The 113,414-nt window shown below is 47.9% G+C and overlaps 2 protein-coding genes and 1 long non-coding RNA gene across 4 annotated transcripts in view; 1 reads left to right on the forward strand and 2 right to left on the reverse strand.

The window, feature by feature from the left end:
• LOC308651909 overlaps nucleotides 1–2,315 on the forward strand; it is a 6,085-nt gene extending 3,770 nt beyond the window's left edge. The window contains exon 3 of the long non-coding RNA XR_014022690.1: nucleotides 1,679–2,315. This is a non-coding gene — a long non-coding RNA (uncharacterized lncRNA). The remainder of the gene's footprint in view (nucleotides 1–1,678) is intronic.
• A 20,875-nt stretch (nucleotides 2,316–23,190) lies between these two features.
• COQ7 (coenzyme Q7, hydroxylase) lies at nucleotides 23,191–31,225 on the reverse strand. The gene is made up of 6 exons (XM_081299007.1): nucleotides 31,068–31,225; nucleotides 27,356–27,534; nucleotides 26,360–26,474; nucleotides 25,292–25,431; nucleotides 24,189–24,257; nucleotides 23,191–23,400 (listed from the first exon to the last, which is right to left on the reverse strand). Exons 1-6 carry the CDS (start codon nucleotides 31,138–31,140, stop codon nucleotides 23,323–23,325), a joined length of 654 nt encoding a protein of 217 aa, XP_081155133.1. The 5' UTR covers nucleotides 31,141–31,225; the 3' UTR covers nucleotides 23,191–23,322.
• A 3,031-nt stretch (nucleotides 31,226–34,256) lies between these two features.
• TMC7 (transmembrane channel like 7) lies at nucleotides 34,257–81,199 on the reverse strand. Of its 2 annotated transcripts, XM_081298107.1 has the most exons (16): nucleotides 81,072–81,199; nucleotides 65,836–66,073; nucleotides 61,109–61,257; nucleotides 57,696–57,863; nucleotides 54,960–55,042; nucleotides 50,689–50,834; nucleotides 48,116–48,263; nucleotides 47,068–47,241; nucleotides 45,501–45,658; nucleotides 43,570–43,690; nucleotides 43,192–43,289; nucleotides 41,434–41,620; nucleotides 40,626–40,756; nucleotides 37,935–38,090; nucleotides 37,535–37,613; nucleotides 34,257–36,420 (listed from the first exon to the last, which is right to left on the reverse strand). In XM_081298107.1, exons 1-16 carry the CDS (start codon nucleotides 81,136–81,138, stop codon nucleotides 36,352–36,354), a joined length of 2,172 nt encoding a protein of 723 aa, XP_081154233.1. In that variant the 5' UTR covers nucleotides 81,139–81,199; the 3' UTR covers nucleotides 34,257–36,351. The 2 variants fall into 2 exon arrangements, with proteins under 2 accessions (XP_081154233.1, XP_081154234.1); XM_081298108.1 differs by lacking the exons at nucleotides 54,960–55,042; nucleotides 57,696–57,863; nucleotides 61,109–61,257; nucleotides 65,836–66,073; nucleotides 81,072–81,199 and adding an exon at nucleotides 50,920–51,927.
• Nucleotides 81,200–113,414: the final 32,215 nt, after the last annotated feature.

Raw genomic sequence — 113,414 nt, forward strand, 5'->3', positions numbered from 1 at the left:
ATTTCTGGGCTCCTGTGTGATGGTGTGTTTTACTGTCTGGGGCAAAAAAAATAAATAAATAAAATAAAAGGAAACATAAGACACATGAAAATAATTTTTCATAAAGCTCAATTCACCGTCTCATCTTATAGGACAGGGACATCTCAAAGCCAGCGCTTAGTAAAAAAGAAAATCTTATTCGGTTCCAATGACCCTCGCTGTGTCGTCCTGGGAGTCTGGATCACACATTCTTCGAAACCCTTTGACTTCAGATTGTGCACTTTGCTGTGTCTGAATTATACCTCAGAAACCCATAAACACATATTGAATTCTAGCGAGCGATGCGCTTGCTGAAGTGTTTAGGGGTGAAGCGTCCTGACCTCGGCAGTCGGTTTTGAATTACATTAAAAAAAAAATAGATGGATGAAGGAGGGAGAGAGAAACAGGGTGATATAAGATGAAGTCAGCTAAGGGAAACCTGAGGGCGAAACCTAGGCAGTGGGTAACCTGTGCTTCCTTCACGATATTTTCAATTTCTCTGTATGTTTGGGGGGGACTTAAATGTGATGTCAGAAGGAAAAAAAAATACACCTGACCTGCTCCAAGAAAGGTGCTGGAAACTGGTATTCTGTCTCATGGACTGTGGCAGGCACATTTTTCCCCAGCATTAAAACCCAAGTTTCATTGTTTGGGCATCTGGTGAAGCCCAGGAGCCAAGATGTGGGGTTGGCACCGACCTGCTGGGGTTAGGTCCAGTTTGACTGTGGGCCCCACGGGTTTTGTGCCAGAGGCTGGGCCTCTACTGCAGCATTGTGAGGTGGTGGGACTTTAAAAGGCGGGGCCTAGTGGATGATAATTAGGTCCCAGGCTCCAGCCTTGCAAATGGATGAGTGCTTGTCTCTTGGGGATAGGTTGGGTGTGGTAGGAGAAGATTACTTCCCTTGAGAGGAGACTGCTATAAAAAGAGAGTAAGCCTGCCCCTTCCCAGGCTCTGGTTTCCTGTCTTTCTGTGTGACCTGTCCCCTCTCTTCTGCATGTGTTTCCAGCTTATGATTCCATCGGTCATCAGGCCCTCACTGAAGCCAAGCGGATGCTGTCACCATGCTCTTAGATTTCCACAACTGGGAGCTAAATACACCTTTTAGCTTTATATATTTTCCAGCATCAGGTGTTTTATGACAGCAACACAATTCAAATGAAAATTATAACTTGAAGCGCTCAATGTATCAAGATGCTCACCATGTGTGATAATGCAGGCCAGCTCATTGAATAAAGGGACAAATGAGACCACCCAGCCCGTTCATAGCACTCTCTCCTCACCCCAAGGCTGAATTCCAATATGGTATGGGCCATGTGATGAGGTCTTGGTAAATGAGGAACTGCGTACCTGACAGTGGTCCTGTAGGTTCACATCACCTGGTGGCATCATAGCTATCTCAGTTTGTGTAAGTACATTCTGTGACATTCACACAATGACATTGTCACCTGACTTTGCATTTTTTAAAATATATCTCCGTCATTAAGCTATGCATGACTATGACTTAGATCTATGGGGCTGGAATTGGGACTCAGTAGTAGAGCACTTGCCTGACAGACATGAGCCCTGGGTTCAGTCCCAGCATCACCAAAAAAAAAAAAAAAAAGTAAATAAATGAATAAATAGATAAATAAATTAGCATCTGATGTGATTTTACCACAGTCATTAGGAAATCACTCTGGGAGCAGCCAGCAGCCATGTTGGAAGGACACTCAAGCAGCCCGAGGAGAGACCCAGGTGAGGAACTGAGGCCTCCTGCCAGCGGCCAGTGCTCAGCTGCCTGGGGTGTGGTGAGCCACCTGAAACAGCTGCTCCACCCCAGCTGAGCCTTCAGAAGACTGGGGCTCCTCTTCTTTGGGGGCACCTTCCTCAGATTCCCAGAGCACCCCAAAGCCCAACCCTGGATTCGTTGCAGCAGCTGATCTCCATAACTGGACACTGTCCTTGGAAGGTCATTGAACTCTTGGGCCTATCTCTTACTGTCCCACAGAAATAAGTGGGAGAGAGGAGTGAGGAGCGGGTTGGTGAGGAAGACAGTGTTCATGCCCAGCTTCACACGAGCGTCCACTTTGACCTGGACAGAGATGGACTAAGGCTGCAGCATCTCAGAAAAGACACCAGGAAAGTTGGAATCTGCAGAGTTAATAATGAACAGATTGGGCTGGGGCAAGGCTCGGCGGTAGAACGCGTGCCTCGAATGTTCAAGGGCCTGGACTTGATGCCCAGCACCACAAAATAAGGAGAATGATGATGAAGAAGAAGAAATAGGTCTATTTCAACCCTTGGCCTGGAAAGGGTGCCTGGGGTAGGAATATCCATCACCTTTTTGGGAGAAGGGGGTTGTCTTAATCTCTCCGGGTCTCTGCCATTTGCAGTTTTTCTTTCTTTTTTTTTTTAAAGAGAGAGTGAGAGAGAGGGGGACAGAGAGAGAGAGAGAGAGAGAGAGAGAGAGAGAGAGAGAGAGAGAGAATTTTTAATATTTATTTATTTTTTAGTTCTTGGCAGACACAACATCTTTGTTGGTTTGTGGTGCTGAGGATCGAACCCGGGCCGCACGCATGCCAGGCGAGCACGCTACCGCTTGAGCCACATCCCCAGCCCCATTTGCAGTTTTTCTATTAGGATCAAACAGAGACGCCTCGGGCCCCAATTCTAGCCGCAAAGTTTGCAAGTATCTGTACCTCCCACACCTTTCAGGAGAAAGTGTTAGAAAGGAAAACAGAGCATATGGAAATGGGAGGAAGCTGTGAGGGTCTGGGGTGCAGATGTTCCGCAGCTTATAGTGGGGTGCGTCCTGAAAAATGGAAAATATTATAAGCCAAAAGCACATCTGATCCACCTAACCTACCAACACCAGAGCGTGGCCTCATCTACCTTAAAAGTGCTCAGCATTACATCGGCCTTCAGTTGGGCCAAGTCCTCTAATGCAAATCGTATTTTATAACAAAGTGTTGACGCTCTCGGGTAATTTATTGATTCTGCACCGCACACGGTAGAGTCTTGGTCCTTCGTCTCCTATTAAAAGCCCAGAAAAAGATCAGCATTCAAAACTCTGAGTACAGTTTCCACTGAAGGCGTGTTGCCAGACCATTGTTAAGTCAGGGAGTGTATGTCTCATTCTCTCCCTGTCTTTTAATAGCTAATGAATTAATTTTTCGCTTCCTGGCCATGCAGGGAGTGGCTCTGCTCGCCCCCTGCTCTGGTCATGATATGCCATCACAGGCCCAAAGCAACGGGGCCAATCAATCTTGGAGAGAAAGCTATGAGCTAAATAAACCTTTCGTCTTTCTAAGCTGATTATCTCAGGCATTTGGTTATGTAAAGGAAAGCTGACCAATGCAGTGACTACTATTTAGAGATTTCTATTTTCCTTCAACAGGGTCCTAAGAGCTCAACTAGAGAAATTTAGTGATGTGTTCCAGCCCTGGGAGCAAGCAAGCTAGGTGCTCCCGAGAGGCAGCACAGGAACTTAAGGAGTCATTTCAAGCACACCTTTGACAATATGTGGTTTTTACCATACTTGCCAACTTCGAGTCTCCCTCTGTTTTTTATATGGTTGGGGTACTGGGGACTGAACCCAGGGGCACTAAACCACTGAGCCCCATCCCCAGCCCTATTTTGTATTTTATTTAGAGACAGGGTCTCGCTGAGTTGCTTAGCACCTCGCTTTTACTGAGGCTGGCTTTGAACTGGTGATCCTCCTGCCTCAGCCTCCCAAGCCGCTGGGATGACAGGTGTGCTCTACCCCATGCCCACACTGAGAGACATGGACAGAATGAGCAGGTCTCTCTCTTTCTCTGAAGCCTCCAGTTTCCTTTGAGTCAAACAGAATTTCAAAGGCTCTTGTTGGAGAGTGTAACACATGTGGTTTCCTAATCCTCCAAAGCTAAAGTCACCCATGATCCTGGACTCCTCACTCCCAGAGCCCTTGGGCTTTAGAGACCACTCCCTGATGATGCTGCAGGGTCAATGTGAACAAGGTGACCCTCTGCTGACAGCTGTCAGCTTCTTACTTGCCCCGGGTCTAAGCATCTGATTTGTCTCTCTGTGCTCTGACCATCAGCCTGACAAATGCCAAGTCTCCTTTGTATAGTTTGCACTTGAACACAAAAGTCCTTCAGTTTTCCTCCTTTGTTGATGGCACATTGTGAGGAAAGAAGAAGTGAATTTGGCTCTCCTTTGAAAGCCCTCACCAAAGGTCAGGCTTTCTTTTGCAGCTGTAAGTGGCCCATGACATACTGTGTGCATAAAAGGGATAGATTAGCAGCCCTGCTCTTGCATCAAAGCTGCGCCAGGCACATAATCTGTCTCCTTTTTCTTGGGCAAAGCCACCTGGGGTTTGATTTGATGGGTTTCATTTCTGACCCTGCGTGAAGGACAGCTGCAATACCCAGCCTCCTTTCAAAGGCAATGTTAGTCAGCTTTCAGTTACTGTAACAAAATACCTGAGATAATAAACTTATAAAGTCAAAAGGTTAATTTTGGCTCACCATTTTGAGGTTTGAGTTCTTGGTCAGTGGCCCCATTCCTTTTGGCCCCGTGGTGAGTCAGTAAAGCATGATGAAGAGTGGGGTGGGGACAGGGAGTGTGGAATAAAACCATTTACCTCAGGGCCAAGAAGCCAAAGAGAGCAGGCGGAAGGGAACGTGGTTCCAATATTGTTTGCAAGGTCACGGCCTCAACTACTGAAAGACTTCCCACTAGGCCTCACCTTCTAAATGTTCCAGAACTTTCCAGCGTGCCACAGGCTGGAGACTCAGTCTAATGCATGGACTTTGAGGACAACTACCTAAATCTTAAAAGATGCCCACCCTAGTGTTCATCTGGTATGCCCACCTACTACACGCCATGCTCTGCTCCAGACACTTGGAAAATACACTTCGGAGACACAGAACGCTCTCAGCTCTCAGGTGTAGCCTTTGAGTGACAGGTGGGAATCCTACCATGTCTCACCCAAACGCAGTCACTGAGAGATGCCGGGAGAGTCGAGTGGGGACAACAGGCATAGACCAGGACCACCTGGGCAAACCACAGGATGCGTGCACGTGCAGGGGCCCCAGGGCTCCCCGTGCAGTGGACGCAGGCCTGTGGGCATTTGTGGAGTGGAATGAGCACACGTTTTGGAGTTGAGCAGAGCTGGGCCTGAATTCCAGCTCCGCTTCGGGCTAACGGGGGCCGAGAGCTACTCATGCCTTCTCTCCAGTCTTCAGCTCCCCTGGGTAATAGGATTAAGTGAGGAGATAATATATGAAAGACATCTGTCCCCATACTTGGCACCTAGTAGGCGCTTAATGAATATTAATGTGCCCCACCCCCACCCTATCGATTTACTTAGATTTGGAGCCAATCTTCAGTATCTAAAGCAATTTACTTGGTTTGCAGAAGACTCGCAGTGGCTAACGGGCCTCAGGAAAGTTTCTAGTGGAGGAAAAGGGGAATGAGATTTGTGGGGAAAATCATAATAATTACGATGTTTCTGGAGGGTTTGGTCCTGCTTAGGTTTGCCACAAAGCAAGTCGTGTTTTTATGGCCCATTGTAGAGATAAGGAGGCCAAGGCGTAGACCAGGGGTGTCCGTGTTTTGTGTGAAGGGCAGAGAGTGAATATTTAGGCCCCATGGGCCACAGTCATGGGACTCTGCCGTTGCAGCAGGAAAGCTTCCATACATGGGTGAAGAAATGGGCTCAGCCAGGTTCCAACAAAACTTTATTTATAAAAGCAGGCCACCTGGATTTTACATGCGGGCCTCATGCCTGTCAACCCAGGAGCTTGGGAGGCTGAGGCAGGAGGTTCGCAAGTTCAAGGCCAGCCTCAGCCACTTAGGGAGACCTGCAGACCCTTCCTTTGTCCGTGCTGCACCCTGGTCCTCTGCGCAGGTGGACACTGCACACACATGTTGAATCTCCAAAGGGAGGAGCCTGTGGCCGGTGAGGAATGAGCTGGGATATTGGGGTCATTTCTGCCTTCTGGGTCTCGGAGTCATTTCTCCATACCTACCCCTCTGTAGCAGAGATCCAAACGTGGAGCTTCCTGGGAGCAGAGAGTGTCTTCGTTAGCATTGATTCATTCATTCCTTCATCCAGCAGATGTTTATTAAGTGCCCGGAAGGGTTTGCTTGCTGGGGCTAGGCTGATAAACAGGTCAGACAGGTCTGACCTCCCAGGGAGGCTGTGTGTTCCCAGGGTATGGAGGCAGGGGGCAGGTCATTGCTGTGCAATGTGATCAGGTTTGTGATATGGAATATCTGAGCATCAGGGAGTTGAGATCAGAGAAAGCCTCCTAGAGAAAATGAAGTCTACCCTGAGATTTGACATCATGTAATCAAATATGTAAACCTGGACTGATACCGTTGGCTGCAAGTAAGAGAGACCAGAAAAACAGCACCTTAAACAAGTCAGAGACTGGTGGACTGGTGCCATGGTCACAAGGGACTCAGAATTTTTCTATCTTTCTGGGTTGCCATCAGCAGAGGGCTTTCAGCCTCAACGATGCCCCATGGTACATAATGGCTCCTGGAGTTCCAGCCATCATATCCACATCCGGGGCTGGAAGCAGCTGCTGGGGGAAGACAAAAAAGAGCTGCGTCAGTTGCCTGCCTCATTTCTACAGAGCTTTTCTGGAAGTTCCACCTAAGAACTTGTGCTTATGTTTCACTGACCAGAACATTGACACGTGAGCACATTCAGTTATAGAGAGAGGTGACCCAGCTGCATGGAGCCCAGCTTGGAGGCTCTGGCTTCCAGAAGAAGATGATGGTGGCAGATAATGGAGAAGGGGCCAAGGAAGGGCAGAGAAGACGGCAGGGGTTCGAATTTTATTTTTAACCTCATAAAACTTCCTCCCGGGTCTCAACATGCTAAAAGAAGGAAGTGGGAAAGCCGGGCCAGGCCTCCCGGCCCTGGACTCTTGCCCCATAGAAGGACAACCCACCACCATAGCCCAGCCAAGATGATTGGACAGTCTGAGCGCCTCTCCTGGCTCCCATGGATACAGGCGGATGTGTACCGTGCTCCAAGGAGGCCCAGGAGGTGGGCGTGGTCCAAGCTGCCCTCTTCCTTTTCTATTTTTTTTTTTTTTGAGTGGGGTACCAGGGATTGAACCCAGAAGCACTCAACCACTGAGCCACATCCCCAGCCATATTTCATATTTTATTTAGAGACAGGGTCTCACTGAGTTCCTTATCACCTTGCTTTTGCTGAGGCTGGCTTTGAACTTGAGATCCTCCTGCCTCAGCCTCCCCAGCCACTGGGATTACAGGCATGTGATTGGGCTCCCACTCAAATTATTAATCCACCAAATGGATTAACCCACTGATTAGGTTGCTGCTCTCACAATCCAATCTCTTCACCTGTGACCGGTCCTGCATTGCCTCACACATGAGGCTTTCAGGGAACACCTCATTTCCAGAGCATAACATACAGAGATGTGAAGCCTATTTTCTGTCCATATTCTTTGACCAATACCAACAACATTCTATGTTTTAATCTTACATGCAGTAAATCTCCACCCAATGCAAACATTTTCATCATCCTTCTAGCCCTTGTGTGAAGTTCATGACAAAATGGCAGCCATTGGAAAGGGAGGAGGGACAGGTGGTTCCCGTAGGTTGAGGATGATTCTTCCAAGTCCTCTCTACCTGCCAAGGGATGGATTTAAAACCAACTTGAGGAGGAAAATTATAAGTTTTAAGATTTACTCATGTTGAGGGTGAGGCTAAAGAAAGAGTCAAGGATCAATTTTGGCCTCTAATTTAGGCAACTGGGTGGGTATTTTAATCCCCAGGGGCTGAAACTCCTTTGTTTTTTTTTGGACAGAGTCTCCCCATGTTGCCTGGGGTGGTCTCCAATCCCTGGGCTCAAATGATGAGCTGAGACTACAAGAGTGCACCACTGAGGCTGGAACTCTGTTTGGCACAGAGTAGATGCTAAATAAATGCTTGTGTGCTTCAAAAAAACAAATTTCTTCCCAAACCAGTCCCTTCCTTTGACTTCCTCTTTTCCTGTCCTGCATGTTGATGGTTTTCCTGGTCATTCAGCCTGGAGCTCAGCACTGACTCAGCTTCCCTTTAGGGCCTGTATTAAGGTTCTCCAGGGGAATGGAACCAACAGGAGACCGTGTGTGAGTCAGCCTCTCATCACTGTGACCAAAATACCCAATAAGAAGGACTTGGAGGAGGAAAAGTTTGCTGGGCTCACAGCCCCAGAGGTTTAGTCATAGTTGCCCAAGTCCATCGCTCTGGGCCGAGGTGAGGCAGAACATTCTGGCAGAAGGGCCTGGTGAAGGAGAGCTTCCCCCTTTCATGGCAACCAGGGAGCCAAGTGACCAGCCACTTCCTCAGCCACAGCCCTGCCACCTACAGTGACCCCCACAGTTACCACGCAGACCAGGATGTTGGATTGATTAGGCCACAGTTCCCCAAACCCAACCGTGTCACCTCTGAACATTCCTGCATCGACACAGGAGTTTGGGGCAGCACCTCCTATCCAGATCATAACGTCCTGCCCCCCCCCCCGACTCCCACCCCAAATCATGTTCCTCTCACAAGGCGACATGCACTTAGCTCATCGCCAAGAGTCCCACAGTCCTAACGGTCCCAGCACCGCCCAGAAAGTCCAAGGCTAGGTCTCACTTGAGACTCAAGGCAAGCTCTTGGCTGTGAGCCCCTGGAAAGATCAAAAGCAAGTGACGTGTAGCCAATGTTCAGTTGCACCGAGGAAAGAGTCCGTTCTAAAAGGGAGGGAGAGGGGGATAAAAAAAAAAAAAAAAAAAACGGGGTGGGACAAACACAAGACCAAAATATCCAGCCAAGCAAACAGATCCCAAACTCTGCTTGCAGCACCTGGGTCACGTGGTGGTGAGATGTCCTGTCCGGGGGGCCTGGGCAGTTCGTTGTGCCACGTGGACCTTGCCAGTTGTACTGCACATGGGGTCTCTTTAGCCTGGCTCTCTGTGAGGCCAACAGCTTTCCTTTCTACAAGACTGACACCTCTTAATCCCCCGGGGTCTCCATTCCAGCTCCAACTTCACCTTGGCAGTTTGACTCATCACCCTCTCGAGGGCAGCCTTCAGGGACTCTGACTCTGTCGCACGTTGCCTGGCCTCCAAGGCCTTCCTCTGAAAATTCAGTGGAAGCCTCCATGACCCTTGAACTCCAGAAGCCTGCCTTCTCGTGGACCAAGCACCATGTGAACAACACCGAGGTCTGACCCAGCTCATGCAGTTAGCTGGGGTCCCCGGCATCATGACTGCAGTTGTTTCTTGGTGCCTGGGTGGCTAGACATGGGGAAACCTCACGCTGGGTCCTCCTGTGCCCAGAGGGTACCCTTGTGATCGCTTCTCTAAGTAATTTTCCCTTCTGTATCTGAAGCCTCCAAGGAGTATGGTCGAGATGCCCCCAAGCCCGCTTTCCTATTGTCTTTGTGCAAAGTACAGAGCATCTCTTCAGCGACTGTAATCCCTTCAACAACCACGCCTTCCTTAGCCCCAGGTTCATGCACTTTTCTGGTCAAACTGCAAGTTTTTAAAACCCTCCAGCTGTACTTTCTGCTCCCAATTTTCCCAGTAAACCTCCTTAAGGTTGCCAGAAAAATCCATGTCACTGACCGAATGCTGTGCTGCCTTGAAATTCCCTCCACCAGATCCAGCCTCGCACAAAGTCGTGGGTGATGGGCGAAATGCAGACTAATTCTCTGCCAGAAAATAACACGAGTGGCCTCCTGTCCAATTCCCAAGAGCGCCCTCCTCTCTCTCTCTCTCTGAAGTCTAATGAGCACGGTCCGCATTCCAGTCTGAGCTCCCACCAGAATCGCCCACTGAACTCCACTTCACAACACGCTAGGGCTTCTCCATCCTGCATCTCCAAAGTGTTCCAAATTCCTTCCATAAACCAGTCCCAAAGGCCTCTGAACCATATGGTCAGGGTAGTCATGGCAACAACCTCACTTCTTGGTACCAATTTCTGTGCTTAGTTAGCTTTTTGCTGTGGTGACCAAAATACCCAACAAGGACAACTTAGAGGAGAAAAAGTTTATTTTTGTCTCATGGTTCCCGAGGTTCAGTACATGGCCGGCCACGTTCACTGCTCTGGGCCCAAGGTGGGGCAGAACCTCATGGCGGGAGGGCGTGGCCAAGAGAGAGAGGGACCACAGGGAAGATAAGTCCTTCCAGGGCCCACCTTCGGGGATCCACCTTCTTTAGTCATAGCCCTTCTGCCCACAGTTACACCAGTCCATCTAAACCAGGACAGAGTGATTAGGTCGCAGCTCTCACAATCCAGTCATTTCACCTCTGAGCATTCCCCCGTCCACACGGCAGATTTTGAGGGACACCTCATATCCAAAACTTAACAATGGGGAGATAGATAGGTTATAAGGAATTGGTTCACACAATTCTGGAGTCTGAGAAAGCCCCAGTTCTGCAGCCAACAACTCAGGGCCCATGAGAGTGGAGCTACAGTTCTCGTGTGAGTCCCCAAAATAAAAATTAGGAGAGCCAAGGTCATACAGTCATGGCCCCCAAATTATGGTGGCTCCATTTTCAGTTTTTCTACTTCACAACAGTGCAAAGACCATTTACATTCAGCAGAAACTGCACTTGGGATTTTAGACCTGGATCTCTTTCTGGGTTATTCGTGTGTGGTGCAATGTTCTCTTATGAAGTTGAGCACAGGCAGCAAGCTGAGCTCCCAGCCAGCCACAAGTTCACAAATGGAAACTCCTGAGACGCTCCGGCTTGCTGTGTCGCTAAGCTAGGAGACCAATAGGTGAGGCATTGGGGTGACCAGTAGGTGAGGCATAGTCACATGTTCAACTTCTCTCTTCTACTGGTAATGGGTTTATGGTGCCGTGTCTCCACCAGAGTCAAGGAGCTCCTGAGAGCCTGGCTTAAGACCTAAGGAAAACTAATCACTTGAGTCTGAAGGCCAGAAAAGATATATCCCAGCTCACAGGCAGCGATTCAAGAGGAGCTTCCTTTTTTTTCAGCCTTTTTTTTTCTCTACTCAGGTCTTCAACTGATTGGAAGAGCCCCTCTGCCTTAGGAAGGGCCATCTGCTTTACTTAAGTCACAATTTAAGTTGGTTGATCCTATCCAGAAACACCTTCCCAGGCATTCCCATAATATTTACCAAATATCTGGGCACCCTGTGGCCCAGTCAAGTTGACACATAACTATGCCAAGTTCTTCCATTGAAGAGTTGCTTTCTGTATAATCAGAATCTTGAAAGAGAGAGAGAGAGAGAGAGAAAGAGGGAGGGAGGGAGAGAGAGAGAAACCCAAAAGGGAACACTTGAAGGGAATTTAACCATGGGACTATTTGGAAAGGTGAGGGCAGGATGGAGGTCACCTCAGGCTAAAGGACAGTGAGGTCCCCAAGAACCCGCAGCAGAAGGAAGCGCTGTGACCTGCAGGGAACAAAGAGAGGAAATGTACCAGGTGCCCATCAAATCGCTTGACATATTAACTTCTTTGAAATTTTTACTGAGCTGTAACTCACATGTTACCCAATTTACTGAGTGAAGGTGTACAATTTGATGGGTTTTGGTGTTTTTACAGAATTGGGCAGCCATCACCACAGTCCATTTTAGAACATTTTCACTACCCTCAAAAGAAGCCCCACGCCCCAGCCCAGGCAGTACTAATCTACTTCCTGTCCCTAAAGATTTGCATATTCTGGGGGCTGGGGCTGGGGCTCAGTGGCAGAGCACTTGCCTAGCATGGGTGAGACACTGGTTCGATCCTTAGCATCACATACAAAAACAAGCAAATAAAATAAAGGCATTCTGTCCGTCTACAACTACAAAAAAAAAAAAAAAAAAAGAAAAAAAAGATTTGCATATTCCAGACATTTCATGTATTTGGAATCTTAAGACGTGGTCCGTGTGACTGGCTTCTTTCACTTAGCACATTATTTTCAAGTTTCATCCACGACAACCCAGATGCTATCATTTTATAAGGAGAGACATTAAAGGCTCAGAGAAACTGGGTAACACTGAGAAAGGACTCACCCCAGGTGGTGTAGACCATTATGCTGTGTGGCTTCTCAGCCACCAGAGAGCTCAAGCCAGCTCTCCCTCCGCTCTGGGCTTCACCTCCCCACACCAGCTCAGCCTGATTCACTGCCCCGTTAACATCCACTGGGGGTCTATTTCCATCACCTCAGGACGCAGGGGTCATCTGGCCTTTTCTCCTGTTCCCAAGCATTTCTTCTTCCTTCTCCTGGTGACAGGACTCTGGCTTCCTTTGCAGAAACCACCTTTACCCTACTCTCTCCCAAGTGCCTTGGTGGGGTAGTTTCCAGCAACTGCTGAGGGAGTAACCCTGTGACCAGGTCTGGCCAATGAGGGTACCAGAATCCCCAGACATCGGTGATGGGTCCAGAGTCAGAAATGTCACCTGATTGGAAAAAAGGAGATCAGAGGTGGGGAGGAGTGTTCGTTGGAGGATCCTGGGAAAGTCAAGTCTTCCCTCTCCTGCAAAAGCCAGAGGAAGAGACCCTCACCCTTCCCATGGGTGGAGGGGTGTGATAGAAGGTCCCCTATGGAAGTGCTATGGTCATTTTGTGGCCATGTATGAGAGCTACGGAGAGGTATTATGAGCCTAATACCAGCTCCATAGAATGGGGGTGGATTAGAGAGAGAGAGAGAGAGAGAGAGAAAGTGTTTGGTTTTAGATTTTTAGATCCTGGATCAAGCCATACCTAAAGTTTCAAGCTAGACATCTCTTTCTTTTTGCAAAACAAATAAGTTCCTATTAGAAACAAAAGTGAGACGTTTTGTTCTCTTCTAGATGAAATAAGGGTGAAATATAAATTCATGTTTGAAAATTATTTTCTTCCATAGCCACAACGTATATGGTTTAAAGCAGTCAAATAAATAACTTAGATAACTATTCTTTTAATGCCCACATGGCCTTATTTAAACACACACCTGCACACCCTGAGCATCACCAAGCAAGCACGACAGGTGGCATCTCCACACAATATATTATTTTTTTATTGTTGCAATAAAGCTGCTTGGAGGTTAGGCATGGAAAATACCACATAAAAGCTGTTCCCCCTGCAGAACAGGAGCATGGCTGTGGGCCATTGTTTCCACCTGGCAAAGACAATTTGGTCAGGAACGTGCTTCCCTGAAGGGGCCGGGAAAAATAGAAAAATAGGACCCATCTTAGCAGAAAACAGCGCAGGAAAAGTGGGGCAGAATGGGAATCCTGAACCCATCCGGGAAAGTCACATGTCAATGCAAAGGAAATGTGTCCATGGTGGGGGTGGAGCTTTGGGGGGAAGCTCTGCCGTCAGAGCTCCCCATTTTATAATATATTCATCCCTGAGGCCCCGGCTTGCAGCTTCTGCCTCAGTAGGTGGATCCCAAGTGTCTGTAGAGTTGCTGTTGTTGTTGTTGTTTAATCTCAAGAGCTTATTCTGATGTGTGTGCTCGGTGAAAACCCCAGGATGAGCATCTGAAAATTCTAACTCTGCAAAGACAGATAATTAGATCATTGAATTTTTTTTTTTCTTTTCTGAAGGGAGTACCATGAAGAATGGAGAAATTCTCAAAACCCACCAAACAACCAAACAAAAACTCAGTAGCAATAAATAAAAAGCATTTCAGGGGAGGAAGGTGGAGACAGGGTTATGGGGTGAACTTTCACCAGGCTTGGTCATGCTGGTTTGGGTATGGTTGCAGATGGCCAGGAGGACTGAAGGACGGACGGACGGACACACACACACACACACACACACACACCCGAGGTGGATTCTCCTTTCCCACTTCATTCTTTGATCCAGAAGTTTCTAGGTGTGTCCCTATGGAGAGCAGGAGGCTTGGTCCTGACTCTGGTGACTATTCTATTCGATGGGTCCTCATCTTCTTTTAGCGTCAATTAACTGATCAAAGTGCGGCCAGGAGCCTGCGAAGCCCCAGGTGCTGGGGCAGCCCGCGGCCAGCTTGGGGACATGCTGGGGAGGGGGGGGGGGCAGGAACGCAGCCCCAGCGCAAGACGCCAAGGGAAAGGGGTGGGCGAGGAGATGCGGTGGCTTTCCCTGTGGGCGAGGCCTCGCAACGCCCCAGGTCCCCATCTAGAAGGGCGGAGCCCGCGGATGGGGAGGAGCGTCTGGGGAGCGCTGTCCCCAGGCGGCGTGTGACGCTCCAGCCCTTTCCTCCAGGTGCCACCCCTGGACAGGGACTGTCGGGCCTCGCCTGCGTTTTCACTTCTCTCCCTTTTCTGAAAAAGCAAATGCATCCATTCCGAAAAGGACACCCAAGCCAGATGGTCAGCAAGGGCTGGAAGGGCCAGCGGGGCCTCTGCACCCCGCAGTGCACACACCTGACACTCGGGGGCTCCGGTTTAGCGGCGGAGATGACGGGGTGGGTCACTGGGGCCAGGCTATCAAGGCACCCCGCCGGGCGTTGTCCCGCGGGCCCCGGGGGCTGGCCGCCATCCCACGCCGGACTCGGCTCGCGGGGCGCGGGCGCCCTCTGGGGGACACCGGCGTCACCGTCCCTCCCCAGGCCTTCCTGGGCCAGAGGATCAAGGGACCTGTCGCGGTCAGGCGCAGCGGGCAGGGCTGCCCCACAGCACCGCGAGGAGGGCCCGAGGCGCCTTCCGATCTCCCAACGCGAAGCCAAGAGCCAGTCTGCAGGTGGCCGTGGCCGTGGCCGCTGGGAGAGGAATGGGGCAGGCGAAGGGCTCTGGGATGGACTTGGAGACGAGAGATGAAAATCAGCGAATGAGTAATACAAACTCAAATGTGATCAAAGGTTTTGAAAAGAGTCTGGAGAGAAACGGTGAATTATTAATGGAGGTTACTTTGGATAAAAGTTTGGAAGGGGAGGAGAGATAGATAGATGGACAGACAGACAGACAGGACCTATATGTAGTTTATATTTAACGTCGAGGCAAGTAAGTGCCACTTTTGGAAATGAAAGAAGCAACCTGTGTGGCAGATTGCTATAAGGTAATCACAAAGTAAAGTCGCAGAGTTTGCTGTTAATTGATTATTGAATCAATCTACTGGGAGATTTGTGACTCTAAATACCCTTAAATAATATTAGAGTATTTTGCCATTTGCCTACATGCAATATTTATTACAAAGAGAGTTTGTTTTTTTAAGAACAGGGGAATTTAACTTTGCATCCAGTCCAACAAAAATCCCGTGTGTCAGGCCCCATGCTAAGCATTGAAGCACTGATACACGAACATGACTGAGAAGGTCTCCTAGGAGTCCGCGATCTCCTTCAGTGCTGCTCAATCTGTGATGTGTGCCAGGTGTGGTGGCACATACCTCTAATCCCCAACTGCTGGGGAGGCTGAGGCAGGAGGATGGCAAGTTTGAGACCAGCCTGATCAACTTCATGAGACCTTATCTCAAAATAAAAAATAAAAAGGGCTGGGGATGTGACTCGGTGGTAGAGCACCCCTGAGCTCCACCCTCGGTACAGCACAAAAACAAAAATTAAAAAAAAAAAAACTCTTTAATATGCTTCTAAATCGCTTGGAGGTGCTATCTAGTGGTTATTTATTGCTGCATAAGAAATTACGCCAGAACTTGGCAGCTGAAAAGAACAAACATTCATTCTCTCACAGTTGCTGTGGGTCAGCGACTTGGCAGGTGATTCAGGCTGAGGGTCTGTCATGGGGCTGCAGTCATCCGATGGCTCGGCTGGTACTGAAGGACCCACTTCCAGGATGGGGACCTGCGTGGCTGTTGGCAGGAGGCTTCAGAGCCAGGCTACAGGAGCCTCATCACATATGAACTGTCAGGTGTCCTCAGGATGTGACAGCTGGCTTCCCCACAGTGAGTGGTCCCAGAAAGGCAGAAGCTGCAGTATCTTTTATGACTTAGCACTGTAGCAAGGTTTGGATTTGGTCTGTCCCTCAAAGGTTCATGAGCTGGAAGGTTGGTCCCACTCTTGAGATGTTCAGAGGTGGTGAGATTTTAAGAGGTGGGGCCTACGGGAGGTGGTTAGGTGATTGTCACAACTGTCCTCTTGAACAGATTAATGCAGTCTCCAGGGAGTAGATGGGTTCCTATGAGAGCAGGTTAGCTCTCTTGCACCTCTGTGCCATGTTGTGACACAGCCAGGAGGCCCTTGCCAGATGCTGGCACCATGCTGTTTGGACCCTTCAGTTACCAGAATTATGAACCAAATAAACCTCTTTTCTTTATGAAGTACTTGACCTCAGGTATTCTGTTATAGTGACACAAACCAACTAAGATAACTTAGAAGTCACACTCCCATCATATTTAACACAATCTGTTAGTTAAAACAAGTCACTGAGTACAGCCCAAACACAGGGAAATTAAGTCCAACCAGGTGTTTCCACATTATAAAACCACTAAATCTTACTAAAATGCAGATTCAGATACTTCTCCATTTTTTTTTTTTATTATACTGGGCCTCATGGCAGGCTGGGTAAGCACTCCACCACTGAGCTACATCCCCAGCCCTTTACTAAAGGATCGAGGCAAGAGTCTTATTAAATGACTCAGGCTGGCCTTGAATTTCTGATCCCCTTGCCTCGGCCTCCCAAGTAGCTGGAATTATTGATTGAGTAGATTTGCAGGGGTGGCAGGGGAAAGCCCAAAATTCTGATTCTGCATTTCTTTTTCTTTTTGCAGTGGTGAGGATTGAACCCAGGGCCTCCTGCATGCTAGACAAGCTCCCTACCACTGTGCCATACCCTCAGCCAAAATGCTGCATTTCTAACGCACTTGCAGCTGACAGTCTGCTGTTGGCCTGTGGACCACCCTTTGAATACTGAGAGGATCCAAGACCCAAAACGCTGAGCCCCCATTGCCTCTGAGGAGCTGCCCTGCTCGCGAGAATGTCTTCCTGGCCCCATCTTTGGATCACCTCCAATTTGAAAATCACATTTCCCTGAAAGGCCAGAGCCGTGATGTAAGGGGACAACAAGACTGTCACACTAATTCACGAGGACAAGAGGTAACGGAATTGAAAACAATCAAAGGAGGGTCCAGAAAATCTCTCTGGCATTGTTCTGGAAGCTCTCAGAAGTATAAAATATCAGCCATGGATTCTGAAGGTGAGGCTAAGCCAACAGCAGCCAATCTGGGCCTTTCATAAGGATGGTACAAAATGCCTTCATGTGGCTCGGCCTCCGAGCTGCGACACTTACGCAGAATGATATGGAAGGACAAAAAAAATGTCACCAGAATCTCAGGGAGATTGAGGCTTCCACGTGCTCTGCTGGCCTGGAGCATGGTTAGGGTAAATATGGTGCTTCCCGTTTAACTGCCCAGATTGGACCACACCTTCAAATACAGCTTTAGAACTATATACTCTGTATTTTTTATTGTTATGGTTCACATACCAGAAAATTCACAATTTTTCAGTGAATTAATGTTTCATGAATTTACAGCGGGTGTCAGTGGGCTTAACTGGATCCACAAAGTTGATGACCATCATCACTCATTCTAGAACATTCTCACCCTGCCAATCCACATCCATCAGTAGTGACTCCTTATCTCCTCCCAGCCCGAGGTAATCACTGATTTACATTTGGTTTCTACGGATTGGCCTCTTCTGGACATTGCCTATACATGGACTCAAAAGTGGCCTTTGGGGCTTGGGCACACCATCCCAGCAGCTCAGGAGGCTGAGACAGGAGGATCATGAGTTCAAAGCCAGCCTCAGCAACTTATCGAGGCTCTGAGCAACTCAGTGAGACCCTGTCTCTAAATAAAATACAAACTAGGGCTGGGATGTGGCTCAGTGGTGGAATGCCCCTGAGTTCAATCCCGGGTACCAAAAAAAAAAAGTGGCCTTTTGGGTCTGGCTTCTTTCATTTAGCATGTGGGTTCACCAACCACCATGTCCACCTGCTTTTTTAGCCATTTTGCAGTGTACAGCTCAGTGGCATTGAGTAGAATGACACTCTTGGGCAACCATCACCTCCGTCCATCTCCAGAATTACATCCATCTTTCTGTACTGAAACTCTGTCCCCAAGTGTCTCATCCGCAGCCAGTTTGTGCCAGGGGGGTGGGGCAGGTTGCCAACAGACCAAGGAAAGTGCCTGAAGACAGCCCAGGAGACGTGGCTTTGGGGGAAAGCTAACAAGAGATCAGAGCTGCTGAGGAGAGTGCAGGGGCGACAGGCTGGCGGCAGCACCTCCGTCCCCCCATCCCTCTGCCAGCAGCCCCTCCTCTCCCTCTCAGTGTTTTGTCCAGGGCTAGATGGGTGACACACATCCTTTCCACAGTGCCCTCGGCTCTGCCCCCTGCCCACTCAGAGAGGGAGTTCTGTGGGGCTGCAGGAGCCTGGCACAGCAGCCTGGGCTGGCTTAGCTGCTTGTCCCACCAGTGTCCCAAGGAGCGCCTGGCCTGGGGCCGGAGGAGAGCAGCTTCCTATAGACATCATCACTGCCGTCCCGAGCTCCCTGGGGTTTTGGGACAGGAAGGGGGTCTTGAAGGACATGGGGAGGGGTTTCACTGTCCCTTTTCCTTAAGATGACACGTCGAGCCTGTTTTTAAGGCCCCCCAGGCTCCCGTGGGCATCTGTGCGCCTGCTTCTCGTGGCTGGGGGGCGTCCTGTTGCAGGCACACCACCCTTTGCTCTTCCATTCCCTGCTGATGGGCATCTGGGTCATTTCCTCTGGGTGTAGTGACTCATGCCCGAGCATGACCTAAGTGTTTGTTGGAACATGTTTTTGATTCTGTTGGGTTCATACCCAGGAGCTGCTACATCATCTTCAACAAGAAACTGTCAGGCTGTTTCCCCAAGTGCCTGCACCGCTTAATACTCCCACCAGAGGACTCCAGTCTCCCCACGTCCTAACCAACACCTGTTTTCCACCGTTTGGGGGACAGTCATCCTATTGATTGTGATACGGCTTCTCGTTGTGCTTTTCTTTTTTCTTTTTTAGGTAGTAGGGGTCTTAACCACCGAGCCACATCCCCAGCCCTTTTTATATGTCGTTTAGAGACAGGGTTTTGCTAAGGTGCTGAGGCTGACCTAGAACTGGCCATCCTCCTGCCCCAGCCTCCCAAGCCACTGGGATTACAGGCATGCACCACTGCACCCAGCTTCTTTTTAATGGGGCCGTTTCTCTTTTTGCTGTTGAGTTGTAAGTGTTCTTTATATGTTCTAGATATGAGTCCCTCGTCAGAAATATGTTTGCAAATATCTCCTCTCATTCTATGGTTTCACTTTCTGGACAGTCTTTTTTTTTTTTTTCCTTTGGTACCAGGGATTGAACTCAGGGGCACTTGACCACTGAGTCCCATCCCCAGCCCTATTTTGTATTTTATTTAGAGACAGGGTCTCACTGAGTTGCTTAGCGCCTCACTTTTGCTGAGGATGGCTTTGAACTCATGATCCTCCTGTCTCAGCCTCCGGAGCCTGGGATGACAGGTGTGTGCCACTGAGCCTGGCTGGACAGTGTCTCTTGAAGCACAGAAGTTTATGTTTTGATGAAGTACAGTTTTCTTTTGTTGCTTGTGCTTTGGTGTCATACTGAAGACACTGTAGCCTAACTCAAGATCATGTAGATGTGACCTAACAATCGAATTTTTAGTGTATTTTGTGTTAATTTTCGTAAGATGCTATGAGGTTGGAGTTCAAGTTCATTCTTTTGCACTTGGATACCCAGATTGTTTTTTTTAATCATTAGCAAGAAACATTGGAGTGGCCTTTCTTTAGTTTCCTGGTGGTTTTTTTTTTTCAATAAATATCCATTGAATTTTGCTGAGATGCACATGGAACTAGCCTGGAATTACTAGTTATTTGAAAATGACTTTTAACATGGGACAGCTATTTCTTTTGTTCTGTGTGTGTGTGTGTGTGTGTGTGTGTGTGCACATGTGTGTGTTTGTGCTGGGGACTGAACCCAGGGCCTCATGCGCCATAGGTAAGCACTCTCTGATTGAGCACTGCCCCTCTCAAGAGAGCTGTTTCTCCATTCAGTCCCATAGTCACTATTTATTGAGCACCTACTTACTATGCATTGGTGGCTAAAACAAAGCTTCCTGCCCTCACAGAGCTCATCACATTGGCTGCCCAGTTAAGAACGGATTGTGGGAGGAGTAGGAGGTGGTCCGGAGGCTTCTGGAAGAGTCCAGGTGGGAGGGAGGGTAGTGGGGCCTGAGAGGGGCAGCGGAGGTGGTGGGAGGGATCTGGAGTCACAGGATGTCCTGGCTGACTAGAGGGCAGGGACGGGCAGGAGTCAGAGGTGACAGCGTGGATCTGGGCCTGGTATTGCCATCAGCCATGAGCAGGAGGTAGGTTTGGGGTGGAGAGTTCACCTGGGGCCTTTGAAATCCTCTTCGACTTCTAAGAGGAGTCAGGGAGGCAGATGGGTATTTGAAAATGGGAGTCGGGCCTGAGATCTAAATGTGGAGGAAGCAGACACAGGGAAATACCTGAGAAGATGGGCCAAGAGTAGGGCCAGAGCGGCACCCGAGGACCCTCCAGCATCCAGAGGTCAAAGGTGACAGGAAGAAGATTTGGAGGCTGAATCCAGGGCAGTCTTGCAGCTGCCTGGGAACGTCCTCTTCCCCTCCCCCCCCCTCCTTTCCACCTCCTTCCTTTAGGTGAGCAGACGCTTGGCCTTCATCGACTCACGGCCTCCCACAGGAGAGAAGGACGAAGCCCCCCTGAGCGATAACGTGGCCACAGGCAGCACCGCACACGGGGCTGGGCGGCCAGCTCCACGGAAGGAAGCAGCAGGCGTCTGGCGGCACAGCTCGGGCCTGAACCAGGAACTGTCACCCTTCCCCTCCGTGTTGACTGTGAGGACTGTTGGAAGACATCCACGAGATCACTGAGCTGAATCCACTCCTGGTTGTGGAAAGGAGGACACAGAGGACGAATCCAGACAACACAAAGCTAGCCAGGCCAGCCCCTGGGAGGCGAAGTCACAGAAGCCAGCATCTGGCGTGGGGCTCCCAGGTGTGAATCACTAGGACCACCGGGGACCTTCTGAAATCATTCTGAGCCTGGCACCAGCCTAGGCAAGCCAGAACCTTTGGTCTAAGAACTGCATTTTATTTTTGCCCCTTTCAGAGATGGCCCAGGCTGACTTCAAATGCCTGGCTCAAGAGACCCTCCTGCCCCAGTGCCCCAAGCAGCTGGGACTACAGGAGTGTACCACTGTGCCCAGCCAAGATGAAAAAAATTAAAAGCTTCAAAGGACTTCCTATAGTTGCGGGAGACCAACCTCGCACATGCTGGGCGATGTGGCGTCAGGCACCTGTGCTGCTAGACTGCCCCGCTCTTCTAGGGTTCGAGTGACTTGTGTCTTCCTGCCCAGGCTTGTCTTGCTACAGCCCCAGGGGTGAAGCTACGCTCTGCCGCAGTCTGGCTGGGCACAAAATCACGAGCCACTCACACCTTGTAGATTCAAACAGCAACTCTTTATTCCCGAACTCACACCGGCACTCTACACGCACGTTCTGGGAAAATCCACACTTCCACTGGCTCTGCATCCCCAAATACTCTCTGAATCCCGCGAGAACTCAACGGGAACTCAAGGTGCGGGTGCCTGGAGGCAGCAGGATACGCCCTATTCCCAGCAGGATACACCCTAAACCCACCCTAATCCAGCAGGATCCTCCCTAAACCCAGATCCACCCTGGTCCTTGAGCAGGGTCACCTTACTCAAACAAGCCCATTTCCACAATGGAGAGTCCTCCCTCTAAGCAACATGGGGTAGGCTGACAAGGAAATTGCCATGCGTCATTCTTACTTAGCTATGGCTCTCAGCAACGCTCACCTGTTCCTTTGTAATCTAACCCCTTGCCCTGTTTAGGATAGAATCTTCCATGGAAGTGCCTTGTGTGTCCCCTTCTCTTACTGTGCCCTTGGGTGTGGCCTACCCAGATGTCAGTCAACCTGCTGACAGTGGACATCATGAAGATACTCAGCCCCCTGAAACCTGACCCCCTGCCTCATTTGAATAGCTTCCCTCAATAACAGGGATCAGCAAATGCTCTCCCTCTCTCTCTTCCTGTGGACCTTTAAGGTCAGAGGAGCCGTCACAGCGACCCCAAAGAAAAAGGTATTTGTGTCTCTCGTGTGGTTATTTTGCCCAGTCCAGTCGGCCCAGTTCAACTGGAGTGACCCCTGAGCCTTTTAGTCACGAACAGAACTCGGCATATGGTTAGTAGAACCACTGATCTAAGATTTTATTGAATAATATTAAAATTTGGAAACCAAAGTATGAAAATCTTTTTTTTTTTGGGGGGGGGGTACCAGGGATTGAACTCAGGAACACTTGACCACCGAGCCACACCCCCAGCCCTTTTTTGTATTTTATTTAGAGACAGGGTCTGAGTGGCTTAGGGCCGCTGGGATTACAGGTGTGCACCACCACACCCAGCTAAAGTATGAAAATGTTAGTTTCGGTTCATTCCTTTGGTAACAGACCTTAAGGAAATGGTTATAATTTGACTTTGTAAATAATCCACAAGTCGGCCTGCTCTTTGCTGGGATCAACACACCCGTCTCTGTTCTAGCTGCTGGAACCAAACAGCGCAGGCTGGTGGCTTATAAACAACAAGAATGTCCTGCTCAGGGTTCTGGAGGCCAAGGAGTCCCAGGTCAAAGTGCCAGCAGATTCGGGTCTGGTGACGGTCCCCTCCACAGGGACGGCGCCCTCTGTGGCACAGGGTGGAAGGGCTGAGGCGTGTCAGGCCTCCTGTATGGCTGCTAGCTCCATTCCTGAGGCCTCTAACCCCTGGCCTGATCACCTCCTAATGGCCCACCTCCTGGGACCTGTGGGTGGAGGACAGTGTTGAGACCACAGACCCCACCCCAACACACACAGCTCAGAGCAGAAACACTGACACCTTCAGCGACTCCACGGACTTCATAATCTTGCTCAGTAAAACTTGAACACCCTCAGGTTTTAAACTGCCATTTGTCATCAGTGAACTCCAGCTTGTTCCCCCTTAAAGGTCCCTGAGGCTGGGGAGGGAGCCCGAGGTATAGCACTTGCCTAGCAAGCTTGCTGCCCTGGGTTCCATCCCCAGCATCACAAACAGACAAAAAAAAAAAAAAAGATTCCTATTGACTTACTGATTCGTTCTTGAAGCTGTAGGACAAAATTAACCACGAGACCAAACAAGGACCCGCTTCCTTTGCTGCCATTTGAACGGACCCGGTGACCTATGAGCCTTAGGCGTCCGACTGCAGGAAGAAACCAGCACTGGAAAGCTTTCTTCACGAAAAACGAAAAACTTCTAGTTTATTAACAAGATTCACATAATAATAATTGTACAGTTCCTTCTCCGTAAGTGTCACTCATGAAACAGCCACTGTCTTTACAGAAGGGAGGAGTAGGCAGACTTTAAAGTCGTTCTGATAAATAGATCGCCGTGCTGCACCCGGCCTGGATAACGCTCTTCAGGACGGCGTATGCTGGGGCCTGTTAGAAACCACAAGAGGGGGAGAGAGGGGTTGAGGGGGTGGAGGGGAACATGGGCGGTGAAACTCACTGACCCTCCCACCCACGTATGAATGGCCCACTGCAAACCCACCTTCATGTGTCTACAAAGCACTGATTTAAAAATCAACAAATAAACCAAAGGAAGATCAGTTGAGGAGACAAAGGAGATGGGGGAGGGACGGGGGGGGGGGGGTAAGAGGGCGCACGGGAGACTCAGACGGGTCTAACGAGAGTCCACGCATGCGGTTGTCAAAATGAACCCCAGTATCGTGGGTAACTGTAACCACTAATAAAAACACATCACAAAAACAAGAGCTGGGGACACAGAGTGTGTGTCCAACACTTGGGAAGCCCTGGGCTCAGTCCCCAGCACTGCACAACAAACAAAAGCCACGGGAAACATGTCACATGCTCACTTCTGTGTGAGTCAGGGCCACCAGGGCAGAGTGGACTTCTCTGAATCAGAAATAAGATCTAGGAAGCAATTTATTTTAACTTGAGACAAAAGCTATTTGAGAGACAGGAATGCGTCTGCCACTGCCAAAATCCCGGCGTCATCCCGTTTCTCACAGGAAAGGGGACGTTCGAGGCCCTGGGGACAGGACAGGCATCAGGCAGAAGCAGGATCCCACTCTGGAGCAGCGCGCACTTGCTGGTCTGCTTTTGCAAGTGACGGGGTGGTTCCCTTCGGCCAGCGCTTTACAGTGTGTTCTTCTGGGAACAGAAACCTCCACTTCCCAAAGCACCTCAGTGACTCAGGTCCCTACCAATTCCGCGTCATGGTCCAGGCCCAGGTCATGGTGCTCAAGCTCTTCATCTCGAAACTTCTTTATCACCTACTTAAATAAAAGGAAGGTGCCTCAAGTCAGCGCCACTCGCCCGAGGTTCACCTTATTCCAAAGGCCAACCCTTCGTGTCAGGTCTAGGGCTGGGGTAGGCCACTGTCCCCAGGAGGGGCCACAGAGTGCCAGTCAAGGCTGCTGGGTGCTCCCTGCGTGCAGCTGCAGCACTCCACTCCGCCACTGCCGTGTGTGTGTGTGTGTGTGTGTGTGTGTGTGTGTGTGTGGCAGCCCCAATGCAAACGGTGGGCACGGCTGTGTTCCAATAAAACTTTATTTATAGAACAGGGGTGGACACAGGCTGGGGTTTGCCAGCTTCTGATTTGGGCTTTAAAAACTCAATGGTTCCGTAGAGCTGGGTGTGCAGGTGCGCACCTGCAGATGCAGCCCACGGGAGGCCGAGGTGGGAGGATAACTTGAGCCCAGAAATTCCAGCCAACCTGGGCAACGCAGCAAGACCCCATCTCTAAGAACAGGAAAATGAAACTACCAAATTTAAACAGTTCCCCAATTTTATGGAAAATTATCTGAGGACATCTATTACTTCATCCATTTAGTCTCATTCACTCTTCAGAATCCACCAAAGATAGGGATGTGCAGCAAAGCACAGGAGGTGTCGGGTGTAGCCCTGCTCTCCCCAGGCTGTGTGACCACAGCAAATGGCTACACCTCTCTGTGCTTCATTTTGTTCAAATCTTTTTATTTTTATTTTTTTAGGTACCAAGGATTGAACTCAAAGGCACTTGACCACTGAGCCACATTCCCCGCCCTATTTTGTATTTATTTGAAAACAGGGTCTCACTGAGTTGCTGATGCTGGCTTTGAACTCGCAATCCTCCTGCCTCAGCCTCCCTAGCCACTGGAATTACAGGCGTGCACAACCACACCCAGCTATTTTGTTCAACTTTAAAATGAGGTGCTAACAATTAGTTGTCTGAGTCATCCCTTAACATCCTTAGTCTGTCTTCTCGCCAACTGTGCCAATCTGTCCTTCCTCCCTCGGGCAGCCCCTTTCAAACGCCGTCAGTCACCTGAAGAAGCTCCTGGTATTTTTCAGGGTCCTCCTCCATCAGCGTCCTGATCTGGTTGTTGTAGTGATGCGCTATGGACTCCTCCACCGCCACGGTGCAGGCCATAGCGCCCTCCTTCCCCAGCAAGGCAGTCCCGGCCCCTGGAATCGCCAGACGCAGACTGATAAAGTGCAGACTGATAAAGTACGGGACAGAAACCCCGGGGAGGCAGATCGCCTTACGCCAGGGATTCTCTGCACCAGGACTTTTGAGGCCGGGTCATTCTTTGGGGCGGGGTGTGTGCTGAGCATTGTCAGATATATGACATCCCTGACCTCTGCCAGCTAGATGCCACAGCACCTGCTCAGAGGTGACCCCTGAAAATGCTTTAGATGCTACCGTGTGTCCCTAGGGGCAAAGTTAGAGGTGGGACCGGACCCCCCTTAGACTCTGAATCACAGGGTGAGAAAGCTCTTCTCATTCCTGTGCTCCCCCCCCCTCCCCTGCAGGGCTGGGCACTGAAACCCAGGGCCTCATGCACACTCGGCACACGCTCTACCATCTACCACTGAGCTGCCCCACCCCCACCCCGCCAGTCCTCTTGAAACTTGACTTTGAGACAGGCTGGCCTTGAACTTGAGATTCTTCTGCCCCAGCCTCCAGAGCAGCTGGGATTGCAGGCGTGAGCCCCGCCTCATCCAGATCCTGAGGGTCTCTGAACTTGATTACTGCCAAGAGGAAGTCTGCTCTTGGGGTGAGTGTGCCTCTGACCTTCTGAACAAGCTACTCTCCTCCCTGCTCCCTGTTTAAAAGGGCTTGCAGCCTCAGGTTTGGACTCTGGGCCCGGGACAGTGTCTGGCTACAACTGAATTAGCCTAGCTTGTTCCCCCTCTTGTTTGTTTTTATTGTACTTTCTATTTATAAAAGAACACTTAAAGAAATTTAAGCAAAAAAAAAAAAAAAAAAGAAAGAAAGAAAGAAAGAAAAAGAGAAAAAGGAAATCCAATCATTTAACTTAAAAAAAAAAAACTGAGTAAATGGGACCCACATGATGAATCACCCAGACCCTGAAGCTCACACAAGCCTCACCCAGGGCAAAGCCCACCACGTTCCAAAAGGGCATGAGAACCGTTGGCCGGACCCGGAAGGCGACCATCAGCTCGTTGAACTTCTTCAAATGGTCCTTCTCTTGATCCCACATTTTCTGTAAGAAGCAGAAGAATGAAGACAGGCAGGCGCTTCGGAGGCTCCACTGGCCTGGCAGGAGGAGGTCAAAGGGGAACGGGGACCAGGACAACCGCTGTCTCCCCAGTCCCCAACGTCATTGAAAAAACACAACATCAGATTAAAAGGAGTCTTTGTCACCGAGAAGGGAATACCAACAAACCAACAGAGGAGCCTGTCATCCCAAGTACAGGTCCATGCACATGAGCAAGATGTCTCACCCATTTCACAACCAGGAGGACAGAACGTTAACTAGCTAATTCCCTCCAGATCACCAGGAAGTGACCACTACTGCTATCAAATGCAAAAAGTAGCATGGAAACAGCCAACACGCAGGTGGCCCTTCTTAGTGCCAGCTACTGTCAAACGGCTTCACACAGGTCACCTGCTCAATCCACAACCACCTGGTGAAGAGCAAACTATCATCATCCCCATTATACAGATGAAGAATGTGAGGCACAGAGAGGGTAAGTAACTTGCCCTAGGACTCAGAGCAGGCAACTCATCTTGGATGGTCCCACACCCCAACCACTGGCTTGAGTGAGCTTGGGATCTGGGGTGAAAGCATGGGTGAAGGTAAGTACTATTGGTATCAAATGTTTGAGCTGTTCATTATTCTCTTCTCAATGTTCTGGGTCACTGTGTGTGCACACCATGAACTCTGAATGCCACCCACACGCGGTTGGTCTCTTCTTGCCCTTTGAGTCTGTGCTCCACACCTTGCCCCCAGGAACCAGCATGCGCTCTCTGGAGGGTGGCAGCACCTCCCTGGGGAAGGAATGCGTGACTGATGTGGTCATTACTGCAAGGCCTTCAGATCCGCTCATCCGGGGACCAGGCTGAGAAGAAGGAAGTGCCCACCTGAATGACCGGCCCGACGCTTGTCCGGCCCAGGACGGCCATCTGGCCTGCATAGATTCGGTTGGCTCCATATTCACCTGCATGATCCACCCGGATGATTCGGTCCAGGGCGGCGCGGTTGACGTTGTCTAAGGTCATCCCAGAACTGCGGGCCCTCGCGCCGACTCTGCTTCCGCAAGCTGCAATGCGGGTGTGGGTCCTTCTTACTCCCAGGAGAAATCCAGACGCTTCTTTCTCCCTCCCTTCCCGCTTTCTGCACCGGGGACACCGCAACCCTGGGCATCACACGTGCTAGGCCTCTACCACTGAGCCACATGCCCCAGCCCTTCTGATTTTATTTGGGGACAGGGTCTCTCTATGTTCCCAGGCCAGCCTTGAACCTGTGATCCCGTCTCAGCCTCCTGAATAGATGTGCCACCTTGCCTGGCTGAGATACTTAACAGACAGGGGGCACTTTAGGACGAAGGTCATGAACGACCTCCTCTGGGCAGACGTGCCCACGGTGCGTTCTGCAGTGTTAAACGAGGAAGTGTTTCGTAGTGTTGGACAGTGTGAACCTGCAGTGCTAAAACATAGAAGATCTCACCTAACGATCTGGGCTTCTACTTCACTTTAAGGGTAGAGATCTGGAAAGGCCCAGCCTGTCTTCTCACCAGGGAATGGTGACCCTGGCGACCACTTCCAGGGGGCATGGTTCCCAGTTCACCCCCTCCTCCCCCTGTTCTCTCCAACCCAGGCTGTGACTGATGTCACACTCGGCCCCTCCCCGGCTGATCTCCAGGAAGCTCCCGTCCCACCCCACCTCAGGTATTCCACAAGCCTCTGCAGGCAAAGGTGGAACCCACAGCTGACATCCTCCTAAACACCACCCTTTGGGCACTGGGTCTTCAGAGCCCAGCCCTGTGGCTCAGGTGTTTTTTTGGTTTTTTTATCTTTATCATTTGGTCCCAAATCACTTCAACTGAACTCCTCTTATCTTCAAAATGTAAACTCTTTAGGACACACTGGATTTAATTTTTAAAAACATCAATAAATGGTTAATCTGAGCCCAAAATTAGGGGATCTCAAGAAGTACCCCCCCAAGAGAAGGGTTCCTCCCCCTGGCAAAATGCTAGGTGCCATCCTGACTTGTTTACAGTCTCTAACACCGTAGTATGCTTAGGTGTCTAAGGTGGGTTTGCCCCATTTGGCAGATTGAAAATTGAGACACAGAGGTCAAGTAGTTGGTAGTGTCAACTCTGACCTACACTGGAATCATTTTGAAATGTGTTTCATGGCACTTATGCTGTGACTATTGTATCTTTTCACAACCAGAATATGTGTGAAAAAACTTATTTTGGGTACACCTATGGTTCTTCCATTTAAAAATGCTTGAGGGCTTTGGACACAAGGTCAACGCATAGGCTTGGTAGAATCTGGGGTGGTTCTTAATTTGAACTTTTCTATCAGTTCGGGTCTTTAAACAAAGAAGTGTGGATATGAGATTCCGAAGTATCCTGACTCTGCTTTGGTCTCCTCCTCTGCATGACCTGCTCTGTCTCACTGAGCATGTCTGACTGAAGAGTCTGGTTGAGTCCAAGAGCCAGAGATCAAAGACCAGATGGGGTCTAAGACCTGACAATCATACTACCCCACTCAGGGCTGTACACAGTGGGTCACTGATGCCCATGGTCATGTTTCATGTGGAGAACAATGTGAGACCTTGCACAAAGTTAAGGTAGCCTGGCATAAGTGTCTGCCTCCAAGTCCAAGGACTGGGGCCTCCAGCAGACTGATCTCCTTGTAGAAAAAGATGGGATCTAATAGTGGAAGTTGAAGAGTTGGCTCAATTTTTCAAAATTATCTTGTTTGCTTGTTCTTTCACTTGTACCAGCACCCAAAAACATATTATGGGAAACAAAGTTAGGGACAACCCAGTACATTTAAAAAAATTACTGGGAAATAGCAAGGGGCTGAGTATGCAGGTTGAGTTCAAACCTACACAGATTAACAGGGCTATTAACAGGCAACGGGCAGGATTATGTTTATGTTTAAAACAGACTAGACTGTTCCCTAACATGACTTCACTCTTCCAGATTCAGGCACCCTGCCGAGCATGGTGGTGCATGCCTATAATTCCAGCAACTCAGGAGGCTGAGGCAGGAATATCACAAGTTTAAAGCCGGTAATTTAGTGAGGCCCTAAGCAACTCAGTGAGACCCTGTCTCAAAATAAAAAATAAAAGGGCTTCAGTGGTTAAAGGCTCCTGGGTTCAATCCACAATACCCAAACAGAACAAAAAAGAACCTACCAGATGTAGGCACTTGATAAGTTGGGGTTTTCTGTCAGGGGTGGTGCTGGGGGTAGTGGAGTTTGTGGAGGGGTGGTGAGAGGCCTGGGTATCATAATATTTGCTATTTCCATTTTTTCACAATCTCAGCAAAGTATCTTTGTAAAGCATGAGATGGGCCCCAGAATGAAAATGCCTAAAATCAGAAATACATGTCCCTGGGTCTGCAGATAGCAATCATTTTTTTTCTGCAAAGCATAAAAGGACCATGTACAATTTAAAAAACAAAGAAAATGTTTTTCCAATCTCTAATATAAATCACACAAATCGGAATATTTCTTACATTAAAAAATTCCCCATAATCAGGCTATCCCCCCATCCTCCCAGCAATGGGGACTGAACCCAGGGGAGTTCCACCACTGAGCTATGTCCCCAGCCCTTTTTAATTTTGAGACTGGTCTTACTAAATATCCCAGGCTGACCTCAAACTTGGGATCCTCCTGCCTCAGCCTCCCACACAGCTGGGATGATAGGCATATGCCACCACTCTGGCCAAGGTATTTCCTTTGAAGGGAAAACATATAATAATAAAACTTTTCTTCCTGAGTTATCAGGAGGATAAATTGTGATCTGGGAAGCAAAGTAATTTTATAAGTAAAATGAGTGATTCTTATTATGTTATGCTCATCGGCTCAGCAGGAGTGCATTAAAATTCACATTCAACAAGTCTTTGAGTTCTGATCGCATTATCGCATACTTTGCAATCTAGGGTCAGTGCCCTCGATTTTATCATTTTATATCCATGTATCCCATATCCAATGACGGTCCCTGGGAATTTTTCAGTGGTATAGGGGAGGATTTTAAAGCAGCTTATGAATTGGTATTAAATAATATTTAAATATTTAATTTTAAATATTAATATTTAATTTTAATATTTAAATTTAAAAATTCGAATCCATTTATTAATCAAGGAAATATCTCCACTTGCAGATGGCACACTGTAAACATTTTCATGCTAATCTCCATTTTAAAATTAGCACATATTCATGAGAATAGTGGGTATCGTCTCATATTTGTAAGTGTATATAATAACTACATTTTTAGCAGAAAAACGGTCTCGGGCTCAAGCCTGGGCAGGCAACACTGTCTATACAAGTTCAAAACTTCGGTCTTCAGTGTATTTCAGGGCAGGTCTGCGATTACGTCATCACCCACGGAGCCAACCCTAAGCCAAAGCCCCAACCAAGCTTCACCTCCGAAATCCACCTGTCACTCTCGCGGCGTACTACAAACCCCGCCCCCGGCTGACGTCACGCAGTCTCGCACCGTCGCGTGCCTGTGACGTATAAGAACGTCTTCCCCGTGACCTCTCCGACCCGAACCTGAAGCTTTCCCCGGCCCGTTGACCCAACGCAATACCGCGGCCGCGTGTCCCCGCTTTACCTGAGAGGGGCCGCCGGGCGCCCAAGCGCAGCCGCCATAGGGAGGGAGCTGCCGCCGCCCCGGCGCAACTCATCTCCCGGCTCACAAAGCAGACGCTGTTTAGCTCTGCGGGTCAATTGTGCTCTTGGCGCGGAATGATTATGTAAACAGACGTAAAGAATAACGCAACTCGCCCTGGTACCAGTGGAAGCGCCCCAGGCCCACGCTTTTACGTGATTGGCTGAGAGCTGCAAATGGACCCAGTCTATTGGATGCGGTCCCTATCAATCACTGGGTTGCTATGGCGATAAGAATGCTAAATTGCTCTTAAGAAATGTCTGGACAGGCTCAAGGTTTCTCATCGAACTTCCCGGGAAAGACGACCAGGGGGGTTATTGACAGAGCTGTTGTACCTTTTGCTTTACCTCCGTAGAAGATTTTTCTGTTTCCTACATAAAAACTAGAAATTAGTGGGATGCAGTGGCGCACCCCGGTAATCCCAGGGGGGCCGAGGCAGGAAGATCCCAGTTTCGAGGCCAGACTCCGCAATTATTAGCGAGGCCCACAGCAACTTAGCAAGACTGTCCCAAAATAAATAGCTCAGTGGTAAAGCGCCCCGGGTTCAATGCCCGGTACCAAAACAGAACGGAAAACCAAAAACACACACAGTAGAAATTACACAGTGAAACTCAGGTCGCCACGGGGTCAATAGTGTTGCCTTCAGTAGGCCCGACAGCCCACTTTAACTTTCTTCCCAGTCCTCAATTTTCAGATTTCCTACAGAATATATATTGTACTTTGTACCCACTTTATTGCTGTGCCTTTATACTGTTGCAACTTTTTTTTTTTTCAAGAGGAAAAAATTGCAACATGTTCTCTTTTTAGTTGTAAGTGCCTTTATTTATTTATTTATTTTAGAGAGAAATAATTTTTTAATATTTACTTTTCAGTTTTCGGTGGACACAACATCTTTATTTTATTTTTATTTTTATGTGGTGCTGAGGATCAACCCAGCTACCTGCGCTTGCCAGGCGAGCACATTACCGCTTGAGCCACATCCCCAGCCCCCTTTATTTTTATGTGGTTCTGACGATTGAACCGAGTCTAGGTGAATGCTCTACCTCTGAGCCACACCCCGGCCCTGCAACATGTACTTCTGAAAGCATATATCCACTAAGATGACAGTCCTACTTGTAGGGGATCTATCCAACCAATATAATTTTTCAAATGAGTGATGTATTATATAAGGACAGAAAAAGAATTGAAGATGCACATCTGAAAGAATATAAAATAAAACGTTTGATATTGGTTAACATCAGAAGGTTGAGACTTTCAGAAGGGGGAACTTTCATTTTGCACCCTTGGATTTTTTATATAGTTTTCCCAAGTTTACTATAAAAGATTTTAAGATGAACTGACCTTATAAAATTGAATTTAGATTGCTAGTTGTCTACAATGTTCAAATTAATACACTATATATACTAATTCAAAATTATGATGAATCTTAAGTTCTTAATAATGATGTAATGTAACAGTCTCACATAAAGCTACTGAAAGTATAAATTGGCTCCCAAATGCCTCAGCATGTTCAAAAGCTTTGCTAAAAGTCTCTAGGTCTCTGTTCTTAAGGAGAAAAAGTGTTGACAAACATGTATGATGTTCCAGTCATTTATTATTGGGGTAATTTGGAAATAAAATATTAAGCACTAAGGGAATGTTAAAAACTGAATCATCTGAATGCTGTTATATTATGTAGCCTACTGAAATGTTGATAATGAACTTTTGATAACACAAGTCTTTAGTGAAAAAGAAGTGAGAATACTAAAATTTTCTTTCTTTCCTTATTTCCGGGTTTTCTTCTCTTCATAACTTTCTATACTAAAAGCAATTTTGCCAAGATTAACAGTGGGTGTCCATACATGATACTCAGGAATAATTTAAAATTTTCTCTGTAGTTTCCGTTTTTTAAGTGTCAAAACAAAATCTCAAAAATAAAAAAAAACATTACTCCCTAATTCAATTATTAAATCTAAAAGCAATTTTTGTATTGTTTTTCTATTTTAAAAATAAGGGAGGGCTGGGTTGTGGATCAGTGGTAGAGTGTTTGCCCAAAACATGTGAGGCACTGGGTTCGATCCTCAGCACCACATAAAAATAAGTAAATAAAATAAAGGTCTTGTGTCCATCTACTACTAAAAAGAATATTTTTTTAAAAAAAATAAGGGTACTTTATTGCAGAAAAGACAATTGTACAAAATCACAGGCTGAAGCCAGATGCAAAGCTATCCTGTGCCCCAAGCACATTGCATACATTAGACACAAAATACACGAAGTAGAACTAAGTAAAGTCACACACTACATAAAGGAGATAGGCTCAGAAGTTCTCATTTCTTAAGAATTGGACCTTGTATTGCTACCCTGGCGACATTAATTCCTTCTTCTCCAATACTTAACACAAGTGGGTAGCAGCAATTTGATGTGTAGCTGCAGGAATTCACTTTGCCAACTGAAGAGTCGATGCAAACTAAAGACTTGCCTAACTGGATTCTTTTCTTTGCCAGGATAAGAACATTTTATGATTGCAAGAACCTGCAAGTCGGCCTTACGAAAAACAACAGAATGGGGCAACACAGAAATGTTTGCAGGAGCTTTAAAAATTCTAGCTCCCAGTGTTTTTCAAAGGGTGGGGGGAGGCAGAAACAATCCAGACATCCATTAATGGTTGCATAGTCAAATATCCACGGGTGCAGTGGAATGCTACACAGCCATAAAAAAAGAATGAGATCACTGCTTACATGGAAAGGTCTTCAAGATGTTATTAAGGAGAAAAAAGAAGTTTGGAAATCCGTATTTCACAACATACGCTCACATGTATATGCCTGCATGAATGTATCAATTTTCTGGAAGAATGAAAATGAATATTATCAGTGGTTTTCTCTGGAAGTGGGATGAGGAATGCCTGAAATAATTTTATGTGTTATAAGTTTAAAAAGCACAAGTACACTTCTAGGCTTCAACAGAGCCAAGGAGTCTTAAAAGCATTCCTCTGATGGTGTCATTAAACAGTTCTTTCATCTAATTTTCAGAAAAGGCCAAGAGCAACAACAGACTTGTTTTTCGTGATCACTTGATTGCCAATGAGAAGCCTCCATGGGTTCGAATATATACAATTACATCTTAAAACCTCAAAGATGCTGTTTAATCAGTAGTTTTAATGCACATGTGTTAGACAGCCATACTTTAAAAATTATACAGACATCACTTGAAATTATTAAACTTATCAAAACATATCAAAACATTCAAGTAAGAGGTATGCAAATTAGCAGCATTTTAACTAAAACTACTGTTATTTGTTTCAGGATCAGTTTTAAAATGGAATGAAAACAGCAATATATTTTCATTTTATTCATCACACACACACACACACACACACACACACACACACACACACACACGACTCTCTTTAGAAGCCTGGTACAGGCAGAGACATAATACATACAGAGGCACAGAGGCACAATGCAGAAATGCTTACAATTAAAACTTGTTTTTTTCAGAAATGCTAGAATGAACTTTCGGTTTCTCAAAATGCCATGACGCCAGTTACATTCAGAAACTCATGAACTGTAACAAAACTTGAAAAACTCATCAGTCCAACAGGAACATAAATACTCCTGTTAATACGACCTTTGTGGAAGAAGAAGGTTGAGTTGGAGCTGGGGTTGTAGCTTGGTAAGAGTGTGTGCTTAGCATGTGTGAGGACCTGGGTTTGATCCGCATCCCCAAAAAAGAAAGAAAAAAATGATTGCAACAAAGGAACACGAGTATAGAAATCTATAAGCTCCGACAGCTTGCTTTCCCCCTCAGAGCAAGGAGCTAATCAGTTTTGAGTACTGGGATGATGTTGAGTGGGTAGGAGGGAATTATTCTTAGAAGCAGCTTTCCAAAACCTGTATCCAACTTTAAATTCCAGGAAAGGTTTGGAACCAGAGAAAGGAAGAAAAACAATGGCAGGAAGAAAACGGTCTATTACAAAATTACAGTACTTTAAGAAAAGATTTTGAGACATGTAAATGAAAACAGGTTATATTAAGCAATAACTTAGACCTTCTACTAAAAGGTCCAGGGTTATCAATTTCAGGTACGTTTACAATGAGGTATTTATTGCATAGGGTCTTCACGGTAACAGAAATTACTGTTACCATAACGGAAATCTTAAGAGAGATTCTGCTCATGTAATGCTTTGCAAAATAAAGGCCTACGCATTTAAAAATGTTCAGCACAGGAAAGCAAACAATAGCTCTTGAAAATGTGGAAATGTGTACTTAAGAAACCAGGGCTGGCTGATCCAGTCTGGTTTGGTATATTTTCACTGGACTGAGTTGTGATCTCCACACTGGAACACTCAGGCAGGTAACTCTCAGCTGCAATTACTCAACAGCTCTTTCCAGCCTGGCTCAGGAATGTGAAGTGTCCTTTAGAAATGGGGACCTCGAGGCAAGAAGGGCAATGGAACACTGAGATGAACAAGCCTCCTACTTTTGATGGTACAGGTTCCTCTTGCCAAATCTCAGAACTCAGGACCACATGGAAACTGAGGTTTGTGGAGGAGAGTCGGCTGAAGGAGGTTTTCCCCTGAGTGATAAGGCTGCAGGAAATACCCAGATAGCTCAGAAAACAAGGCCACAAGGCCCCTCCTGGAGAGGACTGATGGGGACACTTCAGGGACTGCTTACTCATGTATTCACAAAGCAGGGACCCACTTTTCTTCCCTTCTGCTACCAGGTAGCAGATCATGACGATCCTCTCCCTGTTCTCACCACCTGTTCTAAACATCAAGATTCAAGGATTTCTCTTCAGACCGTTCAAGAGGGACACTACATTTAAGGAGCCCTCTTCAGTTTCTAGACATGGGTTCCAAGGAAACCCAGTTTCAGAAATGGATGACCTCTGGTTAACTTCTAAAGACAAACAACAAAGCTTTTTAAAAAGAATGTCTCTCCCATTCGGATTTTGTTGTCAAGGCTTAAATGGCATAAGAAGTTCGTCTCTCAGGAAGGGTCCTCACTGAGCTGTAGGTCTACAGGAGAAGACCTAGAGCTGGACCTGCTTTTACCACGTCACCAAAAGCCCTAATTAGAGGCTGGGTTCCATAACCAGGCCACCGGAGCTGCACAGAGTCCCCGTCAGGAAAAGCCTAAATTCCAGAAAAATATATTTTGAAATTTCTGCTCAAAACCCAGGCGGGCTTTGTGGGTGCGACAGTCACCAGCTGAGCAGCACGCGGCGCGGCGTCTTCAGGCTCAGCCTAATGGCTCCGCACATCCTTCTGGGCTTCCGTTAGCTTCTGGATCAGATAGCGCTTATCCCGGCTCTCCTAAAACCAGAAATGGGTTTGAAAGTTACGTTTCATGTAGTTGAAAGCAAAGATGCTTTCTACCTGCTGCATCACCTTCTCAGATTCAGGGCCAAGGATCCCAACCACGGGGCTACTACAGTGGCTTCCAATCCAGTCTCTTTTCCTCACGTCCCTCACCACCGTCCTGTGTTCACCCAGCAGCTGGTGAGTTTCCAAAGATGCTCACCTGACTTCTCCTTCACACTCTGCAATGGCTTCTCATCACCACACTCAGAACAAAACCCAACCTTCCTGCCAGGTCCCCCAAGCTACGCTAGGACTCTGGCGGATATCCCAGGACCCTCTTGCTTCTCCCCATCATTTAGCACCCTCTGGCCGCACACCCTTCTCCTGTGCCCCAGAAGCGCCTGGCTCCTACCCTCACTGGAGTCGCCACATCCTACTCTCTTCCCTAATGAGGACACCCCAAATAATTGGCTCTGTCTGTCACTCAAGCCTCAGCTCCAGTGTCACCTCCTGTTGTGGTTTGGATATGAGGTGTCCCCCAAAAGCTCATGTGTGAGACCATGCAAGAAGGTTCAGAGGAGAAATGACTGGGCCATGAGGGTCTTAACCCGATCAGTGAAGTAATCCCCTGATAGGGATCAACTGAATGGTAACCGAGGTGATGGGTGTGGCTGGAGGAGGTGAGAATTGGGGGCGGCTTTGGGGTGTCTATTTGTATCTGGCAAGTAGAGATAGCTCTCTCTCTCTCTCTCTCCTTCCTGATCACCATGTGAGCTGCTTCCTTCTGCCCTTCCACCATGATGGCCTGCCTCACCTTGAGTCCCAAGGAATGGAGCCTGCCTCTTATAGACTGAAACTTCTGGAACCATGAGCCATGAGCCCCCATGTAAACCTCCCTGCTCTATAATTGTTCTGGTTGGATCTTTTCGTCACAGCAGTGCAAAGCTGACTACGCCTCCTTAAGTCCGCCTTCGGCTATAGCAGCTTCTCGCAGGCGGGGTTTGGGGACAGTGGTGGAGAGCGGGAGCCACAGCAGATCCACTCCCTCCCTGGGAGCAGTGCGACTTTCCACACCAGGTCCTGGTTTAGTGCCACCAGCGTGGCCCCAGGGGCTGAGCTTCCTCACCAGGGACAGCTGCTCTCGGAGCTGGATGACCACCCGTTTGTGCGCTCCGGCCAGGGCGATGAAGTAGAACATGACGAGGCTGCAAGGCAAGATGACAGGTCAGGGGACGCCCGCCCCTTCTTTTCTTTTGCTTCCCAGTCATCACGAGGTCTACTGACTTCCTCTGTCACATGCTTCGGGCCTGATGTACTGTGCCACCGCAGGCCCAAAGCAACAGGGCTAAGTCACCATGGATTGAAACCATGAGACAAAATGAAACTTTCCTCCTTTTTAAGTTGATGACCTCAGGCATTTTGTCCCAGGAATGGAGAGCTGACTAACACACCCTCCATTTCCCAGTGGGGGAGCCACGCGCTTCAGTGAGAGAGAACTCTCCAGGGTCGGGGTGGTTCTCACTCACCAGATGATCATGAAGAAAGGCACCGCAAAGGCTTCCGACGTGATGCCATGGACCAGGGACTGCAGCGAGCTGGGGAAGGTGCTCACCGTCCGCGGGACGACATCCCACGTGGTGTTGAAGCTGGTGAACGGCCCACAGGCTTTTGAGGAAGGGATGCTGCAGAAGAACAAGAGCCAGAGGGCTCAGGGCCAGGCTTGCAGCACAGGCCGCATCCCACTGCTGGACACCCAGAATATCTTGTAAACCAAGGCCTCAGAGGAAGTGCCTCACCCCTAGGCCTTCTGGAATATTCTGGTCAAAAGTGCTTACCATAAAATTTTCATCAAGTTTCTAGGTCTAATTGCTAGTTTAAAGAATGTTCAAGAAAGAAGAACAAGTGAAATGTCTTGTAGGAAAATAACCAGACAAGTCCAGAATGTGGGGATTCTACTCTCCAACCTATAACTCGACTCTGATGAAATTGGTCTTAACTATTCAAAGACTAAGTTAAAGCAGACATAACAACTGAAAGCAATGTGCGAAACTTGAAAGATCAGTATTTTAAAAGCAAATTTTTTTTGGTGGGGGTTACTGGGAATTGAACTCAGGGGCACTCGAACACTGAGCCCCATCCCCAGCCCTATTTTGTATTTTATTTAGAGACAGGGATCTCACTGAGTTGCTTAGCACCTTGCTTTTGCTGAGGCTGGCTTTGAACTTGTGATCCTCCTGCCTCAGCCTCCAAGCTCCTGGGATTACAGGCATGCACCACCATACGTACCCAGCAGTATTTTTAAAACAAAGCTGGAAAAGATAATTTTGGAACAGTTTGAAAAATTTGAAAATGGCAGGAATATCAGTATTAAGTTAATTAAGTGTAATAATGTTACTGGGTGTACACATAAAGGAAAATGTCCTTGTTCTTGGGGGCTCACATGCTGAAGCTTTTAGTGGTGAGATAGCATGGTGCTCATAACTTCACTTCAAATCATACATCATTAAAAAACAAAAATTATGTAGGGAAAAAAATACAGCAAAATGTTAACTGGGACAATCCATTGAAAAGAATATGCATTTCCCTGTTGCTATTTTTTTCAGCTTTTCCATAGATTTGACAGTTTTCAAAACAAAAAGCGGAGAAAAGAAATGTCAAATGCACTCTACACTCATGTCTATCTAAAAAGAACAAATTTTTAAAATTACAATGGAAAAACAGTCAAATGAAGACCTGAAAGAAAGGCCCACATTTATATCACAGAGGGTATATGTAAAATTGTTCATTGCTGTCCTGTTTTTTTTTTTAACTTTTTATTTATTTATGTGGTGCTGAGGATTGAACCCAGGCCTCATGTATGCAAGGCAAGCACTCTACCACTGAGCTACAGCCCCAATCCCTGCTGCCCTGTTTTTATGGGTAAAAATAAATGCCTGGAAACAATCCAACTGCCATTTAAGAAAGTGGATGAACAACTTATGGTCCATTCATAGGGCTGGATACTAGAGAATCACTGAGAGAGAGAGAGAGAGAGAGAGAGAGAGAGAGAGAGGGAGGAGGCGATTTCACAGAGGGATGATTGTTTCCTAGGGAAACGAATCAGCTTGGAAACAGAGTTAGAAAATGAATTCCACCATAGATTCTTTTGTGCTTCTTAAATACTGTACCGTGTGAATGCATTTATCATAAAAAAAAAATCAAAGCTAAAATCTTATTTAAAAAAATAAGTGGCAATTTTTCTCTCCAAGTTGTATCTTCTGCACTGTTTAAATGTTTTAATATAACATGACTGTCATGCAAAAATTAAGGCAAATATAGAATTAAACTGCCAAAAAACTTTTTAGAAATCTGAGAGCGGGAACCAAAGCTTTATAGTCTTTTAATTTAAAGAGATGAAACAGAATTCTGTGAGCACTGAAGGCAGGGATCGGCAAACTATAGCCCATGGGCCAAATCTGGCCCGCCACCTGTTTTTTTGTTTTTGTTTGTGTGTTTTTATAAATAAAGCTTTATTGGAACCCAGGCGTTCCTGTTTGTTTATATAGGATCCATGATCCAGCAGAGTAGTTGCTGAGACCACGTGGTCTGAAAAACCTGGATTGTTTACTCCCTGGCCCTTTCTAGAAAGTCTGCTGGCTTCTGGTGTAGGTGGTCCCCACACACAGAGCCACATCACCGAGGTTCCAACTCTCAGCTTCGGATCCTTAGTCCAGAGCATTTCTCTCTCCCCAGTTCCACACTAGATTCTCCTCTGCCTGTGTCCTTAAGGTCTTCGTAACCTCGCATCTAGCTCAACACCTGGCGTGCAGGAGTGAGACCCCCTCCCTCAACCAGCCTGGCAGGAGGCGGAGCACCTTACTGCTCCTCTCTGCCTCTCCCGACCTGCCAGGTCTTCTCAATGACCACACATTACTTTGATAATCAGAAATGATCCAAAAAGGGACCAGAAGAGAGGTCCTTGGGAAAGGGTAGGAAAGACCCAACTGGCTTTCACAAAAATGATGCTCAGGCTCTATGCCAAGTTCCAGAATTGGACCAAGACCCTCCAGGGCCCAGAGGAAGGTTCTGAGAGGAGGTGGGCCCCTGGAGAAGCCAAGAGGGGGGCTCACTGACCTCTGCAGGTGGACACCATGAGAAGAGCCAACAAAGAAAGCAGGGGACCCTTGAACACATACGACAAAGCAAGGGAAGGTTCTAGAAAACCAAGTCACCCTTACCGGGACATGCTGATCGTCAGAGGTATTATCGCCAAACACAGCCCAATCAACAACACCAACAGGAAGAAGAAATTGGAATTGGACGCTCTGAATTGCCGTGGGGAGGGTCTGCAGGTATAAAGAAGACTCAACTAAGGGGAAAAAAGGAAAGAAAAAGTTAAGGAGCAATCAGCACCTGCAAGAGTCAGTGAGCACATTATGCATTACGGTGGGCATGAAAATTAGTCTCATCTTTCTAGAAGAGATTTTTGCGATATAAATCTTAAAGCAAAATGTTTAATCCAGACTCCAGCCTTAGGAATCTCATGCAGATGAAATAGGAAAAATGGGCCAAACACCCGTATGTGGAAGCTGACTGCTGCCGTTAATTACGGAGAACAACTGAAGCATCCTGAATATCTATCAGTGGGTATTCTCCATACAGCGAAATACCATACAGTCCTTAAAAAGGGTGAGAGAACATTACATTACTCGTGAGGCACTATGAAATAAAAATGGCAGACTTCAGAACTTTACATGGTATGAACTCATTTAGGCTTTTAAAGGATTCATCCTTTATAGGAATTTAAATTTGTATAAATGGGTCTCTAATAATAGCTACCAAATTAAGAATTATTTTGCTTAAAATATTTTTTACATCCTCATATAATTTTCCTACATATTAAAAGTAAATATTTTGGGGCTAGGGATGTAGCACATTGGTAGAGCATTTGCCTAGCGTGTACAAGGCCCTGGGTTCCATCCCCCACACTGGTGGGGAGAAAGGAATGGTCCAGGGTATGAGCCCCCTACTCTCACCTCCCCTTACCTCTTTCACGTAAAAGATAATAATGAATTTCAAGGTTGCAATTGCAGGAAGAAGGGGTGAGAAAAAGGCTCCGATCCAGCAAATGGTCTGCCCGTACACGATCCCCAGGACATTATCAGGAATGGCAAATTCCTGCTGTCCCCAGCACCGAATCAGCTTCCAAGAGGAGCAGTGGGTCACCAGGAGCCTGGAAACAAACCAGAGAATTTGTGCTGAGCCTCTGCACAAAAGGACCCTCCCTGCTAGCAACGCCACTCCTCAGGACCCTGGAGGCTGCCTATAGAGACCACAGGCCCAAGGACCTGAGATCAGCACACACAGCTGCTCCCTGCGCCACGGCTGTGCATTAGCGAAAGTACCAGAAACAACCAATGCCCACCAGTAGGAGCTGGGTTTATAAATGAGAAGCCATGGACGCAGTGAAATGGACATTCTCTAAAATGGATGAGAGAATCCTCATGGTTGACAGGGAATGTGGTTCATGATATTTTGTTTGTATGAGGGCTGGGAGGGGGGGAGCAAGATGCAGGCCAACATGAGTGACACGGGATTCCCTTTGGGAAGGGGGGAAAAATATTTCTTCCAATAAGACTATGCTTCTAAGCTGGGGACGTAGCTCCGTGGGGGCCACGTGCCTAGCATGCACAGGTCCTGGGTTCAACCCCTAGTACTGAAAAAGAAATTTTAAAAGACTGTATATATTTACACACACACTTAAGTAGCTATGTGTTTTCACATATTACAACTGACCCATCCTCCTTCAAAGTATTAACAATGGCCACCCTCAGAGGAGAGGGTAAGATTGGGGAAGCAGGGGTTACAGTCATGAAAAAACTCCCATATTCTCCAGACTCCTATATTTGTTTGTTTATTTATTTTGGAAGAAGGGATTGAATTCAGGGCCACTCGTCCCCTGGGCCACATCCCCAGGCCTGTTTTGTATTTTATTTAGAGACAGGGTCTTACTGAGTTGCTCAGCACCTCCCTTTGCTGAGGCTGGCTTTGAACTCGTGATCCTCCTGCCTCAGCCTCCCCCCCCCCCACCGCCCCTGAGCTACTGGGATGGCAGGCGTATGCCACAGCAACCAGCTTGTTTAATTTTAATAAGTAGATATTTATTATATTCATATATTTTTTTCAAAGTTTCTCTTTTTTAATGTTTATTCTTAAGGTTGCACTGGCCCTCTGGCCCAAGCTAGAATTTTATGCACGTGTGGTTCAGTGCACAAAGATACCCCTGACTTAAGACACACTAAGGACCATGAAAATGACATCGCATTCATGAAAGTCACCAGGGCAATGCTGAACGTTGTGGTGGGTTCTGGGCCGTGGAGTGTCCTCAGGGCTTCCGTCTGTCTGTATTATCTCATTTAACCCTCACCGCAAGGTTGTCACTGGGGTCCTTCTTCCACCCCCATATATCACAGGTGGGAAGCAGGCGGCTTAAGTTGCCCAGGGTCACGTGACTAGTGCTGGGGTTTGAATCCACATCAGGAAACCCCATCTCCACTGCAGCCTGGGGGTCTACACTGATGGAGCTTCCAGAAAGAAGACCCCTCAGGGAAGACTCAGACAATGTCACCTTTCCACCCTCAGTGCCACCTTAGATGGGGCAGTTAGCAGGAGCCAGGGCATCAATAACAGCTCCTTGGTTTTCAGTGGTCCTGGGGCCGTGCAGTCACCCAGCGGCCTCTAGGGGGCAGCTGTGAGGGACGTGTCCGACGTGGGGCGAGCTGTAGGAGGGGACCCCTCACTTACTTTCTTGGGAAATCTACAAAGATGGTCACAGCCAAGATCATGATGAAGTCGAAGATCATCAGCTTGTACATTTCCTGCCCAACTTGGGTCTCCCAGCACTGAAACCAGAGAGCAAGAGACACTGAGCAGCCTTGTTTGGGGCAGAGGGAGGCAGGCCACCAGACCCCTGCCCCTCGAGATCCTGCTGCCCACGGGCTCCAGCACAAACCTGGGTGACCAAGCCCCTGAACGTGTGGGGCAAGGCGCAGACCTGCCTTGAGACTAGAGTTAGAGGGAGGAGCAACCTCAAGTTCAACTTTGTGGGCTGCACTCTTGACCATGATCCTATGGCCAAGTGACATCCCCGCCCGGCAGGTTGCTGCCACCCCCAGGGCTCACCGGGTAGAGCTTCTGGTTGTAGCCACAGAGTTCACACAGGGTGTCGTTATCACAGGACGTGATCTTGGAGCCCAGGGTGAACACCAGCACACAGATGGTGGCCAGTCGCATGAAGACACACCTTCACGGAGGAGGAAAGAAAAAGGGACAAGGAGGAACTCAGATCGGGCAGGCAGGCTGAGAGGACCTGGGGTTACAGAGGGCAGAGGCCACCTTTTATTTATGTATTTATTTTTTGGTACCAGGGATTAAGCCAGAGGCACTTTACCACTGAGCTACATCCCCAGCTCTTTTTATTTTTATTTCGAGACAGGGTCTTGCTAGTTCGTTGAGGCTGCCTTCAAACTTGCAATCCTCCTGCCTCAGCCTCCCAAGTTGTTGGAATTACAGACAATGTGCCACCAGGCCCGGCCACAGGCCACCTGCACATGGACACAGAGGTTCTGTTGGAGGTGATGAAAAAGTTCTGGAGATGAAGAGTGATGATGGGAATGGACTTAAAGCCATTGAAGTGTGCACATTAAAACGGCAACTTTGATACCATCGATCATCTACTACCTTTTTTTAAAAGGCAAAAAATAAAAAAGAGACAGCTGGGAACTTGTGATCTCTGGTGAGGCCGTCACACAACAGAACACTACACATTCCTGAAAAGGAGGAATCGAATCTTTCTGTACGGGCTCTGAGGGGCATCCCATAGAGGGAAGTGGAAAAAAGCTAACTATAGTGTCACGTGGACAGGATCCTATTTTTCAAAGTTAAAAATAAATGTTGGTACAAACTGCAGGAACCATAGGAATGAATGCACAAGGACATGGGCCATCCCCATGGGTTCCTGGAAGAGTTGGATTCATGGGAGGCGAGAGGAGAATCCTCTCTCTCTCTCTCTCTCTCTCTCTCTCTCTCTCTCTCTCTCTCGGATGCTTTTCTACTATTTGGTTTGTAATTAAATTAAATAAAATAGAAATATTCAAGTGTGGGAGGGGGTAAAAAGCATCCCCACACCTCGCTGGCTCACCTCCCTCATTCCTAAGCAGGTCCCACCCCTGACCTGTGCCTGCAGGTGACTTGCATCAGGTGCCAACACCTGGCACCTGGACTTTCCTAACACCAACCTGCAATGGGACCCTGGTGGCACCTGGCTGCGCAGCAGTTCATAGCCACTCTGGGCACAGAAAGCCACGCGGAGCTCACCATGACCAGGCGACAAACAAAACTAAGACATCAGGGGCATTGAGCCGTGAGAAGGAACCACGCGAAGGCGCAGAGCCAATGTGAACAGGCGCCTGCAGCTCCATTGGGGGGGGGGGGGCGGGGAACGACGGCTCAATTGCAAGAGGTGCAACAATGCTCATGTTAAAACCAGTCCCCGTCACCTGGAGGGCTGCTGAGGTGTTCACAGGGGAGGGGACAGGACATGTCGTCTGAGATTTGCTTAAAATAATTGAGCAAAAGTGAGGCAAATGGACAAAGCAAGATGGGCAAAAGGTGGGAACGGCTGGAGCTGACCGACGGGCAGAGGGGCGCTCATGATACCATTTATTCTGTTTTAAAATATAGTTTTTTGAGATTGAAAATGCAATTTCAGAGATTTTGAGAAGGAGAAAGAAAATTCTCCCATTTCACACATTTCCCCCCCCCCACACCACCATTTGAGTGACCTCCAAGGACTCTGCCTTATATAAACTGTCAATTCTGAGATATTCACAGCAGTGACTCCTCCTAGGGTCCCATCCTGTCAACACATGGACCGAAAGTACAATACTGATAGGTAGACTCTGAAGTCAAAGGGGTTTCACTGCATGGACAAATTCATTCCTTCATGAAGATTAAAGAGGACTCAGCTCAGCAGGAACATGTACCACCACCGATTGGCATCGTCTGCTACGGCAAGTCGGTGGCCTGCCCAGCTTGCCCACAACCAGCATTACCTCAGAATGGTCAGCCGGATCTCAAAGCCTGGGGAGTAGTCCTCATAGTGGATGATCTTGGCAAAGATGATGGGGGTGATAAAATTGGCCAGCGTGATCACAATGGATGGTAGGTACAATATCAAGAGGTTCTCTCCAAAAACCATCTTGTCGATTTCCTAGAAAGAGGATCAAGCCTACTGGTCAGTAATATGATAAAAGACATGGCAACACGGTCAATTGAAAAAACTCAACTATGTCTACTGGGCACACAAACAGAGGAGACCTGCCCTTCAACACGGCCTGTAAACACAAGCCATCTCCTTCCTTTGGTGTTCAGATACTTAGTGCCATGCCAGAAGAAAAACGAGCGCTATTGGACGTGCTAAGGAAAAGTACTTTTAAAAAAAATCCATGTATTCTGTATGAACGGGCAATTTAAAATATTTTCAAGGATGCAGTACTGATTGGAATTGTAACAGGCGCTTTCTCCTTCTTCCCTAGTAACAGTTCCTGGGCCACCTGTGCAGGTGCAGCTGTCCAGGACAAAGATTAAATTGCAGCAGGGTGCAGTGGTGCACGCCTGCCAACCCAGAGACTCAAGAGGCTGAGGCAGGAGGATCACAAGTTTGAAGTCAGCCTCAAAATAAAGAATAAAAAAAAGGGCTGGGGATGTGGCTCAGTAGGAAAGCACCCCTGGGTTCAATCTCCAGTATCAAACAAACAAAAAACCACCTAAATGGCTTAGGCGTCCTCGAAGCTAGGTGCAGGCACGTGATTAAACTCTGGCCAAGGAAGAGGAGTGGAAATTTTAAGTCCAACTCCAGGTAGTGACCCTGAAGGTGCACTCTCCCCAGCTCCTTCTCTCTCTTCCCTCTGGCTAGATTGTGGATGTGGTGGGGCGCTATCTGAACATGCAGAGGAGGACCACACCCTCTGGATGGCAGAGTCACCAAGTGGATGGCCCTGGGCCCTGATGATTGATTTCACAAAGCAGAGCTGCTAGACCAACTTGGATTGTGTGTGTGTGTGTGTGTGTGTGTGTGTGTGTGAGAGAGAGATTGTGTGTGTTACTAAAGGGACAGAATCCAGAAGCATTCTGCCTCTTAGCCACACCCCCAGACTTCTAAATTTTATTTTATTTTGAGACAAGGTCTTGCTATGTTGTCCAAACTGACCTCAAACTTGAGATCCTCCTGCCTCAGCTTCCCTTGTAGGTGCGATTATAGATTCATGCCACTGTGCTCAGCTCAACTGGATTTTTAAAACCGCCATGATTTTAGGTAAACTGAGGCTCCAGCTAATGAGTAGAAGAGGGATCAAATGCAAGCAGTTCAGCCTGAATTCGAATATCGTGAATTTCTGGAAGAATGGGGTATCTCGAAAACAACTTTAGATGCTTTCTAAAATTTCTCTTAAAAGTGGACACTGATCACCTTGGATTTTCAGTTCTCGATCAGTCAAACTTCAATTTCCGTGTGTATGCAGAAATGACGTGGGCATCGACCACTCAGGTTTGCACGTCACATAATGCCCCACACCAGGGCACCCAGAGTGCACATTAAATTGACTCTCATGGGGGGCTTACCTTCTTCATGTGTTCTTGGGAGAAGATAGTTGCTATGTAGATGGCATAGAAGCATGCTGCTAAAACAGCCAGAACAATACAGTTCAAAAACAGTCTCAAAGAGTAAATGCGTATTGTTTCTTCTGAGGTCCTTTCTGCTATTTTCTGCCGTATTCTTTCTTCCTCTAGATCTGCCTGAGGACCAGAGAAAGCTCATTTGTGAGCACTGGGACACAGAGATATTAGGGAATGGATACGGTGATACCCTCCCCATCCATTTACAACTTCCTTTAAATATTCACAGCCCCAAAGACACCTTCCCAGACTAAGTCCAGCTACATTTTATGTCTATTAATGGCCTATATTCAAGGTAGAGCCTTTTATGTAAGACAGAAATTAGGCTTCACAATAAATATGCAAACTAAACCATTAATTTATTAATGACATTACTCACACATTTCTTTAAACAGCACATAGGTGGATGCTGTTTTTTAGGTCCATCTGGTAGTCTCTGATTTCAATAGGAAAATTTGATGTGTTCATATTTAGTGTAAGAAATAAATTTGATTTTATTCCTGCCTCCCTTACCTTATTGAGCTTTTGGTTTTGGCTTGTCCCACCCTCCATTTTTTGGAGTGGATTTTACCAAAATATTCTTCATCACGCCTTTTCTCCTTCTTAATTTGGAAATTCTCTTGTACTTTCTCATAATCTCTCCACTCTACCCTATCATTATAGCATTCTCTCCTTCGTCCCATTTCTTGGCACAAGTAACATTGATGACAGGCTTTCATCAAGTGGGGAAATAACAGTGTCAGATACTAGGGAAGAAACCTACTGGGTCCCTGCCTCCCTTCCTACCCCCCATTCACCAGAACCCCTGTGTGGGTTGAAGGTAATCAACCCTGATGAGCCGTTTGCTGCCAAGAGCCTTGGTAATGACAGACGGGAAGCAGGCTAAGCACCTGAGACAGGTGGGTCCTGTCTGGATCCTCTAAAAGCTGCAAACAGCCTCCCAGGGCCTGACCTGGCTGATGAGGACCCCCTGGGGAAACCCAGCAGCACTCACTCGGAGCTCATACCGCAAGCTGCTGTGTTTCAGGTCCGCCATGCTGCGGTTGGTGATGCAGAAGTCCCAGCCGGCAAAGATCTTGTTGCAGTAACTCTGGAAGTGCTCCTCACTCCGAATCAGGTTGATTTTGAACCCTTCCACCGACCTGACCCCCAAACACAAACATCCTCCTTATAACAGCTGCAGCAAAATACAGGCCCATGAATAAAGCGCTTCATCCAAAATGAGAAATAAGAAGTTAGACATGGCTGTACTGGGGACCCATTTTGATAAGGTCAAATTCTGGACCATTCTAAATACATGTCACAGCTGACCACATAGACCATTGTTGAAAATAGTCTTCTTTTATACATCTAGTAAATTCTATCATTTAGTAGCTTTTATTTTATTTATTTATTTATTTTTATATTTATTTTTTGGTTTTCGGCGGACACAACATCTTTGTTTGTATGTGGTGCTGAGGATCGAACCCGGGCCGCACGCAAGCCAGGCGAGCGCGCTACCACTTGAGCTAAATCCCCAGCACCATTTAGTAGCTTTTATACATCTACTTCGAGTAAAGTTAAATTCTTTTTTTTTTTTCTGTTGTGGTGCTGGGGCTTGAACCCAGTGCCTCGTGCATTCGAGGCAAGCACTCTACCAACTGAGCTACGTCCCCAGCCCCCAAAGTCCAACTTTCTGCAACGGCCTATAGATGTGACATGATCTACTTCTACAATCTCTCCGATCATGTGGCCACTCTGTTATAAAACCACCACGGTTTCCTTTCCTTTCCATAAACACATGAATCCCTCTCCTCCTCTTGCCTCGGGGGCTTGGCTCTTAGAAGGTCCCAGAACTTTCTCCAGGGTTCTTCCCAACTCTTCCCCTGGCTGACTCCTTCCTATCAGCCATGATTTGGATCTAGAGTGTCCCTCGGAAGCTCATGTGCTGCTGGGTCCCAAGTCCCTGGAGCTACTGGGAGGTGGAACCTTGAAGAGGTGGAGCCCAGTGGAAGGAGGTTAGGTCACTCTCCACCATGTGTTCCCACCATGATGTCCCGTACTGCCACAGACTCCAAGTAACAGGGCCGTACAACCATGGACCAACACCTCTGAAACCATCAGCCAAAACAAACCTTTCCTCCATTTAAGTTACCTATCTCAGGTATTTTTTTTTTCACAGTAAGGGAAAACTGACTAATGCATCATCCTTCAGATTTCAGTTCAAATGTCCTGTGATTCCTAATCTCCCCATCTAAAATTGCGATCCCCACATCACAGCAATGAACCTAATCTGCAGTTTGCCTATTTATCTGTTTATCGTTTACAGTCCGTCACTCGGAGTAAGTTTTAAATTCCTTGAAGGCAGGTGTCCTGGCTTTATATCCACCACGCCAGGACCATACTTTAGCTAGCTGATCGATAGATGAATGAATGAATGATTTAAATAGTCAATAAGGCAAATATTTAATGAGCACCTGATTAAACCAGAGGCAAGTTCTGTTGGACATTTCATAATTGTTATTCAATCAAATGCTTTCATGGGAAAAAATACACCTTGGCACTTGATGATATAAAAACACCAAATAGCACACACCTTCCTCGCAGATGAAACGCCTGTTATTTAGGATTTCTTAGGGAGGCATAAAGAGCAACAGAAATGGAAAGGATGAACATGGTGGGTCATTACGCCAAAGAATCACAGCAAAGAATTTGCATCAGAGCCACTTGAGGTGCTTTCCCCCAAATGTACATTCCTAAATGATTTCATACCCTGAGATTTGCTAATTAAGTAAGTCTCATGTCGGCTCCAGAAATACACCTCTATTGGGTTGGGACCATTGTACCTTGTGGGCCAGTTGTTGACTGATTAACTAAAGGAATTAATATTCCTATCCTTTCTTGGGAATTGCTCTCACTAAGCCACTTGGAAAATGCCATGCTGTCCTACAGCTCCAGTCCCCCTGGCCACAGTGGACAGGTTAGAAGCCTGGGCACTTGAATCAATGGTGGCCCATCACAGACAATCTGATTACAAATGGCCACCGAAGGAGGGTTACAATTAGGCACCCAAATGAAAAAGGGCCAATGATTCTCTTCAAAGAATTTCTACACCTGTGTTAGGGCATCAGAGGTCAGTGGAAACTGAGACACCCTCTCTCGTGCCACTTGAGCAAGCTGCCACCACACAAGAGACCCAAAGATGAGGGAGCCTTTGTTTTTGTTACTGTTCCTAAGCAATAGCTATGTCTTTGTCCTTCTTGTAAATGAGTCCCTTGCCCTTCTTGGTTCCCAAGATGCCACTCAATTCCCCTATGTCCCAGTGAGCCAGAGTTGGGTTTCCGCCATTTGCAATCCAATGGACGTGGAATTGCCAGATGTGTCCAGTAACAACTGATTGAAGAACTGCAGGCAGCTACTCAGGCTCCCCAATCCTGACTTCCTTTTCCTCCAGGGCTTCCCTACAAAGCCCAACCCAGACTCTGCTCATCTTTTGGGCAACAGAGTCCACAGAGTCCTAAGAGACTCCAGCCACCAACAGTAATTCTTATTTTTTTTTTTTTTAAGGCAGTGACAGAGTAAACTTACCTTTTCACGATCCAAAGGAGGCTCAGGGCCAGGTAGGCAATTGTGCTTATCAAGTAAGCCAAGGGCAGATCATAGGTGAAGTTCTGGAACTTTATACCATGGATGGTGTAATGTCCATAAAAGAGGCTGGTCTCCTCCAAGAAACCCTGAAATCAAGTCGAGGACATGAGGTTGGCCTGGTGAGCTCAGGGCAAGCAACCAGAAGAGGAGTCTCTGACTCAAGGAACTCACATTCCATGTCTTTGTTCATGTCTATATCCCTAGACATTGGAAGAGCCCCCAGGAGACTAGGGGACGCTCAGTTAGTGTCTGAGGAAGAAAGCAAAAACCCAAGCGTAAAAATATGGGGTGAGTCATTCAAATCAAATTAAGAAAATAGTTCCATGTGCCACAGAACCAAAAAGAAAAAAAAAATTAACATAAGTGCAAATCTTATACTCTGAATACTATAAATCATTGTTGGGGGAAAAAATCAAAGTAAACAGGAAAACATCCCATGTTCATGGATCAGGAGATCCATGATAATACTCTATAAAAGGATCTACAGATACAACACAAACCCTGTGGAATCCCAGCTGGCTTCTTTGTAGAAATTGGCAAGCTGATCTTACAGTTTACAGGGAGCTGCGAGAGACGCAGAACAATCTTGGGAAAGAAAGAACAAAACTGGAGGACTCATGTGTTCCCACTTCCAAACTTACTACAGAGCAACAGTGACCACGACGGTGCAGCACTGGCAATAAGAATAGACACGTTCATCAACAGCACAGACCTGGAGTTCAGAAATGAACCGATATATCTACAGCCAGTTGATTTTTTTTTTTTTTTTGATAAGGGGAAACAGCAGTCTTTTCAATGAATCACACTGAGACCATGAGCTAATCACATGCAAAAGAATGAAGTTGGACCTCGACCTCACATTGCATATGAAGATTAGCTTAAAATGAACCAAAGGAAAGAGCCCAAGCCATGAAGTGTTTAGAAGACAACAGAGAACTGAATCTTCATAACCCTGAACAAATGATAGCAAATACGATATGACAGCCCTGGGAAGGCAGGAAGTCCTACATGCTACAACTCACAAAACCTTAGGGACATTATACTCAGTGAGAAAATCCAGTCACAAAAAGACAAAGACTGCAGGATTCCTGATCGTATGAAGTCTCTAGAGTAGTCAAATTCACAGACTCACAAAGTATAATGGTAGATCCCAGGGACTTGGGGGGGGGGGAGGGCGAAGGGGCAATTGTTTAATGAATATAGAATTTCAGATTTGCAAGATGAGAAAGTTGGTAGAGATCTGTTGTGCAACAATGTGGATAACCTTGACACTTCTGCATTTACACTTAAAAGTGGTTAAGATGGTGAGTTTTCTGCTATGTGTTTACCACGATAAAAATAAAAATCCTCATGCCTTAGATTTAGTAATAAATGTTTAAGGACACCCAAAGCACAAGCAATAAAAGAAAAAAAAACATAAATTTTAAAAATTCGCCAGCAAAATTAAAGACATTTATGCTTCAAGAGTTGTACCTAGCATATCTAAAGAACTCATAACTTGGGGCTGGAGTTGTGGCTCAGAGGTAGAGCGCTTGCCTCACACGTGTGGAGCGCTGGGTTCGATCCTCAGCATCACATAAAAATAAATAAACAAAATAAAGGTACTGTGTCCATCTACAACTAAGAAAAAAATACACTTTGAACATTGTTTAAAAAAAAAAAGAACTCTAAAAATAAATAAATAAATAAAATAAAAATTAAAAAAAGAACTCATAACTCAACAATCAAAAGACAGATAATCCAATTTTAAAACAAGCAAAGAATCAAAATAGATGCTTGTCAAAAAAAAAAAAAAAAAGATACAGAAATGGCCACTGAGCTCATGGAAGGATGCTCAGTGTTATTAGTCATGAGGGAAATGCAAATAAAATCCACAAAAAGATACCACTTCACACAATCTAAGATGGCTAGGATGAGAAGGTCAGATAAAGACAAGTGTTGATAAGGATATGGAGAAACTGGAATGCTCATGCGCTGCTGGGAAGAATGCAAGGTAGAGTAGGTAGCTCGGAGGAGGGGCAGTTTCTCAAAACGCTAAACCCAGGGTTACCATGGGACCCAGTGGTTCCATTCCTTGGGTATCTACCCAAGAGGAATGAAGGCATATGTCCACACGATGGCAGCACTGTGCATAGCAGATCAAAGATGGAAACAACTCAAAGGTCCATCCTGAGGGGCTGGGGATGTGGCTCAAGCGGTAGCTCGCTCGCCTGGCATGCGTGTGGCCCGGGTTCGATCCTCAGCACCACATACCAACAAAGATGTTGTGTCCGCCGAGAACTAAAAAATAAATATTAAAAAAAAAAAAATTCTCTCTCTCTCTCTCTCTCCTCTTTCACTCTCTCTTTAAAAAAAAAAAAAAAAAAAAGGTCCATCCTGAGCAGATGCACACCATGCAGACTTCCTCCATAGACACATCCTCCAACAGGATATTGCACCAGGAAAAGGAACAAGGTACTGACCTCTGAAGCCTGCATGAACCTTGAAAATGTGACAGCAAGTGAAAGAAGCCATTCACAGAAGGCCACATAGTATATGATTCCATCTGTTTATTTTTTTGTTCTGTGTAATTTTTTTTTCTGGAGATTGAACCCAGAACTCTGTGAATGCTAGGCAAACCCTCTACCACTGAGCAGATTCCAAAATAGGCATTTTTGAGACAGAAGTATATTAATAACTGCCCAGGGTTGATTTGGAGTCTGGGAGGTAATAGCTAGGAGGTATGGGCTTTCTTTTGAGGTAATGAAAAGGTTCTACAGCATGCCTCTGAATATACCGAAAACCATTCAACTGTATGTTTGAATTGACTGAATTATAGGGCAAGTGGATGTTATCTCAATGCAACTTAAGGGAAAAAAAACAGGCTTGGGGGTATAGCTCAGTGGTAGAGGCCTTGCTTAGCATGCAAAGCTCTGCAACAACAACAAAAAAATAAAACAAGGATTTATTTTCCAACCCCAAAGGTATCCTTCGTAAAAAACAGCACAGAAGAGTCTTCTTATGGTGTGAAGGAAGGGACACCTCAGATAGCTCTGTGGGTGGCAGGGACATGCCAAGGAAGGGAAGAGGCCACACATAAGGAAAGTAGGAACAGGGCAGGCAGCAGAGAGATGTTCCCCACGGCATGTTTACCAAGGGGAAAAAATGAGGCGACCTGATATCCATCAACAGGGGACGTGAAAAATCCATACCACGAAACAGCAAGCAAGACCATGAAGTGGGCTGTGCTCAGTGGTGCACATCAGGTAATCCCAGCAGCTCGGGAGGCTGAGGTGGGAGGATCGCGAGTTCAAAGCCAGCCTCAGTTCAAAGCCAGCCTGAGCAACTCAGCAAGGCCCTGTCTCTAAACAAAATACAAAAATAGGACTGGGGATGTGGCTCAGTGGTTAAGTGCCCCTGGGTTAACTCCCTGGTTCCAAAAAAGAGAAGACCATGAAGTGTATAAAGATCAGGGAGAGGGCAAACCCTGGTGTGGAAGGTCTGCTGCCCTCTGGTGGCGGTGGGAGGCACTTTCACTCTGTATACATTCTTTTTCACAACTATGCAGCAGTCTCACCTTATCTAAGTAATTAAGTAAATCTTCCAATAGAAACAAAAGTACACATTCTCTTCTTATCTCCAAAGCCTTGGCACACAGACCATAAAAAAACTTAACCCAACTACATGAATCCTATGGGGCAAAACTCCCCAGGGCCTGGAAATATAAGATTTATTTTATCTGGAGCCAAGGGATTAGCCTGGGATCGATAAACATTTAAGGGATTTCCAGGGATCTGTGTATGTCCACACGTGTGCACCGTATGTGTGTGTGCCTGTGACAGGCAGGTGGCCATGTGTGCTCTGAGTCTGCAAATCACACGTCTCCTTGTGGGGCTTCTGGGTACAGGAGCCTCAGCCTCAGCCATGCCCTAAACTTTTCAGGATCAGAGGAATCAATCGACTCTCTCCAGCTCCGTTGTCTCTGAACCTTCTTTCTGTGGGCAAACTCAGCCTCTTGTGTAGGTCAATATGAAGGTGTCAGGGACAAGGGGTAAAGAAAATGTCTGAGAGCCACAAAACGCAGGTCACCACACAAATCCTGCTTCTTCCACTGGGTGAGGTATCCACACTGGTGTTTGGCTCTCACCGTGGACATGCAGGAAAACAAACTTTGCGTCAACCCCCTTCTAGCACTTGGAAGGGTCCAAAAGAAGGTTGGGTTAAATACTTACAGTGCCAGAAAGCAAGTCTATGATGTAACTGTAAAAGTAAATAAGTCCAGAACTACTTATGGGGTATATGGTACACTGGATATCTGCAAGACACAAAAGCAAGAAGGTCGGTTGGCGACAGTCTGCGGTCTCTGGGACTCCTTCCTCTGTGGCAACTTGTGTGCATCAGCACGTAACTGTGCACATTTAGACGTGTCTCGGAGATTTGCATATCTGTGCATGCATGTGTGCATACCTTTCTGATTTTCTATTTCCAAACCCAAAGCATCTAAATACAATAATATTTATTTTTATTTCTATTTTTCTTCTGCTTCTCTTTCTAGAAGTTCCTTCACGATTCTTCCTGGACTTTGAGGCCATGTGTCTTTCCCGTGCATTTTGTACTGAGTTCACATTTAGAACACTTTCTGCTTGTGTGTCTTGTGCTTCCGTGTTCATGTGTGTACGTGCTTTGAGATAATGATTGACAGAACTGTTATCCCATTTTAAGCACAGCTGATATATAAGATCTTTTACATCTGTATCATCCCTTCAGTTTCATTAAAAATGCATATATTTACATATCTATAATTATTCAACAGAATCTTAGCACCAGTTTTAGTGATACTACCGTATGCTCGGACCACTCCCTCCCTCCCCTGATGCATGTGTCAGCTACCACTGCATAACAAATGATCTCACAGTCTCAGTGACCAAAAAAGTCAAAAGTTTGTCGTCTCACTTGTGGGCTTGCAGCTGCAGTTCATTTAGCTGATTTAGGCTGAGCGTTTGTTGGGCTCAGATCTATTCCACAGAACCTCACTCTGGGGCCTGGGCTGAAGAGGCAAGGTGTACCTGGGGCATGCTCTTCTCATAGTATGTCACAGGAACACAACAAGGTGAGCCAAACACAAGAGGGCATTTCAAGTCAGCACTTCGATGGACAAAATGAGTCATGCAGCCAGGGTCAATAGCCATGATATGGGAAGAATTCACTACCCACAGTGGAAGTCACCCTAAAGTCACACTTACAGGAAAGTGACGAATTCAGGGAAAGAATCCAATCTACCACCTCTTTTGGACAGCTTTGGTTTCCTCTTTGTTAAAATAAAGGCATTACGGGGTGCGGTGGCGCAAGCCTGCAATCCCAATAGCTAAGGAGGCTGAGGCAGGAGGAGCAGAGATTCAAAGTCAGCCTCAGCAACAGCCAGGCCCTAAGCAACTCAGTGAGACCCTGTCTCTAAATAAAATATTTTAAAAGGGACCTGGGGATGTGGCTCAGTGGTTAAGACCCCTGGGGGGTTCAATCCTCAGAACCAATAAATAAATCAAATCAAGATGTTGAATCAGTTCCCCCAAAACCAATCCCAGCTCTACCATCTTATAATTCTAACATGAGTGTGTTTGTGTATTCATTCAACAAACATTTCTTCACCACTGTGCCCTAGGTAGATGTTGGGGATAAAAACATAACTAAGAGGTGTTTCCTGCCCTTGGAAAGCTCACCACTAATGGCAGAGAAAGACCAGCAGCAGTTGGGTGTAGATAAGGTGCTCAAAACTGCATGAGCCCAGGAAGGTAGACAGAGGAGACGCCACCTCTCTCTTCTGAGTCAGACCTGCTGCTCCTTCCTCACCATCTTCCAGCCTAGAAGTCGGTGGCCAAGTGCAGCTGGCTGCCCTCGGTTGTTAATAAGGTATTACTGGAACCTGGCCACGCCCACCCATTACCTATACCTAAGGCACCAGGGCAGAGTTCAACAGACCAGTCAGCTTACAAAACAAAAAAGAAAGAAAAGCCAGACACAGATGACGTCTAAGCTGCTTCCCAGCCAGCCCTGCCCTGTTCAGGATTGCCAGCTGGCACGCCAGGCTTCCAGCCCCTCTGAGACGGCAGCTTATTCCAGGTTCTGAGCCTTGGCAGAACCCATTCCTCTGCCTGAGGTTCTCCCTGTCCTTCAATAGCTGCCTCCTCCTCACCCCATCCCCTGGGCTCTGCTTAGAGGCTCTGCCTTCAGAGAGGGATCTGGGGATCCTTCAGCCTCCGGTGACCCGGTGTTCAACCTAGCAGCACCCTACTCTTTGCCCCTGCCAGGGCCAAATTCATGTTACATAGTTCATCGTGTGCTGTAATTTCACAAAACCCATCTACTGCCAGAGCACACACATGCTGTGGATGAAGACAGGAACTGTCTGCTGAAGTCCCCAGTGGCTGGCTCTCATCAAGCACATGCCGGTCGGTGCTCCATGAATATTTGTTCAAGGAACGAAGACCCTGAGCATCACCCTTAACAGAGATTAAAACCTCAAAGTCCTGGAGGAGGGCATTACATTATGTTTGCTAAACATTTCCACTTCCCCACCCTGCACTGCTCCTCCCAAATGAGTAGCCTGCTTTGTCCAATGAGATATGGCAGAAACATGGCCACGAGGCATCTCCAAGCAGAAGCATTAGGAGCCAGTACTTTCCCCCTGAGCCACAGTGACTATGGCCAGGTAGAGGCAGCCCCATCAGCTTGGGCTCCAGAGTGTAGACCACCAACCCATGATAGAGAAGGACTGTGAGTGAGAAATAAATCTTTGGAGTTATTTAGGCACTGAGGGTTATGGGGTCATTTGTTTCTGCAGCACAATCTCACTCATCCTGACTAAATACAGTCACCTAAGACTCAGAATGAAGATTCCTCATATAGGAAGCTCTGTAGCGAGTTCACAGTGAAAAGAACATGCATCATAGTAACCCAGGCCTCAAACTCACCCATATCTTTGAGCGGAATGAGCACAAAGGTGCTGTTGGTGATTTTGTATTTGGTCAGCAAGATAGGGAGTAGGACCAGCATAAAGATGATCAGAAATATCACCAAATTCAGCAACACCAGGAACCGCAAAAAGGAAAAATAGGACTGAATTCCAGTGCCAAATTTCCCTGGGGGAAAAAAAAGAGAGAAATTTGGACATCATTCATCAGGAATATTGACCTACTACACACAGGAGATTCAATCAGCCAGACAAAGCTGAAGATGGAGGAGTCTTGGCGGGGTGCAGAGGGAAAGAATGTCTTATTCTCCTGCTGCCTTTCAAGTTCTAATTTCCAGTGTTTGCATTACTCACATACAGACCTACTCCCAACCTTGAACCAAACACTTAAGGACCCTGTAAAGATGGGGAAGGGCCCCCTGTTTTTTCCTATGTGAATATCTGGTTTTCTCAACATCACCGACGGATGCCCCCACTTTTGGAAATCAGTTCACTATATATGCATGTACATTTTTCTGAACTCTGTCCTGTTCCACGGGTCTATCCTTACCTCAAATACCAGACTGTCTTAATTGTGGCACATTTATAGTAAGACTCCGCGTGTGGAACGGGGCATCTTTCAGCTTGTTCTTCCTTATCACAGCCCTAGGTCTGTATCCTTGACATTTTGCATTTCAATATAAATTTCAGATCAATGCTTTCTTTTCACCTGCTAGGATGATCATAGTTTCTCTCCTTTATTCATTTCCACACACACACACTCACACTCCCACACACTGCTGAGATGACATGAAATACATAGGCCAGTTTGAGGAGAAGTGGTAATATGGAATCATCTGCTCCATGAACATGGTATATAGGTTTTCTTTAGTTTCTCTCAATAATATACTCCTTTTTTAGATATGTTTATAGATATGATTTTGGGTGCTATTATAAATTATATCACTAAAATTCATTTTCTAAGTATTTTTGCTGGTATCTAGAAATACAATTTAATATAATTAATTAATACAACTGATTTTATCTGATTTTATATACAAAGCATGCTAAATTAACAACCTTGCTAAATTCACAGGTCAAGGCTAATAAGTGTTAAGTCTAATAATTGCTTTCTTACTTTCTATATCCATACCATGTCATCTGCCAAAAAAGGATGGTGTTTTATTTCTTCTTTTCCAATTATTATCCCTTTGAACCCCATTGTGTTGGACTGGGTAGGACATTGTGGATGACACTGAGTAGAATCTGGGATCATGAGCACCTTTCCTTCATTCTCAATCTCAAGGGGGCAAGTTTTTTGATATTTCATTAAATCTGGTATCTGCTGTCGAATTCCCATAGACTTTAAAAAACCAGATTACAAAAGGCCTCATGTAGTTCTCATTTGGTTAGAATGAGAAGTGAGGTGGGTGGATGGTTTTCCTGCCTCTGTTGGGATGAGCATGATTTTCTTCTTTCTTCCTGCGTCAATCACACTGACTGAGTCTCCTACCAGGTAAACGGCTGAGCAGGGTGAGAAGCATCCGGAGTGAGCATGCTTGTTCTTGGTGGGGGCAAAGAACTTACCTCCGGAAACTAAAGGTACATGACACAAGCTCTGCCTCCCACGCCCAGAGACCTTGTCAGAGGAAATGAGTGACACCTTCGATCCCTCCCAAAGGAGCACCCAGCCAGCCAAGGACGTCAGGAGAAGAAGATCAACAGGAAAAAATCAAAGTCCCAGTCCCCAGGGAGAAGCTACCCTCTAGCACACACGTCATTTCCTGACGGAGCTAATGCCAGGCTGTCTGAAGCCTGACTGCAGAGCTCAAAGCCCAGCCCTGTCTCAGCCAGGCTGAGCGAGTTGGCACAAGTACCTTAACTCCTCTAAGCCAAGCAAGTGATGCATACCTCTATGAAGGGTGACTGTGAGCACTGAGATCAGGTCAGTAAACGTGTAACACCTGGTTCATAAAGACGAACAAAGACTAGCTTCTGTGATTGCCTTCCAAACAAACGATGCTTAAGTCTCAAAGAGAAAAAAGCACAGAGTGTGTGGTTAAAGTTTTAAGGGAACCTAGGAAGCCCCTTTATGGCTCACACCTGTCATCCCAGCAACATGGGAGGCGGAGGCAGGAGGATCACAAGTTTGAGGCCAGCCTCAGCAACTTAATGAGGCCCTTAAGCAACTTAGTGACACTCTGTCTCAAAATCAAAAATAAAAAAGGGCTAGGGATGTGTCTCAGTGGTAAAGGGACCCTGGGTTCCATCCCAGAACAAAAATAAATAAATAAATCAATGAAAGGTAATATATCACCAAAGGTAAAAGATCACCAATTGTTGGATTTTTTAATAGGAATAATGGAAGCCATCAATTCTTCCATACTTATCCTACCACGTTTCTTATGAACACCTTTACAAAGTTTCCGCCTTAGCTGTGTGAGCTGGTGCTTGTACATCCTTGTGGGTTTTGGTAGAAACTATGTAACCCTAAGAGGCCCCACCCCCACAACTTGCCTAAGTCACCCAGATATTGAATATTTCTGATTTCATATTTTGGCATAACTTCCCATTTTTGTGCACTGAATATTCCCATATTATCCCCCCCACTTCCAATTTTCCTATAATGGAACCCCAGCCCCTCAAGGTCATGGTGTTGGAGGTGGGTCCTGAGGAAGGGATTAAGGTGCCCTTGTATGGAGAGACACCAGGGGGCTCCTGCTGGTCCCTTCCAGGGTCTCCCAGCCTCTTAACACCCACAGAGTCAGATGGGCACTTAGCAAGGCTTGTCCAGCTTCTAGAATTCTAAGGAAAAACATTCCTCTTTCTTCTTTTTCTTTTATTTGTATTCATTCATTCATTCACTCACTCATTCATTCATTCATTCATTCAAGACAGGGTCTCACTAAGTTGCTGAGACTGGCCTCGAACTTCCTATCCTTCTGTCTCAGCCTCCAGTGCCACTGGAATTACAGGTGTGTGCCAAGGCGCCCGGCTGGAAATTTATATCTATGAAGCCCCCAGTCTACAGTATCCTGTGACTGTAACCTGTGCCCCCTACTCTCCCCATCAGGGGGAAGCTGCGGTTCCTAGGGTTTCCATAGCCACTGCCTCTGAGCCCTGTCCCTCAATACTGCTTATAAATGAATAAAAATGCAGACACTCAGTTCGGTGACACCAAGCGACACATCTGGGCTGGAATAAGAGGAATATCCTGAGCATCTCCATTAGCACAGCAGATACCCAGGCCACTCCGGAGCAGGGGACCCTGTGCTTCTCCCGGTGCCACAGGCCCTGCTGAGCCCAAGCGTGGCTTGCTGCACACGTCTGTCGCAGGAGGAAAAGCTCCCTGTCCGCTGAGCCTGGGCAGAGCGAGGCCGGCCGCCCCCAGCCCCCGGCACCTGCAGCGGGACCGAGTGTGCGGAGCGCAGGTACCTTCTATGCTGCGGATGTCCTTGCGCCACAGCTCCAGGTGGGTGGTCATCTCGCGCGCCTTCTCGAGGAACCGCCTCCAAGACTTGCTGCTGTATTGCTTCCACTGGTCCCACTCAGACAGGTACTTCATCTGGGTCTCCTGAATGTCCCTGCATTAAAAAAAAAAAATGACCATGACATGACAGCAGCAACAGCGTCAGACCTCGGCATCGGCAGAGAGGAGGGCTCCAGCAGAAGGTCCTCATGATCAGCTGCTGGGCACGGACCCTATGGGAGACAGTTGGCTGTTCCTCCAAATGTTAAACATAGACTTATCATAGGAGCCAGAATTCCACTTCTACCAACGATCCCAGAATAAATGAAAAGAGGGTTCTCTCGTAAAACACTCACTCTGAATGTGCATAGTAGCATTATTCAGAGCCCAAAGATGGAAACAACCCAAATGTCCATGAATGGAAAAACAGATAAACAAAAAGTAGTCTGTCTCTATGTGGTGGAATATTACTCAGCCATGAAAAAAAACAAAGTACTGATACCTGATAGAACTTGAAATGACTCCAAACAAAAGGCCACTTGCTGTATGTTTCCATTTACATGAAATGTTTAGAACTGGCAGATTTATAGACACAGAAAGCAGGTCCCCAGTTGCCCAGGATTGGGGAGAGGGGAAGAGGATATGGCTGTTTAAAAGGTACAGAGTTTCCCACTAGGTTGGAGAAACTATTTCTGGGGGTGGACAACCACGACGGCTGCACAACACTCTCAACACACTTAGCGTCACAGAATTAGGCACTGTTGGTGACTTAAATGGTCAGTATTATGGGATGTGCACTTTACCACAATGACATCCACGTGACGGCTACTCTGCACCCAGTAAAGTGACTCTACAGAGCCACATCTGACCTGTTCCCCCACCTCAGTAGGTCAGGCTCCCCATCTTCCCACTCAGGACACCCCTTCTTTTCAAACCGCATCCTCCTCAGTGGTACAGAAGTTCAATGTCCATCTCCCCCTCTACACCGCAAGCTCTTTAAAGGTCAAGAATATGTGGGATTTGTGGTTGTGGCCTCTGTTCCTGGTACACAGTAGATTCCGTGACAATCCTGCCCAGGGTCTGCTTTGCTGGTCACTCTATCCCCAGCACCTAGCATGGCACCTGGCACTTAGTAGGTGCTTGTTAAGTATGTGTACCCTGATGAGCACAGAGTCCAGAGTCTCCGGATTAAAAACATGCACTGCTCCTGATTCCACGGGAAGCAAACCACTTTCCCATGAGTGTGGATGACATTCAGGTGCATAGACAGACAGACAGACAGATCAGAGATATAGTCTAGTTTATGTCCCATCACTACGCACAGAATGAACGGCACCTCCCTACGGTGAGGATCCAGGTCCTCTCAGGCAGGCAGCCTCCAGGCCCCTCTGTCCTACCCGTGGTCTCTCCCTCAATTTCCTGACCCTGCCCTTGGGGTCTTGGTATGTCCTGCTGTTAAAACCAGTCTCGCAGTCAGTCCCTCCGTCAGTGTCCTTGTGAGTCAGGCACCAGCTGAGCCGCTACCAGCTGCTCAACCCGCATGGCTGACAGTCCCTCGCCAGGGAGCCGTCCTGCGCACAGGAGGAGGCTTGGTGGCATTCCCACTCTCTTACTGCCTCGATGCCAGGCGCTCATCCCTCCGTGTGACAACTAAATCCATCTCCACACATTGTCAAATGCCCTCTGGGGCCCTGGGGACAGGATCAGCAGTTAATGACTCATGCACCACATCGAGCCTCAAGCTGTGACTGCCTTTCACAGTTTTAAATGGTTAAAAAATTTTTTAAAGATGTTAAAACATTAACATCAGGAAAGCACATGAAATTCACATGTCTGTGCCGGTAAATGCAGGGCTGCAGGGGCCCAGCCACACTGGTCACTAGGAATTGTCTGCTGTCCTGCTGCAAAAGCAGAGCCCAGGGGTGTGACAGAGGCCACGTGGGGCCCCACGGCTGCCACGTTATCTTAGCCTTTGCAGACAATGTCCAGCCATCCCGAGGTCCCACAACCACGGCTCCCTGGGGAGATCTGCAGGAGGAGCCCAAGGCCAAGGTGGTGGAGGGGCGGAGGACAAAGAGGAAAGAGGGAAAGAGGGTGCCCAAGGCCGGCAGGGGAGAGGGGGGCGGGGAGGAGTGTGGGGAAGCATACTTGAGCGGCACAACCAGTGACTGGCTTGTCCCCAAGCATGTGGCACCTGCCTCCACCCTCCCTTCAGCCTGTCCTCCTCCATCAGACAGGGGACTCCTGTCCAGGGGCAAGGCTTGAGCCTTCCTCAAACGAGCCTCCCGTGCCTGATGTGTGGTTGGATTGATAAAGTGCCGACCCCTCCACTAGCAGTTCCGACTGGGGGCAATTTTCCCCACCCCAGGGCACATCAGGCCATATCTGGGGACACTCTTGACTGTCACAACCTCTGGGGGGAAGATGCTATTGGCATCCGCAGGTAGAGGCCAGGGATGTGGCTTCATCCGACAAGGCAGAGCCCACAAGTCACCTGTCCCCGCAGGTGGATGACCAACAGTGCAGAGGCTGAGAAACCCAGGCTGGGGGCAGGTCAGAGGGAACCAGGGGCCCGGACAGCACTGCTGGGTCATGCACAGGAGCTAGCAGCTCTGGGGTTATCATTTCTGCCGTCCTGTGTCCTGTTGTCGCCAAGTTCTAGGGTTCGCTGTGAATCAGTCAGACCTGCCCTCAGGTTCTATCAATGCCACTTCTACAACCAGCTCGGGAATTTCTGGGCAGAAGGAAATGCAATTTCAACAGTGGCACACACCTGTCATCCTGTCATCCCAGCGGCTGGGGAGGCTGAGGCAGGAGGATCGCGAGTTCAAAGCCAGCCTCAGCAAAAGCGAGGCCGTAAGCAACTCAGTGAGACCCTGTCTCTAAATAAAATACAAAATAGGCCTGGGATGTGGCTCCGTGGATAAGTGCCCCTGAGTTCAATCTCAGGTTATTAAAAAAAAAAAAAAGGAAAGAAAAATAGAAAATGCGTTTCCTTCTTGGATGTGGAGAGGTTTGGCATACAGCAGAGGTACTTTACAAGAATTCAAAACCCATCAGTCTGAAATAGTGGGAAATAAAGGATACTTGTAAAGTCTGGCTTTATTCCCATGTTTTTGAATGCATATGACAACCTACCCCCATATTCAAAATCAGAGACCTGGGAGTACGGCTCAGTACGGCTCGCCTAGTGTGCTTGACCCTGGGTTCCATGCCCAACACCTAAATAAAAAGAAAAGAAAAGAAAAGAAAAACCACCACAGGTTTGTAAAGCTACAAGGGAAGGTATGGCGCCATGCACTATGTCCATGCTACTGCCCCGGGCGACCTCAGATCAAGTGTTAAGCAGAAATACCACTTCAGCCACTGTGTCAGACCAGTGGGAAAAATCAGGCTTTGAATTCTGCAGGAATGGCGGGGATGGCAGACTTCTAGTCCTCCTCTTAGCCAGGCCTGGTGGCACGGGCTCGGAAACCCAGCTGTCAAGAGGCTGAGGCAGGAGGATGGCAAATTCAAGGCCAGGCTCAGCAACTTAAGGAGACCCTGTCTCAAAATAAAACAAGCTGGGGATGTGGCTCAGGGGTAGAGCATCCCTGAGTTCAATCCCCAGGACTGAGGAGGAGGAGGAGGAGGAGGAAGAGGAGGAGGAGCAGCATCAGGAGCAGGAGGAGGGGGAGGAGGAGCATCAGGAGGAGGAGAAGGAGGAGGAGGAGGGAGAGGAGGAGGAGCAGCATCAGGAGCAGGAGGAGGGGGAGGAGGGGGAGGAGGAGGGGAGGAGGGGCAGTAGGAGGAGCATCAGGAGGAGGAGGAGGAGGAGAAGGAGGAGGAGGAGGAAGAGGAGGAGGAGCAGCATCAGGAGCAGGAGGAGGGGGAGGAGGAGCATCAGGAGGAGGAGGAGGAGGAGGGGGAGGAGGAGGAGGAGGAGGGGAGGAGGGGCAGTAGGAGGAGCATCAGGAGGAGGAGGAGGAGGAGAAGGAGGAGGAGGAGGAGGAAGAGGAGGAGGAGCAGCATCAGGAGCAGGAGGAGGGGGAGGAGGAGCATCAGGAGGAGGAGAAGGAGGAGGAGGAGGGAGAGGAGGAGGAGCAGCATCAGGAGCAGGAGGAGGGGGAGGAGGAGCATCAGGAGGAGGAGGAGGAGGAGAAGGAGGAGGAGGAGGAAGAGCAGCATCAGGAGCAGGAGGAGGGGGAGGAGGAGGGGGGAGGAGGGGCAGTAGGAGGAGCATCAGGAGGAGGAGAAGGAGGAGGAGGAGGAGGAGGAAGAGGAGGAGGAAGAGGAGGAGGAGCATCAGGAGCCGGAGGAGGAGGAGGAGGAGGAGCATCAGGAGGAGGAGGAGGAGGGGGAGGAGGGGCAGTAGGAGGAGCATCAGGAGGAGGAGGAGGAGGAGAAGGAGGAGGAGGAGGAGGAAGAGGAGGAGGAGCAGCATCAGGAGGAGGAGAAGGAGGAGGAGGAGGAGCATCAGGAGGAGGAGGAGGAGGAAGAGGAGGAAGAGTATCATGAGCAGGAGGAGGCGGCTCATCAAGAGCAGGAGGAGGAGGCTGATAATCTGCTGAGCTGTCACGGGTTTGGGTGTCTCCGTGACCTCTCGGCAGCCCTAAGGAAGCAAGGTCCAGTGATGTGAGCTCCCAGGGAACACGGCCCCGTGCACAAGCTCATCCCGGTGCAGAGCACCGCGCAGCCCCCTGGGGTGGCGCACCTCAGTCGCCGCTTCTCGGAGATGTTGAGCGCGTACTTGCGGATGGACTGGCTGCTGAGGTTCTTGGTGATGCCTCCCTCCAGGTGGGAGCCGTGGGAGTCGGCGGGCTTCAGCAGGGTGCCGCTCTGCTTGTCCCGGGGAAGGATGGTGGTCCTCCTGCGGGCCACCGAGCGGTAGCTTGGCAATTCTTGCAGGAAGTTCACAGGTGGCGAAGAGAAGCCTTCCACCAACTGATTCTCTAGGGGAGAAAAGAAAACCGCCCTTCACTGCGGCAGGCCTGGGGGCCAACACACAAACCTGCTGGAATATCAGCCTGCGAGGCCACCACCTTGCAGACATTCACCAGCCCAGGCCAGGAGCAGAATCACCTGGACCCTATTCTGTTCACAGTGCTCATGGCGTGCTCAGCACTCACACAAAATAATAGTAATCATAGTCCGCAAACGCGTTCACTTTCTGCACGTGTGTGTGCAAACGAGCTTTAGGCTGTACAACCTCAGAGCTCTAATTCTGAGCTGGACCTGTGACTTATTTTAACCAAAGGACACAACAGGAGGAGTGCTCTCCCTTCCAGCCCTAGGTCATCAAAGGGCCTGGTGGTCTGTAGCTCCTGAGCCCGGGGCTCTGGGTAAGAAGTTCGGCTTCCCTGGGGCAGCCACAAGCAGGGGCAGACCCTACGCCACAGGGAGAAAGGCCACGGAACTGGGTGACAGCAAGAGCCAAGATCCTAGGCTTCTGTCCCCAGACCCCAGGCCACCCTCACCAGACATGGGAACCAGCAGAAATAACACACAGCTGAAGCCCCCGGGTACTGGAGAAGTGGCTGGGGTGAGACCCAAGCGGGCTTGGAAGCCAAGGTCATGAGCATCAGATCAGGTTGTAACCCAGATGGAGGCCACCGAGGCCCATGGCCTGACCACACTTTAAGGGGCTGCTCTGGAGGCTGCAAGGCTCAGGCCAGGTTGGGTGCACAGGCCTGCCGATGGGTAGAGGGTCACAGCGCAGTGCCCAGCTGTTCAGACCTGGGATGACCGCCCCTCTCTCTGATGGACACATTCAGACACAACAGAACGACTGTCCGGCCACAGATGACACACAGACACGTGCCTAGGGCTCTGCCCATGGCCAGGAGCCTCCCACACCCAGAGCCTCCCACATCTCCAGGCCCAGCACACCCCGAGGATGTGACACACACCATGTGTAACAGCGTCCAGGGCCGACTCAGCCGCGCCCCTCTCTGGGCAGCAACAAAGCGCTTATTAACCGTGAACAAAGGTCTTTGAAGATCAACCAGCACAGAGCTGCTGAATATTCAGCAACTGCGGGGTCAGGACCCACAGCTGGAGCTGGGGCCTGCCACCCACTGGCCAGGCCACCCCAGGAGAGGCCACAGCTGTCCCAGAGTCACATTTTTCAAAGGTCTCCATTGATGCATTGTAGATAGATATATAACAGTGGGTTCATTCTGACATGATCACATGTGCATGGAATACAATTTGCTCCCTCTGTCCCCAGTACTTCCTCTGCTAGAGTCAAATTCTACTCCCCTCGGGAACAGGGGATGCATCAGGAAGAGCCCTGGGTGCGTGACAGTGGGCGCAGGAATCCAAACAACAGGATTAGTACTGACTGAGCTCCACTGAGTGTCCACTGGGTACCAAGCTCTTCAGAGTACTTGCTGTGAGTCACCATGCTTCGTCCCATCTGAACTGCTCTTGGAACACAATTGTCCCTATTTCAAAAAGAAACTGAGGTCTGGGCAGGCCATGGGACCTCCCCACTCACACAGTTGCTCAGTGTGGGGACCAGGAACCTTCCAGTATCTCAAGTCTCCAAAGCTGCACCCTGGAATGAAACCATCCAAGGGTCCACGGATAGGGAAGTGCCTCCCTAAGTGCTAAAATGACACACAGGTACCCCAGCTGATTACTGATGGGTCTTCCCCAAACCACACCCCGACCCTGGCAGCAGATGTTCTATTCACACGGTGTCACTTCAGTAGCCCCAGGTGGAACGTTCGATTTTCAAATGGCTGTCATGGAGCAGGAATGCTTTTTCAAGACTCTTGGGTCACTCCAGGGACGTCCCCTGTCTTTAAATAGACAAACACACAGCCACGCCTTTGAACGTGGCCCCGTTATGGTTGTTCCCAGGATCCTGGCTCTCCTTTTGCCAGAGGCCCACCCACTATTCAGAGCATGACATCACCTGATTTCCCACGCCCACCTGCAGCGTCGGGCACGGGTGATTTCACTACCCAGGTTTTGTAGCAGGGAAACTGAGACCCAGAGAGACGGTGACGTGGCCGAGGCTTTGACGTTGAGGCAAACTCTGGCCACTGCTTCTTAGAAAGGCAGGTCGCCAGCCTCGCTGGGCCTCAGTGAGCTCAGCTTTTGAAACAGGAAACTCGCTCTTTTTTTTTTTTTTTTTTGGTACCAGGGATTGAGCTCAGGAGCATTCAACCTCTGAGCCCCATCCCCAGCTCTATTTTGTATTTTATCTAGAGACAGGGTCTCACTGAGCTGCTTAGTGCCTTACCATTGCTGAGGCTGGCCTTGAACTCACGATCCTCCTGCCTCGGCCTCCGGAGCTGCTGGGATGACAGGTGCCACATGCCAGGCTGCCTGCTCATTTGCATAGGAGGTTGTGGGGACAGATTTCAGATGTTAGGTGCCACCGTCTAGGAGCACCTAGAACCTCTTGGCTATTGGAGCCAGATTTCAGCAATGAGGAGATTATTTAGGTGGGAAGATGCCCAGGGCTAGGGGACAAGCATAGGAACTTTTCCTGTCATCTGATATTCTTCAAGGTCAAGGTCAAAGTTTAGCTGGGCTTGGTGGTGCACGCCTGTCATCCCAGCGACTTGGGAGGCTGAGGCAGGAGGATTGCAAGCTCAAAGGCAGCCTCAGCAATTTAGCAAGGCCATAAGCAATTCAGTGAGACTGTCTTTAAATAAAATACAAAAATAAGGCTGGGGATGTGGCTCAGTGCTCGAGTGCCCCCAAGGTCAATCCCCAGTACCCCACCCATCCCCCAAAAAAGGACAAAGTTTAGAGCGGTGCTTGTCCCAGAGGGGGCTCCGCCTGGGGAGGAGAAGTGACTGGCGGGCACATCTGGAGAGCACCCTCAGGTCCTGCCCGAGGATCTTGGCAGCTCTTGTCGACAGGACAACGAATCCAGCCAAAGGACATGAACCTTCCCTGGACGGGGGCCAAGCATGATCTAAGTGGCTCCGGCAGCAGCACCAATGAGCGTGCCCAGAGCCTGCCCCACCGTGGTGGGTGCTGAGCTCCCTGCAGGGTTCTGCTTCCCACTCACAGGACTGTGGGAACTCTGGGTAACAGGGCCTTGTAGGTCACCGGGTCCAGGCCTGCGGTGGCTGCCGTGGGAATGAGTAGTCTCCCCTGATCCTCAGGAGGAGCCTTCCAGACCCCAGGTCAGTGCTCAGAACCAAGATGGCCCAGAACTCTACAGATACTGTTTTTTCTCTTGTGTATATAAGCAAATTTGGTACCTTTTCCATCTTAACTGTGGCTCTAACTTTTGCAGTTTGGAAGCAAAACCGACTTGGATTTCTTTTTCCTTCTTCATGATTTCATGGATAGAACATTTATTCTCACTGTAGATCTTAGCAACCTGAGCATTCAATTTTTTTTTTCTCATTAAGTCAAGAACTTCCACTTTTTCAATTAAAGCTGACACTCTGTGGCTTCTATTGGGTCTATCTGAATTGCCAGCATCACTATTCTTCGGCTTTGGGGCTATTATTAAAATAAGTGTTACTTAAAACACAAGCACCGCAGAACCTCCACAGTTGAGCTGATAACCAAGATGGTTACTAAGTTACTAACGGGCAGGTAGCACACACAGCATGGATACTCTGAATGAGAGGGTGAGTCAAGTCCCAGGTGGGAGATGAAACAGGAAGGAAAGAACATGCTACTCAGAACTTAGGAATAGTTTATTTCTGGAATTTTCTTTTTTAATATTTTTGAACTATGGTTGACCACAGGTAATTAAAAAGCCATGGCAAATAAAACCTCAGATAACTGGGGACAACTGTAGTCCTGCCTCACAACTGGGGCTTGGGGACTCTGGAGAGAAAAATGACTTGCTCTCCATCTGGATGAGTTTTCTCTCACTCTTCCACCTCCACACACCTCCCAGGGGCCCACTACTCCACAGCGGCCATCTCCATCATTAGCCCCCCTTCAACTGTGTGATGTGTTGGACCCCCTCCCATTAGCTTAGGGACCCTGTCTCTACATCACCACCTGCAGGGTCTCACAGAGCTTGGCACATGCCAACACCAAGAAACACCAGCTGAAAGAGCGAGTAAATGAGTGCATTATGAATGAATTTGGCAGCCAAGCGCGGTGGCACACGCCTGCCATCCCAGCGGCTCGGGAGGCTGAGGCAGGAGGACCCAGAGTTCAAAGCCAGCCTCAGCAATTTAGTGAGGCTCCAAGCAACTCAGTGAGACCCTGTCTCTAAATAAAATACAAAAACGGGCTGGGGATGGGGCTCAGTGGTTGAGTGCCCCTGGGTTCAATCCCCAGTACCCAAAAAAATAAAAGTAAAAAAAATAAATGAATTTGGTGCCGAGGATACAGGCAACCCTGAAAGACTCACCAAGACAAGCAGAATCTATGGTGAGCTTCCCAGGAAGGCAGGGCACCAAAACATGAGAAAAAGATTTAAGAAACTTTTTAAGAACATATTCTTTTCTATGTGTCTTTTTCCAAAATGGAAAATTTTTAAAGGAAAACAAACGGACTGAGATGTCAACCGTATACGACCTTTTTCTTATTTCAGGTTCTTTACACAAACCAGCCCTATTAGGAACACGTTTTGCTGGTTCTTCCCACAGGATAAAATGTGGTGTGTACACACACACACACACACACACACACACACATGCTCTTGGGTATGACTGATAACAGCAACAGAGAGCTCGATTTCAGGACTTCCTGCAAACCTTCCCACTCACTGTCCTTTGGTATGGCTTTTATTTTGGAGGCTAATTGGAGGTGGGGTACCCAAATAATTTGTGCTTACATCTACCGAAGGGTCTTAACCCAGGAGTCCTACAGTCCAGGGACCCTAGCTGGGGGCCATGACATGTTCATCAAATGTAAATGACCGCAAGGCCAGGGACCCATCACGACTGCCCCCCTCAAAGACCACCCAGCCACTCACACACCCATTCACTTGGCCACCGGACCACTGGGAAACATGGACTGAGCAACTTTGGTGGGTCAAGCTCTGCTCCAGGACTGGGACAAAGCCCTGACTATGACACAAAAGTGCCCTTTCTTTTGACACCTGTGTTCTATTGCGGGAGACTTATGCAACTGAGAACCAGATAGTTTAGTTGGTGAGACAACTTTAAACAAAGCGACCAAGGTCAGTCTCCTGAGAAAGTGAAATCAGAGCAAAGACTGAAGGCCGGGAGAGACAGCCACACAGCCACCTGGGGGGAAGAGAATCCAAAGGTGACAGAAGAGGAAGTGCAAAGGGCCTGAGGTAGAATGGTGCTCGGTCAGTTTGAGAGATCGTGTGGCTGGGGAGTCAGCAGGGAGGACGGCAAGGACAGAGAGTCAGGGGAGGATTGGGCCAGGCCACATTGGGCCCTAGGGGTCATGGGGGGACACTGGCTTAAATTAGGGAAGGTGGGAGCCGTGGTTATGGCAGAGGAGTGAGGATCAGGATCAGGTCCACACAGGGCGGCATGGTGACAGTCCAGCTGGGGCACACGGGCTGGGTTGGCTATTCTCCTGCAATGAAGGAAAGGTGCTCTACCTGTGCTGTCCAGCATGGTGACCACTGGCCTCATGGGTCCATGGAGCAGTTGAGATATGGCTGGGGTGATGGAGGAAATGAATCTTTAATGTGGCCAGACTGCATTCACGGGGACCCGTGGCTGCTGCACCAGATAGTGGAGGGGCCCCAACCATAGGAGCCCCGAAGCTGGAGTCCAGGGCAGAAGCCAGAATCCCCTGGGGCCTCCTTGGTCTGCCAGACTCTGAGCAGCAGGGCTGGGAGAGCCCGTGAGTCATGCCAACCAGCATGGGGAGGGACCTGGGGCCAGGGTGGGTCCTGCTCTACCACCAGGCGAGCTAACAGCCCCAGAGCAGTGACTGACTGGCTCTTCAGAGCTTCGGCCGGACCCAGGTCTCCCGGTTTCCACCTGGCTGGCTGGCTTCCCGTGATTCTGCCTGAGGAACAGAGAGGCCACCGGCCTGGGTAGGAACCCCAACCCCACCCTGGGAAACCCAGCAACTTTCTTCACCATTCTGTGCCTCCATTTTCCCTCCGGTGACATGGGGACAACATTTCCCACTTCCTACAGCTGTCCTAAGGACTGGGAGCTTGGACAAGAGCCCAGCAAGCCTCATCTACCAGGAGCCAGACAGTAGATAATTACTGTGTCATTCGGTCTCCATCGCAAGTCGGGAGGACCTGGTAGGAAAGCAGCCACCGAGGATCAGAAAATGAATGAATGGCACAGCTGTGTTCTAATAAAACTTTATTTACAAAAGTAGGTGGCAGGCTGGATCTGGCCTTAGAACAGTGCCTGATCCACTGTGCCGGACACCTGTAGGCTGGGACTTGGGTTATTTATTGATAAGCTTCATCCACATGATGAGCTTAAGTCTGCAGGTGGGGATGGTCTTGCTGTGCCTCAAGCTCTTCTTTAAACCAAGCGCTCTCTCTCCTTCACCAACACCTCTCCCAAAGAGAGATTACCAGTGTTTCTGGAAGCAACAGTAATAAGGAGGCTTTCCTTAATAAGGAGGCTTTCCTGAGCATTTAGCATGCCCCAGGAGGTAGCCGTGACTTTAACATCTTGTCACCTGTGTGCCCCACAGCTGACCTAGTGTCTTCACTATGCAAATATGAAAAATTCAGAGAACTTTGCCCAAGGCTGAGCGAAGGTCTGACCCATAAAGGCAAAGATGTCAGTGCGTCAAGCTCCCGCTGTTCCCAGCAACCAGCATGACCCTTGCCACATAATAGGTGCTCAGCAAACACTTGTCAAATGAGCTTGGGAATATCACTTTCGTGGGGTCTTGGTCCGTTTTCTTCACTATCACTAAATACCTGAGGCAGGTGTTCTTTTTTTTTTTGGTACTGAGATTGAACCCAGGAGTGCTTAACCACTGAGTCACATCCCAGCCCATTTATTTTTTATTTTGAGAAAGGGCCTCACCAAGTTACAGAGGCTGGCTTAGAACTTGTGATCCTCCTGCCTCAGCCTCCCATCAGTGGGATTACAGGTGTGTGCTACTATGTCCTGCTAAAGCAGTCTGAATGAATGGCACAGCTGTGTTCTAATAAAACTTTATTTACAAAAGTAGGTGGCAGGCTGGATTTGGCCTGAGAACCGTGTCTGACCCACTGTGCTGGACACCTGTAGGCTGGGACTCAGGTTCTAAGGAGCTTTACTTCGGCTAGTTCTGGAGGTTCAATCTGAACCAGCTCAGCCCTGATGAGGACTCGCCCCACTGCATCGTGTGATGGCGGGGGTGAGGGGGCACAGAGGAGACCAGGGTCCCACAGCCCCTTGGAGGACACCTCTACAAACGACCTGAGGACCTCCCATGAGGCTCCACCTCTTAAAGGCACCCCCCCATCACTCTCAATACCGCCACCCTGGGGACCAAGCCTCCCACACAAGGACTCTTGGGGGACAGTCCATACCCAAACCACAGCCGGTGGCTTGTCAGGTAACTGCTCAGAGCCTCAGTTTCCACAAAAGTTAAACGGGCAACTGGTCCCGATGTTATGGAGTTGCTGTGAGTAATTAAAGGAAGTGAGTCCACAGGAAGTCCAAGGTGCAGACCTGGGCCCCCACCCACCCTCTCCAACCACTTCCTGCGTGACTGACCTCGTCCCCCCTGCTGCTGCCCTAAGCTCCAGCCTGAGGTCCCTGTCCCTGAGTGCTCTGACCGCCCCTTGACACCCTTCAGGCCTCAGCTTAGAAGTCACCCCCTGGGTGGCCTCTACCACCCCGGGCCCTGCCTCCCTCTCCCTTAGCCCTAGCCACTGGGGCTAGCTCCATGACCCGACCTGTTCTTCCTTCACCTCTTTGGTGGCCTGCCTTGAAGTAAAGCTCCGGGGAAGCAGGGACCCTGCCTGCCGCCCAGGGCCCAGTACAGGGTCAGGACTCTGGGTTGGTGCCCTCCCTTCCTCCTCCTCCTCCTCCTCCTCTGAGGGTGGAGGGTGCTGCTCTGGGAGGTCCCCCACCCAAACAATGCTCCAGGGGAAAAGCAACCAGACGCCACAGAGGCCAGGACTGGGCAGTTATTTCCCCCTTTTATCTCTCTAAATTGTCCACTTCCTGAAACAACAAACAGAGCCAGCCAGCCAGGCCGGGGCCTAATCTGGGCCCGTGTTGCTGGGCAGAGTTCAGCCTCCAACCCACAGAGGGAAAAAATAGCCCAGTCAGAGGGGGAGTCCCAGGGAAGCCGTCCAGCGGTGACCAGGACATTCCACCCTCCCCACACCTGGAAGGGGGACGGCCTCGGAGAGGAGGGGCCCAGCAGACCAGGGGGGATGAATAGGGCAGGTCAAGGTGCTTTGGTCCTCAAAGGCAGCCTGTCGCCCTGAGGGAGCCCAGGGAACCCGGGTCTCCTCTGCCACCCTTCACCTGCTTCTGCCCTGCAGCCTGCCCACCACAGACTCAGACTCTCTTTCCTCCTCTAAGTTGTTTAGGTCAGGTATTTTGTCCCAGAGAGGAAAGGCTGACAAACACCAGTCATGGGTACGGCCGCTTTTCTCACCGTAATGCAATACTGGAAATCTGTTCAGGTAAATCGCCAGCACACGGAGCCAATGTACTTATCTCTTTTTTTTTTTTTTTTAATATTTTTTTAGATGTTGTTGGACCTTTATTTCATTCATTTATTTATATGCGGTGCTGAGGCTCGAACCCAGTGCCTCACACACGGTAGGCAAGTGCTCTGCCACTGAGCCATAACCCCAGCCCCTGTGTCTTAATACATTTATATTTTGTTATTTTGTTCTGGTTTTGGTACCAGGGATTGAATCCATCGGTGCTCAACCACTGAGCCATCACCCCAGCCCCCTCTTTATTTTTTATTTTGAGACAGGCTCTTGCTAAGTTGCTTAGGGTTCTCCCTTCGTTGCTGAGGCTGGCTTTGAACTTGTGATCCTCCTGCCTCAGCCTCCTGAATGCTGAGATTACAGGTGTGTACCACCGGGCCCAACTTGATACGTTTCTTAAATTTAAAAACTGGACACTCAGAAGGGGCTGTAGCTCAGTGGTAGAGTACTTTCCTCACAGGTGTGAGGCACTAGGTTAGATCCTCAGCTCCATATAAATAAGTAAAATAAAGGCATGTGTCCATCTACAACTGAAAAAAAAAATTTTTTAAACTTGACACTCAGCTTGATAAAAATCCTTAATAAGCTAAGGAGAGAACTTTCTCAGCCTAAAGAAGTCAACCACAGCCGGGACATGGTGGCATACTCCTGTCATCCCTGCAGCTCAGGAGGCTGAAGCAGGAGGATGGCAAATTCAAAGCCAGTCTCAGCCACTTAGTGAGGCCCTAAGCAACTTAGTGAGACCCTGTCTCAAAATTTAAAAATAAAATTAAAAGGGCTGGGGATGTGGCACAGTGGTTAAGTGCCCCTGGTTCAATCCCCAGTACCAACCACAGCATCAGTAGTGGCTGGTGGGTCACCACACATGTCCCATCCACACTAACCCACAATATTAATAACAGGAGAAAGTAGTAAGACAAGAGGGGTTTGTGGGAAGTTTGTATCTCTTGCTCATTTTCCTGAGAAGCTGAAAGCGCTCAAAAATAAAAAATAAATTAAAGAAAAAAAAAAAACAAGGTAAAGAAAACATGTTTAGACGGGAGCTGTGGTGCATGCCAGTGATCCCAGCCCCTCAGAAGGCTGAGACAGGAGGATCTCAAGTTCAAAGCCAGCCTCAGCACTTAGACTCAAAAAGTAAAAAGCGTTGGGGGTGTGGCTTAGTGCTCAGACGCCCCTGGGTTCAACTGAAAGAAAGGATGAGAGGAAAGAGAAAGAACTCTGTGGAAATGAGTTTGGAATGCCTTTCTCTTTTTAATCTAGAAGCACTCGTCAAGCCCTCCCCAGAAGTGGAGAGCCCCCCCCCCCGCAGTGCTGAAGGCTACTGTTGGGTGCCCAGTGCCTGTTAATGAGCCCTCTTTGATCCCTTTAAATTCTCTCAGTAACTAGTTATTCCCATTCCACAGGTGAGAAAGCTGAGGCCCAGAGAGGTTAAGAATTTGCCCAAGGCCACCCAGCTGACAACTGGTGAATTGGGCCAGGCAGTCCTGTCCACCCACCAGCCAGAGAGTTTCTTTAGGTATCATCAAAACAAACGGAAAAGGTTCCAGCTCCTCCCTCGGCAGGGACCGTTTAGTGCCTCCCTCTCCAATCCCAGCTGTGCCCTCCCCCAGAGGCCCACGTGGCAGCCGGCCAGGTCCCGCCCTCCCCCAGGCAAGGTCAAAGCCAAAGGTTACGTCACAGCTCTGCAGAGGCCGCGAGACAGGGGTGGGACCAGGGCTCTGCAGCCGCTACAGAGGGCTCAACACTGCCCCGCCGCAGCCACCTGGACACCTGGGCTGACCTGGGCTGAGTCGCCTGGGTGTGGCTCCTGAGCCACGGAGTCAAGGTCACAGTCTCGACGGGCGGGTTCAGAGACCCGGGCCCTTGGCGACTGCACGGCCAGGCAGAAGTCCCCAAGAACTAAGAACAGATGTCCAAACAAAAACGTGTGCCAGGGTGTCCACAGCTGCACTATCCCAGCAGCCACACGGGGACCACCCAGGGGTGCCTCCAGAGACCCTCGGACGAACGGCGGAGTACTATTCAGCCGTGCAAGGGCATGAAGGGTCCCGCCACACTGCAGAGGAACCCCGTGGAGGGAAAGCCCCCAGGCTCCCACAAGCACCCTGAGGAGGCAAATCCACGTCGGAGGGCCGGGCTGGATATGAGGAAGGGCTACTTAACGGGCACGAGGTTTCTTTCTGGGGTGATGGAATGTTCTGGAACTACACAAAGGCAGTGACTGCACACACAGTGAGCGTCCAAAATGCCAATGAGCTCTACACTTCCTGTGCTTTAAGATGGTTAATTTTATTGGGCTTGGTGGCCCATGCCTATGATCCAGTGGCTCAGGAGGCTGAGTCAGGAGGATTGGAAATTTGAGGCCAGCCTAGGCAATCCAGAAAGACCCTGTGCATTTTTTTTTTTTTTTTGTACTGATGATCCAACCCAAGGGCTTTACCACTAAGCTACATTCTCAGCCCTGTTTTTATTTTTAATGTAGAGACAGGGTGTCACTGAGTTGTTAGATGATTGCTAAGTTGCTGAGGCTGCCTTTGAACTCGTGATCCTCCTGCCTCAGTCTCCCAAGTCTCTGGGATTATGGGAGTGGGCCACTGCACCTGGCACCGAGTCCCTGGGCCTGGGGGAAAACGAGAACGCAGCCCAAGTGCAGGCTGGGGAGGTGGTGGTAGCCCTGCAGCTTCTATCAGACTCTCCCCTTCACAGGTGAGCAAACTGAGGCTCAGAAAAGGAAGTCATTTCCTCAAATCCACAAGCTTAAGAGGCCAAGTGAGCATCTGAACTCAAGGGTCTCTGCTCTGGAAAATGACACAGCTTGCTGGGCATGGCGCACACCTGTAATCCCAGCAGCTTGGAAGGCTGAGACAGGAGGATCGAAAGTTCAAGGCCAGCCTCAGCAACTTATGGAACACCTAAGCAATTTAGCCAGACCCTGTCTCAAAATAAAAAATAAAAAGGGGCTGGGGTTGTGGCTCAGCGGTGGAGCGCTTGCCTCTCTTGTGTGAAGCACTGGGTTCGATCGTCAGCACCGCATTAAAAAATAATCATAATAAGTAAACAAAATAAAGTTAAAATAAATAAATAAAAATAAAAAGGGCTGGGGAGGTTGCTCAGTGGTTAGCGCCCTGGGTTCAATCCCCAGGATGGAGGTGGGGGTGGGAGGGGACATACAGCTCAAGAGAAGGGACAGTAACATACAGCTCAAGAGGTGCTTTGAGGATATGGGCTGGGGGCTGTGTGGGCACCGAGAAGGGACACGGAGGCCAGCCTGGGGGAGGCGAGGTAGCCAGGGGGAAGTGATGTCCACTCAAAGGAGAGGAGCATGTGTGCCTTATGAGGAAGCAAGGTCACGGTCCCCACGGTGGAGGGAAGGGCAGCTTAGCAGCCTCGAGAAGCAAAATGGGGACCATCAGGTGGGCCTGAGGTCGTGAGGGCACTAAGACAGGCCAGTCAGGAAGGGCAGCTGCTCATTTCTGGCTCATGGAGGCCCACTTGGCCCAGGCCAAGGGGTGGGCTGTCCCCAGCCCTGCGGCCCAGACATTGACAATGGCTAACACTAGGACCAGGACTGGGCCAGGGTCCAGCACAGCCCAGGGCGAGCTCCCTCCCCAGATCCCGAGAGTCCCACCCCACGGTGAGCTGCACAGGGCTCACCGACAGTCAATGACAAGGGGGACTCCCGAAACCAACTCCTAAAAGCCATTCCCGCTTCCCTCCTGCTGTCTCTGGATCATCCACGCTCAGAGAAGACCACCGCCCGGTCGCCCTGTCGTAGGACACTCAAGCCGTCCCCGGGAGGTGCACAGGGCAACTGAGCTTCAGCCACCCTCCGTGTGAGCGGGCCATCAGGAGGGCTCCTGCAGCCCCTGTCAAGGGTTCCGATGGCCACAAGGCCGTATGGTGACTGCCTGCACCTAAGGGACCCTGTGGCAGAACCACCAGAGAAAGTCACTCCCAATTTGTGACCCACAGAAATGACTAGATTGAGAGTGATTATTACTGTTCGGAGTCACAAAGTTTTGGGGTGATTTATTACACACACACACACACACACACACATACCTGAGGCAAGTGCTCACGAGGTCCCCTTAATCCTTATCATGACTCCCTGAAGCAGATTCAAAGGTTATTTCCACTTAACCCACAAGGAAACTGAGGCACCCGCCAGTTTCTGTCGAGAAGTAACCATCTGCAGAGCCCAGAGTCACTGCTCCCACGCAGAGCTGCCAGGGTGGCTGCAGATGCGTCTCGCTCATTCATTCCAAGTCCACGGAGCACCTCCTGGGTGCCAGACACCACCCTAGGTGCTACAGAACAAGACGAAGCCCCCACTTTGGGGCACCCGCCATCTGGAAGGAGAGACATTCCTTAATGAAGGAAAAACAATCAAATCAAGGGCTTGGACAGAAGAGCAGAGAAACTGGTCAGAGGCAGAGAGATGGCCACAGGCCTTCAGACTAGAGGCCCAGAAGTCAGCCTCTCTGAGGTGACTCTAGAGGCCCAGCAGAGGGAGGAAGGTAGATAAAAGGGAAGAGGGGTTCCGAGACAATAGCAGATGCCAAGGCCCCAAGCCAGCAGTGAGCTTGCCAAGTGGCTGGAACGCGAAAGCAGCCAGTGTCACTGGGTAGGACCTGCAGCCCCCGCTCTTCCCCTCCCCTGCTCTCTTTCCTTTGGCCTCCCTGGCCCCTAGGGACAGTGGATTTTCCGCCATGATGAGCTGCCTCCACACAGGCTCCAAAACAGCGGCACCAACTACTGATCATGGACGGAACCTCTAAAACTGGGAGTCAAAACACGGCTTTGCCCTAGTTGGTCAGCTCAGGTATCTGTTACAATGAAAGCTACACACCCCCCACCCAACCCTCCTCCCCTGATGTCCACCCAGACAGTCCCTGTTTATAAAGTGCCACAGAGTTACAAAAGGCTTCTTCTGAGCCTCCTGCCCATGTTGATGGACACCAGGTCAAAAAATCATCTGTCACTCAGGAGGCTGAGGCAGGAGGATGGCCAAGGCCGAGGCCAGTCTGGGCAACTTAGTGAGACCCTGTGTCAAAATAACAATACAATAAAAAGGACATGTGTGGGCCCCTGGGTCCAATCTCCAGCACTGCCAAGAAAAGAAAAAATGGAGGGAGAGAGAAACCATCTGTCGGAGGAGCAGAGGAGATCTTTCAGTTAGAGGGACCAGTGTGATATTAGAAAATATGACTTAGTCCCCTTAACACTCAGCAAAGATCTCACAAAGATGACTCTCAGGATCTCTGCACAGGAAACAGGAGTTGGCATCTTCAACATAATGAATCGAAGAAGAAGATAAATAGAAACTAATTAGAGAAATGCTTGAATGGCTGTTTTTCTTCGGTAGTGCTGGAGAATCGCACCCAGGGCCGCCTCGTGTATGCAGCCCCAACACTCCGCCACTGAACTGCACCCCCAGTTCCCGGCTATTCTTAAAAGGCTGAGGTTGAGCTGAGGCCAGCAGTATTAACACTGAACCAGAAAATAATTAGCATTGAACCTCGCTTGATTTTTCCTCTCTGATTCCTGAGTCCTTTCTCAGGCTTTAGGTCTCTGGTAGATTTTTTTCTTCTAGAAGTTGAGAACAATCCTTGGTTTTGTTACATCTCTGACTCCCAATCGTAACACAGAAAACATTGCAGATAAAATTCACAGCAGATGAGATTTGTCTTGCTCACGACAAAAATAAGATACAAATGTTACAAGGAAGTCCGCCTGCTAGCAACTTTTCTAGCTCAACTGGGTGCGGTTTTATGTATTTAAGTAAAAATTCATGGAGCTGGATTTTGCTGAACATTTTACCCAATAAAAGAGGGGGCTGGGGGAGGGGGGATCATCATGCTTGGCTGGCTATCATTTGTGTGTGCCTTTCTTTGTCCCAGGACTGTGCAGGGCACTTTACAGCTATTTCCACACCATCCTCCTCCCGATTAACTGTTGAAGACTCTGAGGCTCAGAGAAAGCAAGCCACTCACCAAAACGCACACCCCAATAAAGTGCCGGGGCAGAATTCTTTTTCAAGTGGTCTGATGGCAAAGTCTGACATGTTTGGAGGGCAGGCACGGAGGGGAGATGACGGAAGGTGGCCAGACGGGGCTCCCTGGGTCTTTTTATTTAACAGATGAGGTTCCCATGGAGAGGCTGGTCCGGGATCCCGGTCAGGACCGCGGTTCCCGAGCTCCTCTGCAAGCTCTCTCGGGATTGGGGGAGGATGGGGTGGAGGAGGGAAGGCAGATCCAAGAAGGCTCCCTCTTTCCCGCTCTCCCCCAAAGCCGGGCTCGGGGACCTGCGAGGGGCGCTGCGCGCCGATCCCCAGCACCTGCTGTCGCCGTGCGCCCCTGGCGCCAGCAGCGCCGCCCGCCGCCTACCTTGGTGGACCACCGGCTGCCTGGGGGGCCTGCCGGACTGGAGCGCACTGACGCTGGACTCGCTCATGGCTGCGCGCGCGCTCGGCAGAGGCCGCCGGGGACCCGCAGCCTCCGCCGTCGCCGCCGCCGCCGCCTGCAGCCAGGATTCCAGGTTCCGGCTGACGTCACAGAGGCCGGGGCGGGGCGCTGGGCGGCGGGAGCGCGGAGAGGTCGCGGGACCCCCGGGATGGCGCCCGCGGGGCTGCGCCGGGGCTGTGCCGGGGCTGGGGAGGGCTCGGTCCGCGGCGCTGATGAGACCCGGAGGGCTTCGAGTTAAGAAATAAAATAACGAAAACACCAAACGCGTGCATCGAGTCCGTGGTTTGGGTACAAAAAGTACAAATGCAAGTTTGCAAATGTCCAAGATATCGCTATCTGTCCGGAGGGTCCAGGAGCGGACTACCGGGTAGGAAGAGCCTCGGTGGAGGGAGGATCCTTCAGGATGCACAAAGTTTTTGGGTTTTAGGTTTTGCACCGTATCCACGTTCCATCTCTATTCCTGTGCATCTATCTACCCAAGTGCAAATTAAAAAAAAAAAAAAAAAAAAAAAATCAGTCAGGCCAGGGATTTGGTGCAGGCGTGTAACTCCAAGGACTCAGGAGGTTGAGGCAGAAGGATCGAAAGTTTGAGGGCAGCCTCAGCAATTTAGTGAGGCTCTTAGGATCGTGGGGAGACTGGGGATGTAGTTTGGTGGTAAAACCTCTGAGTTCAGTAACCAAAAAAAAAAAAAAAAAGGTAATGAGCCAGATGTAGTGGCCAGCCACCTGAGGCTGAGGATGACGGATCACAGGAGCCCAGGAGTTCAAGTCAGCCTGGACAACAGAGACTCCATCACAAAAATAAAGAGACAAATAAAATTGCATGCTATAAATAAGCGATTAAACAAATAAATAGCTGGGGAAATGTGGGTCAAGTATCTCCCGTGCAGAATTCCAAATCATTTGTGTAGATACCGAGAGGAGGTGCTGCTGTCCTTCCAAGAATGCGGTGGGAGACTGGGAGCGGCTGCGGTTTTACACTGTGTCATGCCTGACAAACACTTTCTGGAACAGGTGACCAAGGTGAACATCATCCCTCATGACTCATGTGGAGGAGTGCACCCTTGCCATGTGATGATGAGAAGGGCACTTTATCTCTATCCCCCACCACCACCATCATCACCAGAAAAAAGAACCCCACAATCCCAGTCTAATAAAAATGAAATCCGCTGGCTGGTGTCCTGGGCCTCTAGTCCCAGTCACTCAGGAGGCTGAGGCAGAAAAACGGCAAGTCTGCACAGAACCTCAATTTAGACCCTGTCTTAATAAAAGGGGGCAGAGGGACTGGGGGTATACATACATAAATACCTAAAAGCAGACAACCCCAGCTTAGATATTCTAGTAAACAGCAAAGCTGTCTCTTCAAAAGTGTCAAAGTCATTTTCTAAAAAAAGAGGACTGTGGTGTACACCTGTAATCCCAGAGGCTCCAGAGGCTGAGGCAGGAGGATTGGGGGCTGGAGATCAGCTTCAGCAAATTGCAAGTTCAAAGCCAGCCCCAGCAACTTAGGGAGCCCTTAAGCCAGTTAGGAAGACCCTCTCTGAAAATAAAAAATAAAAAGTCCTGGGAATGTGGCTCAGTGGTTCAATCTCAGGTACCATAAATAAGTAAATAAATAAGAAAGTCTGAGAGATTGTCATAACCAAGAGAAGTCTAAAGAGCCATGACAATAGTATACCCTAGATAGGATCCTGGAATAAGTTAAAATACACTAAGTAAGATCTGTGGAAATCTGCCCATGGGCTTCAGTTAAGTCGTTTGTCAATATTGATTCTTAAATTGTGAGAAATGTACTGTGTTGATGTAAGATGTTAATAGTAGGACAAATTGGGTGTGGGAGCATCTGAAAACTCTGTACCATTCTCAGATTTTTTCTGTAAATCTGAAACTGTACTAAAATATATTATTTTAAAAGTAATTTAATGGCTCAGAAGAGTAGCTACTTTTATTGTGGTAAAGGGAAGGTCACGGAGCTGGAAGCCAGTTTCCAATTCTTTCCGAGGTGAGCTGGGCCATGTGCCTCTGTGTCTTTCCTCCTCTGTTTCTCACTTGTAAAATACGCACATGAGCTGTGTGCAGTGGTTCATGCCTATAATCTTAAGGCTAAGGTAGGAGGATCAGGAGTTCAAGGCCATCCTCTACAATTTAGTGAAAGTCTGTGTCAAACTAAAAAAATATATAAAGGGCTAGGGATGTGGCTCAGTGGCAGAGTACCCCTTGGTTCAATCCCAAGTACTGGGGGAAAAAAATGTGGATATTAAACTGGAACTTAGGCTCCCAGGCTGTGGTGAGACAAAGTACCTTAAGTGCTCAGCAAAGCATCGAGGAAGAACTAACATGAACACTAAGTTCTCACCTTACATATTGTATCCAGGCAATGACAGGAAAGCTGTGGAAGTACTAAAAGAAAAGGTGGGTTTTTCTTTTTTTAATTTGCCAGATAGGGAAAAGTTTACCAAGTTTGACCCAAACCCAGAGACCAAAACACCATGATAAGTTCAAATACATAAAATGTTAAATGCAGCCGGGAGTGGTGGTACACGTCTGTAATCCCAGCCACTTGGGAGGCTGAGGCTGACTGTTCAAGGTCAGCCTGGGTAATTTAGTGGAGACCCTGTCTCAACATAAAAGAGGAGTTGGGGAGGTGGCTCAGAGGTAGAACACCCCGGCTTGGATCCCCAGTACCAAAACAAACAAATAAGTTAAATTCTACAACACAAATGATATTTGTACAAAGATACTTCTTGCAATGTTGTTTGCAACAGCAAATGACAAGCAGCCTGCATTTCCACCCCGGAGGGGACTGATTACATAAATTTTGGCATATTCCTCTGTCATGGGAGAGGAGACCCAGAAGACACGGGGGGGGGGGGACAGGACTCTGGACGGGTGGGGTCCTTGGCATACGTGATGGGGAAGAATGTTGGTCTCAGTGAAGGCACAGCCCAAGATGTATTTAGGAAAGGAGGAATGCACGTCCAAGGGTGGACGTGAGCCACCTAGAGGGTGAGAGACACATTTGGGGTAGTTTCTGGCTCTTCTTTTAAAGGAAATTTGCTGAGAGGTGTGCATGGAAGGTATGCAGGGATGATATCAATCTCATTATCCTGAGAGGGTTTATGGTGGTCTGGTCGTTCTCCGAATCCTTTGGCTGGGTGTGGTCATCACTATCTGATCAGAAGAATAATGCTAGAAAGTCCCCTAAATAATAAGTTGCTTAAAATGTCATATTTCTCTTTACTTAATCTATTTATTGAGGAGTGATTTATCCGTGCACAAAGTAATTATCTTAAGTGGGTGAGTTTACAGTTAACTTTTAAGATTTTTCAGGAATTTGGGAGTAAAGGGCCTGGAAGAGAGACTAGTTTGAGAAGTGACAGGCTTGGAAAAGTATGTAGAAACTCAGATTAAAATTGGATTTTCTTGTTCTTTTGTATCTCCTTTGTACTTTTTTTTTTTTTTTGAGGAAGTGATACAGGGGATTGAAGCCAGGGGTACTCTTATCACTGAGCTATTTTGCCACCCTTTTTTATTTTGAGACAGGGTCTCAATAAATTGCCCAGGTTGGCCTCAAATTTTCAATCCTCTTTCCTCAGTCTCCCTAGTCACTGGAATTGAAGGCATGGGCCACTGCATCCAGCTCTACCTATTTCTATCTTTTCTATCCCACTTCACATCCAGCTACTATCTAGCTCCCTGTGTAGACATATAGAAAATTCTATATATAAAAGGCATATTATTAAAGAAAAGAGCACGATGCAGAAGTGTGTCAGGTAAGTTACCATGAGGATTAAAGGAAGATCAAGAACACGTGCGGGGCTGGGGATGTGGCTCAAGTGGTAGCGCGCTCGCCTGGCATGCGTGCGGCCCAGGTTCGATTCTCAGCACCACATACAAACAAAGATGTTGTGCCCGCCGAAAACTAAAAAATAAAGATTAAAAAATTCTCTCTCTCTCTCTCTCTGTCTCTGTCTCTGTCTCTCACTCTCTCTTTAAAAAAAAAAAAAAAGAACACGTGCGTGCACCTTATTATCTCAGGACAAGGGTGGGGGAGATTGTGATTGGTTCCCCTACTTTTTGTGCTCAATTTTTTTTAAGTCCCTTTAAAGTCTGCAGCAGAGAGGAAATGTCCAGAAATGATGTGTATTGCGAGACAGTCCTTCCCTTTTCTCTTCCTCACCACAGGGTGTCCTCCAGCAGCCTGATCCAGCCCTCAGACCTGGAAGGGGGATGCTGCAACCCAGTTCCTTCACCAGTGGAAGATGGATTGAGATGGAGGAACGTGGTGATTGATGGTGCAGCCACCCTCCCAAAGAGACCCAGGGCTCCCCGCGCACCTCTTGCCTCCACCTCGCCCCCTGCTGGCCGCTCCCGGCACCTGGCTCTTCCTGGGACAGAGGCTTGACGGAGCCCGGCCCCTGAAGGCGGCTCCTGCCTCTACAGAGAGGAATGATCTTTCAAGAAACAGTCATAAAAATATCCTGCTTGAAGGAAGTGGAGGATGGAGAGGCGGAGAGAAAGCAGATGGTACTCCATGCTTATTTGAAGGAGGGCCACAGCGCCCCCTGGCCCGCCACTCAGTACTAGCACTTTACTTTTCCTGAGGCTTTGTCTGTGCCCACAGTGGAGTACAGGCTTGCCAAGGGCTCTCTTTTATAACCAGGGAAATGACAACCGCCCCTTCTGGCAACTCCCTGGGAACCAAGCCCTTACTGTGCATCGGTTCATTTAACCTTCGTCGTCCCTAAGAGGTCAGCAGGAACCCTCAACCCCAGGTTAGAGAGGAAGATCCATGGTTCAGAGGCACCCAGTGCAGTGACTCCGCTTTACTCCGTCCCCAAAGAGGCTCACCTAACCCAGCACCGTCGCCTCTGCCCAGGCATCGTCCCCTCTGCTCCTTGGGCTTCTCTCTGATTTTGTCTCTTTCTCCCTTTGCATGACAAGAGATGACCACGTGGCAGCCTCAAAATTACATCAACTCTGGAAAAATTGATTAGAGAGCTCTGAGGTGCAGTTCCCAGATTCTGGGAAGGAGAATCTGAATAAATTCCTGGTCCCATCAGCCGTGGCCCCAATGCAAGTTGGCATGGTCCCCACAGGGCTCCTGTTACATCCTATTTCCTCTTCCCTTCCTCCCCCACCATCAGTCCATAGGTTGACTACAATGGAAATGTGTAGAGGCAGTCCCTTACTCCCTACTGGCTTTTCGAGTAAAGGGTGAAAGCCACGCTTACTATCTGGTAGGTTCCACCCCACAAAATAAATGTCCTGCATCCCGGGACATTGCCCAAGATCCAGGCAGATAAGCGAGCAGGTAAAATCTGTTACAAGAATCCAAGTCAAAAAGCTGGGTGTGGTGGCACATGCATGTAATGCCAGCAGCTCAGGAGGCTGAGGCAGGAGGATCTCGAGTTCAAAGCCAGCCTCAGCAAAAGAAAGGCACTTAGCAGCTCAGTGAGACCCTGTCTCTAAATAAAATACAAAATAGGGCTGGGGATGTGGCTCAGTGGTCGAGTGCCCCTGAGTTCAATCCTGGTACCCTCCACCCTCTCAAAAAAGGAATCCGAGCCAAGAACCAAACTCCATTTTACACACAGGCATCTAGTATTTTTGTATGAATTTAACACGTACTGAATTTTCCAGTAATGCATCTACCAGCAGGTCCATTGTAAGAGGATCAGACATTATTTAGTCTCACATTGCTTCAGAAAATCAAATTTGCTCAGGTATCCGAGGCATGGTGACCACATCCCTGTTTGGGTCCACCTTTGTAGCTGTAGCCTTTATGGTGTTTCTTGGAGAAGCCCCTCACTATTTCATTACCAATAATGGGATTCGAGATACTGATACCCGAGCCAGATATCTGGCTCCTGGGCATTGGAAGAAACTCACAGAAGCACGGAGTTCCTTCTGATTTCCTCCTCTCCTTCCTTCCAATGTATCATGAGAGGTGGTCCCCCAACCCCCACCATGTTTTGTTTTGTGCTAGGGATGGAACCCAGGGTGTTGTGCCTGCTAGGCAAGTGCTCCACCACTGAGCCACATCCCAGCCCTCCTGTGCCCTCCCTGATGAACATCCTGACCTCTGAGGACACAAGGACCCAGAGAAGAATCTTTGCTAAATACCCCCAGCTTATTACATTACATCACACCCCCTGGGTCCAATCACATCTCTCTCTGACTATCCACTTCTTCATCAAACCTATGCATGAAAATGAGAGAGGCTTTTTGGGTCTTCGTCTCCTTATGAAGGTTCCCATATCATGTCAGACTTATAGCACGTAAATTTGGGTGCTCTTCTCAATCCCAGCAGTCTTCTGCTCTGGGGACAGCAGCCGGGAACCTAAGATGGGAAAGGAAGGTATCGTCCCTCGCCGCTCACTGTTTTCTTATTATAAATACTGTACCCCTGCCTTATTGGGGTGCACGCTCAGTGTCTTGTTTGATTTCCCATATTAGTTGTGCAGGCAGGTTTCTGCCACGTGTAGGGAACACTGTCCTTTTGGATATCCATGTGACTCATTCCCTCATTGCCCTCTCAAATGTCACTGCTCAGTGACATCCTTCCAGGCTACCTAGCTGACCCTGCCTGCTCCCATTGCCTGGTCCTCCCTGACCCCCCAACCCTGCCTTGTGGGTTCTTTTTCTCTTGGCATTTGTCCCCCCTCCTCCCTGGCTTCCAGCACAGAGAAGGGGCCAGACATGTGAAGGAGAGTGGAGTGAGGTTATGTAACCTCTTGGTCATCAATTGCTCTTTAAGAGTGATGTTTATTTAGGATCATAAGAGCATTTTTTTTAGGGGGGTGGGTACTGGGGATTGAACCCAGGGGGACTTAACCACTGAGCCACATCCTCAGCCCTTTTTATTTTATTTTACATTTGGAGACAGGGTCTCACTAAGTGGCTTAGAGCCTCGCTAAATTGCTGAAGCTGGCTTTGAACTTGCAATCCTCCTGCCTCGGCCTCCTGAGATGCTGGGATGACCGGTATGCATCACCAAGCCTGGCTCACGAGGGCAATTCTAAGGCAAATTGCAAAATACATTCAGACAAAGTCAAGCCCCTCTGAGGTCAGGAGAGGCAAAGTCCACTCTTGGTTCTGGAAGCTCTCTGCAGCCAGCCAAAGGCCACTGGCAAATTCCACCCGCCTCTCTTGCAGAGAGAACTCAGCCTCTGGTTCAGAGTCTTAAGGGCCTACAATTGTTGGGGCTCAGAAGATGGTCCCTAAAGTGAAGGGTTCAGAAGCAGCCCTCTCTGACCTTGCCCTGACCTCTGGTCTCTTGCCCTCAGTGTCCCCAGCAAGCCATAGAAATGAGAATGTCTCTTCCCTGAGGTGGATGACAAAACCCGCCCTCCCCAAAGCAGGCCCGAAAGCCCGGAAACATTATTCTAACCGGGTCCTGCCTGTCTGTGCTGCAGTTGGCCATAAAGAAAGTTCTGGAAGGTCATAACACACATCCCCGTTTCAGAAGGGCTGTGTCCCGTTCCTGGCAGGAAGGAGTGTGACATAGGCAGGCCTTGCAGAGTTTGCCACTGGGCCTACCATCAGTCTGTCAGCATGCACTTACTTTCTTTTTTCTTTTCTGTTCTGGGCAGGAGTAGAACCCAGCGCCGAGGGCCTTGAGCTCCCCGCTGAGCCACGCCCCCCAGACCCGCCCACACCCTTTCCGTCCAATCACATTTCCACACGGCTGTTGGCCGGAATAGAAAAGGAAAACTCGTAATAAGTAAACCCGTCACGACTTTCTCTTGTCAACCGGGTATTTGTTATGGGGTGTCTGCCAAGATCCCTTATGATGGTCAGGTGGGGGTCACCCTTCCCCTCCCCTACTTCCATGGGCGTGTCCTTCCCAAGGGACCTCAGAGACACCACTGGGCCATCTGGAAGACACCTCCTTCCTGCCTGGGACTTCCTGTCTCTCCACACCAAGGCCAGCCCTGGCTCCCTCTCCTGCTCCCTAAGCCAGACCGTCCATCCCCTCTCTATCTCCAGTCCCTGGGGGGAACCCTATTTTAATCCCCTTTTCTGCCAAAATCAGAGTCCTAACAAAGGCCGAGATTCCCCTGGGATAGGCTCACCCCCTAAAACCCAGCTGTCCAGGGCACAAAGGCTCAGTGGCCCTTTCTGCGGGGTGGAGTTGCAGGAGTCAACTCCTCAGCCACTTTTGCAGACACCCCAAAGCTGCAGAGCACTGAACAACTGCTGCAAAAAATTTTATTGCAATCCCCGATGTGTGTGCACATCGTGTGTGTGTGTGTGTGTGTGTGTGTGTGTGTGTGTGGTGCCAAGTGTTCTTTCTTGGAAGGACTGCTTCATTCTGATGTGTTGTCAGTCTTACTTTTACACATTAATATTCTACTTGCAGAGAGAGGGGTCAGGAGCCAGATGACCTGGTTTAACAACCGGCTCTGCTGCTTCCTTGCTGTGTGACCTGGGGCAAATCACTAAGCCTCTCTGCACTTCTGATCCCTCCTCTAACAAATGATTAGCATCTCTCTGTCTCTCCCCTCTTGTCCCCCCTACCCTCAGTAGTGAGGATGAGACCCATGCTAGGCAAGCACCCTCTGCTGAATTACATCCCAGCCCTTTGTTAAATTTTATTTTGAGGCAAAGTCTCACTAAGTTGCCTAGGCTGGCCTCCAATTTGTAATCCTCCAGCCTCAGCCTCTGGAGTATCTGGGAGTACTGGTGGGCACTACTTCACTTGGCTCAAGGTCATCTTTGAAAAAGAACTTAGGACCTCATTATTGGCCCATAGTGAGTAATACATAAATGTTTGTTAAATATATATATATATTTATATATATATTTATATAAATATATATATATATATAAATATTTATATATATTTTTATTTATATAAATATATATTTTTTTTCTTATGTTTGGATTAGTAAATGGCTAGTTTTCCTTTTTTTTTTTTTTTTGTTACTTGCTGAGAGCCATAGCCAAGTAGGAATGACGCATGGCAATTTCCTTGTCAGTCTACCCAATGTTGCTTAGAGGGAGGACTCTCCATTGTGGAAATGGGCTTGCCTTGGACCCAGGTCATTTGCAGTGACATTGCATGAATGTTTGAGAAAGGTGACCCTGCTCAAGGACCAGGGCAGATCCGGGTTTAGGGCAGTTCCAGGTTTAGGGTGTGGATCCTGCTGAGAATAGGGCAGTTCCAGGTTTAAGGTGGATCCTGCTGGGAATAGGGCGTATCCTGCTGTCTCGGGCGCCCGCTCCTTGAGTTCTCGCGGGATTCAGAGTATTTGGTATGCAGAGCCTGGTGGAGTGTGTGAATTTTCCCCAGAATGTGCGTGTAGAGTGCCGGTGACAGTTCGGGAATAAATAATTGCCGTTTGAATCTACAAGGCGGTGTGGTGGCCCGGTTATTTTGTGCCCAGCTAGACTGCAGCAGTTACTGGGGATTGAACCTCAGGGCACTTAACCCCTGAGTCACATTCCCAGCCCCAAGGGGGCACTTTAAAACACCCAATTTGGGACATTTAGATTTGCTAATGCTTTGGTGATATCTTTAAATTGCATAACTTTTGATATCCTGTATGATTGTTCTGAACTGCAATCCTTTCTCAGCGCCAAGGTTTGCATCAAATCTTTGCAATTTAGGGAAAGTCAATTATCAGAATGTGGGAACTTTAGAGAGACCTGCTGGCTTCTGATTAAATCAGAGACTGAGGTCAAAAATGCCAATAGGAACTGGGCACAGTGGTGCACACCGGTAATCCCTGTGGCTCAGGAGGCTGAGGCAGGAGGATCACAGTTTAAGGCCAGTGTGGGGAGCCAGTCTGAATGATCAGTATTCTCCTTCCTTGAGCAGAGAAGCTCTGACCATCCATACATCTAGTAGTGACCTGGATATTGCCCAGTCCCGGAGGTTAAGGACACATCTTCAGACGTAGGTTTGTCGCCCCATGGATTGAGCTTCACTCACCTGTTCCATTGTGATATTACCCCTTTGCCCTGTTTGAGATAGAATGTTCCATGGAAACACTTTGTGTGTCCCCTGCTCTTGCTCTGCATCTATTTGAGGGAAAGGAGACAATTCCAGATTGTGTGGCCTTCCTAGCTGTCAGTCAACCTGTTAACAGCAGACATCAGGAAGCTAGGCTCAGCCCCTGAATCCTGACCCCTTGCCTCATGTGAATGGCTTCTCCCCAATAAAAGGGGTCAGCATGTGCTCTCTCTCTCTGTCTTTCTGAAAACCCTTAAGGTCAGAGGAGCCGTCACAGGACCCCAAAGAAAAAGGTATCTCTGTCTCTTGTGTGGTTATTTTGTGCAGCCCAGTTCCCCTGGAGTGACCCTGAGCAAAAAATAAAGTCTTGAGGAACGTGACGGGCCAGCTTCAAGAACTTAGCGAAACCCTGTCTCAAAATAAAATTTCAAAAATGGCTGGGGATTCAGCTCAGAGGTAGAACACTCATGTGTTCAATCCCAAGTACCACGAAACACACACACACACACACACACACACACACACATATACACACAGAGCATCAATGGGACAAGTGACCTAGGAAACACGGCTTACTTCTGCAACACTCCTGATAAAGCTGTTAAACTGCATCTATTTGAGGGAAAGGAGACAATTCCAGATTCCGGGATATTCCTATGAAACAAATTCCCTGGATATTTAAAAAAAAATATCAGTATCTTAGGCTGGGGGTGTAGCTCAGGGTACAGCACTTGCTTTGCATGTGTGAGGCCCTGGGCTCAGTCCCTAGTGCTGCAGAGTGGAGAAGAAAGATTGGCAGCTCTTATAGCTTAAAGGTGAATGAAGAAATATGAAGCCAAAAGTAATTATGATCCTTGATCAGATTCTGGATTTAAAAAGCAGTTGTAATAGATATTATAGGAAGAAGTGGGGAAATCTAAATGTGGACAACATTAGAAAATAATATTACAGGGGCTGGGGATGTGGCTCAAGCGGTGCTAGGAGCCACAAGCAAATAATATGATGCATGGCACTTTCGGTTGTAAGGTGACGCCAGCTAGCCACTGAGATGATATGATTATGTTAAGATTTACATTCATATGGAAATTGGACTCCTGCTGTTCACCTTGGCCTGCTATGGGACTCATGTTACGGGACTCCTGGAGAGTTCCCATTGGTTGGGGAAGGATAGTAGGAGGGAATTCCGGGGGAGGTCCGGGCCCCCCGGTTCCGGTAGGCGCGCGTGGGTGGACCGGTTTTTGGCTTGCCGTCGCGTACGGAGGATTGGCGGCTTTTTCAAAAATAAAGTTTTGTTCCTGCTTGAGTGGCTCGTGATTCTGTGCCCAGCCAAGACATTGGCAATTGGTGGCCCGGACGGGGAACGCCTGAAACATAGAGGTGAGTAAAATTGCTCGCCCCTGAGGGAAGGCGACAGAATGGGTGACCATTTCAAAAAACAATGTGTTCTTGTTTTGATTTATTTTGCTTTTATTTCAAGCTCCCTAGCCCTAGAATTGTCTCAGGCGAACTGGGAAAAATGGTTGGCTCAAGGTTTGAAGTTATTCGGCCCTCAGAAGAGAAAATTGATACAACCATTCTCTGCTCCGTTTTTGTTTCATTCTGCTTCAGCTTTGTTTTATCCTATCTTATTGGGTTACGTTACCTTTATAGTAGATTAGAATCTAGTAAAAAACAAACCGAAAAACTGTTAAGTAAATTGTTAGAGGTCCAAACTATGGTAGAAAAAATGCTAGGTCAAACAAAAGAGAAGGTCTCTCAGGCTAGTCAGACAGAGGAAAATTTAAAGAAAGAAAGCTTAGAGGAAAAACAGCCATCAGGTGGAGAATTACAACAGGAGGTTGCTACTAACTCCGTTCTATCACCAGAGGGCGTAATTCAACCAACAGCTCCATCTACTGCTGAGCGGCCCTCAACTCCCGTAGTTGATGGACAGAATTCTGAGGCAGGACCCCAAAGATTAGCATGCCCTGTACTTGAGCAGGCAGGAGAGCAACGAATTCACCGTACTTTAGATTTCAAAACAGTAAAGCAATTAAAGGAGGCTGTAACAACCTATGGGCCGCAAGCTCCCTTCACGGTAAGCATGGTCGAATCTGTTACCAACTTGGAAGTGACACCAGCAGATTGGGCTAACATGTGTCGATCTGTGCTAAAAGGAGGACAATATTTGTTATGGAAGGTTGCCAATGAGGAATTTTGCATGGAGACAGCTAGGAGAAATGCAGAAGGCAGTTACCCTCAAAGAAATATAGATATGTTATTAGGAAAGGGACCTTATGAGGGTCAAAGACAGCAAATTGAATATGATCCTGGTGTATACGCACAAATTGCTGTAGATGCAGTTAGGGCATGGAAAACTTTACAGGGGCATGGAGATTTACAAGGTCAATTATCTAAGGTAATACAAGGAAATAATGAACCTTACACTGAATTTGTAGATAGGCTTATTCAGACAGCCTCTAGAATATTTGGAAATACAGAACAGGCAATGCCATTTATAAAACAACTGGCTTATGACCAAGCAAATCGTTGCTGCAGAGAGGTCATTAGACCATGGAGACATGAAGATTTAAACACATATATTAAATTATGTAGAGACATTAATGAACAAGGGCAAGTCTTAGCAGCAGTACAACAGGCTTTAGATGCCAGGCCAAAAACATGCTATAATTGTAATCAAACAGGACATTTTAAAAGGAGTTGCCCCATAGGAGGAGGGTTTAACAAAGCTGGGTATCAAAGGAATAGAATACTGTGTATTTGCCCATGATGCCATAGAGGGAAACATTGGGCTAATGAATGCCGTTCTCAAACCACCATAGAGGGTATTCCATTATCAAAAAACGGACAAGGACCAAGTGTTTACCCACAATATCGTGGAGAAAGGTATCAGGCTCCATTGCCAAAAAACGGACTAGAGGGCCCAATGCCCCAGGGCCCAAAACCACAAATATACGGGGCAATGGAGGAACCCAGCAGCACCATCAAGGTAGTGCCCAGGACGCATTATCCATTAAATCCCTCATCAGACAAACTAGAGGGAGCGCAGGGTTGGACATCTGCGCCTCTGCCAGAGCAGTACTAACTCCAGAGATGGGAGTTCAAATCATTCCCACAGGAGTAAAAGGACCTCTTCCCCAGGGAACAGTAGGCTTATTATTGGGACGCAGTTCTTCTACACTAAAAGGACTTATGATAAGTCCTGGGGTAATTGATCCCGATTATGAGGGTGAAATAAAAATTATAGCTAGTTCTCCAAGAGGTATATCAGTAATTTCACCAGGAGATAGAATAGCACAGTTATTAATAATACCCAGCCTGCATGATAAATTTTCCAGTTGTAATGTAGAAAGAGGTTCCAAGGGATTAGGCTCCACAGGTGTAGATTGGGCTATGCTGTCTTTAAATTTAGATTCTCGCCCAGTGCTAAAATTAAATATTCAAGGACATGACTTTAATGGGCTGCTGGATACAGGTGCTGACCTCAGCATCATCTCTCGTCAAGAATGGCCAAAACATTGGCCATTACAACAAGCCACTCAAAAGCTTCGAGGCCTAGGAGTGGCAACAAATCCCCATAGAAGTGCTATGGTATTAGATTGGAGGGATCCTGAAGTATGTGAAGGAACTATACAGCCCTATGTATTGGATCATCTTCCTGTAAATTTATGGGGACGAGATGTCCTAGATCAATTAGGATTGACATTAACAAATAACATCAATCCTAACGCACCCACTACTAGGGCTAAACAAGGCTTTAGGAAAGAAAAAAGATTAAGAGAGCAAGAACAAGGTATGACAGCACCTATTCAAATAGATCAAGAAATAAATAGACATGGATTGGGTTTTCAGAAAGGGCCACTGAGACAATCAAAATTACTTGGAAATCAGAAAGACCAGTGTGGGTTCCTCAGTGGCCCCTGACTAAAGAAAAGATACAAGTAGCCAATGACTTGGTCAGACAACAATTAGCGGAAGGACATATACAACCTTCCGTATCCCCCCATAATACTCCCATTTTTGTCATTAAAAAGAAATCTGGTAAATGGAGATTATTACAAGATTTAAGAGCCATTAATAATGAGATGGTTATTATGGGACCTGCTCAATCAGGGATTCCCCAATTGTCTGCTTTACCAAAAACCTGGCATGTTTTAGCTATAGATATTAAAGATTGTTTCTTTTCAATTCCAATTCATCCCGAGGATAGTCCACATTTTGCATTTACTATCCCTGCACTGAATCATGAAGGTCCTGATCAGAGATATGAATGGAAAGCACTCCCTCAAGGGATGGATAACAGCCCAACTATGTGTCAAATTTATGTTAATAAAGCAATCCAGCCACTTAGAAATCAAAATCCTGAACTACAAATATTTCACTATATGGATGATGTGTTATTGGCACATAAAGATAAAAACACATTGCTAGAATGTTATGCCACACTTACAAACTTATTGAAAAATTATAATCTAGAGATAGCAATAGATAAAGTACAATTAAATCTTCCAATTAATTATTTAGGAGTTCTATTATCCTCAACCATGGTCCGTCCACCAAAAATTCAAATACGAGTAGATCAAATCACTTAATGACTTTCAAAAGTTATTGGGAGACATAAATTGGATAAGGCCTTATCTAGGCATACCAACAGGAGAGTTGGGACCTTTATTTGATATTCTAAAAGGTCCATCAGATCCAAATTCACCCCGCATGTTAACGCCTGAAGCCAGAAAAGCATTAAAAATCATTGAAACATATATGGAAAATATGCATTTGGATAGAATTGATATAAGTTTGCCTTTATTATTCATTGTACTACCAACAAAAAATATTCCTACAGGAGTATTTTGGCAAGAAGGTCCATTATTGTGGATACATTTATCTTATTCTCCTAACACTATTCTTACTAGATATCCTGAGGCTGTAGGACAATTAATACTCAAAGGAATAAAAGCAGCAAAGGGAGTGTTTGGGATTTCTCCCAATAAAATTATTACTCCGTATACTATGGATCAAATTGATGAGTTAGCTAATGAGTTAAATACTTGGGCAATAATCATGTGTAAAACTAGTGTTTCATTTGATAATCACTTACCATCTAATCCTTTGTTGTCTTTTTGGTCTAAGCATCCTGTAGTTTTTTCCAAAAATGACAAGAAAAACCCCTATCATAAATGCTCCAAATATATTCACTGATGGATCAAACAATGGTACAGCAGCAGTAGTTACTCCTGATCAAACTTTTACATTTTTAGTACCCAAACAATCAGCTCAAAAGGTAGAGCTTAATGCAGTATTACAAGCTTTTATGATGTTTAAAGATTCTGTATTTAATTTATTTTCTGATAGTCAGTATGTAGTTAATGCTATAGTATCCCTTGAAGATGCTGGTAGGATTTCACCTTCTTCTACTGTTTTCTCTTTGTTTTCTGCTATACAAAGTCTAATCTGGGACAGAAAAGATCCATTCTTTATAGGACATATCAGGGCACATACAGGATTGCCTGGAGCCCTTAGTATGGGCAATGAACTAGCAGATAAATCTACACATGACATACATATTTTCTCCAAAATAGAAGAAGCTATAAATTTTCATAAAAGGTTTCATGTCAATGCTAATACTTTACAAAAGCGTTTTAAAATAACTAAAGAACAAGCCAGACATATAATAAAACAATGTCAAAATTGTGTGACATTTTTACCACAAGTTAATCTCGGAGTCAATCCTAGAGGACTGATACCTAACCATATTTGGCAGATGGATGTCACACACTTGCCAGAATTTGGAAAATTAAAATATTTACATGTTACAGTTGATACTTCTTCCGGATTTTTGATGGGCTCCCTTCATGCCAGAGAAAAAAACTAAAGATGTTATAGCTCATTGCTTACAAAATTTTGCCACTCTGGGCGTTCCAAAACAGTTAAAAACGGACAATGGTCCTGGTTATACTTCTACCTCTTTTAAACAATTTTGCTCATCATTTGGCATTACTCACATAACAGGAATCCCATACAATCCACAAGGACAAGGCATAGTTGAAAGAGCTCATCAAACTATTAAAATGTACTTATTAAAACAAAAGGAGGGAATTGGAAAGATAAACTTAAAATAACTTAAAATAACCCTTTTTACTCTAAACTTTTTAAATTTGGATTCATCGGGACTTAGTGCTGCGGAAAGACATTTGTATCCAAAAAATGTACATAAGCCTAAGGTACTTTGGAAAGATATTCTAACAGGACAATGGAAAGGTCCGGATCCAGTGATAGTCTGGAGTCGGGGCTCTGTCTGTGTTTTTCCACAGGAGGAACAGCAGCCGATTTGGATTCCAGAGAGATTAACCAAAATAATTTCTACAGAAAAAGAAGATGATTTGACTCAAATCCATAACAGCTGATATCCAGAACTCCAGCTTGGCTATTCTTACATCTGCGACAGTGATTAACCAAGGTGTTTTTTTTTTCAATATCTATTTTATTATTGCATTTTTCCCACATCATAAAGTTCTATTTTATTTGTGAGCTCATACAAACCTAGGTTAATGTTTTTCTGATCAGTTTTATTTTTTGACTGTGTTTTATTTTTTGACTGTGGAGTTTTTAAACATTGCAATGGAGATTTCACCTAGGTATAGCTACAAGGCCTTTATTTACTATTGTCTTATGTGTTGTATGTTGTGTGCACACTTCTGTTTTGTGTTGTATGTCTGTATGTGTGTATGTCCATATTTCTTATATGAGGAGCGCTCATGAAAAATGGATCCGAATTTTTTTTTTATTTTGTTCACGTGATTTATATGGTTTAATTTAAATTAGGTGAACAGCTGTTAATGATTGTTTTTAAAGGTGGTTAACAGATCTGTTTGTTTACTAATTTAAATTAGGTAAACAGCTGTTAAGGATTGTTTTTAAAGGAGTTTAACAGATCTGTTTGTTTACTTTTACCTTTCCTTTTCATTATATTTAATAATTCTGTTCAGGATAATGTCTCTTTAGCATCATTGCCAAAATTTCCATCTCCATCCCAGTTCCGGTGAAGACTAAGATAAAACCAAACTACAGCTTCTATGATAGCTATCACAGTAAACTGTATAAACTGATGCATCAATGAATATAACTCAACAAGTAATGCTCAATCAAGGACTTGATTTACTTTGGGAAGAAATGGACATATTGATAGACTCCTCCGATTTGAACTGCTTGCAGAACTTGCCTGGACTATATATCAGTTGCATGCATTGTGAAATATCATCTGATGCAGCGAATTGTGGTAATGCTGGCATATCTTTGCTGATGGTGTCACCAGTGATGCAATTTCCTTGCCAGCTCACCCCATGTTAATTGTGGTAATGCTGGCATATCTTTGCTGATGGTGTCACCAGTGACACAATTTTTCCAAAGGAGCCATCAATTGGCTTGGTGTCATGGCATTTCTGTATCCTCCTCCCTTCTACTAGTGATGGTCTAAAATTTGGGGGCCAACAGAGGTGAGGCAAAGAACCTCACCCCCTCACTGGCACCAAGGCTAAATTTGGGGGCCAACAGAGGTGAGGCAAGAACCTCACCCCCCCACTGGTGCATAGGCCTATCCACAAGCATGGCTGAATGCTGGACCGGTAGTCAGTGACGGGTTGATCTGATTGCAGTGGATTCAACCTAAGACAGGAGGCTGACGCCTAAAGGTCAGTTCTCCCATGATGGGTAAGAACCATATGTTGAATTGGACAACCTACCAGGCACGGTCCCTAGCCACATTGCCTGTTGCTTAATTAAACAGAAGGGGGCAGATGCTAGGAGCCACAAGCAAATAATATGATGCATGGCACTTTCGGTTGTAAGGTGACGCCAGCTAGCCACTGAGATGATATGATTATGTTAAGATTTACATTCATATGGAAATTGGACTCCTGCTGTTCACCTTGGCCTGCTATGGGACTCATGTTACGGGACTCCTGGAGAGTTCCCATTGGTTGGGGAAGGATAGTAGGAGGGAATTCCGGGGGAGGTCCGGGCCCCCTGGTTCCGGTAGGCGCGCGTGGGTGGACCGGTTTTTGGCTTGCCGGCGCGTACGGAGGATTGGCGGCTTTTTCAAAAATAAAGTTTTGTTCCTGCTTGAGTGGCTCGTGATTCTGTGCCCAGCCAAGACATTGGCAAAGTGGTAGTGCACTCCCCTGGCATGGGTGCGGCCCAGGGTTCGATCCTCAGCACCACATACCAACAAAGATGTTGTGTCTGCCGAAAACTAAACTGTAAATAAAATATTTAAAAAAAAAGAAAATAATATTACAGTCAGACATGGTGGTGCACATCTGTAACCCCCCCCAAAAAAAAGCTGGGGATGTGGCATAGTGGTTAAGCACCCCTGAGTTCAATCCCCAGGACCAAAAAATTAAAAAAAATAAAATAAAGGGGGAAAACACCTTTTACGACCTAGGGGGAAAAAAAATCTCCTAATAGTCACGCCATAGGGCTTAGGCTGTCACCTAAATGCTCTGATTCAACAGGCATGATTTCCAGATAAACTGTGCAAACAAATTAAAATCATTGAGTCATAGTTCACAATAGCCTCACTTATTTAAGACTAGTGTAACTCGTCTACGAATTAAGATAAAATTGCCAGAAGAATATAAATTTAAAAGTGGTTTCCTACTGGGAGGAAAGTAGGAGGTTATGTAGGGGAACATTAACTTTTTATTCTTGTTTCTAAGTCATTGGAAATGCACCTGGGTTAGACATATTTCTGTAAAGTTTAAATAAACATTATTGTATTCAGAAATTCAAAAACCATTTCAAGTAGAGTCTCTGCAGGTGATTTTGAGGACATCCTGTACTAAAGATAGAAAGGTTATGACCTTGAAAACAACCATAGTGTCATGTGGTAAAAGATCAACCTGTGGGCCAATAATAACAAAAGTCAACCTTTATTAGCACTTACTGTATACTCAGCAGTGATCGCGAATCCTTTTGATATAATAATGTGTTTAATACCCCCAGAACCCTTTTGAGTTAAGCACTTGTGGTTGCCAGCCCCCAGGGTGGCCCTCAATGATATCATATGTGTGTGTGTTTCCTCTCACACTCAATAAGGCAAATCTGTATAACCAATATGATGTTGTAGAAATGGGGACACAGTACTGCCCTTTCTCTGCACTTTAAATTATCCAAGATCAACAGATGTCTGAAAATATCAAATAGAATATTCCAAGTATAAAAAAATTCATGAATATTAAGTTACACAGTTTTGAGTAGCACATCAAAATCTCATGCCATCCCCCTCCATCCCACCCAGGACACAAATCAGTCCTTTGTCCAGAGTATCCATGCTGTATACACTACCTGTCCGTTAGTAACTGAGTAACCTCCTGGGTTATCAGAGCACCTGCAGGGGTATGGCAGGGTTTGTGTTCAAGTCCCTCTTATTTTACTTACTAATGGCCTCAAAACACAAGAGTACTGATGTTGACCATTTTATTACAGTATGCTGTTTTATTTCTTCTGTTTTATGAGTTGTTATTTCTCGCCCATGGCCCAAACAGGCGGTGCAATTTGGGCTTCCTTTGCATGAAGTTGGATGGCTATGAAATAAAGCAAGGAAAAGAAGGTGGCAAAAAAACCCACATGACATGGAAAGTAATTTTAGAAAGCGAGAGCTGGACGGCTCTTCAACCTTAAGGGCTGAGCTTCCACACTGGGAAGAGAGAGAACTAGAGCCCTCATATGCTTTATTATATGGGGGAAACTTCAAAAGTTTTCCATAGAATGTTCTTTGCCAAAGAAGGTAGGAGGTGGGCTGTCCAGTCTCCAACAGGTTATGCCCAACTCGGGAGCTAGGAGATGGGGCCTCCCTAGGCCAGCAGGTCAGTGCCTTATGCAAACATCCAGTGGGAGGAGACACAAAATGGATTGCAAAGCCAAACCTAAATCTCCTTGGCTCAAGGCCCAGTGAAGACACTCAAATAGCTCAAGGTGGCTTCGCACAGTTATTATTGTTCATCTTCTGCAGTTGCCTAATTGATAAATTAATTTTATCCTAAGTGTAGAAAAAAAAAACAAAAAACAGAGAGACCCTGAGCCACGGCTGCCCAGCTGAGTGGCTACCAAATTCTCCATCCACAGAACCTGCGAGGCTTTTGTTGGCTCCAATGCTATGTTTTGAATAGATTTCGCCCACAGTAGTACACAGGAAGGCAGTACCCTTGTTCTCACCGTGCCCATTTTATGAATGCATATGTCACCTTCCCGTCACTACAACAAATACCGAGATACTCAACTTAGGAAGAAAAGGGGTTCCGTGGGCTCTGTTGTGTGGCCTCTGCTCCAGGATCCGGTGGCCCATGGCCTCTGACAGGGAAGCAACCCTGCATGGTGGGAGCCTGTGGCCCAGCAAACCTGCTCACCTCGTGGCCAGGACTCAGAAAGAAGAAGGGGAAGATGCTGGGAGCCGCAGCCCCCTTCAAGAGCACATCCCCAGGGACCCCCCCCCCCCCCGCCAGACCCACCGCCTGCAGCACCAAGCTGTGCCAAGCCTTTAACATGTGGCCCTTTGGGGACATTCCAGACCCTGAGCTTAGCAATAAGGAAACCTGAGCATAGAGAGCTCAGGTAACTTTCTAGTCACCAAAAGGCAATGGTGGGTGGCGCTGGGATCACAGCCCCCCCAAGCCAGTCCCAGAGGCTGTGCAGTTGATCCCAGCACCACAGAGATGTAATGGGGCCAGAGTGTAAGAAGCCAGGTCTCCTGTGGCCCTCGCCTCTCTGGCTCCTGCCACAGCCCTGCACATGCCCCTCAGCAAGGATCTAGTTTTGTTTCCAGAGACTGCGCTCTGGAAGCTCATGGGCAGCCTGTGCCTGCAACATCCTCGGTCCTGGACCTCTGAGCACCAGAATCCAGCCCACAGTGAGGCTCCCCGGCATGGGCACAGATGCTGTGTCATGCAGGCACGCCATCTCGTTCTTCTAGAGGGACAGGGACCCTGCTCTTTGTACATGAAGAAAAACAAATCTTTTTTTTAGTTATACATGGACACAAATTCTTTATTATTTTTTAATTTATTTTTATGTGGTGCTGAGGATCGAACCCAGTGCCTCACATGTGCAAGGCAAGTGCTCTGCCATTGAGCCACAACCCTAGTCTGAAGGAAAACAAATTTTAAAGGTTACATTTTGTCCTTTGTTACAGAGCTGGGGCCTTCTGAGACATGGAGGCAGGACCAAGACCCCTTCTTTTTTTCATTTTATTTATTTATTTATTTTTTCCAAGACCCCTTCTTGAAACCCCTGATTCTTGTGATCAAGACTGAAAGATTTCAGACATGTCATTCAAGAGTAATAGGCATCGGGCTGGGGCCAAAGCTCAGTGGTAGAGCACTTGCCTAGCACGTGTGAAGTACTGGGTTTGATCCTCAGCACCACATAAAAATAAATACATAAAATAAAGATATTGTGTCCAACTACAACTAAAAAAAAAATATTTAAAAAAAAGTAATATGCATGAGTTTATTGAAGGTATAGGAAAAGGGAAAGGGGACACTCTTAAGTGAGAGAGTGGGTCCTCTGAGAGAGGAGAGGGACAAATGTCTCTCCTGCACTTCAGTTTTATTGGGGACCCCAGAGAGTCCTACCCAGGTCCACCACTGACAGCAGGGTGACATCAGACTTTCAAATCCAGACTCCCATGACAACTCTATGTCATCTTAGCCCGTGCTGACCAATTCTAACAGGATTTTAACCACCCATTTTTACAGGTGTTATGGTTAGGAGGAACTATCCTTATCTTCCAGAATATGATCTGTGAAAAGGGTCACAACTATCGAGGTTCATGATAAACACAGACACTCCTATTAGGCAGGACATTCCAGGACTTAGAGATCGCCAGCCAGGAGCCGAGGTGTCTGAATTCTCCAATATGTAGTAATGCCCATAAATTCTCGAGATTAGGGCCAATGTCTTTGGGGGACATCTTCCTGCCTTCCTCAATTCCTAAATACATTCCTAGGTGTCTGCATGAACAAACACATCCTTCTGCATTATCAACATATAATTAGCACCCTGGGGGTGTTTAATATTGCTGTAATATTATTTTTAAAGTTTTTTTAATAATAGTATTTTCTTTTTTGGTACCGGAAATTAAACCCAGGAGTGCTTAACCACTGAGCAACATATCCAGCCCCCCATTTTTTTCTTTTTTAAAATTGTTTTTAGTTTTAGATGGACACATTACCTTTATTTTTATTTATTTATGTTTATGTGGTGCTGAGAATCGAATCCCGGGGCTCATGCATGTGAGGCAAGCACTCTACCAGTGAGCTACAACCCCAGCTCTCTTTCTTTCTTTTTTGTGACCAGGTCTCACTGAGTTGCTGAGGCTAGCTTTGAACTTGCAATCCTCCTGCCTCAGCCTCCTGAGCCACTGGGATTATAGGCATGTGCCACTGCGCCCTACAAAAGATGTTTTCTTAACTGGGATTCTGTGCAAGGTGGAGAGTGGAATTGTGGCCTACTTTGATTCCATTTCAAATTTCTCATGGGAGGGGCTGGGGATGTGGCTCAAGCGGTAGCGCGCTGGCCTGGAATGGGGTTCGATCCTCAGCACCACATACAAACAAAGATGTTGTGCCCGCCGATAATTAAAAAATAAATAAATATTAAAATTCTCTCTCTCTCTACCTTTAAAAAAAAAAATTCCCATGGGATGCTGGGAACGTGTGAGTGGCTCTGAGGTCAAGACAGGTCCCTTGAAGCAGTCTGCCTTTCCCCTTGATTGTCTGCATCTCTCAGACTCTGCATTTCTGTGTTTGCAAAGCTACCTCAAGGCAAGGTCAAACAAGGTCATGCATGAAGTCAAGTACCGGGTGGGTTCCTGGTCTGAGGCGCTTAGCCTTGATCAGCACCTTTCTCTTAATCTAGGTTAGCTCCTTCCATTAATCTCTCTAAATCTCTATTAACTCCTCTCCCTTAGTCCAGGTTAGCTCCCCTCCCTTCGTCTAGTTAGGTCCCTTTGCTCCCGGGACACGCACAGAGCTGCTGCGGGACTGACCACCAGGGGGCGCGAGTGAGCGGATGGCTGCAGGTGGGCAGAGCACCTCCAGCCCCGGGAGGCACAGGAGCCTGTTGGTATTGGTGCGGGCATCTCTGGCCTGTGTAAACACCATCCTCTCGGGAGATGAGGGAATAAAACGGTGTCTTGGTATAATGAGTGCTCCAGGGGGTGGCCACAGCTCTGCTCTGCCTCCAGGGAGCCTGCCCTCCGGTTGCTATAGAATGTTGCAGCCATTCTTCCCAAGGACGCTTGACTGTTCAATCCCCCAAATCCCAGTTCTCACCCTGCCACACACAATAAAAGACTAAATAATATTCCACTGTGCGTATAGAACACATTTCCTTTATCCAATCGTTTGTGGATAAATGATTGGGTCGCTTGTTTCGAGATCAGAAGTGGGACAGCCACATCATGTGATAATTCTTCTAATTTGTCGAGGAAACTCCATACACTTTCCCCTCGAGATGGCACCATAGGTACATTTCCACCAGCAGTGGGCAACGTGGTCCTCCCGGTAGGTTAAGGTGAGACCTCATTGCGGTCTTGGTTTGCATGTATCGGAAGATTGTAAGGTGATTTGCGTTTGTGGATAATTTCAGACGCGGTTTGGTCCCGGGGTGCCCGCAGCGCCGTCTGGCATCTGGTGGGAGCAGAGCAGGGTTTGCGCAAGGCCTCGGGCAGTGGAGTCTCAGACGCCAGCAGGTGTCCCTCCCCAGCGCTGCAGGGACCTGGCTCGGTGACAAGAAGAAAGTGATCGGTCCTCCAGGCAAGAAATTCGGCTCCAGTGCCAGGGTGCGCCGCCCACGGGCTGCCCCAGGCGGGGTCGCCAAAGACACCCGCGGGGGAGCAGACGCGGCGGGAGCGCCAGGTGCAGGAGGCGCAGGGCGGGCTGGGAGGTGCGGCTGATCCGCTTGGAGGCTTCTGCGCTGGAGAAGGAATTGATGAGCAAGAACAGGGCCTGTCCCCAGCGCGGGCTGGTGGCGGGTGGCCAGATCCGGCGTCCAGGAGCGAGCGAGGTAGGGAACCACCCGAGCAGCAATCCTCGAGCGGAGAGACAGCGGCGCGCTGAGCCTCTGGGTTAAGAAAGCTCCCGAGGAGTGGCCTCGGTCCGCCGCCCCGTGCAGCCCACCTCGCGGCTGCGGAAAGGAAAGAATAACCACATCCACTTGTTGGGGCCTTGTGGGCTCACTCGACCGCCGAGCTTTTCATCCGCCTGGCGATATGGGTCAGAGCGCGGGCATTGGAAACCACACGGTTTATTTGCTGTGAGCCTTTGAGCAAGTTAATTACCCTGTCTGGATTTCAGTTTCCACCCCTGTTAACAAAAAAAAAAAAAAAAAAATAGCGGGTGGGGGGAGCCGGGCTTGGTGGCGCTCGGCTGTAATCTCAGTGATTCCGAAGGATCTCCAGCTCAAAATAAGCCTCACCAATTTAGCGTGGCCCTAAGCAATTTAGAGAGACCGGTTAAGCGCCCTTGGATTGAGAGAGAGAGAGAGAGAGAGAGAGAGAGAGAGAGAGAGAGAGAGAGAGAGAGACTGACTTTCACTAAATTGCTGAGCTGATGGGGCTGGGACTGTAGCTCAGTGGCAGAGAACTTGCCTAGCATGTGTGAGGCACTGGGTTCAATCCTTGGCACTACATAAAAATAAAACAAATAAAATAAAGGCATTCTGTCCATTTACAACTGCAACTTATTTAAAAAAATAAAAATAAAAATAAATTGCTGAGCTGAGGCTGGCCTCTAACTTTCGATCCTCCTGCCTCAGCTCCCCGGGTGCCTGGGATTACAGGCAGGTGCCTCCGGTACCCTATTCCCCTTTTGCATCTAGAGTCTCCAGTCACTGACCTCCTGCAGGGAGTTTATGTCCTAGGAAAAGTGCTGCCTTTCAGTGTGTCAGGGCAGTTTCTGGGGACATTTATAAAGCTGGTATTGGACGGGAAGGGCCTGTGCATGTTTCTGTGGGCATTTGGCTGGGGGTGGAAGCCTCGCCTTTTAATATAATCATATTCCTTAACGTCTTTTCTACTCACTGTTGCCAGGCGCTGTGCTAGGCAGCTCTAGTGATCTTCAGAACAGGGGCTGCTCAGCCAGACCGCCCGAGGTCCAAGCCTGCCTCTATCATTTCCTCACTGGGCTGAGTGGCTTAACTTCTCTGTTCTTCAAATGACTCCTCCCTTCAATGGAGTGATGGTAATACTGCCTAACTCCTGGGGAGCTGTGAGGGTTAGACGTAATCAACACACAGGTAGTGAGAGGAGTCTAAGTGTTGGCGGTTTTACATATTATCATTTTCTCCGTTTACACCGTGGCAACAGGCAGACTTGGGTAAACTAATAACCTGCCCCATGACACAGGGCTGTTCTCCTGCTCCTACATCTCCCCATCTATTTCCATTTCCTCTGCGTCACGCTTATCTCTTGCTTCCTTCTTTCCAACCCTGGATGTCCTCAACAGTCCCTCTTTGGGTCCTTGCTTCCTATATCTGGGGTTCTCTGTCATCTGCTGCTTCCAGAAGATTCTCCCTCTTTCCCTTCTGAAACTTTGCGGGTTCCCTGGTGACCTCAGATATAGATCTTCTTGTTTCATTCTTCCCATTAAAAAAAAAAAAACATCTTATGGGATAGTTGGATATGTCTAAAATATATGCAAAGTTATTTTTGGAAGTTATTTACAAAAATACTTACACAGGAGACAGAGAAATGTGCTCCTTCGTCACCTGTTCATAACCACTGTTTAGTTTCCTGAATGCTGCTCCAGGTTTCTCCTTCTCCTCCTAGATGTAGTAATAGAGATTATTTTGATTTTAATAAAAGTGGGATCATACAATCCAAACTGTGTGCAACTCACAAGAGACATTTTTCAAAATTTTAATTTATGTTTTGAAAAAGTCCCACTGTCACATATGATAAAATCCCAAATCGAGCTGAGTGCGGTGGTGCACGCCTGTTATCCCAGCAACTCGGAAGGCTGAGGCAGGAGGATTGCAAGTTGGAGGCCAGCCTCTGCAACTTAACAAAATCAGGGAGACCCTATCTCAAAATAAAAAAAATAAAAAGGGCTGGGGATGTGACTCAGTAGTTAAGTGCCTATGTGTTCAATCCCCAGTAGTAAAAAGAAAAAAGGATTTTAGGGGGAGAGAATAAATGTGTCATAAATGAAACATTGAGAAATGTTGATACTGCCGGTTACTGAGTCCTTGCTTACCGGAATGCTGAAGTGTAAACCAGAGAAGCACCCAGAGGCAAGTGTAGAGTGGAATCCTTGGGAAAGGGAGTCTTCTCCCTTTTATATCTAAGGTCTTTTGTTCTTCTTCGTATTCCTGTCCTTTATCTTGCTTATCTCCCTCTACCCAGTGGGGAGAGCGATCTGGCCAGGAAGTGCCTAGGGTGATTTGATTAGCATCTCCCTGTCTTGCTGGGAGCTGTTTCATTAACAGTTCTTTGGGACCCGCCAGGGACTTGGAAATATTAACATTTCAGCCTCCCAGGTGCATTTCTAGTTTCCCAGGCTCAGATCAGCTCCATTTTCTTTATTAGACTCCATATTAGATCCGATTTATCTAACTACACTATCTACCTATCTTTAAATCTGGCTTCAATAGGGCAAGAGGAGAAATTTCCACTAGAGCTTGTGGACATGTCACCGGCTCTGTGGGTTCTTACGCTGTCTCTCAGAAGAATCAGAAAAAAGTCACAACTGTGGCGACCAGCATGGCCATTAATTGAGAAACTGGAGGGGCGGTGAGGGGGTGGGTAGCCAAGCCCTGATGAGGCTTGACTGACACCAGAGCTCGCTCAGCACGTTTATTATATAGGTTTTGTCATCAAAAGATTATTTGTAAGAAAGTTTTAGCAAAGCCGGAAGTCTGAAGGACACACAGAAACTTGCAAGATCTCCAGGTCATCTTAGTATGCCCAGGGGTCTCTGCCCGCTGGAGCTGGTTGTCCAAGGTTCTGACAGCTCGAGCCACGTGCCTTTGTCCATAGGTGAGAGTGGAAGAAACCTGGAATCTTGCTGTTCTGAAGACCACTGTCTTGTAGGCCATCCCCCTCCCCCTCCTCTCATTTTAAGACAATTCCTCAATTTATGAGTCTCTGCTGCCCCAGGAGTTGATTCTATTTCTCCTTTGGAAAAATCACTATTTTGTACGTAAGGTGAGTGCTAATACATCAAAGGGAAGGGAATATATAGCCCCCACCCACCCCCCCCCATTTATTCTGAATTTTAGAAATAAGATTTTCCTCCTTTTTTTTTTTTTTTGGTGGTGCTGGGGTTGAACCCAGGACCCCGTGCGTGCAAGGCAAACACTCTACCAACTAAGCTATATCCTCAGTCCTGCCTCTCCTTCTTTTAAAAGATTCTCACCCAGATTCAAATGCCACAGGAAAAGGAATACGTTCTGGTCTTTAGAAAAACAAAGACATCTTACCCAGCCCCAGACGGTCTGCTTCCTTCTTCCTTTCCGGGTACTTAAGGACTCTCTCTCTCCCAGAGACAGCCCTGCACAGAGGATTAGCTGGCATTCTTGCAGCTATGGTTGGTCCCAGGAGATTGAAAAACCAGCCTCGACCTCAGAGCAAAGCCTGTCCAAGGAAGGGACATCACCTTTGTCCTTGGAAAGACCCACAGAGCACTCCTAGGCACATTCCCACCCTGCTAAGTTGTTTATCTACAAATAACAGGAGAGATCTGCTGCACCAGGTGTCCCTGACTCAGTCAGGCTAGGTGGGGATCCATAGCAACCCCCTAGCAGCCACCAATCAGCATGAGACAGGGAAATACCTGGGATGCCAGATGACCCTCCCAGTAGTTTATGGTGGTTGATAACTTGTTGGGAAACCATGTAGTTGAGCTCGAACACCCCTCTTGGCTTAAACCAATCAGTTCAAATGAATCCCCCTCTTGTAGTAACCAATCACCCCTACCCAACTTGTTCCTGCCAGTGAATGTGCTAATCATGTTTTAGAGTTGTTGTTTGATTTTCCCGAGGTGTGTGATGATCTGCTAAGAGATGCTACGTGTGGGGGTCCCTGCCTTCTCCAAAGAGTGTTTAAAACTGCTGCAAACCCTGGGCTCGGGGCCTCTCAGCGTCACCAGTCATCGATCTTGGGTCCCTGGTGGTCTTTTGGGGGGTCCCGAATTTGAGCATAACAAGATGAGCACTGAAAGTGACCAGCCTTTCCCACCTGTCGCCTGATGTCAGTCACCCTTACCAACCCTGTGGAGGGAGAGCACATTGCTCTCATTTTGCAGATGAAGGGGTGAAAAGGTCGGAGGCTTGGAGTGATTGCGCAATCCTGTCTTGGGGTGCCTGTCGGGATTGGAATTCCAGATGGCCTTCCTGGAAATGTGAGCTGGTTGGTTTCTGTCACTTGTGAGCATTAATTGCAGAGTGAGATCTCCAGGTCAAATGTCCTTGCCAGGTATGCATCTCCAAAGTGCCCAGCGCCTGGGGACTGTGATGATTTAAATGTGAGGTGGATCCCCCAAATCTCATGTGAGAGTCAATGCAAGAAAGTTAGAGGTGAATGACTGGGTTATGAGAGCCTTAACCTCATAATCAGTGCATTAATCTGCGGATAGGGATTAACGGGGTGGGAACTGTAGGCAGGCGGGGTGTGGCTGGGGGGGGTGGCAGGCGGGGGTGGAGGCTGGAGGGGGTGGTGGCTAGAGGGGGTGGAGGCTGGAGGGGGTGGTGGCTGGAGGGGGTGGTGGCTGGAGGGGGTGGTGGCTGGAGGCGGTGGGCCTCTGAAATTTATATTTTGTCCCTTGTGAGAGGAACTTTTTCTGCCTCCTGGTGCCATGTCCCCAGCTGCTTTCCTCTGCCACACATGTCCTCTCTGATGTCCCCCCACCTCAGGAATGAAGCCGGCCTTCCGTGGACGGAGACCTCTGAAACCTTGAGCGTCCAAATAAACTTTTCCTCCTGGAATTGTTCTCCTCAGGTCTGATTTGGTCCCAGCAGCAAAAAAAAAAAAAAAAAAAAAAAAAGCTGACAAAAGACTTGCCCAGGGGCGTCCCGTGGAGGAGCCACATTCCAGAGGATGCTCGCTGCCTGAAGGACTCCAGGAAACTCCTTCTCCCCCCTCCGTGCTGCAGGCGGGGGTCTGCGAACTTCCTTATGATGTCCAAGAAATGAAGTCAGCCCTGAAAAGGACTTTGCTCTCTTTATGGCCCGGATGGAGAGAGAAACTTGGCGAGAGGGAGGAGCTTGAGTTCAGAAAGGAACACCCAGTTTGGAGCCGAGTCTGCGTTTCAGCTGTGCAAACCCCAGGACCACACAGGGGCGCCCCCCCAGGTCGGCGCGTGGACAGGTGAGACCCGGGGTTCACGGGCTGGTGGAGGGCAGAGGGGACAGCCAGGGTGGCCTAAAACTGCCACAGCCCCGTAAACCACCCCCAACCCTGGCTCTGGAGCCCGTTGGCAGCGAGACCAGTGGCATGACAGACGGCAAGGACAGCTGTGTTTATAGGGACCCAGCACAGAGGCTGGAAGAGAGATTCATGGGTTTGCAAAAAAGAAAAAAAAAAAAAAAGATCCAGTGTCTCCCCAGGTGCAGACCACAGAGCATGGAGGGTCCCCTCTGGGGAATCTGCAGGGCTGGGCAGATGAGAGCGGGAGTGGGCAGGACCGTCACAGGATCGCGGGGAGTGCTTGGGAATGTGTCGTCGGGGGACAGAAGAGGGGCTGTCCTGCCGCTGGTCGACAGGTGCAGGTACGGAATGGACGCTCAATAAATATATTAGCGGGAAGAATGGCTCTGGGGAAGGAGAGGTGAGAGACCTTGCTGGTTAGGGAGCCAGCTCTGAAGCTGTCTAGCCTTGGTTTCCTTGTCTGTAGAATGGGTAGGTGTGGAAAGTTCCCACCTCCGCAGGTGGGTATCGGAACTCATAAAAACACGGGGTGCTCTATAAATGCTTAGGAAGTGTCACCTCGGCCTCCTTATTCACTGCCTCTCCCTTCTCATCCTTCTGTTCTTCCCCGATAACAATGGTGTCATCAATGACGATGATTCAAGTTCAGGGTCTGCCGGCAGAGTCATAGGTTTGAATCCCCTGTTGCTTCTGTTCAGCTGTGTGACGTTGGGCAAATGGCTTAGCCTCTCTGGGTTTCAATGTAACCACCATAAAATCAACTGTCCCTCCCCATAACGTTCAAGATTCAATTGCTAATGCCTTTGAAGGGTGTGGCGTGGTGCCTGACACAGAGGCAAACACTCAATAAAGGGTGCTGTCCTCATGCTTATTATTATTATTATTTATTGATATCGTTGTTGTTTGACGAGATTCCTTCTGTGACGGAGAAGGAAGAGGAGTTGGTTGGAGATGGAGTGGGTTTGTGGTCACATATTACCAGGAAGACGGTCAAGTTGAAGGTTTAAATACCATCAAAGTATCATGAACCACCTAATGGATCATTTTTTTTTTTGCCAAGTTTTCCCAGGATGAGGTGACCAGCGATAACCAGATTATTACTCAGGTTCTTTCCAGTCACCTCAAGTTCAATGTCCCCAGAGATAAACCGCAGCTGCCGGGATCCTAAACCTCAGGCAGGGTCATTTCTGTGAAGGAATTCGTAGAGAAAGACATGGCCACAGGGGAGGAAACACTGTTTCCACATTTTTACAAACCCCAGAACAGGCAAGATCTTTTCCGGTGGCTTTTGCATCTTGAATATCTTAAAAAAAAAAAATTCCAATTTTTATAATGCACAAAAGGGAATTTGTGCAAGGGCCTGGGTCCACTCCCCAGCACCACCAATCAATCAATCAATTAATAGAAAAAGAAAAAGGAAGAAAAACAAACCATGATCTGTGTTTCTGGCTTTGTGGGTTGACTACTAGGAAAAAAATAGTTGCTTCCTCCCACCGAAGCTGTGGGTAGCTGTTGCAGGGGGTCCCCAACAAGAAATGCCCAAACCATCCAGCGATGGGGCCGGGTGGGTCCCAAGAAAGAAGCCCTCAGTGGCCGGGACCAGGTGCAAGTGGCCATCGGGGAGCTTCTCCTGGGACAGACCCAGGAGCAGAGGGAAGTGGTACCTGGGTTTATCAGCAGTGAGGGGGCTAGGCTGAGCCCACAGGAGGGTGAGAGGGATTTTAGCTCAGGACTGCGCCAGTTCCTTCTAGTGTTTGGGCAACAACCTGAACACCCTTATCAGTGTCTGGGAATACCAGGGGCCTGTTGGGGCTCAGGCCTGCTGGCAGAGACCTGCAGCTGTCTGGGCCACAGACATCAAGCACTCTGACTTTCATTCAGGACACAGAAGGCGAGCAAGGGATTCTGGAGACCCTAAGTTCTTACCATGCTCTCAACCCAGAACGTGGTGCACACCTGTTATCCCAGTGACTCAGGAGGCTGTGGTAGGAGGATCGAAAGTTGGAGGCCAGCTTCAGGAACTTAGGGAGACCTAAGCAACTTCGTGAGACCCTGTCTCAAAATAAAATAATTAATAAAAAGGGCCGGGGGTATGGCTCAGTGCTAGAGTGCCCCTGGGTTTAATCCCCAATTTCAAAAAAATGAGAAATTTACAACAAATTTCGTTTAAAGGTCTTAATTGAGTTGTGTCTGTGATTCCGAAATCGGACAACACCTTGTTCTGTTAAGCTGAGCAAAGGAGAAAGGGGCCGAGGAAAGCAGACACAGAGCAGGAAGTAGACAGGTCATTCCAAAGTCACTTTTTTTGAGAAGGGAAAACGGGCTTGTTGGGGGCTTGACTGCCCCCTCTCTCCCTGACCTCTCAGGAGGACGGATAAACAGCTCAGTTTCCACCTGGTGATGGGGGGCACTAGCATGAGCGACTCCATCTTGGTTTGACCTCTCGGACCTGGTGCAGAAGCTCTGTCCGAGCCCCTGACCTTCAGTGGGTTTTTATTTAACCCCCTGAACTTGGGACTGACCCGCTGTAAAGTGAGGTTCCCACCCCTCCTCCCCAGGGTTGGTCATTTGCTAGGATGCTGGACCCGACTCAGGGAAAGGCTCACTCTTGTTGACCAGTTTATTATAAAGGAGATGATAAAGAATACAGATAATCCACCAGATGAAAAGGGACAGAGGGCAAGGTCCAGAAGAGCACCAAGCTGGGAAGTTCTGTCCCTGTGGAGCTGGGGTGCGCCACACCACCCGGTGGGTATCCAACCCAGCAGCTTCCTGAAGCCCACAGTGAGGACTTTCCTGGTGGCTTCAACATGCAAGCACCGAGCACTGAGCACTGAGCACTGGAGCACTGAGCACCGAGCACCGTCTGATGTTAGCCCTGTCT

The sequence above is a fragment of the Spermophilus citellus genome, assembly GCF_964194105.1.
Source record: "Spermophilus citellus genome assembly, chromosome: 6".
Classification (NCBI taxonomy): Eukaryota; Metazoa; Chordata; class Mammalia; order Rodentia; family Sciuridae; genus Spermophilus; species Spermophilus citellus.

Coding starts and splice junctions, on each gene's coding strand:
- TMC7 (XM_081298107.1), bottom strand. CDS start 81,138: ATGAGCGAGTCCAGCGTCAGTGCGCTCCAGTCCGGCAGGCCCCCCAGG. Junction 57,864..61,108: donor GGACATCCGCAGCATAGAAG/GTACCTGCGCTC, acceptor TTTTTCCCCCAG/GGAAATTTGGCACTGGAATT. Junction 45,659..47,067: donor CCCAAGAACACATGAAGAAG/GTAAGCCCCCCA, acceptor TCCTCTTTCTAG/GAAATCGACAAGATGGTTTT.
- COQ7 (XM_081299007.1), bottom strand. CDS start 31,140: ATGAGTTGCGCCGGGGCGGCGGCAGCTCCCTCCCTATGGCGGCTGCGC. Junction 27,535..31,067: donor CGCCCGGCGGCCCCTCTCAG/GTAAAGCGGGGA, acceptor CCCGCATTGCAG/CTTGCGGAAGCAGAGTCGGC. Junction 25,432..26,359: donor CGTGGTGGGCTTTGCCCTGG/GTGAGGCTTGTG, acceptor TGGCGATTCCAG/GGGCCGGGACTGCCTTGCTG.